Here is a 144,179-nt window from a genome sequence, read left to right as displayed (position 1 = left end):
AACTCAACAAAAACTCCCAAAACAGTGGATTTCCTGTTGGGTGTTTGATGGAGCACAGGTCATGGTTTATTCTATGAGGGCCTTGGTTTCTTTCCAACAAACCTGCCCTGTCAGTTTCGAGTGAAACCACTCATTCACAGCCTCGTCACTGCTGTAGGTTTTCTCTGGAATTCTTCACACCCCCTCCCAGAGGCGTGGTACAGGGCAGGGCTGCCCCTCTGTCTCCCACTCTCTTTTGATGCCACCCTAAAGTGCAATCTAAGTCCGTCAGGAGCAGGATGCTGGGTTTCCTGTCAGGGAGAAAACAGTAGTGCACATGTAGGCTTCTAAAGGAGGGTGGCTGGGCTCTCCATTTAAAAGGCATTTAAACTATTAGGTAAGATTATGACCACTGGAAACGGCTGTCTAAACAACGTGAAAATAAACTATCTTGCTTTGAGAGACTTTATTTTTCTTTGGGTTTTGCGGACGCTCTCTGATATCTGAGCTTAAACAGATTTGAGTCTCACACATACAGTAGATCCACACACAGTTATTTCCCGGGATGTTTGGGTTTATTACGATGTTTGAGTCTCTCACCGCTGAGCATTTATATGAACGCTAAAGGGACATGTTTTTGCTTGAACTTCTTGTGTATCTCACTTATTTAAGAAAATCTGATTTCTCCAGAGTATTTCATGTTGAAGTTATAATAAGAGTGGAGCTGCTGCATTTGTGAATATAAAGTGGGAGGGGGTGGCACAGTATGTTAAAATAGGCCCTGGAGCCAAGATAGGAATCTGCTAAAAACAGATTTCTCATGTGCTGCGGTCTACAAGATTCATGTGACATAGTTTGTAACGCTGGATCAAGGAAGTTGTACTTCTGAATGCCTATCTTAATAAGTCATTAATTAATTCATTTAAAGTAACTGGCATCCTCTACACTGCATATTTTCCTCAACTGGGTCAAATCTTTAGAAGGAATCGTCTGGATTGCTGTACAACAAAGACAACAGACATTCTTTTCCTGCAAACTGCGCCAAAGCTTTCAAAGTTGGACAATCAGAGAAGCCACACAGGGACAGCAATTGATTGTTAATTATGAGCACGGTTCCCCTGGTATACTGTATGAGTTAGTGCTTCTACTTGGCATAACAGTCTAATTAGTTTGTTGTAATGAGGCTATATCATGGTTTATTTGACAATGATTTATTGGTGTTTGAAAAAGCACCTTCAGGATGGACATCTTTTGTAGTATGCTCCAGCAGATAAAGAGAGGTTTCGAGGGGCTCCCAGCTTTAAAAGACTTTGGTCCGCTTGGAGATCCGACGCTGAGGGACCTTCATAGAGTGTTTCTGACAGCTGTTTGGAGGGTGTGTGACAGCTTGGAGGTTCGGGGACCGGGGTGGGGGACTCAGGTGCTGTCTCTGCAGATTGGCCTTATCAGCCACGGACAGCGTCGAGGGCCGAGATGGGGTCCCCCCGGCGCTCTGCACATTCACCGGGTGACAAGCGCTGACAGCCAGGCCCAAATCGCATCTCCACACCGTCCCTTTCACCCACTCTCCAGAGTGTATTTGTGTGTGACTGAATGACTCGGAGTGCGTGGGTTGGGTGGGGGTTCTCTCCCTTGGCAATGATAAATGGGCCACTCATGATTTAGCATATTCTTGGGGTGTGTGTGTGTATTATTTGCTATAGTGCCTGCGGCAGTCTAAGAGAGAAGTAGTACACCCTAATGTAGTGGCTCTCCATGATAATTGAATTGATGGAGCCCTGGGGGACACAGTTTTTTTTTAGTGGATAAAACAGTTTTATTTCTATAACAAGTCCTATCAAAAAACATCTGTTCCAGTAGACCTACTGTAGACTATTATTAATATTATATACTGGAAAGTACTTTGAATGACATTTAAGTTAAACACTTTTTTTTTCTCTCTCTCTCTCTACCTCTTTAACATAAATGCACACTTCTTTGCACGTCTTCTATCTGATGAGGCATTTCACATGTGTGCCATGCGGCCGAATCCTCCAAATGTCTCTCACACACACACACACACACACACACACACACACACACACACACACACACACACACACACACACACACACACACACACACACACACACACACACACACACACACACACACACACACACACACAAACAGCCAAGTGGCATGTTTTATTTATGAATGAGGAACCTGCGCGGTGTATTGTGTCCCTCATGTTTGCTTTAGCAGCGAGCCAGAGATCCGCTCCCGGCCCTTTGATTAGGCAAAGAGCTCCAACTGAGGGGGGTTTCTGTTTAATGAAGAGATTATTGAGCCCCCTGAACTGTACCCCAAACCCTGCATGAACACACATGCTAGATATACAGTTGCAGATGGACAACATACAGAATCTGAGCCACGGTGATGACTACGCGCGCTGTACACATGCACTTAACCTGATAGCACTGCAGCTTTTTCTTTTATTGGGAGACAGCATTGCAGGCACAACAAGGAGAGGCAGATATCTCTAATTAATTTAGAGTCCTCTGTGGATCTTGGAGGGTATCAGGGGGATTCAAGTCTTCTAGTAATTCAGCTCGCATGAATACCATTACCATCTAATGCTGTCCAATTACAGAGGCAAGGTTCATTCTGGGCTCCACTGCAACTAATACAATTTTAGACATATGTCGATATAGAAGTAATGGGGAGGAAGCTCTCTGAGCTACAGTATAACAGTATATGTTACAATATAACATTCATAAATTAGTTTTTTTTTTTTTTTTTAATATCACTGAGTTTTCATTTATTTCACTACCTTTAGTGTATTGAAATCAATAGCGTTCCTCAGTCCGTTCAATCTCAGGCTTTACATGATGGTGATAAATTCTGTCATATCTGGATGGATACATTTTTTCTATCAACCAGGAAATGAAAGCAGCGTTGCCTGTGACAGAGGTCAAATTTAATCCTGAAACACTCAATCTGGGTTTGTTTCAGATATATGGCTCAGTAGACCGGTATAAAATCCTGACTGGGCCATTTTATAGATTACTTGTCCTTTTCCAATTTGATATTGCCCCCAAAACCACTGTATTGTTGAGCTGGCTTTGTTCGAGCTATGGCTATGCTAGTTTTATTCCAGGAACATGTTGCCATCCACAGGAAAAACTGGGTAGTGCATCTCATCCATGACAGTCAGTCAGTTGAGAGGATTATCTCCACAATCATTGGATTAACTAAAGTAAATGGTTGCACAGAAAGTTGCCGAGCATGTTTTCATCACATCCCATCTTAGTGTTGACTTTAACATATCTTCCCAGGCCATCGCTAAAGGTGTGTTGCTCTTTGTAAGGCTCATTAAAGAATATGCTTTCAATTAGCATACTCTTTACCACAGAAAAAAAAAGCCATGAAGTTGGTGTGTAGACAATAAACATTTCAACCGAGAAGAACTGCAATGTATTGCTAGGGATTTCTGGCCACATAAAGATATGGTAATGTTTGATTTAATGGCCTAAGGCCTTGTTAAATTGCTGAAATTATATATTGAACAAAAGCAATGGAGGGCTTTTTACTACAATGTAGACCATAAATCCTGCGTTGTTATTGAGGTTGTTGGCAAGACTCTGTCAGCAGACACATAGTGGTTGGTGGTTTATGCCGGGGGCGTTAGTTAGGCCATGTGGGCAAGAAAAATCAGGACTAAAGCTACCGTGCTTTTGTGAGAATCCAGGCCAACTTGCTGAACAATACTGTACACATTATGTGTGGTGAAAGAAAAGGCCTTTGTGCTTGTTTTGTATTGAGGTAAAATTGGCTAAACTTCTGGAAACTGGAGGTTACACTTGTAATTAGCAGCTTTTTAGTGCCTTTATCATTAAAAACGTACTACCATCCTTGAGGAAAATAGTTGCACTATGCCATGTAAGTAAATATTATAAAAATGCTTGGAAAATGCTGTAGGGATGACCTCCTTTACAAGTTGCCTCTGGGCCCATTATTTCCTTAAAGAGAATATGAAGAAGAGCCAGAAATTCATTGGTTTTGTTCCAGATATATAGGTCCAGCTCTTGGCAGGGGGATGTATTACTTTATGCCTTTGTACAGCTGGATTTACAGCAGCCATTACTCCTGACAGGGAGAGCCTCCCTGTTGTGTAAAGAGCATAGTAGCCATAGATTTATAGCCACAGTGAGGACCAGAACTGGTTTTAATGGTGACTTGGGTTTAATATTCTCTCTCCCCGACCGATTCACCCAGTTACAATCTGCTTTTGTGACCGGATTCCTGCCAAGGAACAATATACTGTAATGAAATATGATTGTTCAGTGGTTGCATTCAAAGGCAGTATGGTCACAGTAAAATATGGCAATTTTCTAAAATGTTAGGTAATTTACAGGCAGTTGTTTTGAGATTGTCTTTGCAGTTTAATTTGAAGGTGTAGCTTTAAATCATAGTGTTGATAATACACTAAGCAAAAAGACAAACGTCATCTTGAGGATATTTTGTCTACATACCAATTTTTCAATCAGTGTCCCTTATTCTTTCACACCACTAGATGTCCCCATAATGCTTGTGTGTGAAAAAGCACTTGAGCTTCTCCATGGCATTACACTGAATAATGACACACCATGATTGGTCCTTAACACGGAGAGGAAGACTTAAAGAGGAGCTCTAGAGTCAGAAAAAAAATTAATTCTGCATTGCCTACTAAAAAGGCACCACAGACCTTTTCTACTGTCAGATATATTGTGTATTTGCATTTGCTGTGGCAGTCACTAATCTCACCTTTCAGGGCAGATAATGATATTCTTTTACCAAGGACTGACACACAGCCAGAGAATGACAGTATAATGACATAACACTTTTTGGGGGTTAAAAATGTCTACTCTTTGTTAAGCCAAACTAATAAGATGAAGGGCAACTCAAATTCAAATATCTTACTTAGCAACAACTACATCTTGGTTTACAAAAGAAGCAACTTTTTCAATTTTTTTTCTCTCAGCAATCAGTAGTCACTCTCTTTCGCCTCGGACCAATTTCCAGTTATTTTACAATCTTGTATTTTCTTGACAAGATAGTGACAGATGGTTAATCACTTAAACTTTCAGCCAAGAAAATGGAGCCAATTGCTTTGTTATACGTAAATTGTCAGCGGCAGATGATGCCAGGCTTTGTGTGGAGACTGTGAGACTAAGAGAATGTCAGCTAAAATCCTCAGCCTAGCTGCTAGCGGTTGCTCAAAGCTCCTTTGCAACTTTGTCACTGAAAAACTCAATCGCAATGCAAAAATCTTCCTCTCCTGAAGGAGGACGCGCGCCAGCACAGGGCAGCGGTCTTTGAAGTTGGGTTTGAGGCGAGGGTGTTTCTCTCCTAAGGGAGCAGGTGGCTGAGGCCATCAGACTGAGAAGAATCCAATTAAAAGTAGAAAAAGAGCTTTAATTTAGAATAGTCTCTGGTGAAAAAAGACAGATAAAAATGGTTATGTGATCTGCGGAGACCTTGCACACCACAGACTTTCAAAGTTCCTCATGATAGGGGTTAACTCACACCAAACCTAGCTTAAGAGAAATAGTCCAGGACACTTATAGAACAGCACTTAAATAGGGTGATAGAGTATGTAAAGAGATAAAAATAAAAAGCTGCAAGTTATTAAGCTTTAATTTTGCGCCACACAAAGGAAATTGAACCTCTTCAATTCAACTAACTGCCTCTCACTGATGAGCTTATGAATTCAAAATACATAAACATTAGGTCAAGTGAGGTCACAATTACTCATAAAATAAAAACTTGTTTAGTTACCAAGCAACGACAATTTAAAAATGAGAGGAACATGCAAGAACAGAACACAGTTTGTTTGTACGGGAAGATAAGAGGGATGGCTGCTGTTGCACATTTTCTGAGTAGGCAATTGGCTGACAGTGGAGAGTGTGAAAGCTAGGGTACATTGTGGCTGTGAAAGGGGTAGTTTGGTTATTTTGAAGTAGGGTTTTACGAGGCACTTATCCATAGTCGGTGTTTTACCCAGAGTAGATGCTGGCCCCGCTGTTTGGAGAAGCAGACAGCCCTACCGACATGAAAGCTAAGCAATGTAGCCTGCTGCTGTAGACTGGGGCAGCAGCTAGACGCCTAAACAAATCAATATCTGTTTAAGTGTATGCTATGTTTAGAATATTTTAACGGCCGTCAGAAAGCCCTTAACCACGGGGAACTGGAGCGCTATCTATGCTCTCTTCAAAGCCACCAGACTCCTTTGACAAAACTTGACCTCGCAGAACACGGAAGTTGTTGGTCTACCGCTGCCTCCAGCGGTTAGTTAACTGTTTTTGTCAAAGGAGTCTGGTAGCTTTGAAGAGAGCAATATAACTGCTTCAGTACCTCGTTGTAAAGGGAAGGGAAACCGGTGAAAATGTTCTAGCGTACACTTCAACTGATGTTTTTTTTTAAGTGGTGTTTTCTTTAGGTGGCTAAAATAGTTTTTAACGCGTGTCCCCGTCCACATTGCCTACATTGCTTGGCTTCTGGGTAGGGAATCCTGTCTGCTTCGTCTGAGTTGCGTAAGACCAGGCTCGGAAAAGTTGTTTGACATTTAGTGTGAACTTTCTGTCATAGCAACAGAAGGAAGTGGGAGTTCATTAAGAACATTTTCATAGCAACAGCAAAATATGGAAGTAATGCCAATCTGGCAGCTTAAATGTCATCATGCCCTCATTCTCTTATTTTTAACCAGGATGACCTGTGTTGGATATTACACAAAAGAAGTTTGGGGACTTTTTTTTTTTTTGTATCGCATATGTTTTGATGGTCATGATGTTAAATCATTCTGTTTTTACTTACCCTTTTCCAAAGAGGGTCAAAAAATGACATCCCTGGAGCTGTCAGTGATTCAGAGGCCATATATATGGCCCATATGACTTCTGGATGATGAGGGATGATCTTTTGAGCCTTTAGGCCACACGCCGCTGACAGATAACCGTTCTTATTTTTGTGTCCACAGCGAGAAAAGCTGATCCACGAGCTAGAGGAAGAGCGACGCCTGCGACTGGAGAGCGAGAAGCGTCTCCGGGAAGTGACGGAGGAGTCAGAGGTGGAACGGGCACAGATGGTTTCACTGCAGCAGCAATTCTCCAGGTAAGAGTCCCTGTGTGGGTATATTTACTCAAGTATTATACTTATTGAGTAAGATACTTGAGTGTTTTCCATATTCCATTTTCCATGAATCATTTCAGGTCATAGTACAAATCATAATAATTAACCTTACAAGCTAGATGCTAGATAAAAGCTATGTCCTATCATCCCCTTCTCTCTCTCGCTCTTCTCTCTCTCTCTCTTGCTCTCTCTCTCTCTCTCCCCCCACATTTCCTGCTATTTCTCTCCATTTAGATAGCAGATACAGGCATAAAATGCCCCAGAAATACTACAAATATAAATCTAAACAGTGGAACAGACAAATCAAAAACAAAAGTTTCTGGGATTCAACTTCCATGTCTTTTTAATAAAAGTCATTGACTTTTGGCAGCAATTTCCTGCAATCAACACCCTGTCTTCATAACCTTAAGAATCAATATGGCGTTCTTGCCCTTGCCCACCCCCTCATTTCTCATTTCTTTGTTCTTGCCATTTTGTACTATGTTAGTAATTCACTGAATTTTCTCTGTCACTTGACCTTGTCATCAGCAAAATAAGGTTTGATGCAGTGCTTTTGCTTTAAAAAGGGAACTTCTAAAGCGTGAAGTGTTTTAAACAATGCTCTTGTCATAACTTCAGTAACCCTTAATTCACGTGCTGTTCCTCCATCTCGCAGCCGCTGAGGTGTGACACAGAGCGACGGCAAAATCAAGTTGGAGCCGAGTTGATGCCCTAATTAGGTGATAGGCATTCAGTGCTTTACTTTACGCCAAGAAAAGAGTCCACAGAATTTCACATTAACTGCTTATCTTCTCATTGAGTTGGTGGCGAAAATCCTGTGCCTTTTTTGTTGCTCCCAGTGCTATAGTGCAGAAGAGGGCAAAGTCACCACCAGGGGAAGAATAAAATATTAAAGAGCCATTCAAAAGATATATCTCATATTTGAAAATGTTCCATTGATGCTTCTGAATTTTACTCAGTAGTGTTTCTCACTTATGTTCAGCTTCCTTACATCCTTGCATTCATACAGTGCAGAGACAACTACAATATTTTACAGTTTACAGGTTTACAGGGTTTAAAGGTCCTTTAGCTGCGGTCTTTAAGGGCATTTCATCCAATTTCTCTGTATGTCAGTAGCAGTCCATACAAGACATGACCTTTTTGAAATTATAGCTTACAGGTAATAGTTGGAATATCATGACTTCCTGTTCAGTCGGAGGAAATCTAAATCATCACAAAATCTTGTATTAACCTGTCTGAACCAACATGTTTCCAACATAGCTGGTTGCACCTGTCAACGTCTCGATGGTTTTTACTGTGCAAGATACATCTCTGTCTGACCTGTGTGTAGACTTTTTGAGTTCCCCGAACACCTCACCTGGAAAAAATGATAATATTTGTGGAGTACACTCCTCCTCGAGTAAGACTCTTAAAAGGGGGAGGATGTGCTGTTGCTGTGAATTAGTAGATAGGGGAGCAGCAATATGAGAGTCTATGTCTTGCAGCAAAGAGAATACACTGCAGTTATATTAGGGTGGGAAATATATAAAGCTTTCCCCTGATTGGGTCCTGCACAGTTCCCCATGGAGACAGATGAATTTGTCGCCATGGCAGGGGTCGCCTAGATGGATGGTTCTCATTGGATGCCAGGCGCCTGCTGGTGAGACCGTGGCTCTGTAATATAGAGAAAGATTGTTTTATGTCCTCAAAAAGTGCTTATTGAAGGGGGGACGTTCGCCCAACCTCGCCGCCTCACTCGGCTGTTGTCATTCCAGTCGCTCATTGTCATAATGCTGGATTGCTGTAATTTCCACGTCTTCAATGTTTTTGTGACTCCTGGGGGAACGCAAAGGTTCAGCTGCTTCCTTTCCACAATTTACAAAGATATCTCCCTCCTCCACACAAACAGGATTTCAGTGTGGTGTGTGTGTGTGTGTGTGTGTGTGTGTGTGTGTGTGTGTGTGTGTGTGTGTGTGTGTGTGTGTGTGTGTGTGTGTGTGTGTGTGTGTGTGTGTGTGTGTGTGTGTGTGTGTGTGTGCTTACGTGTACCTGGCCCTTCAGCTTACATGGCAGCCAATAAACGGTGGCTCTGTGCCGTGGTGGCAGATGGGACATCAGGTCACTTTAATTAGCGACTTACAAGCCAGAAAAAAAAGATACAGTACAAATCGGTCACCAGGCCACTAGCAAGTGTCTTCCCATGAACCTTTGCCCCACTTGCAAGCTGTTTTTTTTTTTTAAGTCATTGGCTTATGGATATAGATCCCACACTTACCGTCAACCAACAATGACAGTACTGGTGTGTCTACCACTCAAACTCAGCAAGACCTTCATCCATTTCTCCTGATTGATTAAGGCTGGTATTTGTGGTGCATTAGGCAATAGAAACCTCAGTTCATCAATGTGTCTTTCGAGATAACACCCGCAAATCATGTTAAGTGGACATCCAATCTTTTAAATAGACTGGAATCTGTTTGACCTCAGGCAACAATTGATTTGCGTATTGCTAATTAATTGAGGTTGTGCTTTGAATCATGAGGATGGAAGTGAAATCAGGCTAGTAACAGGCATACCAATTTGAATGATGAAAGCCAGCCAAACGTTATAGCAAAGATATCAAACACTATGCAAATTAGGGTGTTAAACCTTGCCAAAAAAATGGTCCAGTCAGATATAACTAAAAGCCATTTCTTTTTTTCTTTTTTTTTTTTTTAGCTTGCAGTGGTAGACCAGAGGTGTTCTGTGATGATATGAGACAAAAGGTAATGAGCTGCTTGTTAGAGTTGCACTCACACACCTGAACAAACAGGCATATCCACAACAAAAAGGAAAATATCAGACAGTCACTCCTGCAGCCAGACGAACTCCGGGGGAATCTCAGCTTCTTAATGTGTGTGTGTGTGTGTGTTTGGCTCGGTTTGTCCCTGTAACAATTACACTTTTTGGCACAGGTTGAATGTGAGGCAGGAATTGCCAAAACTGAAACAAGTGGCTTTTTATTTTTCTACCTTCATCCACTAAAAAGCTCAATTTGCGTGTGTTTTCACGGCTGAGATCCGTAAGTGTGCATTCCTCAAGTGACTGGCCATTTAGCTCCAGACATAGGTGTACACACACACACACACACACACACACACACACACAACGCTTATATCACACCCTCCCCCAACCAGTAGGGCTCTCTAGCCTGGTGTGGATCACATGCCCATCCCCTCCTGACTTGGGTCAACCCCCCGGGGCTTCAGCACCACTAGCATGGCCTGTCGTCATTAAACTCCCAACGGATTATGGGGAGACTCCAGCCCACAACCCAGCAGCCTCCTCAGCCCACCCTGGACGTCCCACAACTCCATATGTGCAAGACATTTAAGAGCCAGGGCAGGACAGAAGAATTGAGGTGAGAAAAGATGGGGACATGACCGCAAGCAGCACTTAAAATTCTGTCTTCTTGTCCTATGACAAATTAAACCAGAAGATGAAATTAATTGTAGATAGAGAAATAAAATCCATCGAGTGCATTTGGACATCTATTTAGCAAGGACACTCTGAGGCCTTGTCCACACTTCCTTCCTGTGTTACCACTCAGACAGAATGACCGGTGAGCAGACAGGAACATGGGGGCCACTGGGGGCCCTACGTGGCCTGAAGATCAGGGAAGCAGTTTTCAGGTAATGAGCAGAGCAGCAATTTTATTTTGTCTATGAACAGAACTCGGGACAACTTTTTTTAAGGTGCTTGGTTCCCCTCCACTGCGTTTTCTTATGCTTACCATACTTATCCTCTCAAAGACTTTATTGTAGTCATTCCTCTGCCTGTTATGGAGATTAGACACTTCTAGAATGGGAAAAGGAGAGGCCTTTTGTTGGCTGCTGCTCATAAGTCTGCTCACACACCATACACAGAAGCTCAGGTTCGATATCTTGACGTTTGGGCTTCTTGCTTATGCTCGGATTTATCGGTCTTGTTTTTTTTGTCACTTTTGTTGTCTGGAAGACATATGCAGCTAAAAGTAGTTTGGAAATAAATTCCTCTTGACTTCATTGTGCTCAGCAGTTGGATCAGAGTCATTGTCACCCAGAACACATGTGCGCTCATCAGCAAACCCAGAGTGTTTACAGCCGACCCGGTCCACTTGACTTTGAATCATTGCCATCTTGAAGGGCCCTCTTCGTGGCAGGATATGGGAGACTTACGGGTAGACTAACAACAACAGCAGACGATGACTGGAGCCTGCAGATTTATGGCTCAGCGGCGTATTCTTTCTGCACATTACTCAGTGTGTGAGAACATGTGTGGATGCAATGTGTGTGTACATGTATGTCAGAGGCTGATGATGTAAACAGGCAAGAATGGCAGCGTTTTTCAAGTCTGGACGCGTTGTTTAGACAGTCACGCTCAAGTTGAGATCCCTCCACGGTCGGCAGAACCGCGTGTGCGCTGTACGCATTCATGTGCTACTCTAGTTACCACCCCACTACTCTGGACTGCACAGCTGGACCGGCAAATGGGCTCAGAGAGGGAGCTGAGTGATTGCACTCTGTTTGCAGATCAATGCCCTCTCTTCTAATCCTCCAAACATGTAGCCACGCCTGGACCAAGTGTTTTAATTTGGCGCATTCGAAATGGCCCCACTGCATGCCTTTGGCGGCTACAGGATTTAGCCGGATGAATCAGGCCCCTGTTCAAAACGACACATCTGGGGTCATTAACAGGATTGAGGGGGGTCGGTCAGTCTTTTGAAGTTACTTCCTTACTCCTGCCCAATGGGGACGAGGGCTGTTAAATAGATAATAGGTGTCTGGACTATTTTGGGAGCACCTCATATTTAAAGGATTTATTGGTCCATTTCAGCCCCTCTCTTTAACTTCCAAATTTGAACAGGGGATTTTGTCTGATTGAACTTAATTTAGGTTGTTCTACTCTATCACTTGTACTAAATTACTAGCCCGCAAGAAAGCTTTAGTACCAACCTTTCTTTTTTTTTTTTTTAAAAGGGAACAAAGTCTGTGCACTTATTAAGCACCAAGCTGGCTTTCTGGGTCAAAGTGCAACCTTTTTACTTGGTTGTAACTATGTCAGACAATCACAAACACTTAGATACACGCACACTGCAGCCCGCTAACTTCCGCCTCAGATTAAACATGCTGGTTATGATGTTTATAGGCATGCTGAAAGAGGTCAGATTACAAGCTTTTGCGGATGTAGGGCATCCATGCTCACATCATGATAGCTCGCCTGTTCTCTCTGGCTAGTGAAGCTGGTGCTCGCAGATTGTAGCCTAAAGCCAAACAGCATGTAATTCAAACTGACCTCATGGTTGCAATATAGATTTGGTTGTCTGTCAGCTGCTCGGGTTGACACATATACACAGCGGCTGCTATTATCTTCTATGTATCGTGTTTTATAAGGTAATTCTTTATCAGTGTGTCATATGTGCAACAAAAGGGCCATTTTAGAAGAAAATTCCTTTCATATACTTCTTCAAAGGGTCAGTTCACCCACATATCTGATTTCTTGGCTCATTTTCTATAAATGACTTAAAATCAATTATGAAAATAGTTGCCAAATAACGGTCAACTGACCATTTCAGCTTTACATACAACTTGACATTAGGTTTTATCCGTCCCTACTCTATCTTGACCCACCGCCTACTCCATCTTCCCAGCTCCCGGTGTAAGTAATGGACTCCATGCTGTCATTGTGACTAAGGTTTCCCACTGGGAAGTCTTCCTCAGTCTTTCTCACATGTGGAACACACATGCCTGTAACCCATTGGGGAGATACAAACTAAGGCTCCACAAGATGCTTTTGAGGACCAATGGCTTCCTTACTGCTAACTGCTTCCTTTGGACGGAGGTGAACATGTGAAATGGCCATCATGAATTTGCACTCTAAATCCTTCCAAATGTAATATTACTGCTGGAGGGATGAAAGACGAAGAACCTAAATCTGGTTCCCCCCATATGTCTCTTTTAATTTACGCTCTTTACAGACTAGTCCTCAATTGCACCCACTCGACATTGCACATTTCAATTTGTTAATGGAGATTTTTGCTGTTAACCTGTTTCAGTGCCTTTCTGATATTTGCAATTAGAAATGAAATGGTATTTAGGAGTAGTGTATTTTAAAAAAGCCCTGACTTCAAAACCCCCAAAATAATTTTTCACAGCAGTTGGTTGACAAATATTGAAATGAAATATGACTGTCAAAGAATACTAAATGTTTTAGCCTCTTGATCTCTTTCTCTGTGGCATGTGTGTCTTGTTGATAAGGTCAAAGGTCGCTGGCGAGAGTCAGCGGTCATGAGGGCGAGGACCTTTTGTAATGCTACCCCGCTGTAACATGCATGACTGAAGTGCATGACTTTTACAGCTCTGAACTGTCCTCAAGGCTCCAAACTGGACCAAACCTTTCACCAAAAGTGTCTAGTTTAGTTCCTGGGAGTTTGCTCTCTCTTCATTTAGGTCATATCTAAGAAAGGGTCTCCTTGCATGTTTTCTGCAAAACAGCTCTAAGAGGATAAGAGTGGCTTAACGTTGGGTTAAGCTAGGTAATCACCCGGTGGGTGTACAAAAGTGATTTGCTGGAAAGGAGTCTGATAAGAAGAATGGAATATTCTTGTGCCAAAACGGACAGTTTCACAGGGCCTCGGGTGATAAGACGATTGTAGCCGCTGATGCAGCAGTTACGCGAGGGCCCCCGATGGCCTCGATTCAGCCGCACAACCAGGTGGTTGTTCTCCCTATCATTTCAGCAGCTTAAGGATTTTCCAATTGTTCACCGGTCAAATCTGATTAGAGGGTCTCGGGCCAACCTGAGCCTTTGACAGCGCTGACAAAGTGAGAGTGTGTCCAGAGTCAGACGAAGAAAAGCTGATGCATCTCCACTGATCTCTGGCCATTTCCATCATTTGGCACTTTGAAGCTTCTCTTTTGTTGAGGTGAAATGTTAAGAGGTTTGTGTCTGTTCATCCAATTCTTAAACTCTGAACTGAATAACAGTATGCTTTGCGTTTTCTATGGCTGAAGCTTAAACAAGTTACCATGGATTTTATGTTATCTTTATCCTGAGTATCACGTTTGTTTCCAAGTTTTCTGTGATAAAGTATAAACAGAGTGTGTACAAAAGACCAGGCTTTTATTTTTAAATCAGAATATAGACCGTCTAGCTAATATGCTACTGCAAAGGAATGCTGGCAGCCCAAATGCTGTATCCAACCATAGCAGGGGGGATCAGCAACTCCTGCTTGGTCTGAGCTGTGAAACATGCAAAGATGCAGGCGGTCATTGGCAGGAGAGCGATGACTAAAATAAACAAGCAAGCATCTAAAAACTGCGTTACTGAAAAGTGGCAATTTTGGAGAGAAGCTCGTTGAGCGCAGCGAGCTAGAAATCTCAGATGGCATGCAGAGATCTCTGATCATGCAGTGAGTGTCCTGGCATGCAGCCTTTGTGTGTGTGTGTGAGCTGTTCTTGCACGGAAAGTGTTGATTTTAGTGAAGCTAAAGCCTCTTAATCACCAATGTAGACCCACACGACAGCATGAACACACACGTACACACACTGGCTGACAAAACAGGGGGATCCCTGTCCTTATTTGTGCTCCATCCATGCAAGTCCATCCCTGATTCCCGTCTGATCCAAAACTACCGGCCTGCTTGCCTCCCAGCAGGGGCCCTTCTCCTTCGGAGAGGGCTTAACATGGGACATATGGGAAAGTCTTTGCCTGCCAGATAACAGTCTTTGCACAGAGCCAGTGTCGGATAATGACACACTGGAGACACGGCAACTAGAAAATGAGAACCGGAGATCTGAGCTGACTCTGTAACCTGGCCACGGGACAAACCATTCTGTCTGTCGATTGAGTGAAAAGCACTCAGGCTTATATGATGACTGCATGGCCTATTTTAGCCTAGAGACCCACATTTCAGAAATAGTGTCTGGGTCACTTTATAGCACTGTGAGAGCACAGTGCTGGGTGTGCATTCGGATGTCTCTGCATATGGAGCTCAGGGACGTCTACACAGTGTTTCTGGCTTTTTTCCGGAGAAACGGTGGTGTTAAAAATGGATGGAAACCCAAGATGGGGTAAGTTTTGAGCTAAGATTGTCAGTTTGTGAGAGCTCTGGAGTTCTTTGATCACGTTCAGGTCTGCGAAGGAATTTTTCATTGAAGGTTCGAGCTGTGTTGAGCTACAACAGTTTCAATGAATAGAAATACTTTTGAATGAAACCCTCCTTTGTTTGAAGCCTTGATGTCTTTGTGACTTTCGGAAGCTAAACGGTAAAGAATAAAAAGAAGAGAGAGAAGTTTTTCATAGGTTAATCGCAGGTTTGTCAACCAGTCAGCGCCAGAAGACACACAGCATTTCACCTCTAATTGCCCCACTGCGTTCTGATGATGCGTCACTTTGTTCACCTCTGTGGCACGCCATCACATCAAAGATGTAGACCTGTGTATTCTGTTCAGGAGAGTGTTGTGTTTGCCTGAAGATCGTCAGACCTCAGGCTGAAAATTGATTGGCCCCCTAATTGTATTTCCTGGACTGCTGACGAATGCCGCGCTTGAAATTCAGCTTGTGCGGCGCGAGGGTCAGGGAAGTCAGAATTTGCTTTCGCCTCCACATACGTCTCTTCAAAACACATATACACACACACACACACACACACACACACACACACACACACACACACACACACACACACACACTCGTCCTTCCTTCCCTTTCCTGAATGATGTTTTTAGTAGGTCGTTGGCAAGCACTTTGAGATTAATCACACTGAGCAAGACCATGTTTTTTTTATGTAAAGTAATGCTCTGTCATCTGAGAGGTATAGTCCATCCATCATGAGCATTTAGCAGACTCTCTCTCACATATAAATAGGATTCAGGAGGCTGAATTTACAGTAATGACAAATTACACTGTTTATTTAACGGGATGTTTTGCTGGACACTTGTCCCATTCTGTTTTCAGCTGGATTTACTGCTTGGATTTCATTATTTAAATGTATATTTTTTAATGGTTTTGGAATCTCTTCATAATTGGCTCTAACAAATACTACTGCATTATTAGTGCTTTGACTGAAAAAAGAAGTGCTGTTAAAAAGCGTTATAAGCTGTTTGTTGGTATTAGTAATCAGTGCAACATTGATAGCGAGTACTGTGAGGTAATTGTCCAAAGCAATCTTATTTGTGTTGTTGCTCTGCATGAATTGCCAAGGCAAATGGGAGGATAACTAGTAGTTCAGGCACACTCCTTTGTTCAAGACATAAGAGCTAAACATTATGTTTGGAGTGGATGAATGTTTTTTTTTTCTTCGAACAGCAGTGGGGGGGTTGATCACCTCCTTGTGCTCCTTTTTTGTTTATAATTTGTTTTTGCTGCCAGAATTAAAATAAATCTTCCTTCCAAATGGACCTAGTTTTTCTGTCCACACTGCTAAACTTCAAAGTCTTTCTTTGCTCTTTCCCTGCTGTCAAAAGCACCAAAGTCTGTCCAGTGAGATGCCACACATCTGTGCTTTATGTGACTTTGAAATGGAAGCGGTATGGAAAGTGAGGCTGCTCAGTGGAGCTGTTTAGAAACACAAAGGCTCTCTTTCAGGTGTGCATGAATCCCACAGACCCCTCAAAACAGCCTCGCCTCGCGCCCCCCCCTTTCCTCCTTCTCTTCCTCCAGCTACAACATGAGGAAGCAGGCATACCAAGTCCTCAAAGTGTTTCTTACCATCCTGCCACTCTGTAATGCGCAGGTCATTGAGGTCTTGCTGGGAAGTGTGTTTGTGTGTGTGTGTGTGTGACCAAATCAGCTACAAAAGAGCAAATATCATTCATTTAATCTTGCATTAATTGCTTCCCTGGCTCATTTGGCACCTTTTTTTTTTTTTTTTTTTTTATTCATGCTGCAATAGAATAATTTTGACTCCCATCTGTTGGCTTGCCTAATGATATTTCCGCTATTTCTCATTTCAGGTTTAATTTTAAAAGTCCCACATTTACATATTCATCCTGGATATATCGTACATTTCTTCTGCTGGTGGCTTAGTGCACCAAATCAACAAAGCAGTGAACAGGAGGGCAGTATGCGGCTTTTTCAAACAATTCCTCCTCGGGAGAAAGCAGTGTGAATCATTAAAAGTGTGTCTTGTACAATATCTAGCCTATATCTGCAGTATCCCAGTTCGTGCATCTTTTGTGCATGTTTCTTGCATCATACAGAAAAGAGATTATATTTTTAAGGAATTAATGGAATAAAAGTCTTTTTTGTATTATGCAGTAGAAAGTGGAATTTTTTGTTTATAATCAGAGGTCTCTGGAAATACATTTAAACCAGAGGTAATTGATGTTTAATAACCTGAATTTTTGCAAGATCGCCAGGGATTTATCTTTCAGAGAAACAGATGCTCACTTTTTTATAATACACAAGAGGCACACACTGTGGCTATATCTGTAGGTGGTCACCTGCGCAAATCCCATCAGTCCAAAAACCACCCCTACTTGGCATTCTGATCATGCTGGTCGGCTAGTCCTTGACCCAGTGTCAACGTCTCCGGACTTTGAAGCTGTCCGTGTCACGTCCTCTTTGCTCTATAGGTTGTGCTGATTAAGGCCAGCATTTAAAGCAGGACCTGGAGAAATCTGCCACCAGCTCTGCCTGCCTGCCTGCCTCTTCGACTGTTCAGTCAGCAGCTAGCGGCCTGATTACAGCCGGCTTTGTGGCTCAGAATGGACAGATGGTGCGGCTAGCGCCGTCCTCCCCTGCCCTGCATGACTGTGCTAATTCTCACCCACTGTCGTAACAGCCAGGGCCGATCAGTGCAGAATTACCAGGAAATGATTATACAAGCATGTATAATGCAAATGCATAGTTGGTATGAATATGTTATATTCAAATGATTTAACTCATATGTGTCATGAATCAGCATACCTTTTTCTTTAAGCTGAAAATTTTCAGCAACACTTGTTGTACTACTGGTATTTTGAGTTAAAGGAAACAATATGGTCATTTAATTAGTGAGCTTTAGAGGTGCTAGTTGGCAGATTTTGTAATATTTGGACAGAGCCAGGGTAGCCGTTTCCCTCTGTTTTCAGTCTTTATGCTAAGCTAAGCTAAGCTAACTGGCTGCTGGCCACAGCTACATATTCAACGGACAGACATAAGAGTGTTGTCCATTTTGTCATCTAAACGTAAAACGATTGGCAGCAAAATAGGGGGGGAATCCCACGCTAAAAATTCTCCTTTTCAACCACGATTGCCAATTTCGACTGAAGCCTTTCCTTTGCCAGGTTTTAATTCACTGTGAATCAAACCAGTAAAAGAAGAAGAAAAAGACAGTGTCATGGAATTTAGATAATTCCCCCCTGACTATGTCAATGCCCTTCTTTTGTCAACATGCTCCTTTATGACAATGCCTGGCTCTCACTCACTATCCGCCGGTGCTCCTGAATGTCACTTTTATCTGATCATTTTTGTTTACGTGATCCGAGCTGGGTCCATAATCTTCTGTAACTTATCTAGTTATCTAGTCCTCTTCTGTTTTTTTTTTTTCTTTCTTTTTTTTCTTTTTACTGAATGCATGTATGGTCAAAGTTCACCCTACAGCTCCAGGAATAAAGATTGCATGTGGCTCTTATTCAGATTGGAAATAGGTGGAGGCATTTTTCACATGCACTCTTTGCCACCTGTTTTGCATGCAGCTTGCAATGTTAGCGGCACAAAACAGAAAGAAGCTCAGATTGACTTGAAGGTTAAGGTCACCCGCTCGGTGTTTGCTGCTGTGATTGCACTTAATTCAAGCCATCAAGCAGGCACTAATGCGGCCGAGCACAGCGAACGCCTACAAAATCGCACACAATAAGTCAGTAAGTACTAGGTTTGCACATTTTGTACTCAATATAGTCATTTGGACACAGCATCGTAAACTGAGCAGAAGTTGGGATTCAATCCAAAAAAATTTCATCCATTTGTGTCTCTGGCACGAATTCAGTCCCATTTTCTTTTCATTATCTTTTCTTTGGGTTTGTGTGTGCATGCTTATGTAAAAAAGTCACAATTGAGGGATGCAATGATCCATTTCAAACAACAAACATCTAATAAAATTGTGAAACAGCTTGAAAATAGATCCTATTTTAGATGGTTATAGTAGAAACAGCTGGTAGCTCTGGAATCATAACATCTCAGACATTTATACCCAAAATAACCCTGATGTCCTCGGGGCAGGTTCATACTGGCTGTAGCTATTAAAACCCAGGCACGTTTGGAGCTTGGTATCACTCCTACACCTAGGAGCAACATGCCTGAGGAGCTCTGGCTGCCTAAAACTGCCGCTGGCTAAACAGCAACGTCTTACAAGAAACAATGTTGCAGTTATTTGGGATAATCCCCAGCTTTTGTCTTATTATCTGAAGACTTGAGTGAAAACAAACAAGTCCTCCAAATTAAACGACAAATTAGGTTTTGAGTCCATAACGATGATATTTGTTCTGTGTGCAGGATGGAAGAGACGGTGCGGTCGCTGCTGCAGAATCAGTGCGTCGGGGAGCAGACTGCTGTGGACACGGTGGACATCATGAAGGCCTACAAGGTAGATTACAATCCCAGTGTCTGTCGCTCTTCCTGTGGCCATTCAACAGGACTAAAATGACTGTGAATGTCGGAGAGGGAGGTAATGGAAGTGGCTAAAGGAGCCTAAAAGTAATGATATATACAGTATTCATATTCTCTGTTTACTCACTGATGTGCCAGAAATCATTTGTATGTATAGGTATCTTTGTTTGGATCTCACTCCTCCTGGTTTTCAGCTCAGAAAGTGTTGAATAAAGTTATATTGAGGTGAGAGTGTTCATCGCTCATCCTGTTGCATAAGAGAAATAGCCGCTGGGATTGAGCAGGGAGGCAGAAAGAATACCACGTTAACAAAACACGGGGTCACTTTCAGGGTCACGCTTCACAATTTGGAGCTCGCCGTGTTTACACGGTGTTGAAACGCTGTTGCCTCAGTCTGTTTATCATCAGTGTGTTATTCACTCCCATGTCTGAGAGCCTTAACTATTGGCAAAAGAAAGTGTGATGCGTTCATTTTCATACTTGAAAATACCTTTTTTAAATATTTATCCAGCCTCAGCACCACACAAATCTTTCTTTTAGGTCACATTCTTTAACATCCAGCAGCAAAACGCTTCTAGGGAATAAAAGAAAAGGGCATCTAGTTCAGCAAGTATGCAATAAAAAGAGTCTTTGGAAATGACTACATGCATTCATCACTGTGCATAAAAGATAGAGATAAATGCAGGAAATCTTTGAATGATGAGTGCAAATAAAAGTGGGCGGAATAAAAAACGAGCACTGTAACATGAGTTGTCAGGATAGTGAAACATGGGATTAGCAGTCATGATAAAAGACTGATGTGCTGCAGGTTGTCCTGAGGTGAAAAAGCTTTATAATGAAAATATGACTAGACAGCCCGCTCTGAAATATACAGTATGTGACATGAATACAATGTGTCAGTATGCAAATCAATGTTCTCAGTGCACACAGAGTAATCCTTCCCTGGGTTCCCCAACACAGAGATTATGTTGAGAAGAAAGAAAATGAAAAAGGTGGAAGTGGAATATGAAGTGGTATTTGGAAGCACACAGTAAGATAAGATGAGAAAAACTTTATTGTCTGTAAGAAATTTGTCTTTGACAGGGCAGGCTCAAATGACATAAAATACATATAAGAACATAAAGATGCATATAGAAACACTGTAATAACATTGACTGTACAAATGAGAAAAATGCAAAAACAAAGCCTGAATGGAGCTGTTTGATGTTCTCTGTGTATGGCTGTTCAGTGTGGTGATGGCAGTAAATATCAGATGTTCTGATAGCGAAACCAGTATCAGAAAAGCCTCCGATACCGCCTACAATGCTGGTATCGGAAAGTACCAGAGTCTACGCACCGATCCGATACCATGTAATTTAGCCCAGAAGAAAATCTACTTTTAAAGTAGTTTTATTTATGTTCTTTTTCCGTTATGACTCACTGTCAAACCGGATAATAAAATAAAGTTCTGTGGCATTTATTGTTTGCGTTTGTTCATGTTTCACAAAGAGTTTAACCCGAGCCAGGCCGTACAACAATGATAGAAATTATATCACATCCATACAGGGATAGTAGTATACAGCTGTTAAAATGATAGTAAAATATATGACACACTGGTATGGGATCAGTACTCGGTATCGGCCAATAATACAAATTTAGGTATCGGAATCGGTATTGGGAAGCAAAAAATGGTATTGAACAATCTTTAGTAAATATTTTCAACTCTGGGCACCTGTGTTTAACCACAATGTATGCAGTATTATAGGGCGAAACCTTTCAGCAGCTATTCACCCATGTCTGAATCGTCACTGTAACGGTTTTCTTGGTTCATCAGTGAATTGTTTAGTCTATAACATGCCAAAGAAAATTATTTACAGTGATATGAAACGGAGGGAAGCAACATATTCTGGAAGCTGGAATGGGAGAATGTGTGCCTGTCTTTGCTAGATAAGTAACTTAGATCTTGCTTAATCTATTATGAGGTAATAATTGAAATAAAAATTTAAACCGAAATAGATTCAATTCTAAACTGTATCCTGATTGTAAATTGCTGAAATCCTAACTTTAACTCCAATGTTCCTAAAGTGCTCTTCATATCTGTTCACTTCCCTTTAATGTTAATTGTAAGCTAATTAATGTCGGTCTTTGCTTTACGACCATATTCCTGCAAAACTAATGACATGACCATCAGCCTCAGCTGTACTTAATGTCCAGTGCTAATTAGCAAAAGTATCAGCAGGTTATCATTGTCATTGTGAGCATGCAGTGTTGTTAGCAATTAGCCCAAGTCAGTCCCACTAGCATGGCTGTAAACATACAGAAAAACAGTGTTGATATCTTACTGATGTCACATAACTTTTTATGGAAAAATAGTCACATTTAAGTCCACACAATTATGTGAGATTGTGTTTAAGAGGATTCTATAAAACTTGATTATTAAAAAAAAAAAAAGTATACTCCACACTGATGTGCAGTATTTACTGTACTGTATGTAGACATACTTTGCTCCTATGTCCAGCAGTCAAAGAGAATAAACTCTGAGGGTTATTATGGTATTCCCAGTATAGCTGAACACCATCCATTCCTCCGATGTGCTCCTGCTGCAGCTGTATTCTGTGTGTTCAGCAGACAAACTCAATAACTTGAAAGGGCAGCGTGAGGGAAAAGGTTTCCTCCCCTCTCCCACTCCAGACTCTCTCTGCGGAGATTATTACCGAGCCCTTTAACGCCGTCTGATAAGCAGCCTCTAAGAGCAAACCGCAGACTTCACAGGCTAGACCTGGCAGACAAAAGCAAGCCTAAAAACCGTGACTTTAAAGAATTGCCACCAACGAAATTGTCTGATGGAATCGAACAAGATTGAAAACCTAATATACGTTTAGAAGAGATTGGATCAAGCTGAAACAAAGTGGGCATTATTTCCAATTCCTATTAGGAGAGACACTCATCTTCTTGTGTGTGTGTATGTGTGTGTGTATGTATGTATGTATGTATGTATGTATGTATGTATATACATACATACATACATACATACATACATATACACCCACACACAGACAGACAAAATCCCAGAACCCAAGGTGAAGTCTTTAAATTGCTTGTTTTCCCTCAACCAACAATCCAAAAAACTAAACTCAACATATCTAAAATGGAAATATTCTTTATTTAGATGCTTATTTTCTCAGTTCTCTCAAACCTTTGCTTTTATTCTTGTGAAATATTGGAAAGGTTTTACCTCTTCAGGCCGCTAACAGCTATTCAAATGAAACAATCTGAGAGCTTTAGAGGATAAATCTTTTCTTTTTTGTTGAACTGCTAGACATATTTAACCTGTAAAGAGTGGTCACAGCCACTAGTTTAGTCAGAAAATAGTGAAGAATGCCCTTCACAGTTTCCCAGGGCCCAGGGTGATGTTTTGAAATAGCTTGTTTTCTCCTCTCAACAGCCCATAAACCAAAAGTGGTATTTCAAATGATATAAAAACACAGCAAAGCAGCAACTTCTCACATTTGAGATGCTGGAACACTTCAATGTAGCTGTTTTTCTTAAAAAAAAAAAAACTTTGCAATGCTATTGCAATGATCAAATTGTTCAGTGCACAAGTACATACTTTTAGGCTCCAAAGATTACTTAAAACTTGAAGTAATTTGAATAATCTCTTGAGTGTGACAGAGAGCTCATTGTGTTTTCTTGTAGCAGTTTGGTGCGAGCCAGACAGTGCCTAATTAGTGGCTAATTATTACTAGTTAATTATCGCAGACGCCAGGAAGCCAAAAACAGAGGAAGAAAAAGATAGCTGGCAAACTGACTTAGATACACAGTGAGAGCAAAGATGGAGAGAAAAGGATCCCCATAATACCAACGAGATGAGAGCCCCGCAAGGTCACTGCCCCTTTTTGGAAAACAAGTGAAACATGATTAGGGATTAGGGGATGTTTTTGGAGCTCTGTTGTCGAAGCTGCCTCCCTCTTGCCCTGTCTGACCATCTGATCCCTTCCCCGTTCTTCTCTCTCCTCTCCCTTTTCTCCTTCCCTCTGATTTTTGTCTTTCACGGCTCTTTACCCGTTTCTTTTGCATCCTGCCCCCGAAACATTTGTCATACCTCACTTCTAAACGCTTTCTTCCATCTGCTCGCGTTTTTACGTGCCAAATTTCTTTCCTTCCTTTTTTTTTTTTTTCTCTCTCTCCCTCTAACCTTGTTTTGTTTTTCTGTGCTTCAGGATAAACTCTCCGAGGAAGTGCGGAAACAGTACGATGGCCTCGAAGGGAATGGCTCACCACCGTCGACTCAAATGGAGCCAGACCCGGGGCTGCCGCCGAACGCCGATCCCGATGCCAGCCAAGCAGAAGAGGACACAGACAAATCCAGACCTCTTCTGGATCGCCTCAAGGCCCTGGAGGTAACTACTTTACTACCCTTTTTCTTTTTTTCTTACCACCTTTACTGCTTTCCCTTTGTTTTCTTTCTCTCCACCTACCTTCTTTCTGCTTTGTTCTTTTTCATTCCTGCCTCTTCATCAGAATCAGAATCAGAAAAAGTTTTTATTGCCAAGTATGTTTTTTACACATACAAGGAATTTGTTTTGGTGTTGTAGGTGCATGTCACATGCACCTACAACACCAAAACAAATTCCTTGTATGTGTAAAAAAACATACTTGGCAATAAAAGCTTCATCCACACTTCCAGCCACCCCTGGCTATCCTTTGTGGCCAGCCTGTCTGCCAGTTGTCAGAGTCCTTTGCTCAGTTGCGTCTGAAAGCATGACAGCTCATCAAATCCTCCAGTCGTCTTCGTTTGGAGAGCAAAGTCATCCTATGAGAGTCGCTGCTGCGGGGCCTCAGCCTGTACTCCAGCTTTGGATTGTTTTTCCCCCTGCGCTCTGGGATTTGAGCTGCACTCCGCCATGAGCCTCAAGCAACAGCTAAGGCGGGTTAGGGTTAGCGCTGCCATTGTGATCCATGCTGATGTTTTTTTGTTTTACAGTAGCCACCGGACACATCCTCTCAGATCTCTTCAGCAATTAAAGGACTCAGACTTAATTAAATTTAGGCAACCAGTCATACCTTCTCATTCCTAAGTGGCCCCATGTGGCATCTTGATGTTGTTTAGTCTTTATCTCCTCTCAAATCAGGTAAAATTTTTGGAAGACAATAAAGCAAATGATGCCAGTGTTCAAGTAGTTGACTGACACCCGTATCTAAGGAACTAAAGTGCCCGAAACAAGAGTGCATTCTTTCAGTCTACACACACATTACACTAAAGCGTCCATGATAGAGATTAGGCCCTAATTACAGCAAAGTGACAGGTAATTCCGTGTTGCTCCTCAGCAGAACGCTATCTTCCGAGACTGGCAGGAAGTGTGGTCAGCCTGTCCCGGCAAGCCACCTGATGAAGCACATCACCTGAACATTACATTTTAAATGACTTTATCAAAAGTTATCCGCCATTTCATTCCACTCTGCCGGCGCTGGTGATGGATGCACCGCCGGGCAAAAGCAGCAAAAACAAAGCACAGGCAATACATCACTGCCCAGCCTTGTGCATAAACTCCACTGACACTAAGTAAGCACTGCCCGGCTCTTATTTCTCCAGCTCAACTGATAGTGTTCATTAGCTTGGCAGGCACGCACTGTGGTCTATAAATGAAAACACCCAGACTTTTGGAGAAATGCCTGTTGGTCATTTTACTTAAGTGATGAGAACATAAGAACTAAAATTACCCATGTAGCCACAGAGGATCATTTATTAACGTGTTTTATACACAAACCTCTAGGTTTGGATTCCTTTCTTTAACTCTTTTACCTGATGCTGGAGACATCAGGGCTATCCTCCCTTTACCTTCAATTCGCTGCCATTCATTCTTTCACTGTATACTAACAACTTCCACAGGCTTAATAACTGCTGCAGCAGCATCATCCATCACAGTAAACATGGTTACTTCTTTGCATTCATCTGTGTCTTTGTTCCTGGACTGACTCTTCAAATATCAGTGAGCATTGCATTGTGCCATGCTTGTGGCCAAATATTCTGACAGCAGCAGAAAGGAATGGGAAATGATTCCTTAAAAACCATTCACTTCACAAAGAGACCAAGTCACTTCACAAACTTAAATGTCACAAGCATGTCTTTCTATATAGTGTTTGTTAGAGAGAGAGTCCTTCATGTCAAGGTTTCCCAGCGAAACAACTATAAGATTGTATTTAGAGAACAAGTTACAGTTGTTTTTCAGTAAAGGGCACTCGGAGAGTGCAGACATCTGTGAAGGCCATGCCCTGTCTCGCAATGTTGCAAAAAGTCAATAATATTTTGTATATCCACTTTGTGATTCACTCCGAAATTGAATGGTTGTTCCTTGGCCCATGCTACACTCTTCTACCAAATTTCATGGAGGTTCAGCCAGTAGTTTTTCCATAATCCTGCTGACAAAACGAAAACATAACCTCCTTGGCAAAGGTAATAATAAATCCATTAATAAGTCAAAATGACATTGGGTTTCTTATTTCAATCTTTTAAAGGCTTTTGTGTTGTTGAACAGTAAAGCAGCAATAACTTAACAAAACACCACTTAAGTTGCGTTCTGTTACTACAGCCTGGAGAGTCGGATAACAAACTACTTCAGTTTGAGAAAAGAGCTCTTGTGTAGGTGTAGTGCTCACCGACAACACAGGAATATGTTTCATGAGCAAGTGTTACATTTTAAATGAATTAATAAAACATGATGAATAACATGTCAAGGGATTTCTCCAGTGAAAGATATCTCCTAAAAATTGTAATTTTGTTCCAAAACGCATAAGACACACAAGATTGATTTAGTCACGTAGGTCATTCATTACATTTGCACCCATAAGCAGGCTTCGAGGCTTTAATTAATCAGTGTTTCTTCCTAGATGGCATAATTAGAATGTTTTTGGGTTGCAATTATGTTTCCCATGTTTTCATCAAGGGATTGGTAGTTTCTGCTAAAGGGCAGAGGGTGAGAGAAGCAAAAGCCGGCTGACAGCTCCTAATATGCTGCCTGCCACTGACAAATTGGAAACTCCCAGAGATCAATAGGGAGCCGCCTCATCGCTTGGCAAGTGGAGGAGATATTCTTATTAGGTCCAAACTCCAAATGGCTAGCTGCCGCCCCAAAGTTCAGCAGCACGTCTTCCATCCCCTTGACCTTTTTTTTCTCTGGTACTTTGTACACTTTGTATTGGCCGTATTGGTTCATCGTTGACATGTGACCTTTGTGAAGCAACTTCTCCTGTTAGCTGCGGCTCTGCTTGATTGCTGCCTTCTGTCTCCATCGCTGTTGTTTTTGTTTCACATGTAACCAAAGTCACTGCCAGGTTTGTGCTGTGCTGTGTTGACCCTGAATCTGTGTTTGTGTGTTCTTTGCAGGAGAAGAATTCTGCCTTGGCCTCAGAGAACAAGAGTCAGAGGGAACAGTATGAACGCTGTCTGGATGAGGTGAGTGTGAACCCTTGTTTATCTTGTTTCACTCCGAGACACATTCAAGGGCGCCATATGACTCGCCAGATGTTTAACTTACCTTGGAAAAGTTCAGTGTTTGTTGAATTAGCTTTGCCTTTGTGTGAACAGAGTGAGTGGTATTGTTGAGTTTAAGATTATGGTTTTAATGAGGTCCTGCAAAGCACACTGTGTTTCCCACAGGTTGGAACCTTACATGAACTGCAGCTTGAGGGAGGCAGAGGTGAATTGTTGATATTAGCATTTCATTTAGAAAACACTGTCTCATTTTTAAGGCACTAAAATCTCTCATCTCTCACTTTAATAAAGAGGCAAGCATGTTTCCACTTTAAGCTGCAAGCCCCAAGCTTCAACATTAGCTGAAAGTAAAAAAAAAAAAAACTGTTATTTTGACCTCTTTTGGGGAGTGGGTTGTCTTTCATATTTTTTGAGGTGGTACAAATCTACCTCTTCTAAATATTGGGGGGGGACATATCCCCTGCACCCCCCCCCCTAAATCTACGCTTATGGCTGTAAAGCATACAAACCACCATTAACCCCTATATGCAATGGTCAAAAACGCTTATTGCTGTTATTATTTGTGGTCAGCATCAAAGTCTAAAATGCAAGCCGCTAAACAACCTTAACCTGATGTGAACTGGTGTTGCTGAAGCAATGGTTTACGTAACAATGGCACTTCTGTGCCCTCTGGTAATTTGTGAGAGCGTGATAAGTGCTGTTTAGGGAGCCACATGAGGGGAATAAAGAAGCCCGAGTCTTGGCTGTGCCTGCTTGCTGAATCACTCCAGGAAAGGGAGAGAGGGGAGCTCTTCTTCAGGGAAGTATGGTCAGCAGGGACAAGTTGCCCAATTTGTCCTGAAACCAACAGGCCCAGCAGACTGAGCCAATCTGCCGAAGGGTGGGAATAACTTGCGAGAGGAGATGGGGGGAATGAAAAAGGAAAGGATGGAGAGATTTGAGGAGGAAAGTGTGAGGGGAAAAAAGATCAAAAGTGAGTGATAAAAATAAAAGGAAGGGGAGGAATATAGTGATACAGCCGTGTTAGAGTTTGCGTCCTACATGGATTGTATCTGGGGTAAATTCAGTCCTTGTCTCTTTTCTGCTTCCCTGTCCTCATTAAGATGGCTCAACTTGGCTCTGTTGTGTTTACTTGTCAACTATTTTTCCTATGTGGTTGACTTTTGTGGAAGGAGGGCTTTGTAATGATCCTGTTTTGATGGTGGAGGCTGTGTGTGCCTCTTTTAACGACTGCTCAGAACAACAGTGGAAAGCCTAAAGTTTGCTTTGTAACAGAAGGGATGATTATTTTTTTATGTTAGACCAGCTGCTTGTCTACATTTTAGTGTGTGTGCAAAGCTCATTTGTGGTGTCATTACTTCTTTCAAAGTCATACAATGTCTGCAATAGTTCAAATCCTCTGTCCAAAACCATTAAGTCAGGTTTTGTTTGATCACTCGGCTATTTTTTTTTAACACAAAGTCGATCTGTAACTTGCGGTTCCAGGAGCAGGGCTCATTTCACCATATTTACTCCCATCTCTCCTCATTCAATAAACGAGAGCGAGTGCACTCAAAACAGCCGATGTGGCTTCACACGGTAATAATGAGCAATCAATGGGCAGTAATCGGAGCCGCTTCTCCATCGGCGCTGTGGTCTGAAAGGTGCGGGGGGGTGTTAGCCGCTGTAGAGCAAAGCCCAGATGCCTCTGCTTCTACATCATACTGGCGCTGTCAAACCAGCATTAGGAAGTAAGAGTGGAATAGTGATAAAGACGTGTGTAAAAGATACTTATATGCACGCACACACCAGATACTGGGTCTGTTGTGCCATTGTGTTCCCTTAAGCTCACAATAATTTGTATCGTCTGTGTTAATTAGCTTAAGAAGTCCTGAGGAAGTGCAGCGTTAGCAGTGCAAAGTTGGTCTACAGAGGCCTGTAAGGGTCATAGGAAGTAGACCTTGTATTACATTCAATAACAACTTGTTTTTCTTTCTCTCTCTGTCTAAGGTTGCCAATCAAGTTGTGCAGGCGCTTCTCACCCAGAAGGTTTGTTTCTTATTTCCATGGAAACCATTTTGCTCCTCATCTCAGAACCATTTTAATAGCATCACCTTTATAACATAACCAGTCAACAACTCGCATTATTAGATTAACGATACATTTGACGATCATTTAATCTTGAGAAACATAACCTCGATACTTGTACCTTATAGAAATTGAAAAAGTGAACATTACATAGGCAAGCATTTTATCTGACCCTCCCTGTGTTGCTATTCACTCAGGATCTGAGAGAGGAATGTCTGAAGCTACGAACGCGAGTTTTTGACCTCGAGCAGCAGAATCGGGCGCTGGGTGTTCTGTTCCAGCAGCGGATCAAGCCCGCCTCGGACCTGCTTCTCCAGGTATGCTGCCCACTCAGAACCCAACATACAGCATGAAATGCAACTGAGCCTTTGGTTTGAATATGCACATAGCACACAGCCGTGCTCGTTACAGCTGTAAACCTGCTTGCTCACTCTCTGCCTCCCCTGCAATCATGCAGTTTACGAAGGAAGCAGCAGCTCCTCCAGTAAACAAGACCGAGCATTTGAAGTTGTTTTTCATTTGGGTTGGTATTAAACTGCTCTGGGGTCTCAGATTGAGACAGAGTACCAAAAAAACCTTCCTTTTTTACATCAATCTTTATCAATCTTATCAGACGCTGTTTCTTGGTCCGTTTTTCTGTTTTGAAGCAAAGATAAAGGAAACTCAGGCCTTAAAGCACAGATCCCTTGTTGTTTTGGTTTGTTTATCATGCATAAGAGTTCAAGCTGAGGTTGCATACTGTACAGTATGTGTAGTTTTAATGCTCTTATTTTTATGGTTTCACTAAGGACTCTCTGGTGTACCGGGGCGTTGCCTAAGAGAGCTTCTACAAAGGCAAACATAAACTTTAAAGTAAAAAAAAAAGTCAGCGTCCTCCCTGGTGTATCCAAAAAAGAATACTTCCCTTCATATCAGAATAAAATATGATGTTTTATTCCTCTAATGCAGTTCTGACTCTGATAAATGTTTGCAGCACTAGCAATAAAATCTGCTACAAAACAACAGATTTGAACCATCAAGTATCTCTTCTGTAAGCATTACACAACAACCACTACTGTATTTATATTCTCCGCAGACGCCACATTCTCTTTTTTTGGAGTGACTGAAAATTGCCTCAGTTCATCTTTTTGGTCCTTTAGAAAACACCAATTTAGTGAGAGAAGTCTGTCTGTGCAATCCTGCTAGATTTTCAAGGTGTAATTATGAGACAGACGGACCTGCCACTCATCTATTGTCAACAGTGATATAGCATTGCAGGTCAATAAGAACAATTTGGAAAGTAGGGTTTTCACAGAGTTATGTAAATTGTGTCTTTGTGCTCCTCACTGTGAATATGAAAATAACAAGCTTCCAAAAGAAAGGAGAGGGGGAAAGAGCTGTCATTCGGTCCAGACGGGAAAAAGAGGGTGAAAGGAGAGGAGGCAAGCAAGGGTAGATAAGAAGGAAAGGACAGGATGGTAAAAATTGAGAGATGAGAGATAGCTGGGAGCCAAGACAACAAGGAGGTAGGAGTGAAAAACTAAGGGCAAAATCAGAAGGGTCAGAAATGGTAGATCGAGTTTAAAAAAAAAAAAAAAAAAAAAAAAAAAAAGAAATAATATGGCACTGGGTGTGTTGTAAAGCCCTCTGTCAGTTCCAGCTTCTTCCAGCGCCATTATTGGACAGGCAGGGACATTGTCAAGTGAAACTGCAATATAAAAAGGCTAGAGGATGAGATATTGATGATATCACTGTAGGGACCAAGAGGTGCAATCTAGCTGGAGACGAGTATTAAGTCCGGGACTCTGTGTAATGTGTTTTCCCCCTTTTTTTTTTTTTCCTTCCATATGATCCAGCTGGAAAAAACAAACACTAACTTTAAGATGATAAATCAGTTGATTGGGTTTGTGCATCCACATTTTGTGACACATCAAAACGGTGACGTGTAGGTTTTCTCACAACAAAATGAGTTGCCTCTCTGCTCATTACCTTATAATGATATTTCCGCCATCGACTGGTGATTCAGTGTAAGAATTAATCACGATGTCGTCATGCTGCTCCGGATGTTTTGTGCGTGCATTATGAGCTCTGTGCTCATGTGTGGGAGAGCTGTTAAAACCATTTATATTTATCACAGGGGGCTGAAACGTTTTGGCAGTATGTAATTCAGAAATAGTCCTTGTTTTTTATCCATCTATCTCTAAACACATTCTGTACCACACATTATAAAACCACCAACTATATAAAAAAAGACAAATGCCATAGTGAGAAGATAATGCCACTCTGTATGCTAAATATGAATCTATAGCCACGAGCAGGCTAACCTAGCTTTGCACAAAGACTGGAAACAGAAACTTGGCTCTGCCCAAAATATTCTATAGTAGCATTATTATGGTACCTCTGAAACTAAACCTACACCCTTGTGTAATTACAAACCGTTTCACATCTCACTTACTAAACCATCCTCGCAAAAATTCTAATAAAATATGAAAATAAGAAGGGTGAGTTTTCATTTCTTCTCTCTGCTGGAGCCACTGGCAGAGGGTGACTTAATCACCCACATGAGTGTACTGTTTCCCGTCTATCTCTGGACCTTTTGCTTATCAGTAATTAAACGTTCTCTAGTTCCCTGAGGGCATCTTGAGTTTCTCTGATAAAGAACCATAATGCTTTTAATGGGAGCTGCACCAGTTGTGCACCTTCGCCGCCTTCAGCTGAATAGGTTTGATTCCAAAAAAATGCCACGCATTCATTTCAGAAAAATCCGACATTTGCCGTTTCAAAATTACAATGATGGTTGTTATCTCAAACCATGCATGCAAACCATGCAACCAAGGGAAAATAACTAGTGTGCAGTCCCATCCACTTATGCTGCTTATCAAACGTGACAGGCAAGTGGCAACTGAGTCGCCCATTACTGGGACAAATACTCTGTGTGTCCCTAACTAAGCTACCTCAGGGCCCCAAGGACACAGCATGAGCGCCAGTGACCTCATTACTGCTCATGCATTTTTGTAGTTTAGACGATCAATCGTGCTGCTTGCTGTGCAAAAAAGTTTTAAATCACAAATTTAAACAAATGATGCCACTTTTTAGTGGTGAATGAAATTCTTTAATAACATTTGCATGGAGCTTTTAAGATATTTTTCAATAGAACTCCATATATTTAACTTTAGTCTTGTCATATTACTTGTTATATTATCCTAGTGTAGTTTACCGGGCTGTGTGTATCTGGAGCTTTAGGATGAGTCAGACCTATAGATCGGGTCATACAGGTGAGCTGTGTGTGTGTGTGTTTTCTCTCTGACTGCTTGTCAACCCGCCGTTGTGTGTACTGTACGTGTGTTGCAGTACCGTTCAACGGATGGGTTTTTGACAGCGAGTGCCAATGCTGATGTATTGTTTGGAAGCTGCTATTCTGGGCTGATATTCATTATCTTGAAATATGACCAATGTCAAGCCAAAAAACGACAAAGAACAAAAGCGGGAAGCCTGAAACTTTTTCTTCAGTATGACACACGAAACTTCTCCGTCGGCGTCCAGACTAATGGATGTCCACGAATAGTTAATGAAAGGCCACATTTGCATGATATATTACAGTCTTGCATGCATTAATTTGCGACTTTGATCTTGGCCTTGAACCTTGAAAAGTTCAAGATGTGTGCACATGACCTTGTCATCTACAGTTTCCTTCGCCTACACCCCCACCCTCCCGCCCCCACTTTACCCGCGACCCTGTGACACTATTGACTGAATCCTTGATGGGGATGCTGAGGAGGTGAAATCCAGCACCCTACGATAAGATCAGAGCCTCCCGTGACACCTCAGCCACTCCCATCCCCGTGTGGACAGCAGGGAGGCCCGGCCGATGCGGCATCAGAGCTGCACAAAATTTCAATTTCATGATTTTTAAAACTGGGATGAGAAGCCATCTGGAACCTTACATACATCTTAAAGCAATGTTTAATTCTGAAAGAGCAATGCCTATGAAGTTTTACAGTTCGAAACCTGTTAACAGCACAATCTGGACCTTGATTGAGGAATCCTTTACACTTTAAATGCTTTTGAACTGAATCAAACCAGCTTTTAAAGAGCACCCAGAGCTTGATGTTTTCTGAATCTTAAAAATAGTAAGGAATACTTGTCTCTGTGCTGAAAAATCAATCTGTTTCCATGGCACCATTACCACCTAGTCACTTAAGGTAATTAGTCTAATTTAAATGCTCGCACTAATACAAAAAGATTTATTTTTTTTCTTTGAATGTTTGTATAAAAATTGAAGAGAAAAACGTAGGATGGTTGTGTTTTGGCCACAGGCGAAGTAATGCAGGTTGTTTGTTCTTAAGAGACGACACAAAAAAACTGTTTTGGTATCATTATGAGCTGTTTTCTCTCTTCTTCTTTTTCTCCCGCACCACAATGTTCAGAGGACGTCTTTCACAACACAGAAAAAGGTCCATACAAACTGAGTTATATGGAATGCAATGAAATTAAAGATCTACCAGTATTTTTTATTTTAAAATGTTTATGGCATTGATAGAAAATTTGAGCAGTTGGTTTTTAAAGCTCAGTCTGCATTTGCTGAAGGTGACTTCCACTTTTATAACGTACACTTTTCTTGATAGATATTGTTTTCTTGAGAAGTGCATTTCATTTTAATGGTAGAAACTAGGACTGGAATATATCGGATTACAGAAATACACACGTGTGTATACATATACTCCCTGCGTGAGCATTAGTTTTACCCTTGGCTAGGAAATTCAGCATAAGATCAAATGTTTAGTTCCGGCATATTTCCAGTCTAAGTTAATTTGAGCACAGAGAACCCAGTGTAATTAAGTTCTGAGATTAACACGTGGAAATGTATTTGGTTTTGTATCCCTCCCTCTTAAGCACAAGAGTTAAATAACAAAAGAGACTGTGGACTAGCATATGAATGAAAAAAAATCAAAGGAATCCCTTACTCCCTGATGCAATTATTTCTTATTCACATTAGTTTTTTTTTCCCGGCTGATGACATTAATGACTTTGAGCGAGGAGTATGAATCGGGGCTCTGCGTGGCGCCAGTGGAGGGGATCTGATGGGCCGGCAAAATGTTGCTCAGCCTCGACATACTGAATGGCTTTTAGAGGTGTTGGAAAATAAATTCAAATTTGTATTGATATGCATAACTTCAGAGATTTGCTGTGAAGGATCACTAAGTGTTAAAATGTTTCAGGTATTCCATTTAATCAAATTTTGAATGAACAGTATATTGACGAGGTGCTAAAAGAAGACTTTTAGATTGTGCTATGTGCTGTACAAAGTATTGATGATTGAAAAATCCCCCTACCATTCTGCTGTTGTGTCATTTTAATTTCCTGCAGTCAAAATTCACTCTGGTGTGTCCTTCCTTTTTGCCTTTCAGAAACTCCACTCTCGGATCTTGGATCTATCTGCGGCCGATTTGCTTCTGGAGACGGAGAGAAGCAAGGCCTTCTTGCTTTCCAGAAATACAGACTCTCCCTCCAGTGTAAGCTTAATGGGAAACACGCAGAAGACAATGCTTTTTTTTCTCTTTTTTTTTTGTCCAGCCATACAAAATCGTCCAGGTAGCATAACCGCAACCTCCTCAAGAAATCATTACAAGATATTAAAATACAGACCTAACTATCTGAAGCCGTGACCCCTCCTCTGCTCTCAGCAGGAAGAGCTGGCAGTATCACTTGGCACAAAGAGGAATAAATCCTTGTCATATTACCAGAAAACCATCGATTGAGACTCGCCGTCAGTAAAAATGACTCCATAGGACACTGTGGTACATTAGTCATCTTATGTATTATGCATTAAGGGCTGAAAATGAGTTTGATCCCTTCTTTTACCCTTTTACCCCTCTGAGAATGACTCCTGATAAACTCTGTGTGCTTTGAGAGCGGAAGGAGAGGGAGAAATGAAATAATAAAGGCCAAGATGTGAATTATAAATCGTCTTGTTAGCTAAACGTGCAAAAGTACCACATCTCCTTAACTAGGTTGTTTTAGGCGATACGCATAAGTGAATCTTAATATGAGATTAGTGGAATATCTTGTTTCATATCTAGCACACAAGAATAAAATAATTTATTTGCATAGTCAAATTATTGGCAGTGAGATTCTAATTGAAGAAACATCTGCGGTGTTGTGATGACTGCACATGGAAATTTGATTGATATTTTCAAATTAAATTTGAAAAAGGAAACTTTGCCAGAGTATTTGATCGGTCTGTCAAGTCATTAAATATCTTTCATCACAAAATTAACAGCAAGAGAGCAATTAGATTCACAACTTTACCCGGTGACTTTCACATCAGGTACTCTCACATTTAGAGTTTTAAAGTATAAATGTTCCTATACATGTTGTTCACACGATAATGGCATGTCTCTTTTCTCTATCTCATAGGAGGTTCAGTTGAATGGAAAGGCAGGTCTCCCTGTGACCAAGTGTCTGAGCCAGCTGAGTCTGACAGCGCCAGCGCCTGTTTACCCACGCAGCAGCTGTAGCAGTAGTGAGTTGTCCCTGTCAAGTGCGTGCAGCGAATTCTCCAGCGGCTCCTACACCTGGAATGATGGACGCTCCTGTGGGAAAATGGTAAACCCTCTCCCTCTATAATAGACTGAGTAGCTATAGAAGTACAGTAGCTCATGAAGATCCCTGTTTTGCTGTCTTTCTTTTCAAAACCCCTAATTAATTCTCCATCTTGCTGTCGGAGTCTGTCTTGCTGATTATGACTTCAAATGGATACAAAATATGTTTTCTTACACGTTGACCCACTCTTTCTTTTTGCCCTGTAGTCATCTCTGACCTGGGAGAAGAGGCTGAGTTTGGGTTCGTCAGCCCCGAGTAATATCTGCGCCGCCCTGGAGGAGCAGCTGCCCACAAGGCGCAAGGAGAGCAACATACTCGAGGGACTGAGAAAGCTCCAGAGGAGGAAACACAGGAGCTCATCTGCTTCATCAAAGGTCTCCAAGTCCGGCGACAAAGACTGCATGAACTCTAACGAGGGCATCTACTCGCTAGGTATCAAGAATGGCAGTAAAGTGGTTTTTAAGCCTACCCATGTGGGTAGAACTGCAGCTGTTGGGGGCAAGAAGTTCTCTTATGATTCCGATGATGCAGATGATGAATTGGCACATTCCAGTCGAGGAGATAACATTCCCACCAAAGACAGCTGGCTTTACTGTAGGAGGCTCTCCCGCAGCATTTCAGACAGTTTGTGTAGCTGGGAGGGGATACAGGACAGTGGAGGTGACTGTAGCTCAGGTCCCGGGGCTACAAAACAACCTTCTGGTTGTGACTCAAAAGAGCGTCCTGAGAAACTCATGAGTTTCATTAACAGTTTTCTCCCTGAGGGAGGGCGGACATCAGCTTTTAGTAAACCATCCTTGCTGCACTTCAACCCCTCTTACCCAGCGGGTCCTAATCTCCTCGCTGACGTCGATGATCCAGAGGAACTCAACTCTGAGTCTAGTGAAATCGGAATGTCCTTTAGCCAGCCATCGGAGCTAGCAGAGAGGGACTCCAAGAGGGTGTCAAGAGATGCTGCCAAGCTGCTCGCACAACAGTGCTTGCGTAGAGAGCAGGGACGTACCCAGTCTGCAGATGGGAGGCCCAGACCTTTCAGCCTAATTAAGGAGCCCAAAGGGGCCAAGTGTACTCAGTCTGAGGAGAGCATTTTGGCAATATTTGATGCCGAAGGAGAGCCTATTGAACTTTGTGCTCAGAAGCTCACAGCAAGTGCTGGGCCTCGAAATGACATTCAAAGCAGCAAGGTAGTTGCCGATTACACAGAACTGGTGCCCCGAGAGAGGCCAACAAGGCAAAAGCAGAAAATGCAAGAAACTACAGCATTCTTGAATCTCCAGAAAAGCCATCTGAATATCAAATTAGGTCTAGCAAAACAAGCAATAGCAGGGAGGGCAGTGCAGAGAGGCTGTCAATGCAGCTGACTCCACAAAGGAAACTAATCAAACCACCAAGCAGCCGACCCAATAAAGGCCATTCCATCCCCCCAATGAATGATTCTGCTGGTTCCAAGTCCAGTGGTTCAAAGATACCCGGCCATAACAAACCTTCAGGATCCCCACTGAGATTGTCTAAGGGCTCTTCCACTGACCCAAGTAACAGTGGAAACTCAGGACCCTCTGGTCAGGAGAAATCCCCCTCCTCTCCTGCAGTTAAACTGTCCAGGTTCATAAAGACACCAGGAATCTGCTCACAGAGCCCAAAGGCGGTAAACTCCAAGCTCCCCAGCAGGCCCGAATGGAGTAAAGGCTCCACCTCTGGTTCCCCGCACCTCTCAAGGAGGCACCTGGAGTATGCTGACAATGGTGAACAGCCAACCAGGGACAAACACTGTGAAACCACCAAAAACAAACTCAGGTCCCCTTCTCCTCCCCCTCCCCCGGGCCGAACCACCTCCTTACTGATCAGACCAAATTACGAAGGGTCGCCTCAAGCACATAAAACATGGGTGGCTCAAACATCCACACCAACCACTGTGAGGGGCCCTCCCCCGAGTTACCACAACTCAATTTTACCAAATATGCAAACTACGCTACCCATCAAGGATAAAGACTGTTTAGACTTGGATGCAGGCTACGGGACTGCACTTGCACCTCAGAAACTGGTTGAGAAAACCAGTCAGCACCTTCAAAAGTCCCCTGCCACGACACCTACTAAAGGCACTTCCAAGAGGATGACCTCGAAAGACTACCTCCCTTCTGCAAACTCAGGGTGTGCTCCAGAAACTGAAAAATCACCTAGAAGCTCAAAGAATGTCCCTCCTCCATATAGTGCCCTCAGAGGGTCCTCCCTTCAGAACTCTTTTGTAAATAAAAGGGGATCAACCCATGAAAATGTCCATCAGACAGTGCAGAAGATCTCTGTTAGTTTACCTATATCGCTTCAGGACAACCCTCAAGGTAAAACCAAACCACAAAATGGTAAAGCTGTTGTCAGCCCACCCAGCTCGGTCATGCTTTCCCCCAACACAGCAGAAAAAGCCTCAAAGACTCGCATCCCAATGGGGTTTAAACCTTTTTTTAAATCTCCACCCAGTCATAAAAATAGTCCCTCTATACCAGGCAAGCAAGAGAAAGATCATATCAACTCAGTCTCCAAGGAGACTGTGACTTCAAATGCTTCTACCCAGTGTGACAGCTTGAAGCCAGTGTACAGTATTGATTCCCCTCCCAAGATGTCCATTACAGAGGGGAAAGGTGAGGTCCAGTGTAGGTTAAAGGAAGAAGACGTGCATGCTGCTGTGTTACCAGAGGAGGGGGACGTTTGCGATAAAGGGAAAAGGAGTAGTGAACTTTTCTCTAGATCCATATCTGTTACTACCAAATCTCATCTAAAGCCGGCCTTGGGGATGAATGGGGCCAAAGCTCGTAGCCAGAGTTTCAGCACCAACTACATTGAGAAACCCAACATCAATGTTCTCGACGGACCTGGTAAAATCCGAACTCAGATCATCACCAACTCTGGTGAAAGGGGGAACTCTTTGTCAAGGCAGAGTTCCTTGGAGGTACCAAGTGTTGGGTTAGTGGAGAGCCCCGTCCATTCCCCCAGGACTAGGCTTAGCCACTACGGAGGCATGACAGGGTCAAATAGTCACAACGTCCTCCCTGAGAGAACTATTAAATCAGGCTCCAAAGCTGAGGGGTCACAGGGTAAAGAGGCACGTAGCTTACCCATCAGTGATAGGATTGGTTTGAACAACATTCATAAGCCAGCAAAAGTTGCCTCTCATCCACAGTTTCAGCCTCCTTCCTCTTGTGTCTATAGCTCAGAAAAGCCAGTGCGAGAGACAGGAGCCGTAGCAACCACCCCAAATGAGCCAGACTTTAGCAGGGAAGTCCAAATCCAGACAGACTCTCCAGATACAGAGGAGAAAAAAATCAGCCTAACAGTCTGCACTATTGAAGAGAAAGTCATGATGGGAATCGAAGAGAATTTGCAGAAATGTCAAGAACAGGAGAAGGTCGCTGCCAATGAGACCAAACAGAAAACGGGCCCCTCTCTGGCAAACTGGTTCGGCCTCCGTAAGAGCAAACTTCCAGCTCTGGGCGGTAAGAAAGCAGACTCCCCCAAGGGAAAAGAGGAGAAGAAAGAGTCAAAGATCGGATCAGTGCTTGGAGGCAAACAGATGAAGTCTGACAAGAAGAAGGATAAGAAGAAAAATGATAACCAGCAGAGAGACAGTCAGGAGGTGCAGAATCTGTCTGAGATGAACAACAAGCTGAGCTCCATCATGGACCACTGCAACAATCAGATGGGTCAGATTGCCAGTCAGATCCAGTGTACGACAGCCTTTATCGGCAAAGACCAGTTTGTAAAAGAGATTCTTGGCAGGTGGGTGAAACAGCATCTTTGCCATCAAGAAAATCATGAATGAATTACCCATAATTGATTGGATGCTATGCTGATTACTTCCTGTCTCTGAGCCTTCTCTGAGTTTTCAAGTGAATCGACACTAAAACAAATCGGTTGTTCTATTAAATTAAACATGAGCCATCGCTGCATTAAACATGTGTGTTTGGAGAAACTGCTAAATAAACAACACAAACAGCAGCTGTCGGCTTGAGTTATGACTCCACTCCGGTGAGCATAAAAAAATTCTCAGACCAGCATCCAGGCACGTAGTCAGCACACTTAAGGAAAAGCATCTCTCAGCCAATATATTCACACTCCTCACTTCATTGATTTGCCACTTCAAATCACAGCTGACAGATATTTATCCCGAGTAACGTGAATTGCTTGAAAGGGAGCACTTAATAGAGGTTGTTAAACATTTGATGGCATTGTTGTGTGCACGTTTGTCCGCACATCCGTGAAGCGAAAGAGCAGGTCAATTCAGTTTATCAGCAGGCTCCCTTTCTACCTGGCAAGTTGATAAAGGAGGAGCTCGGCACACGGATATAAAAACAGATCAAATCTTATTTCCTCGCAGGACTGCTGTGAAGGGCAACTGTGTGGCTGCGTCACCACCGGGGATCTCCACACCCAGGAAACACAGCGAAATGAAGGGAGATATGGAGATCTGTCCAGATACTGCTGTAAGTGAACACGTGTGTGTGTGTGTCTGTGTCGAGCTCTGCTTGTCTGTCTCTGACTATGTTCTGTCAGGCTGTTGGCACATGTATACATGCAAATTCCCACAGGTTTTCACACTTGTACAGTACATTTTCACAAACCCATCCACAGCAGCACCACCTCTTCAGCATTATATCCCCCGAAGGCTCGCTATTGATTCACATTGTGTTTTTGACTCACAATCCATCGCCTACTTTTTCATTATCTACCCAGGCCGCTGTTGTTGTTGTTTCCACAAAGCTGAAAAGCTTTTAAAACTACATCTCACACAGAGACAGCCAGCAGGCCATGCATGTAATACAAAATTAAATTAGGCATATCCAGCGGCTTGGTTCTTTAAATCATATCAACACACACTGTAAGCAAAAGGCCAAAATTATGACCTTGTGGATTTATTCTTTATTATCTGTCAGTCAAAAAAAATGATGGAGAGGCTGAGTGCTTGAGAAAGCTTGAAAAAAGCAAGACGGCAATAAAAAGGGAGTATTAGGAGCCAGCTGAATGGAGGAATAGAATGACACAAAGAGAGTCTCACTGCATAATATAGGAAATTTAATCCAGATGATGTGGAATTTTGATAACATGGAGGAGCCCTTATCGTAGGCACTCAATTTGACAAAGGGGCCGTTTAATACCATCCTCCAAGCTTTTTCTCTATCTTCTCCCCACAGAAATACAACAAAAGAGGGACACTTTATGACCTACAAGCTCCTTCTCTTGCATCACCTCAAAACCATTTTTTTTTTTAAATAACACAATTAAAGTAACGCAGGAAAGTATGACAGTGGCAAACTCCCTTTTGAATAAAACTTTTAAACATACAGTATTTAACAATTCCAAAAGCCAAAAGTCATAAAATACAGGAATCTGTAGGTACTACTTTCTCACTTTTCTTCTGCAAATTGCCTAAAAGGAAGCTTTGTAAATGCATATAGACACTTACCTACACTGTACATTATGTTATGTTTTAGCTGCTGAAGTTCATATCACCAACATGCGCTGTGTGTTAATATTCTAGACCCTTATAATGACAGAGAAGATAAACCTGAGGGCTGAAAATGAGGAGGGACGCATCCCAGACACAGCTTGTCAAGACCACATGCTAGGTAAGCTTATGTACTGTATGACTGTTGGTCCTAAAGGAACATTTCACCAAAAATAGTTAAAGTGCGTGATAACGTGCCAAGAGAAACACATGGATTGGCTCACAAACTAACTAACGTACAGGTATGGTTCAAATCTGCTGTGAAATATTCCTTTTTACCAACTTTGCTCTTGTTACCTTCACTATGTCAAAAGTTTGTCTGTTTTAAGCCACTGAGTTTCATATTTGCAAATGTTTACCTCAAAGTTTTTTCAAGTAGCTTACACAAGGCTGTCACTAACCATCACAAATCAACCAGTGCAACAGAGCATTAACACATTTTACAGTTGTGATTTCCTGATGTGATTGACAACTCAATTCTTTCGCCAACTAATTCCCTCTCACTGCCAGACTTGCCATTACTGTGGGGAAAAAAAGCGCAGCAGCAGCTGCAAAAAAGGAAAACATGTTGACAATCTAGTCAGGTGATTGATGTGCAACCGGGTGATATTTTACAATGCCTGAGCAGCTAAGGAACTGAAAAAATAGATGCATCAAACAATTTGTGAGACGGGATGATGATTGTTATTATTGCAATGGGACAAACTTGCGTTGCGGTATGTAATTCGACGTGGAGAGAGAAGGGTGTGGAGTGCAGTTTGTCACTCAGTTGTCACTGAGTTTAGTTGGATATTTGAGACATTGTCTCAGTGATCCATCTCATAGGTCCTAATGATTTATATATTGTAAAACCATAGGCAGCATGAATTGACATTTGCTGGAGTAGGGCCCTTTTTTGAATAACTTGGGGCCAAATTATATGAAAAAAAGGTGCTATTTCTTTCATAGTTTGTGTTAAATTGTATATTTTGAAGCAAAGCTTTCAAATTTGTACCTAAATTTTCCAAGCTTTAAAAACATGACGTTTGTTTTCAAATTGAATGAAGGTTAAAATGATGCTCGTTCATTTAAAGCTGCTGTAATCAATTTCAATATTCTATATCACTATATTGTGTGTGTGTATATAGTGTGTGTGTGTGTGTGTGTGTGTGTGTGTGTGTGTGTGTGTGTGTGTGTGTGTGTGTGTATATGTATGTGTGTATGTGTGTGTGTGTGTGTATATATATGTGTGTGTGTGTGTGTGTATATATATATATATATACATACACACACACACATAATATATGTAGTAACTTATCAAACGATTGTCAAGAGTGTGGAAATGAGCTCATGATGGGTCACAGCCACGGTGCCAAAAATGAAACGCTTAATTGTTTCTGTATTCTGATTAACACGCTGCCTTTTTTTACATTCAGCTAAGTACGTCCAGACGGTATGAAATAAATATTTCATAAAGGTTTCAGCTGTGGCTGCTCATTGCTCCTCAGCGCTGCTTTAATGTCACGTATCTCCAAAGTGCAGCATTCACAGGCCTAACACCAGACAAACACATCAATCATAGTTTACATCCAGCCATTTTATAATGCAAGCAGCTTGAGCAAAATCCAAGTTATGAATGTGGACTTTGAAGTTCGTATTAGCAGAACTTCCCTCGAGGCAGTATTGTTTCTTATAAAGGGACGATGAATAACATTTTGACTGGCCCATAGCACAGAATGACCCTAATATAGCTGCAGGGGTTTGATGGCATTGTTGATCAATACCAATGATGCAGCAATTATTTCACTAGGTGCTAATGCTTCTGGCTTTCTAGCCTTTACTCTGTTTTGGAAACTCACAGGGCTACAAGCAACCCACGAGATAATACAAAGCTTTCTTAAGCACAAAAAAATGGAATTATTGCAACATTTTGCAGCAGATCTTGCTGCTTTATCTTTACTCTAATGACCCAGGATACTAATTTATATTGTGGAAATGTGACTTTACAATTAGTGTCAATTTTCATTGCAATTTTATCTGATTGCTGACACAGAAATATCTCCTAAATGAGGTTATGGTCGTTGATGTGATGACTCTTCCTGTTGACACCTCCTCATTGCATAAAGCCCATTTCACACTGTGGAGGTGTTAACAAACCAGCTTTTTCCCCTTAAAACCTGGAGGTTGTATACAGAAGTGATACGGAGCTCATGAAAAACTACATTATGTCCAGTTGTTGTTGCCTCTGGGTGGAATTACTGCAGACCTTGTTATAGTTTGGTTACAGGGGGCACCTTGAACAGCCAGGCTTGGCATTCAATTATACCGTTGGGTAATCTATGGCTCTCTCTGCGTTTCTCTTTCTCTCACACACAAATGTGCATTTGTGTATTATTTGCTTGCATGGCAACTACATCATGAATCATGATTTAGGATCAGGAATTTTATTCTTGTTGCTGACTCACAGTAGATATGCGCACAGGCCATCTGTCCAAAGAACACGGTGTATGTGTTCATCCAAACACAGAGGACTCATTTTCGCAGGTTCTCCATGCGCAATACGGTGTCGAATGTCAGAAGCAAGTCAGATCAAAACATAACATACACGTAAAAAAGAAGATTGATTGCTCACATTTTTTAAATTCTTTAAAAAAAAAAGTTGATGTAACTTCTTTAAATTCCCTCATCTGGGAATTTACTGACAATTCTTTGGCATTCAGGAGAACACAGTTGTTACTTTAGAGCATTACTAATCGCACCCAGGGACATAAGAGAAAATGGATCAATAGTTTAAGCTTCAGACTCAAATGTAAATGTGATCCCTTCTTGCAAACTCTTTTGAAACTCAACTGTAATCCCCAACAGTATTCAGAGAGAACTTTCCTTCAGAGAAGGAATGAGTATACTGTGTCTTTGCTCCAGCATCCCATTGAGACAAAGCTATACAGCTTAGAAGGAGAGCCTGTCAATATCGAACCACCTTTTCTAAAGAGAAGAAAAAAATAAAAACATGCCGGTCTGCTTTAAGAGTTTTCACTCACCAATATTTTGAAAGACAAAACTGATGGCTGCAGGAGATTCATCCTCTCTCAAGGCAACAGTGGGAGAACAAAAAACTGGAATGAATATCACGAGCCTTGTCACTTTACTAATTCTATCTCAGCAAAGAGTTGCGAACCTCAACTCATTAGCTGACGTAACTGTTGGCCATTAGCGTTCACAGTTACAAGGACCTGGGCTGAGCTGAATGGCCGTCCATCTGCTCCAGCCTGAGTCAAGGCTCTGCAGACTGTGGCTTCCAAACAACGTCCATCTGTTACTACTTGCTGTCATTTCGGCTGATTACAACCCAGCATGCACTCCAATGATTTGCCCTCGGGCGTTTTCTTTAGAATTGCTGGCAGCAGGTGCTTTCTTGTGTCATCTCGTTTTAGAATTGTGCATCTGTTGTTAGTATAATAGCTTCAAATGCTTCTATCAAAAGTGTCTGATAGGAACATAAAATATTACAAAATCAAATAAAAATGCTGTCTTTTCTCCTTTTTCCTATTGGTCATGTGCTACTGAACCTGCTACAGATGCCCTCTTTACTCACAACCCTTTCCGTTGCATGTGAACCCAAGCCCTCCTTTCTTTTCCTTTTGTTGTTGAGCCCTGCTTCTCCCAGACATCACACTCCTCTCCCTGTCACTTTAGGCTTTGGCTGTCAGATGAGAACCCTGGACAGCGGGATCGGCACCTTCCCTCTCCCCGATTCCGTCACCCGGGCCAGCGGTCGCCACATGCCCAAGTCTGAATCCAGCCCCGCTGGGGTGACCGGTTGCTCCTCTGATCTTGATCGGGAGCCTCCCTCTTCTTACCCAGACCCCTCACAACCTGATGTGAAAGTGTCTTCCCTCCCAAAAACCTGCCTGCATGCCCCTGCCAGCATGGGTCACTCCCTGTCTGAGTCCAGTGTGACCTGCAGCGACAACGCACAAGACACCCAGAGCCGCCTACCCAAATTAGCAGCATCAGGTATGTCGAGAAACTCTTTATATAAACTATTATCGTGCAAGATGGCAAAGTGCCAAAGCTTGAAAACCTACGACAGTTTGTTTAACCTTTCAGAAGGTAAGAATGTCACTGTACTTTGTTTTACATTTTCCTCCAGAGTGCTCAAGGGCACCAGACGAGAGGAAGTTGTTCACATTATTAGACTCTGATTAAAAGAACAGCCTTGTTTGTTCAGCTAATTTTGAAGCTAATGCATCAACACGGACGTCTGATACTCAGCTGAGATGACAAAGGACTCTGTGTCCTTATAGAAGCCTATATACTTCCTGCCCCTGAGGGGAGCTAACAGATGCAACAGATAAGCATGTCAACACAGCCATACAGTAGATCATAAGGCGTCTTCTGCCTCTGCGTTCTGTGTGATGCACAACAGAAAGGTAGCTTGTAGGATGCAATTAGATGGCCGATTAAAGCTACAATAACACACAGGGATGAGCGATCACGGCCAGGGTTTTATGCTTACAGGACATTACCCTGCATCTATTTCACCTCAGTGCTGCGGTGGCACTGCAGGGGCAGCAATTTGAGTCACAACTGCAAACAGAGAGAGAGCGGCTCCTGTTGATCTTCCCCGTGGTACAAATCGATTCAAACATATTACGTGCATCTTTATCGTATGTTTATGGCCTCTATCCTTTTATATCGTCATAAAGGATGGCAGAGAAGGAGCAGCGTCTGTCACATTGTTTGCTTCCTAATAGGTGAGGGGAAGAAAGTGAAAGGACCTTTATGATCCTGATGCAGAATTTTCAGATTGAGGCGGAGCATTGGCCAAAAGCGGGCTGTTATTGTAATGCGGCTGAATGTTAAAAGAGACAATTAAATTGGCTTCTGTCCGAGACAGCAGTAGGCAGGGTGATAATAAGGCAGTGCTTTGTCATTCTGTGGCCGACAGAAAGCTGTTATATCTGGGCTGCCAGGAGTCATAGCGGGGAACAATCGCAGGGTGGACACCATTAATATTTGATGGCTTGGATACTGTGCAGCTCCATTCATATGTGCAGAAAAATGGACGTGTTGGCAGCTGGATGGGTTTTGCTTGAATGGATGTTCTCATCCTGTGTTTCATCAGCCTGTCTGCTGAAGGAAAGATTGTCACTTTGGAAAAATTCAAACAATGTTTTCCTCTTCCTCTGTCTATTTGCATAACATTAGGTGGTCACCGCTTGGGTTATTTACTGTACGCCTTAATAACTAATTTCTCTTTCGTCTCTTTTGACTTATAGATGCAATCAGGACAAAGAGGTTGAGTCTTTTTGCTCCACGCAGCAACATCTCCACAGAGGACAAAAAGAAGGAAAGTGAGAGGAAGATGAAAGCCCATGACCATGATATGCCCGGGGTAAGTCATTTATATTACAATATGCACAATTCTGTGCGAAAGTATTCTGAATGTACATATTTGCAGGCCTTAAAAACACTTTTCAAATCACTGTTATTTGCCAAAAATTGGCTGGGAAAGAATTGCGCAAAGCTGTATTTAAAGATGTTTGTTGTTCACATTCTTCATTCTTTATTCCCTACACCACTGGCAACATAAACGTGCTGGTCTGAGTCTTAAGAAATGTCTCATTTGTGTATTTTAAACTTTATTTTTTTTTTATTTTTTTTTTAACAGGAAAGAGCCCTGCAAGTGTCCACGTACTCGGGCAGCAGCAGTGACACCGAGACTGAACCCGAGGGAACTGGAAGCTCACCCCAAAGGACCCTGATCAACAGATCTAAGAAGAGTGACTCAGGTCCGGTGGAAAATCGAAGTCACCAAATGATTCATGAAGTTCCTTTTAGTCATTTTCAGTCACCTATAAAGATAGAAGCTGCACATTTTATTAAGATCATCCGCCTCATTTTCTGTTGTAACAAATTCCTCCGTCCACAGTTGACCAGAATGAGGAGACCCTGAAGCGAAGCAGTGTGGAGAAATCCTTGTTGATCATGGACTACTACCAGCACAATACATACTCACATCTGGAAAAGGACAGCAGGAGGATTTCCCAGTACAAGCTGTTGCACAAGGAGTCATCCCTGGATGGCAAAGCAAGAGACAGACTCAGTGTGAGTATTTAAACAGCTCGTTGTTCACGGCTAATTGGTTATGCTTGTTAAAAAAAAAAAAAAAAAAAAGGCACAGGCATGCTGCTGATTCCTATCAAGCATTTTATTGGTCATTATTCCCCCTGATGATATCCAGAAAGCTGCACAGGCAGTGATATTTGAAGAAGCTTATTGAGATATTTATCACATGCTGCTCCAGTTCTTGTCTACTGAAAGTAAAAGGAACATTTTTGTGCAATATATTCAAGTCACTGATTGTTTGAGTGGGTTGTCTTTCATATTTTTTTAAGGGGGACAAATCTACCTCTTCTAAATATTTGGGGGGACATATCCCCTGCATCCCCCCCCAAAAAAAATCTTTGCCTATGATGCACTGTGCCCTTTGTTGATTGTTCTAGAATTCATCAATTTTCTCATTTCACGCAGCCCACTTGAGGCAGTTTAAAGTTCTAAACAGACAGCAGCTCCCAGGTGTAGATGAATGCAACTTCATACAGTATGAAGAGAATGTGTGATGTGTTAAGAGACTCGGAAAATACAGGATACACAGGATACAGGGACACACAGTGTCACAGGGTTTGCATAATTTTTTCTTTCCCTGTGGCAGAGGCATAAAGATGGCTTGAATTTTTACCATTCCTGTTTGTCATAGACATTGACTTTTCGGCTGGGCAGAGCAAGTCTTTTTGAGTTGCAATGTCAACTTTACCTTTGAAATACTTCCCGAGGCATGACCGCAGGTTTTCTTTGCTACCATTGGAATTGTTTGCAGATTTTCATAGAAAAAAACCCACCTAATTGCTTTCGATCGCCTCGCCCTCTTGTGTCAGCGGGTGTTTGCCGATTAGTATTTAACGCTGCTGAATGACAAATGAGAATCAGAGACCATGAAATGGCCTCCAGCCTGCGTGGCCCGGCTCTGTGGGACAGCCAAGCTCGCCTCACTTACACTGCTGCCGCCCCAACACCCACCCTCACACAAAAATCCATATCCTGGAAAAAAAAGATCTGACTCAATACAAGTTCAAAACACAATTGTGTATGAGAGGGCAGAGAAAAGAATCAGAATTTATTCTGTGTGTTTTTTATTCTTGACCTTTGGTGTCACTCTGGAACATCAGGCTCAGATATATAGCTGTAAAGCAACCATAAATTAGAATAATTTTGCTGAATTTCTAGTTGGAAGGTGGAATATGCTTACTGCTTCAGCTTTCATTAGCACCATTATATATTAAAATGTTTTATATGATTGCAGAAAGGGCAGTGTCATTCTGAGCCACACTGCATGTATACAAATGCTTGTGTTTCACTATTATTTTTCATTATCTACAAGAAAAATGACATATTTGGCAGCTGAGTAGAAAGACCAGATAGTAAACACCATTGCAAAGGTGTCCTTGTCCTGATCTGACCTCCTCAGGCAAGAAGAGAATTTCAATCAGGTATTATATGATTGTATGAGGCAGAGTCTCACAGTAACAAAACAAAGTTGAGCGCTCGCACTTGAACTGGAAGCGAGGCTCCCGCGAAAGAGATTTTTGATTTTGATCCAAGTCCCGGCGGAGAGCCAGCGAATCAGACAGGGTGTTCGATGCGGTGCTGTGCGTCCAAGCCGCAAGCACAACTCCATTAGCTGACATGCAAGAGACAACACACATCCAGCATACTCTTTGTCTGGTCCTCAAACCTGTCTGTCATTTAATTGGACGCGGTAGGCTACATTTCTGAGGGGTATTTGGGTAGCCTATAGTGCTCACAGGGACTGAACCAAAGCTAAGAGGTCAAAACAACCTGGCATCATGTCCTGTCCTGTCAAAACATTAGCCTGTGCAAGCGATGGTGGAAAAGGACATGTACTCAAGCGCAGTAAACTCAAGAACAGTTTTGAGGTATTTGTAATTTACTTGAGCACTGTGGTGGTTGAAAGTAGGTCCAAATTGACCAGCTACAACACTGTTGCTTGGATGTTAATGCATCAGTAAAAATGTTTTAACAAACCCCATAAACTGGACACTTGCTGTAGCTTTTTTTGCATAGTGTATGAGAATATTTCAACCCATCTGCAATGGAAATTAGCTTACTTTAGGAGTGTTTTAGAGAAAAGTGTCTTTATCTTAAAAGATTAGGGGAGGTTACTGCTTAAGAAATGTACTTGACTTTACTTGAAAATTCCCTTTCTCACCATTTGTAAGAAAACAAGACTTTGAAGACTCAATATGCTTTCATTCAAAGCCAAAGTTGGCATTGATTTTGACAGTAACCTTATTCCTAAACTGTGAAGCAGCCATAATGATGGATGATTGCTGTTGACCCCATTTAGCCTACATTATTCTTTTGAAAAAAGACAATCCATCCGCATGTCTTCACCCCTCACAACGCACTTCCGTACCTGCGTGCACGCTTTATCCTTTGTCGTGGCTCGGCAGCTTTTTGACTTGGGAGACAATGTCATTGGCGGCAGTTTGGGGAAGTTTTGGTGGCTGGTAGCGGGCCCGTGTCAGAGCCCCGGTGATTTAAGCGCCTTTAATAACCTTTCACAAACACTCAGGAGAGTGATGTAAAGCTTAGCGGCTCCCATCAGAGCCCTCACAGCCCGCGCTGGCCTCCCATTCATCATCCTGACAGCACCTGACAGCACTGCTAACGGCGGCCCCCGCCCCCTTCTATCCTCTCCTTCCTCCGAGTCTCTCTTCCTCCCATGTGTCTCTCCTCGTCTCCTTTTCAGTTTTGCCTCTCTCTATTTCTGTCTCTCTCTTAACTCTCTTCGTCTGTTCTCACTTGACTTTCTCCCGCTTTTGTTCTAAACATTTCTTTTAATTCCTTGAATTCCCTTTCCCCAACTTCTCATTTCTTTAGAATTTCTTTTCTGCTTACTCCCTCTTTTCTTTTTCCTGTTTCCATCCTTTGTCTGCACAAAGGAAAAAAGTAATTGCTGCAGGAAAGTCTAGAACTTGTGCCAAGGCATAGCATCAGTAAAGTTAGGGAGATTCCTGGGGTTTATGTGACCTGGGTCCAAAACCAGTTTCTAACAAATCAGCATGCACAGCATCTCCCCAAGCGTGGAACAGCTTGTTACCCTGAGCAATGATTACATGGCAAGGGAATGGGAACATTTCAGTTGACATGTAATTTGAAAAAGGCCACTGGATAACCAAAACTATATCAGCTTACAAATAACTACAACAGCAGGAATATGCGCTGTGCTTGAGTTGATGTCAGATTGATAGCATTGCTAGCCAGCACGATTCAGGAGTCAGGCAGAGCCAGAAATAGAATCCCACGATCAAATTATTCGCACAATGATGGTGGTGAAGCTGACACATATTCAGAGACAGTAAACATCTTTTAATTTGTTTTTTCACCATCGTCTCCATTGTAATATAAATTCAGAATCATGTCAATATAATGGACATGATGTTCAGATTCAGATTGTATAACTCTATGTCAGAATTCTAGCAATAGCAATCAATAGCCAGAATGTGAGTTTTCCATTTACCTTCCTTTAATTCTAACTTGAAAGTGTCAAACCAAACTTTAGCTGTGTTGCCTCAAGTAGACAAAAGACATCTTCCTATCATCACATGGGTGTGTTTCATTACTATCTTGCAAAAATGAAAACCCATCTGCTGATGACAAAATGCCAAAAATTACTTGTTTTGTCTTAGTTGACATATATTTGAAGAACTATCACGCTCAGCACTAACATCAGTGACCATTGTATTTTGGTTCCTTTGGCTGCTTCTCAATAAAAGCCACCCAGTATTTTGCCGGTTGGACACTAACGTGAAGTAACAGCAGTAGGAAATGTTCTGTTCAGCAGTGGCTGAGGTTGATATCAATTTAAAAAAAAAAAACATGATTGATTACGTACATGCATAATTTCCTGTGAATCCCCTGGTGTAACCTGAATTCAGTCTGGGAATAGCGGACTCCGCCACTACGAATCAAAACTACTAAAAATAGAGAGATAATTAATGAATATAAGTACAATGAATGGCAGAAACAAATGCTCAACCTTAAATAGATTAAAAATCTAAAGGATTTTAACATTACAGTAAACCACATACACATTTAACCATCTGTATAAGTGAGAAACATCAAGGCAAAGAGAAAAAAATACGTAACAGCTGGGGGAAAGGAGAAAATGTATCTTGCTCAAGTCACAATAAAAGAGCCTTTCAGTAAGCTTTTGTAGAGAGCAGGTCTACTGAATTCAAGTTTAGACATCCCATTACTGACATGTGATGCAGAACCAATTGCTGTTTCGGCCCCTCGTGTTTTCAAGTGGGAAGCTCTCGCTGAGACGTCTGCCTGCAGCCTCAGTTATGTGTGCAGCCATCATTTTGTCTGAAGCCGCAGGTGGTACAGAGACCTGCACCAGGAAGTTTCGATCCGTTGGTAATTGTTTTCCTCCGAAATCCAATCCAATCAGCGATAAGACAGCCATTCCCTTTCTTTCTTCTTGTTTCTGACCAAAACGAGATATAGAAGTGTGTGTGTGTGTGTGTGTGTGTGTGTGTGTGTGTGTGTGTGTGTGGGGGTGTTAGCTGAGAGAGTCAGGACCTGAAGACTTCTTCACTGTCACGAAGCTCTGCTAATCACTGATCCCCATCACGTCATGTACTCTTTCCTTTCCCGACAATTTTTCCTAGCTGACAATAATGTAAAAATAGTGTCATGAAATGCAGTGTGTGGGTGTTGGAAGTAACATTCAACAAGTCTTATCTGCATTCAACACCTGTGCTTAATTTGGACTCAACCTCTGCACCTTCAAAAACCTACTCAACATTTTATATCATGGCCCCTTCGGGCACATTTTCCTTCAACTTTTCTTTTGATTCTGTCTTCTTTACAAATTTATTGTGACCGTGCCTGCTGAAAAAAAGGTCACATCAATTCACATTAGTGGGGTTTGGTGTGATTTTTGGGTGGAAGCTTGATTCTGCATCAAAATACACCACGACAGATGACTAGGTTGTTTTAACGGGTTCGCTTTTGAGTTTGTCTGAAGTTTTACAGAGAATGTAAAGAATGCAAACTAGCATTTTTCTTTTATACACATTTGTATAAATCACATTTAATTTTGATAGTTATTTGCCCAACCTCAAACAAATATTCCCACTTTTTTTTTTTAACTATTTAATTTTATTCTGAAAGAAGCCTCAATAACAAAAATGCTTCCTCTTTTTCTTCCTCTTGTTCTCATACTTGGCCCTCTGGGCTCTGAGTACTCCATTCCAGCCCCCCACTCACACAGTAGTTCACACCTGGGTTGGCAGGTGAATGCAATTAACTAGCTGGTAGGAGAGGAAACCAACAAGACTTCAGGCCCTTGAGGAACAGGACTGAAAACAACAATTAGTATTGTTTGGACTCTCTCCACCTACACATGCCACCGAACATACAGCTGAATGCAAACACGAACTTGTCAGAAAACATTATGGAAACTGCAGGAAAGTAGCAGGTTAGGGAATAGTAGTATAGTATCTCAGCACAATTTCTAGAAATTAACCAAGACAGACTGAGAAAACTGTGTATCCAAGGGTGTTTATTTTTGTTTTCATTTTATAAATACTACTATTTAATAACCATTGGAAGGTGGCTGTAGCTTATCTATGGAGCCCACTGACACTGTCAACTTGCCCTAGAGGAAGACACTAAAAGCACATTTATGCTCGCTCTATGTACGAAAATAGATACGTCCATTTCAAACAATCTAACAATCAACGCTCATGTTTCCATGCGTCCTTTGGCATAATAGTTAAGCAATATATCCATGAGAGACCAGCTTAAAGTTTCCTTCGCTACCACCCAACTCACATTGAATTCCTGTCCAATATCCTCCCAACTGTTCTGTAGTAATTGTTTCAGGTGTCCCTGTGCCCGTGCGAAGTAACATCTTTTAGATGTTTAAAATCTCTGAACAACTTGCCTAGCCTGTCCTCCAAAAGTTCTGCCATTTTTAAAATGTCTTCGTTGTGTCCTATGGTTGTCTCGCTTGAACTATTGGCTACACTGTCTGCACTGCCCACACGATTTCAGGTGGTTCTGCTCCATTTCATCGGTATCTGTAAGCTTTCAGAAAATGAGCACAAATACAGACAAAATGAACACTGAGTATGGACAGATGGCTCCATCCGTATATGTATCTAATGTTGAGCATAAATATGTCTGAAGGCCATATGTCATATAGTTTAGACCGTAATTAAGAGCAACCAAGTCGGCAAAGCCCTTCAACCGAGTCTTCTAGTTGTACTACATAGTTTACATTTGGAATTTGCAAACAAGTTGTAGATAAGTCAGATAAATGCGATGCTATGTAACTTGATTTCATTGACATAGTGTGAAGATAATAAGAAGTAAAGAAACTATAAACAATAGACACAAGAACTTTGTATGTGGTCCTAGCAGTAAGATATTATGCAAATGATAGATTATTGTACTACCACATCCACAGGACTTTTGTTTAAAGAACTTGCCTACAGCATGTCCTGATGAAGGTGTAAAGCTTGCATGGACATGGACAAATTAGAACCTTTTTTCTAAATATTGCATTTTGTTCTTTGGTCCTCTGGCACATTAGCTTTGTGGTGTTTGGTGACTTATTAAACTTAAACGTGTAAGATCAAAGAACTCCTGCAGGTTTCATTGCCAACTTCTAGACATTTTAATCACTTTAACAGCACTCGAGACTACCTTACTGATGCAGCCGTGTTTGTGTTCATGCTTACTGTATGCGAGAAGTAGTTTGGGGTTCAGGTCTGATGGGAGATACACCTTTGGAGCATCCCTAGAGGTGTCCTGGACTCTCCAGCTATTACTTTGTGTACTTACCCCTGCAAAAATACCTTTGTAGATAACTGCTCTCCCAGGCTGGAATTGCTAAAGCAAAATGCAGCTACCCATAGAATTTTGTTTAGAGCCTCTGAGTAGGGAGTTTGATGCTGATTGCTACAGTAACCAGCTCCCAAAAGTGCCTTTTGAGACATACAGTAGAAATCACGTAGAATACTTAAATATGATATAAACAACTGACTATTTTTAGCTTTATGGGTTTTGTTTTGTTCTCATCCGTAGCGAGGGTCATTAGCAATGATGTGGCAGAGTCATGTCACAAATAATCTAAGCGTTAAGTACCAAAGAAGCAGATGGTTGCACTTTTGTTGTTGAGTCTAATTGCTGCCGAGTTGTCCAATGGCGTGTGCCCTTGAAAAGCCAACAAGACACGATCTGGCCTAGTGATAAGACCTGCAACGATAACATTCTTCAATTCTAATACCCTCTTAACTGTCACGACTTTGAGCACATGTAGTCACCCTAATCATGAGCACATTCAGGATGAAACTGTTCCTTCTAATTAAAGCAGTGTTGACAGATAGCTGCTTTACACGCAACATTTCCCCTGAGTAACATATTCCAGACTATGCTAATCTATAAAGCAGAATGCCACAGGCTGTACAAAAGAAATGAAACATCATATGACACAGTTAATATAACAAGGAGAGTGGGTGAGCCCAGATGCCCAGAGATGCACCCTTGCCAACACCCAAGACATACATTTGGTCCTTGAGCGTGATTAAAATCTCAATATAGATCACTGTCATGCTCTCAAGCAGTCTTATTGCTTTGCAGCCCAACACTACAAACAAGATAAGTTACATGGTGCAATGTTAGACTTACTTCTGTGCTCTGTGTTTATTGTGTGTATGTCAAAGCAACAGAAGCAAGTGCGCATGAATTTGAGACTGGGAACTATTAACAGTGCAGCATACGTTTATGCAAATGGGATGTAGTTATATAGCGCTTTTCTAGTCTTAGCTACTACCCAAAGTGCTTTTACAGTGTACTGGAACCATTCACCATTTACACCCATTCATACACTGTGGCCGAGGCTGCCATTCACACAAATTCACATACAATTTGGGGTTCAGTGTCTTGCCCAAGTTTATCAATTCAAGATGCAGCAAATGATATTTCTTTACCATAAATTATCATATTTGGAGCTCTCTATTGATCTATGTTCCTTTTTTTGCTGTGCAGAAGGAGATTCCCATGGAGAAGACGCCCATCAGTGCCCAGCCCGGCTCTCTCGACTTCTCTTTGGAGTCCCTGAACAACCTGAATCACAGCAGCTCCAGCAGCGGCAGCCTGTACCCGGACACAAGCTTAGGCAGCCGCAGAGTAGACTGCCACGCCGACGCAGGAAAGAGCAGGGAGGACTGCTGCAAGGTGGACGAGCCCTCCTCCTCCAGTTTCTCTAGCAAACCTGGGGCGGATCCTGTGGGCTCCCTCAGCGACTCGCTGTACGACAGCTTCTCCTCCTGCACCAGTCAGGGCTCCAACGAAGTGTAGGGGCAACAAGTAAGAAGGCAGGGCTGTAGCGCTAGATTCCAGTCTCAAATCTGGGTTTCAGACCAGTCCTTTAAAATCTTGTGTCAAGCTTTGCCACTTTTCTTTCCTTTTTTGAATTATCTTCTGAGTGGATTTTGAGGTAGATTTTCATCTGAACCTTTAAGCATTGGTATTTGCATCTGCAAGTAAAACAAATACTTAAATTGGACTTGGTTTGCATTGGTCTCAACACCCTTTGGATCTGGACTACTGCCCTGCCACAACATGTGGAGCCCTGTCCTCTCTACATACAACACAAAGCACTTAGTGAAGCAGGAGACACAAGGATGAAACCCAAACACCAAACCATGGACTTTTGATAGTTTGACTCTGGGTGTGGTGGACTGGACAGCAATACACAACGTTGTTTCATTGCATTTTTTTCTCCCCATGCTGGGGAACTTCTTATCATTGCACTGTAACAAATACTGTACAAAGTTTGTAAGGAGTGTAAAGTGAACGATTATTCGAGCAGTGATAAGCAGGGCGTTTTCTTGGTGCAACGCTGATGGGCAACACTGGCGTACAGTTGCAACAATATTGTTGCTTTGATTGCATTCCTGTTTGCTAGAGAAAAAAAGATTTAAACCTAAGGTGTCATTATGTTTTGCTGCTAAGTATGTTTCCCAGTTGCCTATCTCGTCTGTGTTATTTTGAGCCGTTATGCAGCTGATGACAGCAAAGAAAACGGACAATTGAGCAAAATGTTCTTCAAATGACATGAAAATGATCACCATTCAGCTATCAATACTCATTTCTAGCAGCATATTATCTAATGATGCCAACTGAAGCAAAGCATACTATGTTTCCACGTGGTATATTAACTAAGATGATTTCTCAGTGTCTGACAGGTACACAGGTACAGCAAACGACCAACATTTTGGTAGCTCAGGGAACATACTGGACTAATATAGATTGTAAGATTTAAACTGCAGCCATCAGGAAAATGTCAACAAATGCAAATAACTCCGTAATCTTTTGCTTTTTTGAGTTCCTCATGCTAAACTCCAGAATCCAAACAGCCTAGTTTAGTCTCATGTGGCGTACCTGAACTCTCCACACCTCAGTTTTCCTTTCATAGTTGTATTATGTTGTATATAAAATTGCTATAAGTTAATATCAGAATGGGCATTGCTGATTGATATATGCAAATGAGAGGAAAAAAAAAAATGTAAATTGTTTGCCAATCATTCAACCGAGGTTTTAAGTCTACTGTTTGAAAATGTCTTTTTTTCTGATGGAATTCTTTAGGGGTCTTGTTTAAAAAAAAAAGTCTTTATTTTGATCAATAAGAGCTAATACTAAAATATTATTTTATCACTTTATTTTAAAGACATATTTGAACTTTTAGGTGACGTTATGACAAATTTCTACCTGGAATTTGACCAGCTGGTGCTAATCAACAGAGCCGACTGTGTGTTTTCAATTTTTCTATGAAACTGTTAATATTGTATGAAGAGAGTCTGAAAAGGACTCGTGTATTTTTCTAGATGTCCAGTATTTATACCCACATTTTGTACTGTCAGACTGTAGTGTGATTATCATGCTTCACCTCTCTCCTTAAATGTTCCTGGCTCCTTTGTAAAGAGAAATGGTTACCAGCAGTGTTACCTTGGTAATTATTATTAATGTTATTATTATTACTGTGTGCAATTTTGTCTGTTACACCAGACTTTAATGCTATATTTTATGTAACTATTTCCTAAATAAATATGAGAAACTATTTCCTATTTCAAACTGAGCTGCAAGGTGTGTGTGTGTGTGTGTGTGTGTGTGTGTGTGTGTGTGTGTGTGTGTGTTGTTGTGTGGGTGTGTGGTGTGTGGTGTGTGTGTGTGTGTGTGGGCAAGGTTTTTAAGTAGAATAATGAGAATGGATCCTATAGGGATTTTTTTTAATTTTTTCCCCCCCCCCCCTTTATCTTCATTAGGTTTTTAGGTATTTTCATTGTGTAATGAATTGAAGGGAGGCTATAGGTCGCTCCTACACTTCGGCGCGGAGGGATTTAGAACCATTAGTCCCTTGATGGGTAATTATGTGCGTATAAATAAACGCAATTAGTTTACGCACGCTCGGATGATTTCTCTTTCTGTTACATACAGTAATAGGCTCAAGATGTTCTATTGATCATAAAAAATTCAAACAGCAGTAGAATCAGATAACCCAAAGGAGCAGAAAAGTTAATGAAATTACAATAAAGGTCACTTATTAAAGTCAGTATTGACCATCATTTGGAATACGATAGAAATATAGGAGTCATTCAATGGAAAATCTAAATACGTTAACGGAGCAACAAAATGTGACGTATATAGTTAGAAATACAAAACTGTTAAAAAAAATAATTAATTAATGTATCATTTGTCAGTGAAAAAGTAGCATCAAACCAAAGTCTTCGAAGAATTAGGGATCATTTTAAGGACTCTCTATTGCGGACACACTGAAGTCCTAATATAGCCTGTAGCCTACATGTTATAGGGAAGATCTAATATAAGAGGAAATTGAAAGGAATATCTCATGTTAATATAAATTCACTGAACTTTTCATCACCGAAAGATCATTCAAATGTCATAAAACTAGAAAAATACCAACCTATGAGACGTCATCTGCGCATGAAGACAAACCGAGTGAGAAGTGAAAAAGACAAGACTGCGAGCTCCCGTCACGTGGTGCGCTTTATGATTTGTGCGCTGTGGATTTGTCTCCAGTTGGGCTCGAGAGAAGAAGAGACTCTTCACACTTTGCGGAGCTTTTGCTCTCACCTCAGCCAAACCATCCGCGCGAGAGCATGAGCGGATCTGTGTCTGGGCTTCCTCCCCGGCGGTTCGTCCTCCATGCCTCCGTCTAAACAAGTTCCTTTGATCTGATGTTTCCCCTCCGAGAGTCATTTCGGAGAGAATGCGTCTTCTCGTTTTTGCGACTTTATTTGGAGTCCTTCTCGACGCAGGTAGGTAGCAAGTTGGAGATACTGCGGTGTGGAGGCGCAGTGTGGAGCGCATGTGTTCAGCTTGTATGCAACAAAAACAATTGCTTGTTGCGTAATATGCGCTAACTTCCTTCCTATCCGTGCGCAACCGAGGGTAAATGCCAATATTACAAAACATTATTGATTGTTTATTGCATCCGTGCAGGATATACTGTTCCCATGTTGATGCCAATTCAATTTAGGAAACAGAACTATTGCCTTTTGGTAACTAATTTCCTCTGCGTAAAGTAGCCCATGTAAAGTCTGTGCGTAAAATCGGACGTCCAGATCCGAATACAATACAGACATGTAGTGTCTGAATTTATATACTTTTGGAGGAAACTTAAGGAACATAAATAATGGACAGTAATGTTGCGTTTTTGGTGCTGGGGTTGCGCGCTGAGGAAGCAGCGCTGTGCTGGACTCCTCTGCGCTGTTTTGGCACAGAGGGAAAAATATAGAAACACAGATTCAGTGCAATAACACATTTTAAACCTGATTATTATGACCTGTTGGTTTCTATACTCTAGCTGATGAATTTTCTTTGGCTGAGGGATTTTCTTCTTGTCAGTCTAAGTGTTGGAAAGAATGTGAAGATGTTGCCTTTTTGTGCCATTTTTCTCTCGCTTGTGCTCATAAGAGGAAATAGACTGCAGTTTCCAGAGCTGTCCCTACACCTGTGTCTGATTTTTATCATATTATATTGTTGTTGTGTAGAGCCCAAAGTGATTACAGTTAACGGGATTGTAATTAGAAGATATTGGTTTTGCACATTCTGAATACAGAAGGTGTAATGATTTGGTTTATTTTTTATATCACCTTCTTTTTTCTGTTGAGGAAAAGAAACCGCTGGATTCTGCCCTCAAATATGACATAAACAAGTTTTTTTTATTTTCATAATCTCCTGCCCAGGTGATGGATGGAGCTTTCAGACATTTGCTTGGTTTAAAGTAATTATGCTGGGGTTGTGATGTTATATGTGGACCTTTTTATCAGATGCAGTTGAGATTAATGTTCGGTGCCATTTCAATGATTAGACTACTAATATAAGTCAGTGGGGTCTGATATTCTGTGTGGTATATTTAGGAAAGAAAGGGCTTTAAGTTGTAACAGAATGCTAACATAAGATGCAGATATCTTTTAGAAATACTAAATGACCCTATAGCAGCTATTTATAACAAATCAGTGTGCCAATTAACACTGACTGATGTAATTACTTTTCATTCTCAGCTCTGAAAAATGTTCAGAGGTTCAATGCAATGGATAAACTTCACCATGACCTATGATGCAATGAGTTGTGAAAATATGTCATGCATGTCGCAGAGGAGTATTGCATGGCATGCATATTGTCTGCAAAAAAGACAAGACACACCTTCTCCATTTTAGGTTGCAAAGTTCGATTTCTGCTGCTGTTTCTGCAGGGCCGTGTAGAACGGCTATAGTCGGATTAATGAGGAGGTTTCAGGCAATAAGAAAAGCACATCCAGTCAGCTTTAAAAGCATCAAATAAAATGTGCAAAAGCTACGAGAAGTGCTGTATATTATATTTACGAGAAGACGCTGTAGAAGCCATACACTCAGATTTTTACTACCTTAGGGGATGGGAATTCACGCGGGCAATCTCTGCACTGGCAGAGTGCATCAAGTCTCTTACTGCCGGTTCGTATTGTAAATGGAGCTTTATCACCTATAAAAGCCCATGGTTTAAAAGGGAAGTTAAAGTCACCACTCTGCTTTGCTGATGGGCTATTTTCTTTCTTTACAGTTTTTCTCACTTCAATGTGTGAATCTAGAACCTCTCTGTTGACACTCATGAGACAGCCAATAAAAACTTTCGAAAAAACGCCTACGATTAGACTTGGCCAAGGACTTAATCATGTGCTTTGTAAAGTCACACAACCTCGGCAATATCCTTCTGCTAGCGGGCGTAGGGGAGATAGAGAAGATGATGTGTGCCATTTGTCTTGTTTGGAGGTAAAACGCCATCAAAGGCTCTTGCACAAAGGCCTCTGCTTGCTCTAAGAAAACGAAGAAAAGAAATGTAGCCTACAGATTGGATTCACAAAATGTATGGAATGACAGTATGGTCTATAATGCACTCTGAAAGGACAAACAATGTATGCTGTCATGAAAGGAAATCATAGAAAATAATAAATATGTGACATTGAACTAGTTGGGAAATACTCTTATTTGCTTTCTTACTGAGAGTTCGATGAAGAGATAGTTACCACTTAGTGTGCAGTAAGCCAGCAGGCAGGTTAGCTTAGCTTTGCTTAGCTTAGCACAAAGGCTGGAAACAGGGGAAACAGCTAGCCTGCCTCTGTCCAAAGGTAACAAAATTCACCTTCCAGCACATTAGTTGGTTTTTTTCCAGTCTTTGTGCTAAGCTATGTTTACCGGCTGCTGGCTCACTGTACCTACGATTTACGAGTATATAGTCTACCTGTCAGCTCTACGTTTTTCGCATATAACATTTGTGCTTCATATTCTATGGCCATTTTCCCAAATTTTCCAAAATTAATATTCTGCATTTGACAAACAACAGATGTAGCTGAAGCCAAATTATTTTATGTTGTGAAGAAGGGATTGGCTATTTATGTATGGTATTCATCCATAGGAAAAAAAGGAATCTTCAGGACTCAATTATGTCTACAGTACCACTAATGATTGAATCTTTTTGAACTCTTGTTCCTGCTGCATGGTGCAGGAGATGCCCTTCAGATCCAGTGCTACCAGTGTGAGGAGATGAAGCAGAATGACTGCTCCGCACCGGAGTACATCGTCAACTGCACCGTCAACGTACAGGACATGTGCCAGAAGGAGGTGCTGGTCAAACCCGATGGTAAGACACAGCTTACAGTACATCTATATAAATGCTTGGGACTGATATGGATTGAGGTATTTTCTATTATTAAAATACTAATTTGGAGGATTACGCATCCTTTGGTGGAGGTAAGCTCTCTTGGTTTTCTTATTCCTTGAAGTCGGTTATGATTGATTGTTGAGGATGTTGAGGACACAGGCTAGGCCAGCCAAAAGTAAAATAAAAAAATAAATAAAATAAAGCACAACTTCCCATTTATCTGCAGAAGAAAGGTGACCGTCTGGAAACCGGAGACGGAGCCGCACCCAGCACCCTCTGAGCATTACGTTTTATTTCTTTGCCATTCAGATGAGGGTAGGCTACATTATAAAGTCGCTAAGCACTTGCAGTTTTCTTCATGTACAACAGAGCAGGCAATTAACATACATTCTGATGTCTCAACTGGGATTAGCCTTGTCATAAAAAAGGTTGTCTGGAAATCAGCAGGTAAAAAAAAATATCGCTTATAAAAAAGATTTCTTGCTGTGACATTTAGTCAAGTCATGCAAATGCAACCTACGTAAACCGCAACTGAAGTCAGCTGTGATGTTTGCACCTGTTGGCATTTTAAAATGACAGAAAATACTCCTCATCAAGGATACCCAACTATCCATTTTGCTTTCCTCCAAACACTTTAAAATCCTCATATGTCTGGCTTACTGACCCAGTAGAAGAGGCCAAGCAGGTTGCAACAAATTCCTCTTATAGGTTTTTCAGTGTAATAGGCATTGTTATCTGTGATTCTGTTTCTTTGCTCAGCTTCAAAGATGGAGAGAGAAGCATTGATTGATGAGTGGGGATTGACTGTGTAAAGAAAGCACAGTCTTGCAGACAAAGCATCAGACAGTGTAACGCATTAGTTTTTCCATGACCCCATTCTACATTGTTTTTGCTCAACATGAGACATCTCTGTGTTGTCGTATCGCTCCAAAACCCCAGCGAACACTATCTCACTGGACCACTTTATTCGGCTCATTCGTCAAAGACTTTCCTTCAGCTGCAACCGACACAACATTAGATTAGTTTTGCACTGTGTTAAAGAAAATAAAATCGGTTCGGCCTGCAGGGTGCCCACTTAACCGTAATGGGAATTTGGAGGGTGGTGTCCTTCTTTTTTTTTTTAGCCTTTCCAAAACTAGAAACAAAAGGGCAAAAGTATAAGGAATGGATTAAACTGTGTTTATCTGCTCTAACAAGTAGATGCTAGATCCCACCAGTTACATGCGTCGACATCAACACGGGCATCAAGACTACTGCGCAGGCCGCAACGCTTTGGCTTCACCGCTATTGAACAAACGTTAGTGCAGTGTTTACATTTCCCATGCACTGCTACATGCTATACAGGGAAACCTGTAATCTAGGTTAACGTTAATTTCTCCCCAATTTTGGATTACATTGCTTCTGGAACATGTCCCGTTGTGTAGCTTTTGGTTTAGAATCCTTTTTATCGGGGATTTTTCACTGTAGAAAGTGACGCTAAACTACGTCGCAGTCGGTCTCCGGCTGCAATGACGGACGGTACCAGTTTCCTGTTGTGTTACATCCAAAATGCCTTTTCTCTTTTAAAAAGTGTTAAAAGTGACAATGCTGTTTAAAAATATGAACGTATGAAGCGCTTTAAACAAACTCACGGAACTGATTTAATAAGCCAGCTAGCTACAGCCAGGGCAAGTCGTCATTTCCGATGGAAAGAATCAACGGTTTCCGGGTTAGAAAAGAGAAGCTTGCTTTTGTTTACCTCTGTCTGAAACCAAGGACACATTATTTAATTGCAAATGCACGTTCTGAACAAAGATTAGATGTTTGTAGAGCAACCTAACCTCAAATTCTGGAGCAAGAGCTTGAGGCCAAACGTTTAGTTTGGCAAGGTGAACACTTTACATAGCCTATGTGTTGTGAAGGGTATAAGACAGGTGGCTTCATAGTTAGACACACTATCTTGTAATTGGAAGTTTGCAGGTTCAATGGCTGCAATCATAGCTTTGTGTGATGTCCTTGAGTGATAAATTTTCAACGCTACAGATGTGCTTTTCACACTTTGCCTTGTTGGACACGGTAGCTGATCGCTGATGCTTCCTGTAGAAACGTGTATGACAAACACAAAGAGGGAAAATGCTCAGCTACATATTTCTTCTCCATCAATAAAAAAAGCATTCCCAGATAATGGAACACTCTGCCAACAGAGATTGAATGTGTGTGAATTTGATTTAATCAAAAGTTTTTCTTGTCTAACGGGAAAATTTAATTTGCCGAAAACACAAGATAAACAACACAATGGGAATGCCACATGAATGAAAAATTACCTGACACAGCCTATGATAGAAACACAATATATACCAATATATACCAGATGGAGAAACAGCACTTGATAAGGGAGTCAGTGGCTCTGGAGTGCAATAAAAAAAAGTTACAGCATTACAGTATATGAGTTTTTATTCTTCATACAAGCATACAAAGTGTCGTAACATATAGGCTACCTCACACTGACAAGCATTACTTAATAAGAGCAGACAGGAAGTCAATAGCTCCATAGCCCTGTAGTGCAATAAAATGCTGCAGCATTGCAAAACACAAGTCTGTTAGATGTTACATTTTCAATCTAAGCAATCCAGTTACAGCAGGGGGAAATGAATCTGTTGTTTGCAACATGCTTAACATCTGAATGAAAGGATGACCTGCCAAAAACTGTGCTTTCTCTGTGTGGACACACTACAAATTTAGTTATTTTTTTTTGTTGTTGCAGGAATCCATTATCGGAAGTCCTGCGCCTCCTCTGGGGCTTGCCTCATCGCCTCCTCTGGCTACCAGCAGTTCTGCACCGGCAGGCTGAACTCAGTCTGCATCTCCTGCTGCAACACGCCGCTCTGCAACGGGCCCAGGAGGAAGCGTCCCGTCCCTTCGGCGGCGATGTCCAACCGGCCGCTTCTCCTCTCGCTGGCCTTCCTCCTGCCGCTGCTGACGCTGCTCCCTGTGACGTAGACCGGGGATCACATCACGTCCCCACCGTACAGCTTGTTTTCTTTAGTCCACACCCACAGAAAAGAGAAGAACCCTCACTTTTTGTCGGTTCATTTAACCCTCATGTTGTCCTTGGGTCAAATTTGGGACGTCGAAATAAGCGCCGAAAAAAGGAAAAGGGAAAAGCTTAAAAAAATGTTAAAAGTCGACAAAAACATCTATAAAAAAGAAGTCAAAAACTCCAGAAGAAAACGTCAAAACATTGGAAAAAGCAATAAAAGTCAGACAAAGGGACAAAAAAGTTGAAAAAAAACAGCCAAAACATCTAAAAAAGCTATAAAACTGTTGATATAAAGGAACAAAAATGTGGAGAAGGGACAAGAAAAGAGTTCTTTTCATGATCGACGGGAAGACAACAGAAGGGTTGAGTTCACACTGCCCACTTAGAATTAAATTAGGGCTTGGAAACGAAGGCTTGTCAAAAGGTCAAATCTTGGCGTGTCATCCTGAAAGGTTTAAGATTTTGGCAGCGGGAGAGGGAGGCGGAATCAAATCAGGTTGTCCTTGCAACTTCAGCTAAACCAGATATTTACCTGCTATGGTGACCTATCCAGAAATAAATAGCTTTTAAAGGGCAGGTGTGACAAAAATAAGCAAAATACGCTAAATCACTTTCTTCTTTCATACTACTATTATGTCTGTCCATTAAAATATATGGCTACAGTCAGTGTTGGTTAGCTTAGCTTAGCACAAAGACTAAAAACAGAGGGAAACAGCTAGCCTGGCCCTGCATGAAGGTAACAAAATCACTCATTAACACATTATATTGCTGTTTAATCCACTATGTCTTGGCTGGGTGCAATTGCCTGGCAACCAAGGCCAAGTAATCATATTTTTTAACCCCCATAGAATGGTAAATTATTATATTATTATCAAACTTTTTTGTATGGATTAGACAAATAAGATATACTATGTTATTTAGTGAGCTGGGAGGTAGATTTTGTTATCCTCAGACACAGCCAGGCTAGCTGTTGCTGTATTTGTGACAATAGGCTAAGTGCTAACCGGGTGCTCGCTGTAGTCTTATATTTAATTGACAGATGTGGGAGTATACTAAGGATATTTCACAAAATGCCAGGAAATCTACAGCATGCAATGATCATTTATGCACATTTTCATTGTCATAGATTCCCCTGGGAGCCCGGACCTGTGATCACTGCCGTGACACACCGAAGGAGCAGATTTGGACACCACCCTGGCTTTTTGTCCTGAAAAAACATTGAATCTGATCGATATAACCCGGTAAACACTGAGGAGGACACTGGCAAACTGGAGAAGTGGAAGCATTTGGAGCTTTCTGAATCATTTATTGCTCTTGTTGCCAGAGAATGACCGTCCAGTCTGCAACCGAGGCATCGCTCAATTTCTTTGCTTTCTGTCAAGTGGAGCGTTTTTGTGAGGAACCTGCTCTGGAGTTATTTTCTGGTTATTACATGCTGTAAAAGCTACTGGTAGAAGTTATTGTGGAAAAAGATATCTTTAAGCTTTTTGGGGTTTTTGTTGATTCATGGTTCGAAGCAGCACTGTTGGTTTATGTTAATAAAATGATGTTAATGTTGTTGCTGTTGTTGCTCTGAATACACAGACGTTGGAGAGAACTGACATTACAAACCCCAAAAATACACTTATGTTCTTGTTATTCTTATATTCTATATGTCATGATGACAAAGGCACTTTGATTCAGGCAAATATGAATTTGAAGACGTATCTTGCAGCATATTAATTATCACATGTATGCATATTTTTCACTGCCGGACAGTATTGATTGACATTTTACTTCTTGGAATATGAAAGATGCTGAAATAGTTTTGGACAGTCTATTTGAGTTATTGCTTATTAATCCTCGCTTATAAGATTTCAAAGTTGATTCCGTCGTACAAGAACCTGATTAGATGTATTAATTAGACATTAATATTCCATATATTCCTTTGTGAAATGAGACATAGTGCAGTATAAGAACGAGCTATAAGCACAAATACATTCTCACTGGAAAACAATGCTTCAGGGTGATATCAGCAATATTTCCCTTTAAGTTTAGATTTGTTTAGAAGAATTTAACATATGCCCAAATCATAGCTATTACTGCATGTTGCCATTGCTGTAGACCAAATAATGTATTTCATAATCTACACCAATGAGAATACATTTGGCTTACTTTGTGGATCTTATTTCCATGCCCAGATGGTCATTTTGTGAAAATTGAAATTTCCCTCCAAATTATTTAATTTTATTTCATGAAGTTTTATTTTATTGTTTTATTGTTTTTCAACCTGTACAGTATTATATTTATATGTGTTGAATGTGCTGTAGACAACAACAATTCAGGCATTCTCTAACTGTATTGTATTGCCACACATGACGGTATTAACGGTCCAGAGCCAAGAAAGAATGTTGGATATTGATAAATATTATAATTATCAGACTTATTTCAGAGCATCCTTTGACTGTTCTGGAGACAAAGGTTTCACACAGATATGGACCATCTGATAAATGTTCATCATGGCAGTTTTTTGACTGGTCTTCTGTGAAGAGTAACACTGTATTCTGCTGATCTGTGATGTAAATAAATGTTGCAGAAAAACGGACCTGTCCAGTGGCTATAGTTGACTCGTACATAATCTGTTTTACTGTCATTTCTAAAGAGGTTGCAGGAAAGCAAAAATGTAATTTAAGACTGATTATAGGCAGTTGTTGGTTTCCAGAGCAACTGGCACACTTACACCCAAGTAAACATTCATTAATTATTCAATTATTGGAAGCTTTACTCTCCATATGTTTGCATGCTTTCCTGCAAACAGATATCACATCTTTCCAACATGTTCTGCTGACTTGCTATGAAAAGACTCTCCACGTTATGCTATAATTAATTAGAAGAAGCTAATTGGACGTGTCCATTTTCCCTATAGAGTAATTAATACCAAATTAGGCCATTTTTATAAGAAACCCACCTACATAATTCATTTTTAGTAAATTATTGGGAACTATAAAAAAGCTGTAAAGTCTACAAAATAGTCCCAAGAATAGGCTCCCCTGTTGTTTAGGGGCAAAACATTGAATATTGCAATGTAACACCTTCTCCCAACAAAAAAAAAAAAAGACAAACAATTTAGCATGTTTCAAGCTCAAATTTTGGGGCTTGTGTGACCAAACTCCCAGTGCGGCCCCTCCAGACAATGCAATTATACCGTCCAAGATATTTGGCTTTTAAATAAATTTTGCCTTGTTTTTACTTTTCTTTTCCCTGTTTGCTTTTCGCTTTTTGGGGTATTTAGTTCCAGTGAAGTTTAGGGTTGACTCAAACTGTAAGTGAGAGACTATGAGACATGCAATAATACAGTCAAAGATATTTGACTTTTTCGATTAAATAAAAGCATGTCGATAAACTCTACATGTCTGGCCCCTGATGTGATTCTCTTTTTCGAGTGTGTTATTCAGTGAAGTTGAGTTTGACGCTCACACTGCTGAAGGTGGAACAGTGTTACACATTATTTGACTTGGCAAAAGGAGCACTGGTGCAACAACATCCACATGCAGCCTTTCAGCAGCTTAACAGCAGAATCCACCTCACTTCAGATATAATGCATAAACTTCGGGGGGTTCGGCAGAGGGCGGGAATGACTTTATTTTGACTCTCTGGGAAATGAAATCCACCAATGCTGGTGGTCCCTGGGAGCTTATTTGGGCCAAAATGTTCTCTCCGTGTCTTTAACCTTCGCACAGCCAGACTGAGGACGTCCTGGAAGCAGTGTTCTATTAAATTAGCTACATTTCAGTATGCTACCATCACTCAATGACTCATCTATTGATTATGTTGTGCATTGTGCATCCTGTGGTTTCCATATGAGCATGCACATACATTTTACAGTGTCTTTTCAGACTCTCTTGTGCTATGATTTATGCATTATTGAGTAAAGTCTTCGAATACATTCCACATTTTCTTACTGTGCATGAGTCTACCTGTGAGCATTTTCAATAACTAAAATACTATTATCGCCAGCCTGCACTGAAACTGATAAAAGACTTAAATGAAAGAGAGGATTAAGGTTTTGTCAGAATGAGCAGTGAATACAGATTATTAGACATAATCTACTCTGTATTACACCCGTCCTACAATGGCTGTTATTTTCTTGTGGCGGATTCCAGCAGAATGCAGGTAATTCAGCAAAAGATGAGATATGAGAGATGTGCCTCAGTCATACATTGTGATATTGAACTAAAACACCCGGCATGTGAAATACTCTCAGCTCCTTATCTGGTAAACCAGTATTGAATCCTAGCAGTTTTAAAGAGAGAGAGATGCATTCACTGTTGGAGACACAATGGAGCGACTCCCACTGTATAAATCCTGCAGTCCACAGCTGAATTCACAATAACTTTGCAGAAAGATGAGAAATATGTTCCAAACACAGCCATTAACAGCTTAAATGGACACAGTGATATCAGATGGCTTCAACTTGAAGGTCTGTTAGCAGCAAAAAACATGGCGCAGTGCAGTGGTGGAATGTAACTAAGTACATTTACTCAAGTACTGTACTTAAGTACAAATTTGAGGTACTTCTTTTACTTTTCATGCCACGTTCTACTACTCTGCTATAATTGAGAGAGAAATATTGTACTTTTTACTCCTCCACATTAATCTGACATCTTAAGTTACTAGATACTTTACAAATTAATGTTATTTAGTTCATAAAATCTGATGTTTTATTATAAATGAAACTACCCAACAATATAACGGCCTACAAGCACAGCTGAAATGATTAGACCATCCTTTCCAGTTTCTAAAATGGGAGGATTTTTCTGCATTGACTACTCTTGCTTTTAATACTTTAAGGCCATTTTCCTGATGATACTTACATACTTTTACTTAAGTAACATTTTCAGTGCAGGACTTTTACTTGTGACAAAGTATTTTTACAGTGTGGTACTTTTACTTAAGTCAAGGATCTGAATACTTCTCCCACCACTGGTGCAGTGTGAGGGCGCGCCTGTGTGACCGAGCATCATTAAGCCTGGACACAGAGGCGGCAGAGGAAGAGGTGGAAGGAGTCAGGACTGACGATCACAGAGGGGAAGTGCCGACTGCAGATCTCCCAGGATTAAGAAGCAGCAAAAACAGGAGATTATTAAAAATAATAAGGGCCCACCTCTGCCTTGCTCTAATGATGCACGCACGCACACCGCAGTCACATTAAGGCTCTGGCGGTGGAAATACTTCAGTTGATGAGGGACCGCAAGTCATCTACTTTGTTTACTGTGTAGGCCAAGTGTATTGGAAATGAGGGGGAAATGATCTATTCTTGTGTGGGCGGGACGTTTTTCTTTCAGGTAGAGATAGCCGGACAAACAAAAACCTCCAGAGACTCTATTGCCCTCAGTTCAGCTATATAGATAGATACTGTACATTGTATAGTTATAATGAAGCAGAGCTATCCATTTAAACGCACCTACTCTCATTTATTTGTATTAGATATTATTCATGAATCAAATATAGCATCAATAGGCCTTTTGCTATTGATTAAATGGATGAATTAAAATGAAATTCTATTAAATTATAAGTTCCATTAAACATATTACATTGGATATGAATAAGCCTGAGGAAAAGCGTGTACAGGCTTCAATGATTATCCTAAATCTGATGACTTAGCAGTCAACCTGATACAAGCTAGACTTTATTTTCACTCCAATCCACTTTAGTGCAGTAACACAAATCTTCATTCCAGTAAGTAGGGCCAATAAAGAAAAGTAAACACAATTAACCCCCCAAAAAAAGTTACACAGTGCAAAGGGGAAATTAATCTGCGGCAGTGGGAAAGTTAACAAGCATTAGACAAGTGTTAAATGCATTGCACCTCTGCAAGAACCAGAGAAATAAAAGTGAACGGGCTTGAAGAATGGTTGTAAAAAAAAAAAAAATCCTTTGTTATGCTGATTTTTTTCCATTCCAGGAGGAATGTTTTGATAGATGTAGTGGTGGACGGGTCAGAAATATTGAGCCAGCAAAAGGTGGGGTTGCAAGGCTTAAACATGTTTTGTGTATGCTATTACAGTAAGTGACTGGCCCAGAGGTTTCTGTTGTTCCTTAAAAACGAGAGCACTGGTGCCCTCTAGTATTCAAAACAGTGACACACAGGGATGTAGAAAATGGCAGGGAAAGAAACTATAAATGTAACTTTTCTCTCTGTTATTGTTCTTACACTTTAAGTAACCCAATATTCATTATTTTATTTCATATTTTACTTGTTTTTATTCCTCCCATTGAAGCAATTTGTAAACTCACAAAGATAAGAGTGGTATAAATAAAGTTCATTCTGATAGTGACTCGTCAGTTGGTCTGGATAATTGCCTGATAAGACCAAATCCAGTCTAATCATTATATGATGATGTTATTGCTCAGTTCAACCAAATAGAGAGGACAAAAGACACCACTTGTGTTTTGTACAATTCATCTTAGTAATATAAAAACAGGATAGGCCTTTTGATAGCGGGCTCCTGGCGAATATTTTGCTCCAGCAATGACGCTGCTGAAACAAATTGTTTCATCCACAGTTCCTGATAGAGAGTTTCCATCAAGTGTGCCTGGCTCCACAGCGAGGACTGTTCCTATCAGGAGCAGCAGAGCCGAGGGCTTTTTCTAGGAGAGTCAGCACTGTGAAGAGACTCTTGTGTGAGTGATGAGTCTGCCTGAGGACAAAGGGCCAATGTTCTCAGGCCCTGGGATTGGTCTTAATGTGGTAAGGCGCTCCGGAGCCAGAATCAAGCCCTAAAGCGCCTTGATGCTCATATATTGTCTTTATCAGTGGCCATCCATGCAGTCATGGAGGGTGAGGACCATTGAAGTCTGGCCTTTGATGGCACCTAAATCACTGATATCATCTGGTGGAGTCAGCAGGGCGAGATGAGGTTGGCAACAATTTTTTTTGTTTCATGAAAAAAAACACTGTAAAAAGACAGAACATACAATTACAAAGCTGCTTGAAACATTGTTTTTAACCTTGGAACCTTTAGAAATAGATTTCATTTGTATTTTATGGGTTAGGGTTGTACACAATACATAGAATATATATTTCTTATGGAAGTTTAAATGTAATCCTATAGTAATGATATTATTGGTTAGTTATGCTATTTTGTGTCATGCAATACAAGTCCGAGTATGTGCACTTTTTTAGCATTTTAAGAGACTACTTTTATATTACATATTGTTTGTCTGATTGTTTTATCCTTTATATTTATTATTTTATCTTTTATCTTTTATTTATCTTATAATCTTTTATTGCACACTAGTTTTAACACAGCCTTAAAAGCATGCCACCTTGCATAAATTCATAGGCCTATTATAAATACAGATTTTCTTCAAATATTTGAGTCTTCCTAAAAATCATCTGAAATTTTACTAAAAAAATCTAGCCATTATATACAAACTGATATATTCTCCTTTATTTTATTTATTTTTTAACATTTAATTAATTTAAACTAATGTTTTACCATTCAGTTGCAATAACCACTAGGTTACTTCAGTCCTTCCACTAGGGGTCCGTATGGCGCATTTGAAGCTGCTGACTCTGCACTAGAAGAAATTTCCCCAAACCCGGAAGCCGTTCAGAATCGGCCGTGACTGCTATTCATTCGGGCTGCTGCGATTTAAATCAGCCTCTGTTAAGATATCCCTTCATATCGGGTGACCGGTATATTCGCGTGTAGATAGATAGATAAAGGAGAGCAAGCATGGCTGGTCGGCTACCGGCTTGTGTTGTTGACTGTGGCACAGGGTAAGTGATAACAATAGACGGCTAGTTAGCGTTAGCTTGGCTTTAATAGACGGCTGTCAAACTTCCAGCTAACGCCCAGTCTAGCTGAGTAGCTTCAAAGATGCTAACGTTTCTTTAGCACATCTGATGTCTTGTTTATTCTTATGTTGTCTTTGAAGCCATGGTTAATGCTGTAAATTAGCAGGCCAAAGTACCGAACCGCTTCACGTTGCATGGTTTTATTCTCAATGCAGCGGTATCGTTGGAATTAGCTGCTGCTAGCTACCCACCCAAGCTAATGTTACTTCCTGGACAATCCTTATAGCAGAAATCATATTATCAAGATTATTTTGGGTGTGACTACCATGGTGTATAATAGGTTACTACCCAGCCAATAGTTAAACCATAGAGAAGCAACTGTAACTCAGCATTTATCCTTGTTTTGTTTCCTTTTTTAGGTACACAAAGCTTGGTTATGCAGGAAATACAGAACCACAGTTCATCATACCTTCATGTAAGTAAATTACTCATACAGGTAATCAGTGGAATCAGACACTACAGGTGAATATGGAAAATATGAATAGATATCACCCTGTAACTTACCCCAGTTGATACAGTCGTTTTTTGGTTTCTTTTTAGGTTTTCTGAAATGTTATGTTTAAATATGCCGATGATGCATTATCTTATTAAATATGCACTAATACATACATTAAATACATATATTTGAGGAACAGGAGTCTGAACCTTAGATAAAACCAGGTTCAAAATAAGTTTTAAGTAAAAAAAATAAAAATAAAATCCCCAAAAAATAAATAAATATATATATATATACTCTTTTTATTGTATCTGCTCTTTAAAAAAAGACATTACCTGAATGTAGCGGATTCTGAACACCGCATACAACAGGCAAAAAAAAAAGAAGGAAAAAAAAGCAGCGGCCGGAAAATCAACAAGTAACATCAGTAGGCAGTAATCGATTATGGTCTGTCACTGCATCGATGCAGAATCGTCTAGGTCCACATTGCGATGCAGGATTGCAAGACCTGGCAGCACGTCACTCCAACTCTCATCCACCTTCACTGGCTCCCAATTGAGTCCCGCATCAAACATTAAATCCACCTTCTCACCTACAAATCCCTCCATGCCCTGGCCCCACAGTACCTCTCTGACCTCCTCCATCCATACACCCCACCCCGAAACCTGCGGTCCTCAGACACTGGCCTGCTCTCCATTCCCCACACCTTCTGAGACAGAGCCTTTAGTGTTGCAGCCCCATCCCTCTGGACCACCCTCCCTGCACATATCCGAAATGCTACATCCGTGGACATTTAAAAAAAACAACTCCTTGTTCACCACAGCCTACAACCTCCTTTAGCTTAGCCACAGTAATTCTGTAAAGTGTCCTTGGGTTTCTTGAAAGGTGCTATGTAAATAAAAGTTATTATTATAATGATTAATTTCAAAACCCTTAACTGTGAAAACGTGATATTTTTGCTGAAGGTTATCATACAGGGTTTCCACAGGGTCTTAAAAAGTCTTAAATTTGCAGAAGTATTGTGTTTTGGGTCTTAAATCATTTCAAACAGGTCTTAATTTTCGTGACGTCCATGCAACACTACCTCTAACGCTCAGTTTTTCTTATTCTGTGGGGTTGTAGTTCTTTCTTTTGCTAGTCCAGATATCATTTTGCTGTATTACGAATAAAAATGAGACCCACATGCAATTCATATTGCAGCCGATCAGCTTTCGTGTTATTGGCGCAAGTCTCTTTCAGATTTTACCACAGACATAAAATGGATTTTATTCTTCAGCTATGGGGAAGTGCAAGTTTAGCGATACTGAAAAAACTGAATTTAGGGCTTAGTTCATTCATAATGGCCTTAAAAAGGTCTTTTAAAAAAAAGTCTTAAATTTGACTTGGTGAAACCTGCAGAAACTCTGTCATACCGGCCCATGCCTAAGCTCTACACTTTTTCATGATCACGTCCAGGTATCGCAATCAAAGAATCAGCCAAGGTCGGGGACCAGGCCCAGCGCAGGATGATGAAGGGTGTTGATGACCTGGACTTCTTCATCGGGGATGAAGCCATCGACAAACCATCATATGCAACGAAGGTAGACCGGAGTGTTGAAATGAACCGCATGGGATGTTTTGTTTGTGAAGCAGTCTGATCAGAGACTTGACGTTGTCCCCTCTTCACTTCCAGTGGCCCATCCGTCACGGGATAGTGGAGGACTGGGATCTGATGGAGAGATTTATGGAGCAGATCATCTTCAAGTATCTGCGGGCAGAACCTGAAGACCATTACTTCCTTTTGGTAAGACCAGAGCTGTATACAATATCAAGAGTTACAGCCTGAAATGCACATCAAAATGGCATCGAGACAGGCGAGTACCAGGCAGTGTTTCTTTTATTTTCTACTTAATTATTTCTGACTGTCTGTCTGATTTTTACTACCAAAAGACGTGTCTAATTTCCTGAAATAAAAACAAACGGGAAAGAATTTTTTTGTAGCGTAATTGAAGTTTCTCTTAATTGCATTTGTCGACCTTTGCTAGAAAACAAAATGTAGAAATAGTGGCTTAAAGTCATTCTGTGTTAACATCCGTTTTCTCTCTCTCTCCCTCTCCCTCTCCAGACAGAGCCTCCCCTCAACACACCAGAAAACAGAGAGTATACAGCAGAGATCATGTTTGAGTCGTTCAATGTCCCCGGCCTCTACATTGCTGTTCAGGTAAAACCTTACAGCACCTGAAATCAACACTTGCCTTCAGCCACACAGCCAGTCAGTATTTATTTTGCCTAAAGTCTTCCAGCCATAACTACAAAAGCCATTTTGGGCACATTTGAAACCAAATTTGTGGGCTGTAGATAGAATGAGGTAGTGATTCAGAGGTTCAATGAGGAAATGGCAATTTTCACTTCTTCTTTTTTTTAAGTTTCACAGTCTGTTTTTAAATGTCCTACTCCTGCACAATGTCATTCAGTATTTCTAATAGTTCAGTGTCCCCCCCACGAAATGGAACTGACACCTTGCTGCAACACAAACAAATATATTTATTCACCTCTATTCACACACACAATGAGGCATATTTTCAGTTGTGATTGAACTGTATTTTTTGAGTTACTACATAGGCCAACTTTGATATTGACATATAGGCTAAGCATTCTGTAGCAAATAACAATAAACCCACTATTAATTACATTATCTTAATGCAGTGTAACTACTTCAGCATGTAAATAATGCACCTAAAATACAAACGTTCTCCGACATTCACTCTAACAATGCAGCCCTATTTCTGATACCGTGGGGGGCCGCCACAGTCAAATCAACCTAGAGGAAACACTGTAGTTGTTGCCACATGGTTACCTGAGACAGTGTTTTGAACCAGTGAATCTTTACTGTCTCGACCCTAACGACGTCACCTTGCAGGGTTTTTCCATGCCATTGTAAGCTATAGGTGCAGAACCTAAAAGACTTTCTCAGATCTAATGATTGGAGTTGGACTTCTTCAGCAAGTTTTGTCTTTAAGGTTTTTGAGTGTTATGTATTTATGCTCTGCTCTAGTTTTTCCAAGTTTTCTGGTCACACAATTCGGTTCGATTACGATTATCCTGTCAATGATTGGATATCAAGATGCCTCGCCTCCTCAATGTTATTATATATTGCTACACATGGTTTTCATCAATAAATTCAAGCAGTCAGTTATATATGAACTCCCATTTTAATTGCATCTGCTCTTAAAAAAGACACTTCCTGAATGTAGCGGAGTCTGAGCACAGCAGACAACAGACAAAAGGCAAGAACTAAAAAAGCAGCGGCCGGAAAATCAACAAGTAACCGATTATAGGCAGTAATCGATTATGGTCTGTCACTGCATCGATGCAGAATCATCATGATGCAATGATACATTTCAACACCCCTAATATGGTGATAACAGTCCAAAATGATGTGAAAAAGAGAGGCAAAACTACCACAAAGGAACATAAACCAACTACAGAGAGATGCCAAATGACCACAGAGACCCCAAAACAACTCCAAAGGAAAACAAAAATGACCTAAAGAGAGACACAACACGACTACAAAGAGAATCAAAGAGACATAAAATGTACGGGGGAATTGCTTTTTGTTTTTAAATTGAAAAACATGAACGTTTTCTTGAGGAAGGACGCCTAAACTCCTCGCCAAATACCCGCATCTAAGTCTTCCACGAACCGAGGGAAAACGCAGGACAGTAATAATTCCGTTTTATTAAACGTCTGATTTTCTTGCATCAGGCTGTCCTGGCGCTGGCTGCCTCCTGGACATCCAGACAGGTGGGAGAGCGGACACTGACCGGGACTGTGATCGACAGCGGAGACGGAGTCACACACGTCATCCCAGTGGTGAGTGCCGCAATTTCCAGGTTTTATTGATTTGCTCCTAACTCGTTCTCAACCCTAAACTTGTAAGTAAAGTTTATCTATATAGCACTTTTCACAGATAAAACTCACAAAGTGCTTCACAATGAAGTGAAATACAATAAATAAAAGACATAAGATTATAAAGGGAAAACATAGGTACATAAAATCAGAAAGCCCTTGTCTAACTAAAAGCCTTTTTGAATAGCAAAGTCTTCAACTGCTTTTTTTAAAAATCCACAGAGTTATGAATAGCGTAAAGAGAGGGGCAGTGCATTCCATCACCTGGGTGCCACTGCCTTAAAATGATCGATCTCTGGTTTTAAAATGAGTGCTGGGGACCACTAACGGGGTTTTTCTTATCTCAGAATGGGCCTTTGGGGACGGGGGGGGGGACTACGCACGACAGTAAGGATGATCGGTCTGCATACAGAAAGGCAATGAGTCTGTGTTACCTTAATTGACAGAAAGCTATGCATTTTGCTGTTATTTCTGACAATTTGATTAAAACATTATGTAAATAAAACCCCAATTTACAAAACTCTTAAAAATATTAGTATTCAAATACTGCCGTCAAAATCACCGGGAGAGTCTGGTGCTGACTCTGGAGATAAAACTGAGGTCAGCGCTGATATTCAAGTTTATGTTCTGCTTGTTCAGCATTGTTTGATAAAATTGATAAATGCTCTTAAACACATTTAGAGAGGATTTGAATTGCTATTTTTACTCTCAGTTCTTATCATTTTGGTGCTGGTGGTTTTCCTTGGGGGCTGGCTGCCAGAAATTCCTCTATGCAGGAAACGCCCTGATTAACAACCAACTTGTGCGTCGCTCTGTTTCCAGGCTGAAGGCTACGTCATCGGGAGCTGCATCAAGCACATCCCCATCGCTGGTCGAGACATCACGTACTTCACCCAGCAGCTGCTGAGGGAGCGAGAGGTGGGCATTCCTCCGGAGCAGTCCCTGGAGACGGCCAAAGCTGTCAAGGTCAGTGTTCTTTTCTGCCATCTTTAATAGGGCTGCACAATTAATCTCCATTTTATCCAAATCACAATATGGACTGGTGCAATATCCAAATCACAGGGAGGGGGCGCGATATTTGTCAAAGGTAAAATATGTGTCAAACCATTCTAAATGAAGTAATGTGGTGCTGCAGAGACATCCTGGCCTACAGATCCTACCCCACAGATCCTGGCAAAAATCACACTATCATCATTTTCATTTTTTAAATAAAAATGAGAATAATTATCCAAAAATCATCATTCCCTGGAATATGCTGAATCATATGTCAATTGCAAAAATATTTATCTTCTTAGTATCAAACACTCACTTCCTGTGGGTTTGAAAGGTGGAGAAATGTGTGTAACAAACAAGACCTTTTGTTAATTTAACATTCTAGCCTCACCTGGTGCAGCTCAGTATAAAGCTCTTTAGCTCACATAGGAACAAGTAACCATTAGATGTTGTATTGTAGTCAGTTTAAGGACCTTATGTTCTTTCACTTTCAGTCATGCTTCTTTACTGAAACCTGCAAAATAAAAAGGCGCCATAACAGGAAGCGATACACTCCCCAGATGATACTGGTTTTGTTAGTGTTATCATGGATTCCTCAGCCTGTCCACTAGATGTCAGTGCAGCTACAGAAGCATATCACTCACTGCAAGTTTTAAACAGAAAGATGTTCACCTCACGCAAGCATTTAAGAGTCAAAACATCTGAACCATTATATATTTAATACATTATTAATCCATATATAACCAAAAGTTCTATATTACATTTGGTTTTGTTGGTTTTGTCTTCTTGCAATCCCACCACATTGCTTTAGCATCCTCTCAAAGTTGTACAATATTGTTTTATTATTTTTTTTTAGGAGCGCTATAGCTACGTCTGCCCCGACCTTGTTAAGGAGTTTAACAAGTACGACACAGATGGCTCCAAGTGGATCAAACAGTACACGGGCATCAACTCCATCTCCAAGAAGGAGTTCACCATCGATGTTGGCTACGAGCGCTTCCTGGGGCCCGAGATCTTCTTCCATCCGGAGGTTTAATCCAAAGTCTTTTAAGATATATTGCTGTTGCTGCTGATAGATGATGCAGCCTAAAGTGTCAGCTTGTCGGAGTGAAAAATGTGTTGTTGTTTTTTTTATCAAGCGGAATTCCTTGCCTTGAAACTTACTATCTTTTTTTGCTATTTGGTCTCGTCCAGTTTGCCAACCCAGACTTCACCCAGCCGATCTCAGAGGTGGTGGACGAGGTGATCCAGAACTGCCCCATCGATGTCCGACGTCCACTGTACAAGGTACAGAAACTCTACAGCTGCTACGGTGCCAGTAACGGTTAGTCTGTGTTTCTGTTTTTATATCGGCGTCTACCTCCTCTGTGTGTCGCAGAACGTCGTGCTCTCCGGGGGCTCCACCATGTTCAGGGACTTTGGCAGACGCCTGCAGAGGGACCTCAAAAGGTCTGTGGATGCACGACTGAAAATGAGCGAAGAGCTGAGCGGCGGCAAGTTGAAGGTGAGGAAAGAGGATGAAGATTAGTCTCCAAAAAACCTTTTGAAATGCATTAAACGTATACAAAAGTACTTGGTGTTATTCAAGCCTATTATTAGTCTGGCATTGCCAGACCTTCCTCCACAGCGCTGCGGAGGTGGGTCTGTCTAGTCCACACAGCATTCTGGGATGGTAGAAAATGCTCTGGTTAATTGGCATTTCTTTAAACCAATAACAATCGTCTTGGGCGGTGCTAAGCCCGGACACGGTGTCTCTGCAAAAACTGGGAAGGAACTTGTTTTGGTGGAATGTGTACGTTCAAAAGTAGTTTTAGTCGTGAGACAGAAAACTCCGATTGGACAGATAGTCTAGCTAGCTGTCTGGATTTACCCTGCAGAGATCTGAGGAGCAGTTAGACAGACAGACAGACAGACAGACAGTCTAGCTAAAAAAGTTTTTAATACAGACGGGCAAAAACAAAAAGGCACTTGAATAATGTAAAATGTTTTTTTTCTTCAGAAAAGTTTACAGGAAGTGGTGTTTTTTTTTTTTCTCTCTGTTTTGCAGCCCAAGCCCATCGATGTGCAAGTGGTCACTCATCACATGCAGAGGTATGCGGTCTGGTTCGGAGGATCAATGCTGGCGTCTACTGTGAGTATCAAAACAGTGTTTTCAGCTTCTCTAACAACACGTATTGTTTAGTTTTGACATCGGCACATAATTACAATAGAATCTTTGAAAGTTTTCACTTGGAAAAAAACAGTAAATGGCAAAAATGTTCCCATAAGCCCCAGACTTTGGTAAACCTTTGTCTAGGGCTAGGTACCGAATTTTGCTTTTAAGGCACTGACCGAATTGCCTCTAAAGTATCAAATTCGTCATTCAATACCCATTTTCAATACCTAAGGAGCAAATCTCATCAGCGTCAGTGAGCCAATAGGCATGCAGCATGCTTCTACTAAGATCTTATAATGTTTGTGATTGGCTGTCTAGCGTTATGCGTTGAAGGGTCACGTAGGTAAAACTCTACGTTACACAGAGATGGGGCTCACGTAGTAGGAGCTAAAAAATAAATAACCAGTATTGAATATTTTTAAACGATACCCAGCCCTGCCTTTGTCAGACTGAACACACGCGCACTCTCATATTTTTATTGAAATGTATTGAAAATGTTGTGGTACAGGATATAAAGTCCTCTATTCCAGACTCAAACAACACAAAAACAATGTAAACTAATTTGAAGCACACAATCATTAGATGATTAAAAATGACTTGCATTTCATAAATAGGTACAAACAATAAATCAAACAAATACATTACAAACAAGCTTTATATATATGTTACAGTAAACATGACATCTTTTGACAGACAAAATGTATCTAACCTGTGCTTTTACCGCACAAAGTGTGAAGAAATTCCTTCTCTTTTCAGACATGCATGTTCTGGGGTAAAGTGTTATAGAATTCCCTCGTAAATCATACCTATTGTTCCAAAACTAAAAGATGGGCTCAACCGTTACATCATATATTCCATGTACGAGCTTATACACCTGAATTATATCTCCCCTGTATCTCCTGTATACAAGAGTCTCAATCTTTCTTCATAAGGCATATTTTTCATTCCTGGGATTAATTTAGTAGCTCTTCTCTGGACCTTTTCAATTTATTCTACATATTTTAATTTATATAGACACCAGACTGAGCTAGCATATTTAAGATGGGCTCTTACCAGAGATTTATACAATGGTAAAAATATATCCTTGTGTAGATTTGAAAAGTTCTTTTAATTATTGCAATCCTAGATGTTGTCTTTACTTCTGAAATGGGAAAGGAAATGACCCTAACGAGGACCATTTCTGTTTTGGCAGCCTGAGTTTTACCAAGTGTGCCACACCAAGAAAGACTACGAGGAGATCGGGCCGAGCATCTGCCGCCACAACCCCGTGTTCGGAGTCATGTCTTAGGGCGTCGGGGGACGGCATTCAGCGGGGGCCGAGGAAAACTGAGAAAGCGCCCTAAGACCTCACATGCTGTGGAAGTCCCATGAGCCTTTGCACGGATGCTCCCGACAGACCTGTTCATTCGGATAAAGCAGTGGACCAAACAAACTGCCAAAATAGCGGCAACATCCTCACAAATTAGAGGAAGGAGGTGACTCAGCCCAAAGGATCCTTCAAATAAAATGTTTACTGCAAAGTAGGTTAATAATAGGTGATAAATCTTTAATTTCTGCGTGCCTCGTATATGTACTTATAATATCCTCACAGGGTTGTAATATGTAATTAATCAACATGAGTCCTGTATAAATGCACTTCTCTGTGTATATGGGTTGGGTTCTTGCTATATGTTATATACTGTAAAAGAAGCAGGACATGCTTAGCTAGATCATTTTCCACAAACTTCATTGAATAAAACACCTTTTGATCATTAAGTCATCAAATGGGTGCTACATACCCCAAAAAACAATCACCAGATATACTGACCATTATTTCTGTCTCTTTTTTTTGAAAATGTCCCTCAGTACCTGGATGGAATATTTATTTGAATTTAGATTATTACAACAAGTCAGGCATTTAAAAAATAGTATTAATCTGTTCAAATAATTTCCCCCAGGTTTAATTGTGTTTAAGTCTTCGTCACCGCTTTCCTTGGACCTTTTTTTTTTCATTTGTATTAATCATCTCTTGACCAACCTGTCTTTTAAAAAGAAAAAAAAAAGAAGTCATAATAATATATGAACATGCAGTTTGAATGACTGTTGTTGGACCATCACTGTTGCCTAGATCTCAGTTCTACTGGATAGCCTTGTACTGTACCAAATCTGGATTTCAATGCTGGCATTCCAATAAATGCCAAGGAGACATTTCTACAGTTGTGATTTCTGTTTTTCAAGTTTCCCAGAATGCCATGATTATATGCCTCTTTGCATCCATTCTCAACATAACACCGCTATAATTATGTGAGGGGAAACCTCCCCCCCCCCCAAACACTGTACTGTAACTGTATCCCTTTAAAGTGACCACTGCATGATGTAAGAGTTTATTTCCATTGAACCACTCCATGCCCCTGATTGGTCAGTATGGCGAGGAAATGCGTTGTCCAGAGGCTTGTGTTTGTCATGGTGCTCACTTATTTCTCGCAGCAGAAAAGTAACGGACACATGGAGTTAACAGTTATTTAGTGAATCTGAATTTATTCTATGTATTTGAATAGGATATGCTGTAGAAAGCTAAGAAAAGGAAAAGTGCAGATTTGCAGCTATAAAAAAACAAAAGGCGAACAGACTGAGAAATGTCTCCTGCTGAGAGGCTGAAGGTGCTCCTCTTCTTGGCTTTGTTCTTCGGAGCGACAGGATTTCTGTTCACACTGGTGTCCTGTGGGACCGAGTACTGGCTGCTGGCGGCCCAGTCCTGCAGCCGGCCGCGGGAACGCCATGGAGGGAGTGGCCTGAGAGAGGGGAAGAGCAGCACCGAGGTATTTAAACTCAACACTTAGAAGTATGTTTGGGTAGCTTGTTTCAAACACGGAGGCAACCCAAGAAATGCTTCAGAACAATTAAAGCAAATTAGGAAAATAAAATAATTTAAAATGTAAGAAAAATAAGATAAAACATTGACCACAATACACTACTAGATAAGGAATGCGGTATTTCAGTAAAACCACTAATACAAATAATTGTGATTTCTAAGAATGAAGTCATTAATAGAAAAGTTTATACTTTTATTTTTTTATACTTTATTGTAAGAGTGCAGGAGTTAACATACAACACAATATGAAAACATGTATACACCTACATATAACCTTAGAATAAAAAGGAATATTTATGGAAAGTAACTGCGTATATTTTCTCCAGGACTGTACTAGTCTGTGGTACTTGCACTTTACGTATTTCAATGTGTGCTACTTTATACTTCTACTCCACTACGTTTCAGAGGGAAATATTATGAAGACTGTGATCAAAACGTCATGTCCGTGTAGAATGAAAGAACAACTGAATGAGATGGCAGTGTGTATTATTTTGTCTTTATCCAATGCATACAGAATTGACTTAAATTCTTAGACACTAAACACAATGTGCAGCACAGAGGTCAAACGTTCATTACTCATACAAAAATAACAGCAAACTCCTTTAGCCGTTACTTTGTGGCCCAATTGTTAGAGCATTTCGTTAAATGCAGTAAAGTGGAGTCTTATTTCATGAACGCACATGGAATTTCCTGTTGGCTGCAGTTCACCGGCTTCACTTTACACCATCAATCAAACACTGTCTATTTACAGAAAGCTGATGGCCACACATTCTCTGCAATCTGCTGTTGTAGTTCTGCAGCAGACTGTGGACACTCGGACACCGGTTGAGTCTGGCTTTGTAGTTTAAACGCTATTATTTAGCATTATTTAGTTAGTCCAAACTCTACTACAGTGACATAATCTTCATATGTATTTATGTATGTATGTATATACTACATCATATGTATACATATGACTTATACAGTGACTTATGTCACTGTAGTACAGTAATACATCCCCCCCACACACACACACACAGACACACATATATATATATATATATATATATATATATATATATATATATATATATATATATAGAGAGAGAGAGAGTAGTGCAGTATTTATTTATTTAATAGTGGATTATAATGCTGTTCATTTTCTCAGGGATCATGTAGCCCACTGCACATCGAAGTATGTAGTATGAGTGTGTGTGCATGCTGAGGGTACCTGAAAGTGCTCTGTGTGTGTGTGTCTGTCTGTGGGAGTGTATGATAGAGTGAGGGTGTTTGGAAATGCTCTCCCTGTGTAAGTGTGTGTGTGTGTTAGGTAGATGGGGGGGGAAGGCATATTTATTTATTTATATCAATGTTTATTTTTGTATCTGTTTTCATGACAGTTTTGTGTATGTTTGTGTATCTGCACTTTGACCACCAGAATTTCCCTATTTTGGGAGAATAAAGATGACCTTGACCTTGACCTTAAGACCCTGTGAAAAGGAGAGGTCCCTTTTGGTTTTCTGATTCCTCAGGTTATAGATGGTGTGAGGATCTTCCATGAGGGCCTGTTTTGGCGCTGCTCTTTCATGGCTGTTTCAAATGAACACTCTATATGGGACATTTTGATCCGTGAGAACCTCAGACTTCTATGATGACATTGTATTTCCAATTTGCTTTGCAAACAACAGCATTACAAATGCCTCCTCCCCTTCAGCAAATCAGCCGCCATCAAAGGTCTGCCATGCTGCATTCCTCTTCCCGTTTCCTGTCAATGAGCGATCGCAGCTGGAGCCACACAGTTTCCCCACGCAACCGTATGAACATCACTCTGCCATCGGTACCTATTGGTTATTTATTTTCACACGATTGCAATATTATCTTTTATGATGTACAAGGGCTCATTTTCCTTTTCCTCTCAGTTTATAGGACTTTCTGGAGCATCTTCCTCGCCACAGGCTTGGCTGCTGTCGTCCTCAGTGTATTTGTTGTCATCTGTGCCGGCCCACTGATCAATCACAGACTCTATAAAGTGGGCGGGGCCCTTCTGCTTTGTGGCGGTAAGAACCAATTAGCTAAAACAAAGTCATTTTTTGGCCTCAACACAAACAGATCTCTCTAAAGACATGACAATATTGGCTGCAAAACAGGAGACGTGTGAAGCTGTGGTGGAGAATAGGTCACTGAACAAACTGCTATCTATCATGGATAACCCCAACAACCCCACACACACACACACACACACACACACTACTACCACAGGCAATAAAACTTTTTTAACACTTCATCCCTGAGTGTTAGACAAGACTCGTATACAGTAACACAATACTGCACTAAGTGCAACTTGCACAAAGATAGGTTTGACTCATATCTTTATAAATATTCTTTAAGTAGTTTCCATTTATACGTACATTTTTATTCCTAATTTGTAAATACGTTTGTACATTCTTTCCTTTGTATCTTTATTATTTAAATATTTGTTCTTGTAGTCTATCCTATTTATTATTTCTTGTATATTCTGTATGTGTGCTGTGTGTCTGATATTTTGCTGCTGTAGCACTGAAATTTTCCAATTTGGGATCAATAAAATTTATCTAATCTAATCTAATCTAAGGACATGACCATTTTAAGGAATGAAATAAGATCTATATTGAATGAGGCTCAGCTTGAAGTTGAAGTTTGGTTTTATTTTGAAAGTCTGCTGTTGGGCAGAATCTACTGGTTAGGTGTCTCATTGCTTACAGCTGAGCTTAATAGGTGTCAGTTTGCTCAAGCACAGGTGTGTCTGAGAGGAGACCCCATCAATCTTTATGTATCAAATATCAATTATTTGGAGGAAAGATTTGAGCACTTTTGAAATACAACTGTGGATGATTAGAAATAAAAGTATAAAATGACAAATTACAGACTCTATAAAGTGGGCGGGGCCCTTCTGCTTTGTGGCGGTAAGAACAAATTAGCTAAAACAAAGTCATTTTTTGGCCTCTACATGAACAGACCTCTCTTAAAACATGACGAGACTATTTTAAGGAATGAAATAAGATCTATTGAATGAGGCTCAGCTTGAAGTTCAGTTGACACAAGTTTGGGTTTTATTTTGAAAGTCTGCTGGCAGAATCTACTTCTTAGGTGTCTCATTGCTTACAGCTGAGCTTAATAGGTTTGCTCAAGCACAGGTGTGTCTGATTGTATCAAATATCAATTGTTTGGAGGGAAGATTCAAACACTTTGAAATACAACTGTGGATGATTAGAAATAAAAGTAAAAAATGACATTAAATAAAAAAAAGACGGAACTGAAGTGAAGACATCTGCAGACAAATACATTGTTGAGTGCAGGAATGCAAAAAGGCAAAGTAAAGCAATTGTATTTATATAGCACATTTCAGCAACAAAGCAATCCAAAGTGCTTTACATAGCAAATAAAAACATTCATTAAAGACAATAGAAAATAAAAACAAGCTGAAATAGAATAAGGTATAAAAACAAAAATAAGAGTTACAGTGCAGTGCTAGATATGAACAAATTCTTGATTTCTTAAAAGGGCAGCATCAAACAGAAAAGTCTTCAGCCTTGATTTAAAAGAAGTGAGAGTTGCAGCGGACCGGCAGTTTTCTGGGAGTTTGTTCCAGATATGGGGTGCATAAAAACTGAACGCTGTTTCTCCGTGTTTAGTTCTGACTCCGGGGACAGAAAGCAGGTGGGGGGGGTGCAGCTGGTGGGGGGTGCAGCTGGTGGTCAGTTCACCACAGCTGCTTGTTCTCGATGTGTCTTGGATTGAGAAAATCAATAGGTCAGAACAAGAAGTAGCGTTGCCAGCATTTGTGGTCACAGAAAAAAACATTACGATAATGCATTCCGTGTTGTAATAATGGAAATGAGGAGTCCAACTATTGCCTAAGGGGTCTGTGCAGCAGCTTTTAGCCAAGAGTTCAGATTCTCATCATACTTTCTCAACCAAAAATATTTCTTGATTTAAATAAATAAAATACCAATTTTAACCCCTTAACACCTATCACTTATATTTCCTCTTAAGAAGCTTTCACACTATCTGACAGTGTTATATTTAGCTTTAGCTTGACTGCAATTCTTCAGTGAAGCTAAATCATAACACTACATGAATTATTCAAACCCAAGATTCTATATTTTTTTATGATTCAGCCTTGTGCATCATTTTATACACATTCCCTCAACATTCACCATATGTGGAATTTTTTTATCTATGTTTTGCTGCATGTCAATGGGGTTCAAGAGGTTAAAAACACAAAGATATACATATGTAAATGCATCTTTTTTCCCAGAGAAGAGCAAGGCAAATCTAAAGCGACTAATAAATATGTTTTTTAATTGTGTGGGGAAAGTGCAGTACTTAATTAAATTGAGAATCCGACTTTTGGGCTGTATTTATGTTTTCCCTTTCAAATGATGTTGCTCTATATATTGTTAAATGTTTTTCTCCAATTATTATTATTTTTAAAGGTCCAGTGTGTAACGTGTTTAGTTGTTCATTATCAAAATCTGTGTTGCCCGTTCACAAACTCATGAATATTTACCGCCACCATCAATTCCAAGTATTCCTATTGGCTTGAAATTTTACATTTGCATTCACACGAACTGGGGTAGATGCTCCATATTCATGCGCCATCTTTAAATATGTTAGCCGATAAGGGACATACAGGACATACTGCTCCGCCTTAAGCGTTTTCGCTGTCCCATGATAAACTCACAGGTGCTGCTAATGCTGCTAATGGGTATCGTAGCTTCCCGGCCCCGGCAAGTTTGAATAAGGAAACATGGAGGACCACATGTATTCAAAATCCAGTTTTCAGGGAACAGGAGTCTTCTTCTTCGCCCAGAAAAAGAAAAAGGATTTTGAAAAGATCAAGAGACCGGCTTTTTGAAACATGAAGGCTACCGTAGCTGTAATACGTACTGTGAACTGCGTGGTGCGAGAGAGTTGATTGTGATATATTATATCAACTCTAGATGGGAGAAATTCCCACACATTGGGGCTTTAATCAATCAGTCAAATTTGATATAAACTGTAAAATCACCATTAAATATGGTCTCAGTGCACTTTACAATTAAAGGAACACAATTGAACAGCATTAAAGCAATAAAAAAAAACACAAAACCAGCAACATAAGAGAATAAGTGAAGAAAGGTTTGTGAGGGACGAAGGCAATCATCAATTTAGATCTTATTCAGCTTAAACATGAATGAATACAAGAAAAGTTGCTCTTGACTGTAAAAGGTGGGCTAGATTGTTGGTGGCTGGTGCTCATTAGGTAACATTGGCTACAGCTGGGCAAAGTTTTTAAAAAGCCCCAGTTTGACTGAGCCCATGTTTACTGGTTCTGTGGAGACACCATCAGTCTCACTGTGTGTGTGTGTGTGTGTGTGTGTGTGTGTGTGTGTGTGTGTGTGTGTGTGTGTGTGTGTGTGTGTGTGTGTTTCTTTGGCTACCCTTTCCTATATCAGATTCAAAAGTGCCTTCACGTTTTAGACAGGGAGGTGGTTGCTTTTGTTGAAGCTCTTGGCTGAGCCTTCCCCCTCCTATCACTTAGGATTTCAGTTTGGAAAAAGGGTGGGAAGATTTCCCAGAGTTTATACTCTAGAGATGACTCAACATTTTCAACGAGGAGACCAAAGTTGACTAATCTTTTGAAAAGCTGGCCTCAAAACCTCACTAACCCATCACCCATAATCAATATCCTCAGTCTCAGCTGATCCAGGCACCTTCAAAATATAACCTCATGGCTGCCAAACCATTAGAATGGGATTGCTGTCTCTGACCATAAATCAAATGTATTGCTTGATGTCAGTTGACACAGAGAGAACTTTATTTGTGAGCCAACATTTGCCTCAAATTATTCTCTATGTAAGGGATATTGCAAAATAAGCCCCGGCAGATTAAATCAAGGGTGTTTGCAAAGACTTTGTGCTCTGGAAATGAATGAAATATTAATGTTTTAGAGCTGAAATGAAATGTTATATTCTGAATTCTGAAGTAGAAACTTGAATCTAGTTTAATAACAGTTGTCTCTGTGGCTGTCAGGGCTGTGTCTGCTGGCAGTGATGGTGATGTATCTGATGTGGGTCCAGGTCCTGGACACTCTGGAGCAGTTTGCCCACCATCAGAGAGTCTCCACCTGCCCCTCCTTCCACCTCAGCATCCAGCACGGTCCTTCATTCCTCCTCGCTCCGGTCGCTGTCTTCTTCTGCCTGCTGGCTGGCCTGCTCTTCATCCTGATTGGCCGAAGCATACAGGGGACACAGCTAGTTAAGATAAACAAAGTTCGGGTTTAGTCTAGTGCCATGATGCAAAAATATCATCCAAACTAAATATGGCAAGGTGGATCAGTGGTTAGCACTTCTGCCTCAAAGCAAGTTGGCACTGCAGAGTCTGATCCCCGGTCTGGGCAGAGTTTGATCCCCCGGTCTGGGCGGGGCCTTTCTATGTGGAGTTTGCGTGTTCTCCCCGTGTTGGCGTGGGTTTCTTCCGGGTGCTCCTCCCACCACAAAGACATGCATCCTAGGTAACTAGGACAATTAGCTGTCTGGCTAACACTGGCACATTTACAGAAATGTTGATTCATGTGCATTGTCCTAATAAAATACAACATTCATTAATTAATAAAAAATATGTTTTGTCCTAACCTGAGAGTTTAACCAGGCGTAGTACATGGAAAAACAGCAGTTTTCTATACTATGGGTGTGTAGTCTCTAAAAACTATTTAGAGGTTCATGCAACCTGATACTCTTCTAGGCAAAACATTACCCTCTACATTTATTTAACATCTTAAAAACGATACATTGTAATAGATTAAACCCATCAGAATATAAAGTTGGTAACATTAAAAGGCATTAGTAACAACAATCCAGTCATCTCTCTTGGCAGGAGCCATTCATAATGCATATTTTCTTTCACTTTGAATACTTGAAGTATTTTGCTGCTAATACTTGTGTTTTTCTTCTGAATCTAATGTAATAGCAAGTAGAGGACTTCCTGTTAAAAGGAGTATTTTAACACTGTGGATTTACCTCTTCTACTTACTGAAGTTAATGAATGTTATACTTCCACACTCATAGGCATAATTTACGGGGTTACAACCCCCCCAATAATCAAAACTGGCTGGGGTTATGAAGTCAAACGCTGTCTTTGATGTTAAGATGTGCATAATCCCTAAAATAAACATCCTGAAGCATGTGTAATGTTTTGAATCTGCAGAAAGTTTTGAACAATACAACAGATTAATTAATTATTATTATTATCATTATTAATAATAATAATAATATTTACATAAATAAATACATTTGCATGTAGAAAAGGCACAAATTGTTGCAGAACAACTTACCAGAATGCAGGAAATGAAGCGTTTGACGCTCAAAATTTCGTGTGGAATGACCCAGACACCACGGTTATAATTTGTCCCCCCTAATGTTGATATGTTATTTTCGCTAGATAAGTAGAGCTCTCAACAGCTTTAAGGAAAATCAGACAGAAAGACAGCAGTGGTCACACAGTGTGATTGACAAGTGGTCACTCAAACTGTATGCGTGGATCCATCCGACGACTTCCATCAGTGAGGATAATTGGAATCTTTAATTAGAAGTCGGCCATTACAAATGATTTTTTTTTTCTTCTAATCTATTTAACAGATCCCTGTGTGATTAATACTCCAACGCTCTCACTCTGCTTTTATTATAATTGATGAATCAATTTTGACAAAAGTGGAGAGACGAGGGCTGCCCGGTGTGTACGCTGAAGGATTGAGTAGATTGAGTTTGACTGTGCCTGCCTGTCATCAGGTTGAAGCTCTGAAATATTGGGTCAGAGGGACGGAGATAATAATAAATTAGACTGTCATAATCCATTTTCTGACAGGAGGGCCACTTCAGGGATACCTCGCAGTGTGGGTAAAACACACAATAGCCACTAGAGGACAGTGTTGACTCAGGATAATGTTTGGGAGTGTTTTCTTACCTCATTAAATCACTCTATCTCAGGTCCTTACAATGATGTCCAACAGCATTACAGCAGAATGCAAAGTTGCGTTGAGTTTTTTTTGCATCAGATCAGGCCTGCAGAGGATAGAACCAGGAGAGACATTTGTAAGTGATAATTAATTTCTGTAATTTTCCTGACAAACAAAATCAAATGTTTTTTTTTTCTCTCTATTCAAGTTCAGAATAGTTAACATTAGATTTAAAGGAGGAGGGGAGGGGGGTTATGGGAAGCCCACAGTCACACCTTGATAATTGGAAAAAGGCAAACAGAAGTGAGACCTTGAGATGTTACAGTGACAAAAGGGAGAGGAAGGGTGGGGGGGGGAGGAGAGTTGACACTGCTCATCAGCGAGTCTTTTCAATATTCTTTCATGTCTGACGCTCCCGTGCCTCTCCATCCCTTTTCTTTCTTAATCTCCGCTGCGAACTAGGTGAGTATAATTACACCAGAGCATGTCACATTCGCTTCCCCCGGCCCTCGTCGTGTTTAAACATCTGTCACCTCCTCTGCCTCGCCACCAACAGCCAACGCAGTCATGGGTTTAAAAGGGTGATCTTTATTTTCTAATGAATTCAAGGAGATCCAGTCATATCGCTTGGTTTTCAATCTTTAAAAAGCAAGATCGTGGCAGATTCATTACTTGCGGTCCAGGAGTGGATGTGGTGCTGTTGTCACTGTCAGCCTTGGACTCTCACACACACACACACACACACACACACACACACACACACACACACACACACACACACACACACACACACACACACACACACACACACACACACACACACACATATATATACACACACACTCTACTAGTTGTCCTTTACATCACATAATCACACATCTTTGTTCTCTGTAGATAGAACTGTCCATGATAATTACTACGGGGGCAACAAAGACATCAGAAGAAGCAACTTAAGAGAACTCATCTCTTTTATGCTGCAGACATTTGACAATAAAGTTTGGGCTATAGTAAGAGTGATACTCTGCATTCAGAGTTTTTATCTATTCCATAACCAAAAACACATCCAAAGTGTGTGTATCTGCACCCAGCTGCTATTAGCATACCTGGCTAGTTTGCTACCTGCAGTGGTAAGGAGCTCCAAGGCCAAGAGTTAACATACCAGTAACTGATGGGTGAAAATGAACAAATGTTTTTGAACGACTCTTTTTAGTATGTAGAGTATGTAGTATGAGTGCTCACGAGTCCCCGACTTTTCCCATTCATACTGCCCATGCACACACTCGCTGTTATCATAGACTAGGCCACTGCTCGTGCCCCAAACTTTGCAAGCAGGGCAACCAATGAATGAGCGGGAATCACTGTCTCGAACGAGGACGTCAATGAGTGTCTCGAGTCAAGACTGGCAGCTACTCATTGAAGGAGATCTAACGAACCATTCTCTAGAACTGAGACGTCTGCTACGTGCCCCTCCAACGACCAGTCGTTGGTCGGTGACATTTTTGTAACATCGAGTTGCTCTTATGAAGCCTGTAAGTGGGATGCTGAATCAATGCATTAAAATGGAAATAGTTAATCTTTATTAATGTAAACGTATACATGATGACTGGTAATGCATTGAAGAGAAGTTTTGTGGGACAGGCAGCACTAGCTGTCGAAAGTGCATGCACTATTACATAATGTCAAGAAGAAACTGACACATAAAAGCATCAACTAATTTGTATGGTTATGGGTACTTTTTAAAATATATATAATGTTTTATATACTGTATATACATGTATATACATGCAATACTGTCTCTCCACTGCTATACAAGAATATTGTTTCTTTATTTCCATGTAATTTCCATGGATCATCACCTGGTTAATGCTGATTTTTGATGATATCATACGTGGCCCTCATGTACGAATTTGAGAGTCAGGTGAAAAATGAGTCACAGAGCTAATGCTAGCTTAATTAGCTACAGTAGCTAGCTACAGCTGATGAAATGCCAGTGACAGTGTTGTGTTTCAGCTTGCTGCATGGTCCCCAAGTGGCCAAAAACATAATTATTGAAGATTCAGGTCACCATATGTAGCCTATAAAAAAGGAAAAAAGTGACTTACCGTATTTTTTGCCCAAATCACAGAGCCCATACAATCTTTAATTTTCTAAATCATTTTAAATATGTCTGTAGTCTGAACATGTCTAGGTTGCATCTTCTGCATTCTAAGAGATGCCACTCGGTTGTTATGCAATTGATGTTGCCTGCATTTGACGATAATAAGCATAAAAGGCAGAGCTTAGGTTAATGTATGCATACAATGTCACTGAATCAAGCACACTGTGTGGTGTAATGCACAAATAATGATGCATAAGAATGTTTTTAATTTCATACCATGAAAACAAATATACTGAGCAGCTATTGAAAGCTGGACACAACATGTTCTGTGATCCAACCGCCTTTCCCTGAACCTCCCCCTGCTCGCTCTCCACGCTGGTTCTACCTCCACAACACCCAGAGGCCAACCCGGGGGGCGCAATTATTCAGGCCTTTGCTCAGCCAAGTAGAAGAAATTAGCCTCTTCTCCTGAACCAAGACCTTCTAACCTGCACCAGGACCTCGGGCTGCCTCTCTGACTAGCATGACCCCCTGTGACTTCCCTCTCCAGACCTTGTTTTCCATACATATGAGCCCAAGCTGGCCAGAGCCACGCTTGGCTGCCATATGGGCTCTCCTTGCCCCGGCTGGCAAAGTGGGACTGGGGAGCTGCGGGCTATAAAATCCAACACCCCCACACCTCCGCGCACCCCCGTCCTGGAGGGATGCTGGTGTCCTCGGGCCGACGATGCGCTTTTTACAGCAATCCAAAAAAAGAAAAGTCTGAGCAGCTGAGATGCATCATTCTGTGCCACCCTTAAAGGCTGCGATTACAAAAAGCAATATCAGAAATGTAATTTAGGAACAAGACTAGAAGTCTACATTTCAAAGTTTTTTAAATAACTGCAGGTCAAAACATGATCTGATATGAGCAATTATGGAAAAGAAGAAAGTTAAATAATGAATTATATTATGACAGAGCATGTTCTCTGGGTGGAAGGGCAAAGAATAAGAGCTCCTCTTCCTGCTTTTATTCTGCACTTGATCTTTTCTTTAATTTGCCCTATTCTTTTTCTTCATTAAAATCATTTTGAGTCACAGGTGATTCCATTTCCCATTTCTAGGCTGACAGATCCTCCTCTCTTATCGTACCCTCTTTTCCTCCTGTCTGTCTTTGCCTTTTTTTTCCACCTTCCATTTCTATCAATTCAGACCAGTCAGATGGTGGATAATGAGGTCTGTGGCCCAGCGCTGCATGAGCTCCCCAACTCTCAGAGTACAGTAAGAATTTGAAAATTGTCAAGGCTTTTTTTGCAGTTGCATTGCAAAATCTCCCTGTAACCTTGGCTGCTGTTATAGGGAGCAAGTACACAAGGTGATGAAATGTCAGTTGGCCTGCCCGCCAGCCCACTACCCACTAGGAATTACGACCGTATTAGACAAATCTGCACCTTATGATTGGTTAATATAAGAGCAGTGGTGTGGTGGATGGTGTAAAGCAAAAATCTTCAACAGGGGGTCCACGGCCCCTAGGGGATCCTCAGAGATACTGCAGAAGGGCCCCCAAATTATTGTTTGATCATTTTTGAGATATATACATAAACATAAATCCAACATATTATTAGCAAAGATAAATCAGCCTATTTGTGAAAAAACAACAACATTGATGATAGGCGTTCTGGCCTATAGGTAAGCTAGCTCTAAGGATTCGCTGTGCCACATTTGTTTAACATTAAAACATGATTTAATAGCTTAGTATTGCATGCACCACAAAAAGCTATATGTGTAAAGGTCTTGTGCAGACCTAAATGCAATTGTAGGCTGATTTAATATGCAACTCAATTGTATACAATATTAGTAGTGGTCCCTGCTCCGTCTCTCCTTCAGCTAAGGGGTCCTTAGTTTAAAAAAAAAAAACGTTGAAGACCCTAGGTGTAAAGCACATCTGACTCTCTCTCTTACATGACATATCTATGTTAAATGTTTTTTTGTTTTTTTACCTTACTTGGTTGTTAAAGAATCATCATTGAGAAAAAATGTGGAGGGCATTACCCAATTTATAGCTTCCCCGACAAAGCCTGTAGTCTGCAACCTATGTTTTTATGGTCATTAGATCATTATTCCAGCAGCTGTTCATAGTTATTTCCAATATGGCCACGCAAATGTCTTTATTGCAGCACCAGCTACCGATTTAATTAAATACAATGGTGTATTTTTACAATATAACCTTGCCAATAGCAGCTATAATACATATGCAGTGTATTATAATGTCGCTACTTGTGTATTTGGTTCTGAGTGGATCTTTTATCCAAGCTCAGTCCCAGTCTGGCAAATGGGTGACATCAGGTGGATTCAATTGATCCATATGATGAGCGAATATCCCTCTTACAGCCTGCAAAAGAACTCCTCCTTTTCTCCTGTCTACTCTATTGTCCTCACAGTCCATTCTGTAGTCTCTCTATCTGTGCTTTATGACAGGCCTCTTACCTTGTGACTACAGATACCTGAGAGCTGAAGGCCTTATCGGGGCCAGGGCCAAATGAGGCACAGGAGGAAAACGATGGCTTTTCTTTTATCTTTGGCCCCTCTCCTCTCCAGGCCACTATTTCATCAGGTCACTGTGTGTACATGCGGAAAGGGTAAACTGATTCTATTGAACTAGTCCACAACCTGGCCTCACCTGGGCCCTCGTGGCTCCAAATGGGTTTCTATTTTCTCCCCCCCTCATTCCCATCTTCACTCTGCCTCTTCCCCACTCCTTGCCCCCTTTTTTTCCCAAAGAAAACGATCAACACCGTGTACTGGAAGAGAGAGCGAAAGACGGCGAGAGAGATTAAATCCAAGTTTCTTTCATCCATGAACGCTTTCATCTCTCTTTTTTTTTTTCAAACAGAGGGAATTATCAGCAGCCACAACCGACACAGGCTTTTGACGAGGGCGATGGCGCAGGAGGGGAGGGGGGGGGTGGAATGAGGGAGGAGCGGGAGATGAAGAGGAGGCGAGGGGCAGGTGGGAAGTTAGGTGGATGCCGATCGGAGAGGGAATACACTTCCCGCGCATCCTCGGTTCGTCTGGCTTCTGGGTTTATCTACTGAGGGCCAGGGGTGCTGCTCTTTGTCTCCTCTCACCATTTCCTCTACCTCAAGAGTGGTTTGTTGCAGTCACCCTTAAATAACCATGAGCAAAGTCAATGCACTCTTCAATATCTTAATCCGACTCATGCATTGAGTGTTAAAGAGTCAAAATAAGAGTAAGAGGTGGGCCAGCAGACTTCAGCAGCTAAAGAACAGTGACTTACTATGGTGCTCATCCACCCTTTCCAAAAATGTAACCAAACCTTAGTAGATGATTTTTTTTTCCTCATCCCTTATGTGACGTCTAATCTCACTGTCGGAGTGTTTTTTCATTAAAATTGTGTCAGGACTAATTTCGAGGGGGAATGAATACAGATGTCAGGATGCCATCGAATCCCATCGCGGGGCCTTTAATGAGATAACAGGCTTTAGTCAAAGAATTAGCGCTATTGAAAAAATAAAAAAAATGAATGAGATTAGTTCAATGGGATGTGGATACAGAGTGGAACGGGGACTTTGGCTGTTCAGAGAAGAGAGGAAGAGAGAGAGGGGAGACCAGAGTCATATCAAACCTGCCCTGCCAAATCACAAATCTATTTCTGACACTGGTATTAATTATCAAACTAAAGCTGCTGTTGCATATTGATTCATCGGGGTGCACACTTGTATTATCTCCTATTAAGCAGGAAAAAAAGGAGAGATTATATGAAGCCTTCGGGGGCGTTTTATGGATCCTGTGAGACTGTTAAACCATGTCACGGACTCCAGAGCAACAAGACAAGCTCCCTGTGTTTGTGTGTGTGTGTGTGTGTATGTGCCCTGCTTCTTATGTGGGCTCCAATGCATTCTTAAGCTTTAAATTTGATTATTTTGGTGAACATTTTTCAATTAGCTCTACAATCATGGCCTTGAATACATTTCCGTGCACAGAAATATTCCTGTGTGCAAACATGTCTATGTATATTTGAGAATCAAAGTGCAGACGGTATTGTTTAAACCTCAGTGAGGCAGCTGTGCGCATAAGTTGGTGGCTCCAAAATGGCGATAAGTTGCAACTTTAATATGAAGTCATGTAAGCAAACACCAGTCTAAGGCCCTCTCCACATAGTTATGAGCTACTGTCACAGCAATGTGTGGCACAAAGCATAGTGTTGAGGCACAGTGTTGAAACATTTTCTGTGGTTGCGTCTTCATCCTTGGCCGAATTTGCACCGACTTGTGTCTTTCCATTAACTTCGTATGCAATTGTCCTGCCTCTAAAGTTCACCTGCATTCTTTCAGAAAAAATGGCAATACTGTTATGACTAGTTGCTATTGTGCTTAAATCACCATCCATCCATCCATGCTTGACACCTGGATTTCATTTGTGTAGAGGTACAGTAGTAAAACATTTTCTGTGCTTGCATCTTAACCCCTTGGACAAATTTGCACCCACCTGTGTGTTTCCATTAACTTTTTTAATGCAGTCGTTGTGCCACAGTAAAGCTGGTATGTCCATATCGCTTCAGTTGCTATTGTGCTTAAATTGTGCCAAAGAAATTTGCATTTACCACAACCCAAATTAACCACACCAACCCTGAGATCCTCAGGGCTGAATTGTCCAAATGCTTGACAACAGAATTTCATTTGAGCAAACTTCAGGAATTGACTACATTCTTTAGATAACACATCTTTCATGATGCAGTTTCAAATGAAAGGCTGTTAAGCCTTTAGCAAGCCCAGTGTTGACCTCCCAGTGTCTCCTTGAAAATAACTCGAAGCAAGAGCAGATATTCAGTCGTCACCGAGTGCGAGAGCTCCGGTGTCAATGTCCTTTTGAGTCGGGCTACGATTCAAAGTGTGACTGTAGTGGGCGGTGAGGCGAGCTCTGTGTGATAACACCACAACAGTGTTGTCATTTCATTTCTCACCAAAAGACAACTGAAGAGCAACCCCAATGAACAGCCCGTCTACTGCTGTCCAATGGGATGATAACTCCATCCACATTGACCAACGTGTTCCCCCGAGGAAGGAAGGATTTGTTTCGCACCTCGTATCCAAAACGAGGATTGTTGGAAATAGAATCCGACGTACAGTACGCTCAGCATGCAAAAGCCCGAGATCATCGGCAGAGGAGGTATATAACATAGTCACTGTGACCAGTGTGGGTGGCAGCCAAAGTGTTGAGACACACGCACGCACCTCGCGAATAATGAGACCTCCAACAGTGTGACATCCATTTCACACATGGATGGCATCTGTGATTGGGAAACATATGTTTGTATTGATGTATAATTATGAGCATTGAGGTTCTCTACTTCCTGTAAGTTGGTGGGAATGACTTTGTGGTGTGTATGATTAAGTGTGTATGATAGAGAAAAAAGACAAAGGGAGCAAGGGAGACAGTGTGATGGAGAAAGAGCATCAACACCTCGCTGACTGCACTCAATCACAGATCGCTGTCTGTCCGGAACCAAAGTCACAAATTTCATTATATCGTATATATATATATATATATATATATATATATATATATATTCGGCTTCTATATATCACCTTCTTACACCCCTGCTGTCTAACGTTGAGGTGTTACACAGGTAGCGAAGCTGGAAATATAGTGATTATACAAGAGGCGTGAAGACTGCCGTCCGCCCTGCACGTAGTTGTGATTCGGTGTCCTGCTTTTGCCAGGAGAAGAAGGTGCGAGAGAAACAGAAAAAGGCAGAGGAGGAAACCTGAAAGATTTACAAATTTGAGGGCAAAAGTAGGATGGAAATGGGAAGAGAGACAGAGAGATTGTAAAGGGGGAAGGGTGGTGGAGGTTAGAAAGTGGGGACGTGGGTGAGGGGAGGGGTTGCATGGGAGGGGGGAGGGGGGGGGGTTGTAGGCGTCGAGGAGGACGAAATGAGACCAAATTTTCTTTGGCAATCTCCGTGTTCCTGCTGCAGGTGCTGGGGCCATTTCACTAAAGCAGGGCCAGACGCGAATGTCATTAGTTCCTGAGCCCCAGGTGAATTTGCCACAGTTCCACATGATTAACCCAGATAATTGTGTGTTGATAGCGAGCATGGTCGATGGAATACAATTTTCGGGGCCCGGATTCCTAAACAAACAGCTCAGCAGCAGCAGCAGCAGTGGTGAGCCAGGGAGACGGGATAACGGCGGCGGTGGCGGCGGCGGCAACACTTGTGATGCCTGCTGTGTTCACGTACAGAGGTTTACAAAGAGAGAGGGGGAGGAGAGGGGGGGACAGAGGGAGGAAGCTTCTTGAAGAGGTGGGAATAAAGTCAGGTCAGCCGTGGGTGACGCTAAGAGGAAGTGGCCGTCATTTCATTCAGTTTCATTTAAGTGACTCCTGACATTAAATGTATCATTACTTTGAAAAAATACAAATTTGCAAGATGTCGAGATTTTTGTGTCTATTACAGGCAGGACCGTAGAAATCTGGAGGTCATGAGTTCAAATCACTTCTGCCTGAAAACATTTAAACAAACATCAAAAGTTAGGTCTCTTAAATTTATTATTTGTTTTTTTCATTGTTAGTTATTTAGTTAACTGCTATAGTATATTCATTTCATATCTCAAAATGAACATTTGAACTATGTTTCAAAGTGGGAAAATACTTTAAATTACTTAAAAAATTTAAACCTGCAACAACTGATTTTATTGGCCACTCGGGAGCCTAAACTTTATCTCTAACGTTATCACTTTTATTATAAAACGTCTTAGCAAACAGTTGCCTGTTTGCACAACCAGCAGATACAGAACTACATTAGCTATCTATAGCCCTGATTACAGGTAAAGTAATTACACATAATGAAGAAAAAGATTCCCATAGCATTTGCGTGTTTCATTTTGCTGTCTGCACCCGCCCTTTGAATTTGCTTTCAAACATGCTGAGCGTGCATTAAAACCATGATACCGACTGTATATTCTCTGGCTTATACGATTTATAGCCCATTGTGCTGCACTATGGAATTCATCAGCGGGGTGTGAGAATTAGCTGGAGGTGAGAGACTGAGCTGAGTAAACACACAGAGGATACAAACACATACATCTGCAAGGTGAAGGAACTTGGTGGTGTAAACATGCAATATTGTCTACAGTACAGAATATGTCATAGCTCCCATGAAACTTACACACATGCACACGCACGCACACACAATTGAGAGGTCTACATATGGCTGAGGTTAGATATGGACGGCCCCTTTCTGGCTTCCTGAACTGTAATGTAATTTCCCATAGTGCCTTGGGGTTGATGGGACATGGAATATTTAGTTAGAAGAGTTAGGAGACGGTCGGTGTCCCTCTACTTTCTTAATAAGAGTACACAGACACACACACACACACACACACACAGAATTTTATTAGTCTTTTTAACATTGAAACACTATAAAACTGTGGTGTTCATCAACCAAATGTTTAACCCAATGTTCCTTTTGGAATTCAATAGAAGTTCAGCATGTTGAATAAAATCAGACTTCTGTGGTATGCACCTTAATCTTGTTTTTTAGGCACACGCGTGCAGCCTCGAGTCCCAGGAAGACGGTTCTGTAGCCTGCCAAGTGAATTTGTAAAACATCATCAAAGAAGAGGATGAGGAGGAAGAATCACTGGGGTTTGTGTTCCCACCAGTAGAGAGATAAAACAAGTCAGGGAGCCAGGTATGGAGGGGAGGGAAGAGCGAAGGAGCAAGAGAGAGCGAGAGAGAGACTGGCAACAAGGAGAGAGGAGAAAGAAAGAAAAGAAGCAGAGACAGCCAATCTCCCTGGTGCATTCTGGGAGTTGAACCTGGCAGGAGAAATTAGCGGCGTGCACACTAAATGAAAGGGATAATCCCTCTCTGACGGAGTGGAAAGGAGAGGAGTGCAGTGCAGTGCAGCAATGATCCCTCCTGTGTTCCTGTGATTTTAGCTTCCAGGTTTATTTATTAAGAGGATAAGCCCTTCCTCTGTATGCAAACCTTGTAGGCAAGAGGGGACGCCGCCGTCACTCTGGTGCCAAGATGGTGTTGATTTGAGGGTCCGCTACTTGCCATGATGCTGGCTGCAGACCCAGGCCAGGTGTTCAATGTGGATACAGGTGGATCCCTAACTTCACGTAAACTCAGATTACAGGGAAGAACAAAAACAATGATACAGTTTCTTGGACACTTAAATATTGCCATGTTGATGTATTGATACTTTAATAGTCTATATTGACAACGTTTCATTTCCGGGATTGTCTTATCATCCAACACCAAAACTTTGTGGGAAGTCTTAGCATATTAGTGCCCATGGGTTGGCATGAGACATTTAGCGATCAAAAAAGGAGGCAATGTTTATGTGTCCAAATACTTTTTTTGCCTACAGGACGTGAGGTGGTTGCCTTTTATTTGGACCTGCCAAATAGTGCTCATCTTTTTGTGCGATCTACATGTACAGTATATGGTTGTCAGTTGCTTTTGTTTCACAAATTAAGATGATGCCTCTCTAATTCTAGGTTGATTTTTCTTTTGTGTTTACACCAAGGTCGGTATTCACCAAATTAGGGTAGGATTGCTGATCTTGAATCCCTCCCACTTCCAATACAATCTTGTTTAAGACATACAAAGGTGAGGACCGGAGAAGTCACCAGACCCAGAGCAGTGCATCAGTAAGAAATCATACCGAGAGCTGAGCATCACAAGGCAAACAACTGTACTCTCTAAATGCCCAAAAATGTCAGATCTGGACAAACTTAAAAGATAAGGAACAGAATGCCCCCACACACACTCACACCCACACACAGACACAGACACCTCACAAATAGATCTCGCTCTCCAAAAGTATACAAGTATATGGCAAGCCACTGTATAAATTATATGACAAGAGAGAAATGAAAAATGAATGCATTGCAAACACAATCTATTGAAACTGAAAGAGCGTATCAATTGCATAAATATGTTTACTTGCATTATGTTTTATTCTGTTATTATTCAAGTAATGGCATCAGAAGCAGTGTAGTTTGTGTCTCAGGAAGTGTTGGTATTCTCGTGTCCATCTGTCCATGTCTGCTCCTGATCACTACTACTGCAGGCACAGAGATCTCTTCTGTACTTGTAGAAAAGTTTGAGAATGCTATTATCTACCCAACTGGAAACATTATTCAGTGGAAATTGTGTTGAAATAACAAATAATCATATAAACACTTGCTTCCCCTCAACCTCAAATACATATTCATGCCTTGACTGCCTCTCGCGTCTTTGCCCCCCCACCCACCCTCCCCCACTCTGTTGATGAAGCGATATTTTGTTTGTATGAGAGCCCACAAGCCAGCTCCACTCATGTGAAATGGCGAGTGAGTGAAAAAACATTGTTTTAATGAAATGTGAAAAAAACTGCTTCATCACAAAGTACAGCCACCTTCTAAATACTTTTTTTTAAGCAGGAAGTTAAAGAGAAATATCACAAAACACGAGCATGTTGACACATTAAACTGAAACTAAAATATCATCAGTGCTGGCTAATTTTTGTTCCCAAATAAGCTGATTTATTTTTTCAACCAGGAAACCGAAGCAAAACAGTGCACACACATTTTGAGATTGAACGTGCCCCATGTCTTTCAGGAAGTGGGCAGGGTCAGACTGACATGTGCACATATGAGGGTTGTGGTGTGGGACTCAATTAAGCTCAACAAGCGACAAGTGTTGTGGAGGCAATCAGGCCAGCAAGTTGCACTGCCATACTGGGAGTTTCTTTCAGATGGATGCAGAAGGGAGACAGAAGGTACTTCCCATGTCCCGTATCTGATAGCTCCTCGACTCCTCGGTCCTCGGCTGAACCGGAAGTTGTTCTGTCCCTCCTCTGTGAAGGCCGTCTCAAAGCTCTTATTTCTGCCCCGAGGAGCGAGCATCGAGGAGGGATCATCGAGGAGCTATAGGCGAGGATACACGAGAGCCTTGAAGCCGTGCAGCTGAAGGAGTTGCTAACTCCGCCCCAAAAAGCTGACAAAGTCATGTGACGCTTCAGAGGAAAGGACGTCTCATCCCTCTAAAACACATTCGCTCGTTTCCTCTCTTCTCCCATGATTTCCTCAGGTCTTTACTGTGCATCGACGGACTAAGACGCGAGGAAGGAAGGCAAGTGGAGGAGCTGGGGATGCGATGTAAGGACCTGGGATGCAGCAAATGAAGGCTGCTGCAGGCTGAGGCTGGAGAGCATGTTAAGCTGCTGGAGAAACACCCCGAGAGATTTTTGAATTGAAGATGAAGACGCTGAAAGACTACTCTTTTAAAACCTGAACTCCAAGACAGAGCGCGGACTCGCAGAGTCAAGTAGAGGCTGGAGCTGCACCCCTGTGTGTTGGCCATCTCGATGAGCGCCGACCCGGAGCGGAGGTCGCCTTAAGACACGTGTTCATTGAGTCAGCAGGCCCGTCTTTAGATGCGAACAAAAGAACTTCATGGGTGAGTCAGTTTGACACAACACAAACTCTCTAGAAGTAAGAAATAGTTGCACTCATCCAGGCTAATTAGTCTCATCCTCAACATGCAGGGAGAAGGAGACAGGGGTTAAGTTAAGTTAGCAGTTAGTTGCGGTGTACTTTGCTGTTTAACGAGCCCGGTTAGCTAATTGGTTGTAACAACATTGACAAGTAGCCTATGGCAACGGTCAAAAAGTTGAGTATGGACACCCTCAATGGTCGCCATCTTGGCTATGTAGCAGAAAGGTGGCTTCCACCACAAACCATCAAAAAAAGTGAGGCCGAGGAAGCTGCAGTGGTTGCGGCTGCTTTGGAAAACAGCGGAGGGCACGACGCTAGCGGATAATCGCCACCTCACGGGGAAACTGGGCGCACACAACAAGCAAGAAACCGTAAAAGCCCGTTCATTTTTGAGTGAGGAAACACGCCGGCAGACATTTAGGTCGAAAATACACTTCCAAGACACTACTTCCCTGTCGAAAATCACTTAATGCACTAATACCATAGACTGTTAATATTCATGGACAGAGCATGTGTGACGTCACCCATTAGTTTGTGGAGATCTGCTATCCGTCGTCGAGTTTGCAAGCCATCCTGGTTGCGGATGTGACGATTTTAGAGGGAGGAGTGAGGGAGGAGCCACGTTACGTTACACACTTTGACTGGCAATCACATCATAGCCACGCCCTAAAACATTTTAAAATCAACGAGACCATAATTCAAAAAATGAACATCATTCTCTGTTGCAGAAGACTTAAAACTAGCGATTGGGACCATAAACTCATTATGAAAATGTTTACTGAGGTAAAAAAGTGACAAGTGAGTCACTTTCTCATAGACTTCTATAGAAACTGACCTCCTTTTGCAACCGCACATGTCGCCCTCTGCTGGAATTCAGATAGAATGCAGGTTTAAGGCACTTCCGCATTTGCAGCACTTCGCCGAACCGGATGCATTGTCCATTAATATTTACAGTCAATGGCTAATACCGGTACGTTCATGTGTAGGCTACACAGTGCACCAAATGGAAGTGTATGGAAGTAATTGTGACACAGCAATGCTTTTTTTAATTCTGTGTCATCATCTTCTGTCGTTATTCAACTGCAATGGAGAAAATCTGCAACTTGTAAAATATTGATCTTCAACAATAATATCAGATGATGTAATCCGATGTCTTTATTCCAAGATATCATCCACATCAAGCTATTGGTGAGAGATCTGACCTAATTTGACACAAGGTGGACCTGTATGAGCTATAGATCCACCACTTCTGGAGACATTTGTCCATGCAGGGCTGCTGAATGCATCCAGGTGTTTGTTTAAGGTCACAGAACGCCTCTGTTTGCCCCATCCACACTTTTTCCCCCCCCAGTTCTAGGCCAATCTTTTCTCCAAACAAGGGCTCGTCGATGAACATCCCTGGGCTAACGAGCGCCTCATCGATTCGTTCAGGACAAGGAGAGATAAGAGAACAAACAGGCTGAGAGGCGAAGGAGGGGGATGGTGGGGCAAAGAGACAGGGAGAACGAGGCAAAGGATTTCATACAGCCATGTTTTTTTTAACTAAAAGGTCTTCGATTCATTCCACCTGCAGATCGCCTCCGAAGCCGATCCGTACGAAACACCTTATTATATGTTAAATGTCAGGGCTGTATCATTAACAGGCTGCTCACTTGTATGACTGAACAATTCACCGGGCTGGAACTGATCCCGGTGACACCTAAGCGTGGTGTTCGTGTCACATTACCACTGTACCTGTGAGAAGCGTTCACTTCACGCTGCTGCTAAGTTCTTGTGCTAATAATATCATCTCCCTGTTTATCTGCAGGAAAGCCTCGCGCTAACAGTGGGCTGAAAGAGTTGATCTTAAGTGACAAACTTTTTATTTCAACTGCAAACGAGTTAAACTCAGTGGCAGCATGAGTGTACTGTGCTGATTTCAAAAGGCATAACATGGGCCTGAAAGTGAATGTAGTTTGGGTCAGAGGTCATGTAAACAGCAAATATGTGCTGTGCAAATCTCACTTTTGTGCCTTTCTTTTTTCTCAAACCCCTCTTCTCAAATGTGCTGCCATACTAGTACCAATCTGCAAATATTCACACTATGTGTGACACTATGACACATCTACACAAAGCTTAATGTGCTATTGTCTTTAGGTGAGCTGTAAAGATGAAAATAATCGCCAGTGTATGAAAAACCTCCTGAAAATGTCCAATTAATTGAACGATTATTTGCCTTTTTTTTTTTTTTTTTACATTATAATAGTTATCTATTTAAGGAAACTTAATACTTATTTGGGTTACATCCTGTTAATTGAGTATGCGTGAGTAGTATAGATGACCTGTTTTTTTATATGCATTTAAATGATCTAACTCTTCCTTGTGTTTTGTCATTTTAAAGTATATACTGTATGATTCAATGTTGCATAGCTTGTATTTAGCTAATGCTTTCACTTACAGATCGTTTTCTGTCACACACTTCCATGTCACTGGCGCAAAATGAACAATTCTTTTTTACGAAACTCATACTCAATGTTGGATTATATCACTGGGGAACTACTAGGATATCATTAGGGCCCGAGCGCCAACAGCGGCTTAACATACTCAAAAACTCACCAATATTGGCGGTCGCATCGAACCTGGTGAAAATGTACGTATTTTATGGGTTTCGGGAATAGGCTCACAAAAATGGCTCGCTAGCGGCCCCTGCAGTGCGTTTAACATAGACTAATGAAACGTGGTTCACATATGTAGCATGTCAAGACGTACAAAAAACCTCATTGGAGCCATACCCTAAACCCAACAGGGAGTCCGCCATTTTGATTTGAAAGTTCGAAATTAGTGGGATTTTATGTCGTACTTTAACTCCTCCTAGAGATTTCATCCGATCAACTTCAAATTTGGTCTGTGCCATCTTAAGACGTTAAAGATGAAAAGTTGTTAAAAGAAAAACTTTTCATCATAGGGCATGGCCGTGGCGGGGTGGCCATTTTGTGCGTTTCGCTATCGAAACAGGAAGTGGGTGTAACTCAAATGTACATTGTCCAATTGGCTCAAAACTTTTCATGATTCATAAGAGTCTAACTCTGAGGACATTTACCGGACAAAATTGACTCAGTCATAGCGCCCCCTAGTGGCAACAGGAAGTATGCCCAAAACTATACGTGCTATACTTTAACAAACTCCTCCTAGAGATTTCATCCGATGGACTTTGGTCTGTACCATCTCAACACCTTAAAGATGAAAGGTTATTAAAATAAAAAAATTTCGTCCAACGGAGTGGGCGTGGCGGCCATTTTGAGCATTTATTGATGAATGAAGAAGTTGTAACTTTAGTGTACATTGTCATATCTGCCGAAGATTTCTCACGATTGACAAAGGTCCAGGCCTGAGGACACCTACAGGCCAAAATTGATATCATTGAACTCAGCAGGGAGTTCCCTTTTCATTGGTGACGATTTGCACCGTCTGAGTGCCACGCAAATGCACGGTCGCAAGGAGCGGCTTCCGCAAAGTAACCCCGACGCACACAGAGGCGCAAGGGCCCGTCCAACGCTGCTTGCAGCTTTAATTTTTATTTTTATATATATATATATATATATATATATATTTCATATCACTACACTTGCAACATGTCTATGACTGTTTACAACACCTCATTTTATCTAGAATTGAAATATATATATATATATATATATATATATAAAAGAACGAAATACAACTAACGAAATGATTAAAACCAAAAATCTCCAATGCAATTATATTTTCATTTCCCCTTTAGGTGGATGTAAATGAATTAGTACTACACCTTGTTGGGATATGTTGAACCTGATCCTTCCATTATGCCTTACACATACACAAAAGGGAATTGAATCCTTTGTAAATATCAAACTAAGACCCAGTCACAACAAGGACTCTCAATGATAGCTGTCTCACAAGCGTAAGCTATCAAATGAGGCAGGTTGCTTGTTTGGGGATGGTGGAAGGAGGGATGAGGGCCAATTCTTCTTAGTGTCAGCGATAAAAATCCATCTGATTGAAATCGCAGGTCATTATGATATGAGGAGTAGACTGCTAGAGAGATGGGTAGAGGGGAGAAAGACAAGAGTGGCTGCACAATTGCTGAGGTGCTCCTTTCTTTTCATTTTTCAGATGAAAGCTAATTACGCGGTGTGGCGAGGAGACGGGGCGGCGTGCATAATGCAGGAAACGGGGAGCCGAGGTGGTTAATTGGGGTATGTGATTACACAGGGCTGTAGTTAGAGGGAATTAGGCAACAACACACTCTGCAGCACAGCTCATCATGGAGAGAGTGAAAGGAGCAGGCGATGGTGCTGATATCCTCTGCACTCAGCACACCTTGCTTGCTGTAGACACTCTATGAGGCCTGCAGACTGAGATCTGACTTTTAGATTTCAAGTTAAACTACAACACTCCGACGTTTACTTCTTTGGCCTCCAGTTTTGGTTACTGCATTGCAAATCTTTGAGGTCACTTGGCATTGAAAAGCTTATCCGGTTCTTTAACATCTCTTGAATTTTCTTTTGAATACTGAGTGCCACAGATGCATTTCAGATACCCTGTTTTTTTAAAATAATATAAAGTTGTATAGCAATAAGTGACAATGCCAATGCCAATATTCTGTATGCAGAGAAACGGAAGCCACATATGCAACTTCCTACAATTTTTAACTTGCCAAAAGAAGGTTGATTGAGCAACTTGGTGCTAAGCACCTTCCTCAAAGCTCTAGTATTCACATTTCCCACCAAATCCATCCCACTTTCAAGATTCAAACCATCAACCTTCTACTTACGAGACAATCCGCCCATCTTGAAGTTCCTACCGAGCTTTCAACCCCATCAAAGAGAACGTTTGTATTTGCGGCCTGACCTGGCAGCGCCTTCCCTTATGTGGTCAAATCAGCCGTAGTGGAGGATGCATGAACCCTTTCTCACTATGAGCACTATCGATGACACTCCAACGACCCACACTCTAAATTACCCAGCATTACCTTCCATGCTAGATGGTCTTTATTGATCAGCATGTTATTCAAAGTGTCTCCCTGCCTCTCCATGTCTTTTATGTTGAAGAACAAAAGGGCCGGCAATGAAAAGACACTGGAAGGGTGAGTTACCCTTCTGCTACACAACTAAAGTGAGCGTTCGACTGGGTGTCACTGGTTATAAGTCCAGCCAAACGCATATTTATGAGGCAGAAGAGAAGGAATTGTAACATCAGGAGCATCCATCTTCCTGCGTCTTTATCTCTTACCCTCAATCGGTCGTTGGCATCACTCACCTCAGGTCAATACGGATCACCTGTGAATGTTTGAGGAAAGCGCTCTCTTGTCCCAACAGTCACACTATAAGAAATAAATCTGTAAAATAACAGAAATAGCTCTGGCAGCTCATTATCTGAACTTTGACCTGTGTGTAGCTACAGGTAAAACATACAGAACATTTTCTGTTAGGCCTTTATACAATTCTCTCAGTTAGTAAACTTCTGAAAAAGTTGAAAAAAAACATCAAAAAGATAAAAAAAACTGTGAATCACGTTCTACGGACAATTTGCTGTTAAAATATAGAGTCATATAACTGTTAATACACTGCTATTTCTTTGTGTGAGTGTACTGTTGTGGGATCTTTGCATGAATATGAATCTCTGCCACTTCAGCGCTCTCGTGTCCAGTTCTTGCTCTCCTTCCAGTTGTGACCCGGCCGCTCCTTTTTCCCAGAGGCCTCTTGTGTCCGGTGAGCCCTTTCGACCAGAAATGGCGACCTCTTGTATCAAAGCAGACGAAGTAGCACACATCAAAGGTGCCGAGCCCTCTGAAATAAAAACCGTGTGTTGTTGCCGGATGGCCGTTCGCCTTTGAACCCCCCTCCCCCCCTCGCCCCGATCTGCGTTACAAAGCTTCAATTAGCCACAACATAGGAAGCATAGTCTACCCCCCCCTCCATCTCTCATTCTTGATTCACAGACGCTTTGTTTTCGGTGAATTATTCCTGCCTAGTCAGCTGCTGTTATTGTTAATCCATTTTAACCACCCACACAATGATGAAGGCAACTCAAACATGAGAGCAAACATAGGCAGATTAGCCTGAATGCATTAGAGGCGTTGGATGTATGAAAGGGTGGTTAGCATGATGCTTAGGTGCGGCAGCTATGGATTGATTTAACCCTTGTGTTGTCTTCCCGTCCACCATGCAACTTTTTTTTTTTGGTCAAAATTTCATTAATAATTTCCCGATGTTTTTGTCACTTTTTTAGACGCTCTTGTCAATTTTTTTTTTTAAATGCTATAAAATTGAATAAAACACCCAAATACAATGAAAGTAGTGAACTGCTCATTTATTTTACTTGTGAAGAGCGTTGTATGGAACTATCCACGTTATTTCTTTTGGGACAGTTTGGGTGCTAGAAATCCAAATTTCTGATATAGAAACCTTTTGAAAATGGGTGAAATTTGACCCGAGGACAACAGGAGGGTTACGAGATTTTCAAGTGTATTTGGGATTAATTAGATAGTATTCAGGGGAGACAGGAACTAAGAGAGGGATGGGTGGCACATGTGTCAGGTTCAAAATCTTGAAGTTGTGCTTTGCAGCACAAGGAAACTCTGCAGGTGTTTGAAGGAGATGTGCTTGGGACAAACACCAGGAAAAAAACAAGGACAAGAGTAAGAGTTCAAATGTTACCAAACAATTGTTCTAAAGCATATAGAGATAGAAAGAAATGTGTGCAGGTTAAATCTTAAATTGCATTACTATGTTCCTGACCCACAGAAGGAATAATCTCTCAGGAACTCGTCATTTTTTATATATTTTCTTTGAAAAACCACACATTATGAAGCAAGAAAAATCCAGAAAACGGGGTCTTGGTTGGGATGGGTATTACAAATACACCTTACACCATCAGTATCAGTACCATCAATTCACCTACACCAACAGAGCTGGGGGTGTCATGTGATGATCAGCCACTAGATGTCACTCTAAGACGTGATAAAAATCTAAAGGCTCGGCCTGCTGCACATTGATTCTCTAATAAAATATCAGCAAGTTGTGGGTGCAAAATAATGACAACTTATTAAATACAAGGATCCAACACATTTGTTTGAAAACTTTTTATACTTCTGATCTAAAAAATACTTGATATTGAAAATGATAAAAGGGTGATACTGTATGTGAATTAAGCACAAATATTGTTTTTTTCTTTTTGTTAGTTGCACCTAAACACTTCTGTTTGTAACACTCGAGAGTTTGAATGATGTTACTTTTTTTGGGGGGGGGTGTGAAAATCGTGACAATTTTTCAAAATATGTGTAAAGCTGGTATTCAAAATTAAGGGTTATCATTGTTTCACTTTTAACATCCAAAATATTAAAAAGGAAGTAAACAAACGGTTGTTATTGCAACATTCCTAGATGCTTAATTAGATGTTTAAAATTAGCTGGTGGTCATTTATTTCTAAATGGTGGATATGTAATTGTGGAGATAAACAGTCATTTTGCGTTGGCCACTCTAATAACTGGCTATAAAACCAGATGTCTTTATTATCCATATTTGCTCCGAACCACCTAGTGCTCATAGTAAGCCACCTCTCTTCAACAGATTGCCATTCAACCTAATTTATGCAGGGTAACCTTTTGTAAAATGTCCATATGCTTGATATGCCTCCCTTCACACAGGCGTGTGCTAAGCAGCTCACTGTTAACACAGATGGACCAAACTGCTGCAGAAATTGAGGTGAACATCTGTATGGAAGAGATCTAATGTACCCTATTGCTATTATATTGCTGTCCCATATGGAAACAATCCTCAGTGTGTGTATGGAATAGAAGGCAGCCGCATGTGTGCGCTAATGCAAATGCATAGGACGGGGAAATGTTATCCGTTTTGTGCATGCAGTCAGAAAACTACATTTATCTTCTGTTATAAAAAAGGGAAACAATGCGTCTTATTTAATTTAATCTATAATAAATGACAGACATGTATGATGCTTTCAGTACTTTAAATATCTGAACAGAGGATGAATATTTTAATAACGTTCCCACTCGCATTGAATGAGGAGGGACTACTTTCTGCACACACAGCCAGTGATGATTGAGTTCAAACATCTTCCCCTCAGAAAGCTGACTCAAGGCGCACAAAGGCCACTGATGAGGTAAACGAGTTTCCCTCTCCCCTACAATCTCCTTGTTTTGCTGCCATTCTGAGAAAAAAAAAGACATTTGAGGGGCTCTTTCCCTCTCCATTCACACCTTTTTTTTTTTTTTTACCTCGCTGAATGAGGTCTCCTTTATTATAATTTGGCCAGAAAATTATTAGGCAATAGATTGCCGGCTATCAGGACAGACTGGGCTACTAACGGCAGAAATTGTATTATCTCAGCCTTTTCAAGTAGCTGCAGGTTTCAAACTGCCAGCTAATGAGTGAATTAATTCAACAAAAGCAAATGATGTTTCTGTCGGTCTCAATGGCAGCCTCGCTGGGAGAATTCAAAAAGCAATTCTTCAGGTGCCATGTAATCTTTGGGTAGAGAATGGTGGGTAAATAAAACAGAGAAGGAAGGAAGCGTTTACAATTTTAAATAGGCATTAGTAAGTCATAACCCTCGGAGCACGTCTCTCATTCTAACTCCCGCAATCCATGTTTAGGATTCACCAAATTTAATATAATAAATGCACTGTTTATAAATTTAGATAAACCCATGTGACATTTAAGTGTAATTCTCATTTAAATGGGACACTTTGCCTCCAAGTAAGCAAAACGTGTTAGAATAACATGAAATCTGCATTCTATTACACACACCGAGTGCCATTGAGAGTGTGTTTTACATAATTTCACTGACTGTCTGAGAAAATGAATAAACAAAGAATTATGTAAAATGTTGTGATCTGAATTACTGAAATAATGCATATGATTAAGATGTGTGTAAGGGGGTGGTGTGCTGGTGGTGCTGGCACCGTGCAGAGTGTTGGTGGAAGAAAAGAAAAGCAGGGCTGATACAACTATACTGTACCAGTGAAAACTCATATGTATAGAGAGAAAATTAAAAGACCAATATTTCATTACTATTTTCAACTAAGTTCCAACAGTCAACCACAATGTATTACTCTGTAAACGATAGGTTTGGATGATAAAGATTAATTGGCTTGTAAAATGTCTGAATACAACTACTTTTGAAGAATGAATGTTTGCTAGAATATCTTTATACCCTTGAGGCATTACAATTTTTGGTTATCCAAACAAATATACACAGATTGCTGCATCAGCTGTTTTCTTTTTTTTTTAATTCGTCCACTACCTGTGTTAAAGTCTCTCCGTGGCAGCTGGAGTCGAGCTGAACTTGTTGTACTCCATCAAGGCGATATCCAAAACAAGGTGATTGAACTTTGCCACTGGCCCCCGCTGTTGTTTTTTAATGGTGGTGCATGGATTTTCTTTAGCATGCTGCCAAGAGACTCGCATTAGCATGCCATTTAGAAACTTGCATTCTTGCCTGAAATAACACTTATTGCATAATATCCCGATGAACAAGCTCCGGTAATACGCCACAATTAAGCTAGAAAGCGTTTTTTTTTTGCATCTGCCAACCCTCCACTAGCCACAATTATTTGGCAGTAGGTACACAAAAGGGTTATGGGCAGTCGTTTGATGGACACACGGGCCTTTTTGATTTTTAATTGTAATTGTAATCCTCTCCACTTGAGGACTTGGAAATGCATCGTTTGAACCCCTCCCCCCCCTCCACACACACAGGCCTACACACCACCTCCCTCATCCATCCATCCCTCTACCCCCCGCTTCTCCTCCTGTGCTGGAGATGTGGAGTATTCAACGGCTGCCCACTTCTCGCCGGCGTGTAGCATTAAATGGTGTAATCCCACTGAAATGTAAATCACAGTTCTTGAAAACAAATTACGCACAAAGATAACAGGGCCAGCGCTCTATCAATAAGGCATCAGAAAGGGCCCTGAGCAGTTTGTGTGTGTGTGTGTGTGTGTGTGATATATATATTTTCATTGAGGTCCAAATTGCAGCAGGCCTGTTATCAGGGGTAATGGTGAGCTGTCAACCAAGCCAGGTTGATTACAAGGTTATAGTAAACAATCCTGTCTAACTGCTGTGGACAGACTGAAAGGGGGGGAGGGTGCAGATGGGAGTGCACATCACATTCATCAAGCAGATTCAAACGAGCGCTCAGGGGTTCGATGGGTGCCATCACCGGCTCCCCGGTCCCTCTAACTCATGATAATTGCCCCTATTTCTGCGTCTCCTTTGGTGATTTTTTTTCTCTCTGCAGACCTTCACTTAGTTATCCCATCTCTCCATCAAGCTGGTTGTAATATTAGGAGAGATGGAATTTGTGAAAGCGACTGTCAATTTGTCAGCTGCTAGGGTCTCAAAACGGATGTTGAATGTAGGAAAAAAGCTCCATCTGAAAATGATGGTAAAAACCCGATGAGACATAAAGGTGTAAACAGGCGGTAACTGATGGGCACGCTGGTAAAAGTACGACATTGGAGGAGTGATTCATTTGACATCTCATTCCGCTCAACATTTATTTTCTCGCAGTCATAGATGCTTATGATATACCTGTCGGAAGACAACATCGGTTTTCCTGTGTCAAATGCAGCTTTCATACATGTCTTCTCTTTGAATGTGTGCTGCCACTTTCCACTAAGATGTGTGGTGTAATACAGAGAGAGTGTGTATTTAAGAGGGGAGGGGTTCAGAGCTGCCATTTCTGCCTTCAACAGTGCCATTATTGAGCTCAATCAGCTGCTTGTTAGCGCCAAAGTCATTCAATTAAAGGGGAGCTGGAGAAACAAATTTGCTACAAATCGAGCCTGTTGATGTCCTGTGAAGTTCAGAGGGGGCGCGGAGGAAAAAGGTGGGGAGGGCAGGGCAGCTGGAGGGTTAGGGGAGCCAGGATTCATTTCGGCGAGGTTGCCCCCTGTCCTGACTTGGACTCCTGATAGTACAGATACATAGGCTGCCAGGGTAAGAGGCCAGGCTTCTCCATTAAGGGCTTGGCTGGAACAATCGTCCCCGTTGTTTGGGCCGGGGAAAGTGATGAGGTTTGCAAATGGAATCCCGCCGAGGGAAACAAAAGATGAGGAGATCGTTTAGTGCAACCGGACTCTCGGGTAGGTGCCCCTCTTGGACACGTTAATTGATCTCATTTGTTACCTATACCTGTCTGATCAAGCTGCTATCATTGCCGGGTAGAGGCGGGGGCTGCTGAACCTTGCATGGGCTTGCGGTGTCAAGTCCTGTTAGGATACAGATAAAGTAATGAAGACATGCCACAGAAAGCAAAAAGAGTGCGTCGAATGTGAAGAAAGTAACGCAAATAAGCAAGAGGCGAGAGGAGAGGGCAATAAAAGTGAGACTCAGAGCGAAAAGAGAGAGACAGAGAGAGAGAGAGAGAGAGAGAGAGAGAGCAGAGGCGAGCGAGAGGGCAGCCTCTGCTGCCAGTCAGACGCTCTAGTTTTACAGGCTTCATTTCACTGCAGCTCCGATGGGCCCTGAAACTAGACACTCCCAAATATCCCAATTACACCTGCACTTCTTGTCCTTTTGTAATGGGAATTCAGCTTTTTTTTCCCTCCTCCCCTCCCTGAATCTCTGCGAACACAAAGTGGACAATTGTCCAGCGTGGAGCTGAGACGAACTGCTCAAACCATCCATGTCTGTTTTATTGGAGGCAGGCAGATCGGATGTGCTTTTAATGGCCCTAATTGGACACTGTATTAGTCTGCAGTAATGTAAGTAATAAGTATTTAATTCACATTTTATTCATTTGGAGATCCCTGCCTCCTTTGTGTGAGCCCAATGCTGTATGGTCTCTTCATTAGGCAGTAGAGAAACCTGCATACAAATGTGCACTTTTCCTGTAAAAATCCACAAGAATCAGGGAGCTCAGAAGTATACAGCTAAAAAAGCTCCAAAAGATCTAAAATAGTAAGGGATTAATTGCAGATTTTCATGTTAAAAATTTGACTTTTTGCCCACCAAGAACACACTGTGAGGGTCAATTTATGGCATCATTGGTATTCTTTCCACATTCCTATTCATCTACATTGCTATTTGTGTTCAGTCCAACCTTTTATTAGCCGTTGAAAGCGATGTACTGACTATGCACAGGCCAAGGAGGCAGAGAAAGTCTCTAAAGACTTTACCCCCAGTGTTTTTGTGAGCTGATTTGCTACCGTCTGGTTGAGCGATGACGTGCGTATCCTCTTGCCCTCAGCGAGACAAAGTGCAAGTTTGTTTGTTCAAGGTCCCCGGAAAAGTGAGCGTGCGATCTCTAGCTGTGCTCTTTTGTCTCGGCGTGTCTTTTGCAACTTTGCCCCCCCCCCCGACTGCCGGCATGTCTTCTGAGCTGGCATGGCAGGGTGAGAGCTCTCCAAGCTGCCCGCAGCTTCTCATGCATCCTGTGTGGCTGTCACAATGTCACAAGACGAGATGGGCGCCATTCAACCCAATTAGTGAAATCCACTCTGATGTTGGGAAGAGGGGAAAAAAAAAGAGAGAGAGAAAGAAATCAAATTTTTATTTCGCCCCCTGTCCGTCATCTGCCAATTTCACTGGAAGTAAGAGAGTGGCACCAATTAAAGACGGTGGGCCGGAGGCGGCACCAGCACTGGCACAAGAACAGCATGTTTCAAGCGTCGGGTGGCATCATGCAAGGCCTGCTTCTCTACCGATGCTAAAGCAAATGAAATGAGACTAATAGGGAGCTTGTTTCCAGCCGCTGATTAAAAGGCCTGGGAGCTCCTGAGGCATCGCCCGTGTCCAGGTCTCGGCCCCGGCATCACGGGGACTTCACATTGCTCCTGTAATGTCATTTTGGACATCAGCACGTCTGTCTCCCTGAGGTCATCCTTCTTCAGACTCTCATTTTGTTTGTTCTGCAGCAAAAGGCGGGCTAGGAAATCTACACTTTCCTTTGGGGTGTTCAAATTAGAGCAGTCAATTCCGGCAACATGCAATGAATTATAAAGGCGATTCCTTGTCACAGCAAGAGTCGCACGCTTGGTCATGGGGTGAAAAGAGAGCCCTTATGGTCAAAGTCGGCAGGTAGGAAAACAGTGCCAGCATGCAGCAACATACAAAAAAATTCATGTACGTGTACAATTTTACACTCATTTTCCCTGTCAGCTTGTCACAATGAATTATAAAGGTTGATTCGCTTATCTGGCTAAGGGAGATCACACACGCCCGGTCATCTGAACACCGTCATATGGTCAATGTCTGCTGGTGGAGACCTGTGCTAACCGCCAAGCTAAAGCTACGTTGCTTGGACCACAGGAGGTCGGCCTCTCATCCCTTTTGTATCGACGATTCTCAACCAAGAGTGAGCGGACAATTTCAAAATGATGCTGGCGCCATGAATTCAAACTGCTCCTTTTTTGTTTTGGGGTTTCTACCTTCAGTAAAGACCTTTTTTTTGGAAGGTTCAGCCAATTCCTTTCTCTTTTCATTCACCTTATCCCCACTTTCATTACACCAGCATAAGTAGATAACTCTCCATTTTTGTCTTTCAATTTATCTTTGGAGGTTTTTTTTGCCACATTCTCTAATTAGCGCAGTGCCTGCAGGCTATTTGTGACCTTTCCATATGTAAATAGATGGATGCTTCCCTCCCTCTTCCCTCTTTCTCTACCCTCTTTTCTCTCCCTTTCTCTGACTTGCAGTGACAGGATGAGTGCAGTCGGAGTGAGCCAGTGCTCATGTGTGGATGGATGACACCACTCAAGGCATGTTTGGCAGCGGCTTCGGCGATATCAGGGAGCGAGGTGTTCGCGAGCGCGGTGATTGACAGCTGCCAGGTGTGACACTGCCAGCCTGACACAGTGTGCAGCAACTGTCTCCTGTCACTTCCCCTTCTCCTCATCGCCCCTCGCTCCGAGGCGCCGCGCCACTTCGCGCCGTCCTCTAAGCCCTCTCGCCCAGGGTGCTTCAGCTACCGTGCAGCTGGAGTGCACTAACTGCCGAGTGCACTTTCGGAGAGGCCTCGCCGCTCGACAGCTATAGTTTTCTTGATCTAGGACAGGAGTTTGTTTAATACGCCAGAGTAGTTATTTTTGTCAAGTTGATAGTGACTGGTGGTAGGGAGAGGGCCTCAGCTGGCATTCTGTTTCAACTTAGTTTTTTTTGGAAGGAACCAAAACTTGAATCTCTTCTTGCTTCTTTAAAGAACCAAAGTCCTAGTACATTCTGACATCTGCCACATGTGATGTACACGTAGACACCGGAATTGGTAGAGAACCTTTTAAGGCTCCTGATACATCGGGTCAACCTCAATAAACTAGGACAAAGGCGCAGCAAAAAATTTAAAAACTGTGCAATGGTGAACCGCAGATGTTCAACCACGCCCCAACGGTTGGCTTGGCTTGTCAAGACCTCAGAAAAGTAGGCTTATGCGAAAGAAGTGACACTTTGAAGACACTAGCGTAGATTAAATTAAATGTCTAAAGTGTGTTTCAGCAGTGTATTTGGTTTCATTGATTTCTTTAACATAATTTGTCTTTTTCATTTGTGTTCTTTTTCTAACAGCTGATATCTTTAATGTGCATCTAGTGCAGCCGGATGAATGAATTAGCTTACATGGGGGAAAAAGAAGAAAAAAAAAGAACATGTCAAAGGACGTTATGAGTAGCCAACACTGGCAAAGGCCCCGCTGAGTTTAGGGTCAACATGAACTATTCCTCCTCACATCTGAAGTTACATGCACGTTAATGTAATTCAGCCTATGAACTGGTGTCAGGACCCCGGTTTGAATAAAGGGCTCTCTGGCTAGTCACCAGGCTCCGCTCACAAAGACAACTTTGGGGAAACAATATGAAAAGAATACATATGAAGTTGGTGAGACACCCTGGCTGCTGAAGAACTTTTCTCGGGTGCCAAAAATGGAATACGCTGCCGGTATGAATCCCAAAATGGACTCTTATTCCTCAGAGACGATCCAAAGTGTTTTTTACTCCCATTTGCATACATAACAGAAGAGGCGGCTGGATTGCCAAACCGGATCACTTTAAACGACAAATGCATGTAGCGAATATGAAAGTGAACCCAGTTATTATGGCATATTAATTGATGATAATCTTTTGTGCCAGTTCACCACTTAGAGATGATCTCTGACCTGTGCCGGCAATAAATATAGATACAGAGCAGGAGAGGCGGCTGATGAACACGAATGAGTGCGCACACACACAGCAAATAACTTAGGAGGGTTGTCATCCTCTGTGCACACACGCCGCTCCACAGACAAGACGAGACGCAGCAGAGTAAATAAAGCTGAAATATATGCGGCATAATTGTTTAACCCAGGCATTACATTTAATGCATGAATAATGTCTACAAATGGCAGGTCTCTTCCTTTCATTTTCCGGAGAGAAGTGTATTTATGGACTGCCGGTGGTCCCTGGAGGCCCCCTGCACCCCGCAGTATTTAATACCTCTAAAGTGCATAATTGCTGATCAGAGAGTCTGCGATGCTCTGTTTGGTGTGTAAAGGACTTCTTTCAACAAGGAGTGGCGAAGAGAAGGGGGAAGGAACGCTACACCTCTGGTATCATGTGCCATATTTGTTCACAGTGGCTGGTAGTAGCAGGGAGGAGACACAACGGCAGAGTGGCTGTCTCAATAGCGGGCTGGTATCTCTTTACCGGGGTCTCTTTTTGTGCGAGAGAAGGGGCTTGGTTGTCGCGTAATGCGCTGGCTAACCATCAGGTGCACAGAAAGCCACTTAATAAAGTAAAGGCTCACAGTGTGATTCTGATCTGGCATGGTGACCTCTAGAGAGGTATACACCCACAGGCTCTCTGTGTTCCTTGGTGTCCATGACTCCCCCCGAACCACAATGGATGGGGGGGGTGACATCAACATTATTTCCTCCCCCTTTTCCCGAACCGAGCACCTGCTCAGCCGCCCAACCACCACCACCATAAGCCCCCCAGAGTGGTGTCCCTGGCCAGGGCCAGGGCCAGGGCCAGGGCCACGGCGCATTCCAGGCCGACACTGATGCGAGTTGACCGCGCTGGCCGGTTCACACGGCCCCTCCAGTGGAAGCTGGGGCCGCAGCCAGAGCCGCACGCAGACAGCTGCGGGAGACACGGGAGACGACGCAGGGCACAAACAGAAACAAGTCGAGTTCAAGTTGACAGGTTCAACAGAGCAGCTGAATGTCAGTAACAGCAGCCAAAGCAGTGCTTGAAAGTAAAAAAAAACAAAAAACAGACAAAAACTTTGTTAAAGTAGCAATCCATGAGGTTTTTACATGTTTGTTTTGGTGCTATCTTTTGGTGTTAAGTTTGCACCAACACTTCCCGGTGATCAGTGTCTTTCATCGGATCTTTTGTTGATAGTTTTGAGTGTCATGTCGCTAAATACTCAGCTCCTTTTTTTTTTTTTAGGCAACACTTGAAAAATAAGTGCTTAAATCATCCAATTTATAAAAGCTGTCAGGAATTTGCCATGCAATGGATACATGTACTGCATGTACAGTTTTTTTTATAAAGCTAGTGCACTCTATAATAGAGCACAAATGTCAACATTTCAACTCTTAAAGAATATCTGAGGATGACTTTTTCTATACATTTATTTTTACGTTTGTTTTACGTCTGCTTTGCGGTTGAATAATCAGTTTTGAGGCTAAATATGTAGCTAATCTGCCTTGACATCAAGCTTAAATGTCAAACTTTTCGACTTTTACTTTCAAATCGAGTGAATAAGTGATCATGAAGGGGCCATAAAGTGGCTACAGGTTAAATCACTGTTTTATTGTATCAGACAACATAGCAAAATGAACATTGATAATTATTAATTTAGCCAAAGTTGTAGCTAATCCAACTAAGATGTCAAACTTTAAACTCTCCTTGTTCTTTGTCCACTCCAGCAAAAAAAAAAACTATCCATGATGACAAGACTTTTTTTTTTTATTGCAAGTAATTCACTTGAATGTTGGAAATATTGTGCTCTTATTGTAAGTCTCTCTGCTCGACTGTTGAATAAAGAGTTGTTGACTGAAGAGGATAATCTTGGGAAGAGGATAAAACACTGGGAAGGTAGTGCTTTGCACCGATCCAATGGTGCACTTCAATATTATAAATCAGGGGCTCTGTTAATTATTTAGAGAAAACGCCCGTGTTCCTCTTTTGTCACTAGGTTTACCATGAAAAAATAATTAAAAAATAGTTGTTGTTTTTTTTGTCTTGTACACTCTTGCTTGAACACCAAAATGACCAATTTATTTTAATATTTGAATAATTATCAACTAAAAAGAATGGCGTTACAAAAGATATCCAAGCTCTGTGTCTTAATTAAATATAACTGCTCTCAGGCGTATTCTGTCACCCCGACAAATATTTCACTCCTTCTGAAAAGCGAAGACGAGTAGCTTGTGCTATCAGGAAAGTGTTAATTAATGAAAGACGAACCTTCTTCAGCTTGGTGCACATATGCAGGCATAACCCCAGCTCTCGCCTTGCACACAGGAAGACACACACACACACACACACACACACACACACACACACACACACACGCACAACCTTATTAGCCGCCGTCCTTATGTGGGACCACTGTTTGTCAGTGAGCCGTTGCTCCACTTTTCTTTTTTTTTGAAGGAGAAACAGAGTGAAAGAGAGAGGCCTGAAATAATTTGTTTGATTTGGAGTAGCTCCCAACTCAGCAGGTGAGAGGAAGGGGGAGAAAAGAGAGTGTGTGTTTTCTTTTTCTGTGCGGGTCTTCTCATCATACGGTGTGTGTGGGGGAGAGTTCGGTGGCAGATCAGGGTCTCACTTCACTTGCCCCAGCTGCAGACCCTCGGTTTGTTGGTTTTGGTCATGATGACATGTGGAAAGCAACCCCCGCCGCCCCGCCACCACAAACCCAACTCCTAATTATCTCTGAATTGCATTTTATTGAACCCTAATTTGTAGTAATGAATTGTGATAGGTCGTGAGGCAGAAAGAAAGAAAAGAAAAACTTCACCCCCCCCCCCTCCCCCAAACACACACACACACACACCTCCCTTTGTTAATTGTTAGGGGCACTCACTCTCACCCGGAGCTGTTGCAGATAATCAGTGTTATTCTCCGTGTTTGACCCTCGCTGGCCAGATAAGATGTTCATATGATGTTCACTTCAGATTTAGTTTACACTGGTAAGGCATTAAGTGCCTGAAAAAAAGGGGGGTGTTAATTCAGCATAAGCATGAATTTGAGGAAATCTAGTAATACATCTGGGAGTGCTTAATACCCTTTGGTGACAGGAATTTGCACCACAACCCCTTCGATAAATAGTTTATCTGCAGTTTTGATGACAACCTGCATGCGATAAAAACAAAAACGGCAAACACAGACGCGTCGATTTCTCATCTAAGAGCACTCTGGACCCTGGATCTCTCTTTTCGGCAGAGCTCGGCCTCTTGAAAAAGCAGACAGTGAAGAGGTTGGAGGGCACTCGAGCCGCGGCTGTAGCCCAGGACGAGCGATGATTCAGCCGACAGGGAGCCGCCGCAACAGGGCTCTCTGTCGTCAACGGAAACAAGAGTTCTCATCAGACAGGCCTGGGTCACGGGGTCAAACCAGCCGGCCCCCGGTGCAGATGAGAGTCTCTGTCTGTCTTTTCACGCTTTCTCTCTGGGGAGAGCAACATGGGAGGGCGTATGAATATCCGAGAGAGAACGGGTGGACGTACAGTCATTTTTAAGGCCCTGTTTTAAATTTAAACGTCATGACAGCATGTGGATTTGAAGAAATTAAAGGGGCTACATAGTAGAGTTTTATGAGTTTAAGAGCTATAATCCAAAGTTGTCGAGTTGATACATCACAGATGTATTTGGTCTTTATTGGCTCACCTCACTGATATTTAAGAAAGCCTTTGAATCGTGCAAATTCCCATCTTTGGAACTGATTGAACTGATGTGAGTTCATGTGCAGGTTGGATGGTCTGACATTCCAGATTGTAAAGATGTTTCCAAGTTGGCTTGTCAAATGCATGGAATTTGTGTGCTGCACGTACTTTCTTTTTCTTTTTCTTTTTTTTTGTAAAAGCAAATATTGAGATGAACAAGATCCAAGCCAAAAGCTCCAAAAGTGATTGGTTCTCTGCAATGTCAACTGGTAACATTTGCACATTTGCACCTCTAAAGTGCGATATCAATGTCGTATTTTAATAATATATTTCTGGCCCTGTGTCAAATTCTAGTTGCAGTACCCTTATTATTTTAGTTTACATTTTGCACACAGGCTGCATATTCTTGTAATCTTGCATTGTTTTTATTTAAATGATCACACACGTCGTAACAGCCATGTTTTCACTCTGCAGCCTCCGAAAAGGTGACTGTTCCTCATTCAGTTTAATGTAAAAAGAAAAGAAAATCCCTTTAGCTAAACCCCATTTATTTGCAAACCATATCCAAGAACATTATCCCAAGCTATGTAATATGTTGAAACAAAAATAAGAAAAACTGAGACTTTAAGAGTGCTAAAAAAAAAATTAATAATTTAAACACTAGCTTTGTTTCTTTTTCTTTCTTTTCCTTTACCTACCCAGAGCGAACAAACCCCCCCCCCGCCGTCGCCAACTTTTCTCCTCATGATTGGAAGGGATCTCCAGCCTATATCTGCTCATACAAACACTGTTTGCTCTGGGCTTCCTGTCTGTGGACTTACATTACAATGTGTAGATTTAGAGATTGGGGAACTAAAGTCGCCAGGCTTTTCAGTTGGATAACGGCTTCCTCTCTCTCTCTTTCTCTCTCTCCCCCTCTCTCTCTCTCTCTCTCTCTCTCTCTCTCTCTCTCTCTCTCAGACCCCGCCCCCCTTCCCCCCCCCGTCACCCCCCGTCCCTCCGTCTCCAGCCCCTCTGTCTGTCACACCGTTGTCCAATACCAGATGGTAGGCGTTCAACACGGACACCAGCACCGCTAAGCTAAAATACCTGATTACAATTCACCAATACAATTCAAATATCATGGGCAGGCTTAAGGATAATACCTCTGTAACAATATCATTTATTTTCCCCCCTGTTCCCTTTATCCTTGTTTTACTGGGAGAGGAGACTGCAAAGCCCTTTCTCAAACAGATAAAAAGAAAAGATAACCTTTTTTCTTTTCTCTTTTTTCTTTTTCTGTCCTCTTCCTGTGTTCCTGAGGGGATTCTTTATTTCTTTTTCTTTTGTTCCCCTCGTGCTGTGATCGGATGTGTTTTTGTGCCAATAACAATAAAACCGATAAGAAAATAATATTTTAACTTCACTTTAACTCAATATTTTGGGTAAAATAAGTCGACATAATTGAGGGGAAAAATATTTATGGGATGTTAATTCTGCCCTCGCTGACATTTTGGAGCCACAACAATAATGAATGAAAATGTTATGCCAAATTCATATTTATGCTGTTAATTCATATTTGACAAATATATATTCAAGTGCAGCACAGTCATACATATACATTGTGTTCTTGTAAATGCATTATGTACACTAGTGGTGCACATTAGTGGTGACATTAAATAAACCTAAGGGCAGTTTTACTTTATGCAAAAATAATAATAAATATACAGCTGTAATATAATTTAACATTTTTATTATTACTTTCTACAATCTGACCAAGAATTAGACACATATCAGCCTGATGGAAATCGATATTGTAAGTATGCTTTATTGTACAGTAGGTTTTGTATTACTACAAATTTAGACAAAAATAAATATTTATTATTTTACACGCTGTGGTGGATCTTTCCTTAAAATTATTAATATAAATACTTTTTTCTTCTCTATATTCTACCATTATGGATGGATGGTTTCAGTCTTCCTTTTTCCATGATCTTCTTTACTCTGTCAAATGATGATATCTTGTATCATATCTAATTTCACATATTTAGTGTATCATTTGCAGTACCAAAGTGTCATGTTATGTTTTAAGAATGCAAAACAAAAGTGTTCTACAATGCAGCGGGAATATTACACACTGTTTTCATACAGTCAAAGTTATACTACAGTACTGACTGTATCTGCTCTCTTCATGGTAATACACATTCATTGTCTGCAATTCTAATAAATAAACAAAAGTAATGGTGAAGATGGTGAGGAAGTTGATAAGAGTGGATTTTTCTTCTCTGAGGTCACCATTTTCAAAAGGCATAATATTGCAAAATATTTCCAGTTATAGATAGATAGATAGATAGATAGATAGATGGATAGATAGATAGATAGATAGATAGATAGATAGATAGATGACTTTTTTAATCCCCAGTGGGAAAATTAAGGTGTCTTCGCAGCCAGGTACCTTAAAAACAGTCACAATACAGTGCCATACGATATGATACAATCATAATACAATACAACACAAATGCACTTGTAGAGGAGGAATACAAATACAGCGGGAATACATTGCACAGTAAAGAGCTTTACAATGTGGTGAATAGATAAGGGCCAGAGAGGACATAAGGCAAATATATAGATATGATTTTAAATAAATATTATCACTTGTTTATAAGTAAGTGGTGGGAAGGAGTATAACGAGAAAGAGGTTGAACAGCATTTGTTGAACAGACTTTCCCTTTCGTTTATACTTTGAGCTCAAAATGTATCACATAAAGTACCAAATGGAGGAACTGTACTGTATATTTGCCCAAAATTCAAAAAACACATATTTATTTGGCTTTTTAAGGCAATGCAAGGCAATTTTTTTATAAAGCGCATTTCAGCAACAGGGCAATTCAAAGTGCTTTGAGAAAAGCGTGAATACTTGCACCATTACATCACTGGCTATACTGTATGCATTACTTTGCTGTTGCTTTACACTGTAAATTATTCTCACAATATATAGGGATCATAACTTCATGTCTAAAGTGCACAGATGGAATTAATAACTTCTACATCAACCTGGATGGCTCTAAACGTAACCTCACAGCAGACCTTCGGCCCAAGTCTGAATTTAAATAGAACATTTTTAAAAAGTACACAGTCTTGTGACCCTCAACTTTTTAGCCACTTTTTATTTTTATTTTTATGCCTGCTACGCATATACGGTTATGCACAACACTGTACTGCATGTGTTGCTGTGGTTGTGGTGTGGAAACCTTGTATCTCCAAAGAAAGTTTTCAGCTTGACCCCAGCATGCATGTTTTTTTTAAGTTCATCCAGCTGGTTTTTGGAAAATGTTTGGGGTTGTAGGAATTTCCCATCACCCAGAGGGACATGTACTTTACTGTTAAGCCTTCAACCAAAACACATTCCAAACTGGCGTTGGGAGGTTTTTAAACTGACAGCAGTTGCATTTGCTCAGTGTTTGGAGGCGAGTGTGTTATTCTTCCATGGCCAGAGAGTGTTTTTTCTCTGAGTGTGATCTCCGAGTGTGGGCAGAGGTGCGTCTAGCCGCCCACACCACTGGTACCCGCGCCCATGTAGCACCCATAACACTGAACACTGAACCATTAGCACCATGGCAGCCTACCCACATCTCAACCACCTTCATTAGTCATTCAGCTCCTTATTTTTGTTTGGTTTCCCCTCTGGCTCCTAATTAATGCTTAATCGAAACTGCTGAACTGAGCTGGTAGAAAACCCATGAATATTAAAATCGACCCTGACGTTTTTTTTTTTTTTTTTTCTCGCTTTCTCCTCTTTTTTTAAATTTTTTTTTTTGGGCTTGTCTACAGTAGTAGCCAGGCGCCATTTACTCTTGTTGCTGTCAGAGAATGAAGGCGTCATGTTTCTACATTGGTCTTTTCATTGTAACAATGATGGAGGATGGTAGGCAACAGAGCCCCATTTTGCCAAATTCTAAAGTGAACCGAGCGAGTTTTTCGTGTCACTTTGATGTATGCTTGTTCAATACGGGTGGTGAGTGGGGGGGGGGACACTTGAATGTAGTTTTGCTCTGATAGAGGCCTGTAAGTGAGGCAGATGGAGAAATCATCTGGGTTGAAGACCCTCAAGATCGCTATAAACATAACTAGATAAACACCGTGACATAATCAAATCCAATCCCTTGATGCCTTTGGGATATTTCTTCAATTCACAGAGGAAACTTGTTAAATAAGTTTTGTTTCAAATCCCATCCTGTTAAACAGATTTCTATTGACCCGTGCTGACACGGCTGTTTGCGGACTGAAAGCTGCGCTACATCCCACAACCCGAATATTTGTTTTAAATAGGTTTTAAAGTGCAGACTCAGCATTAGTTCTGTTATATGACAAAGGTTACTCTCCTTTTGAATCTCCTCAAATATGAGTTTCTGGACTGATCAAGTTTTGAAGACCAGTTTGTTGTGTTTGAAGATTAAAAGATTAAAAGGACGTTTCCAGGCTTGAAATGACATTCAGAGAATGAAAAAAAGGGGATGTTTTAATATTTCATATCATTTTTTTTAAAAGTTGCAACTGCAGGTTATTTAGGAAACATAGGAAGTTAAAAGTTTTGTGATTTGGTTTTTTATCCATAAACCCTACGGTGGTCTTGATTTGCAGTGATGCGAGCAAGGACTCCTGACTTTGAAGAAAACTTACAAATTAGATATGTTAACAGATTTACAATTATCCAGTTATTCATGCGGCTTCCAGAAGATCACTTCAAAATGTGTTTTCTTGTTACCTCTAATGGAACATGATTATTAATGTCTCCTTGGAGGACGCCCTGTCAACTCTCTTTCGAGCAGAGTTTGTGAGCAGAAAATCATTTAAAAATATACACTAACCACTGCTGTTTATCATATTTTATTAAAAACTCTGAATGTGGAATGAATGTAGTTAACTGCACAACTTTTCATTTTTCAAAACCTTGCACAACATGTACTTACATATAACATATGATTGTTAAAAAAAAAAAACGCTTCCCACGACAACACAATCATGTGGTAAAGAAATATGTCCATATTTGTTCTGACAAAATTGATGGTGGCGTTGCAGGCAGAGCCCAAATTGAAATCTTGTGACAATTTCTCTGAAGTTACTCAAATACAATTTGACTTCTGACAAGGGGAATCTAATTTATAAAACAGAACATGCCATCAGTGGAGCCCAGCATTTGCATAATGAGGATACTTCCATTTCCGCCAGCAATGTTTTTGACAGCCTCTAACTAAAAGCCGTGCGGGGAGAGGAGTGAGAAATGTCGATACAAATAATCCAGAAGAGGCAGAAAGAGGGGCAAGCAGGGCAGCCACCGGATCCATCAAAGAGCTGGCGAACAAAACAAAATGCAGTTTGGCAAAAAACAACAATAGTGCGTTCAAAGCCGCAGTGATGCTAGGTGACCCTGGCAGAAAAGGGACGGAGGGGCCTTCTGCCCTGAGCTACAGCCTTGACTTTGAACGCACCGGAGAGGAGTTGGACCGCAGGAAAAACTACTCCAGAGGTTGCTCTGATAGGTTGACAAATATGGCTGAACTGACGCTAATGCCATGTAGCTCTTTTTGCTCTAATTGTTGATTCAATTTGCTAATGACTAATTTGATTTAAGTGGCAGGCACATCTCCATGTGTGCAGGACATGGAGAGGAGGAACAAAAAAAAATAAAAAAATAAAAAAATAAAGGACTGGAGGTGGCGTGATGGCTTGTCACGCAAAGGCTGCTCGCGTATGAATATTCCATGAGAGTTCACACTTAATTGTTTCTGATTTGTTTATTTTTTTCAATACAGTGCTTTAGCGCACACTCCATCAGTCCCTGTGTTGACACCCCCGTGCACCCCCACCCTGCCTAGCCCCCCCCCGCCACCCTCTCCTCACCATCCCCCACACTTTCACAAGTGGTGCTCAGATGTCCATCAAACACAGCAATGAAGGATCACTATAAGTTGTTGGGAGCCCTGTAAACAAAAGCACTCTACCACTTTGTACCCCCCCTCCCCCTGTTCTCCCTTGTTGTGACCACTGGAGATCTCTGATGTGAAGGAGCAGATGAATTTCTAACCAGACATTTTCGGGGGGGGGGGGCTATTGAGCGCCGCTACCTGTTGCCAATGCAAATGGATTCCGACTCCAAAGATCCAAAGGGAAGCGCATTGTTCCACCGCTGAGTGTTTTGAGTCCACTTGCGTGTTGTTTTGTCTCTCGGAGTGGACGTGTTGCTTTGGGCCAGATCAAGAAGAAAGGTTGAACGTGACCCCGCGGGGTTGCACTCTGGCACTGCGTTTTGGGCAAGTAGTGGGAACGCAGCAGCACATGGCAGTTCAAAGTAGATGTTTTTCCAGTTTCCAGCGGCGGCGACAGAAACGATGAGAGCCGGTGGTAGAGGTTTAGATGGTGACAATTGTTTGTGCAAAACGCCGATGTAGGCCTAAATGGGTTTCAATATGTAACATAAGCAGAGTATGAAGCCCAGAGTACTTACCCAGATGAAAGCCACGAGGGACCTCAGACTGAGCGGTTCTCCTCTTGCTTACTGGAAGCATTGGCGGCCAGTCGTTTGTTTGTAACCGCTCCAAGCCTGTTGAGTGTTCTCCTGTAGGTTTTTTTTCTTCCTTTTTTGAAATCCCTCTCTGCCTCGGCCATCTTTTACCTTTTGTACTTGCCTTGTTCTGGCCGGACTTGCAAAGAAGCGAATCGCTTTCCTTTTTGCCTTTTATCCTCTCCCTTGATGGGTCTTCTGAGCTGCATGACTTGCAAATCACGCCGTGATATTGAATGGGATTGACATTTTCAGATGTAAATACATAGAATATTTCATATTTGGTAATGGGCAATGGAAAGTAGATGGAAGTCTAATTGTTGTATAATGTCTTTTTTTTTCCCTCTGAGATCTGGCAGAGCTGGCGAATGTGTTGCTATGGAGATTATGAATAAATATGGCCATGTATTTATGTATTAATTCATCTGTGTGTATGTTTCTCTGGTGTTTGCTCATGTATTCATGTATTAATTTATACATTTGGGTCGTCTGGACAAACGAGGCCGCACGTGAGATGAAGAACTTGCCTCCGATGTTGTGTTTTGAATCACCGGAAGTTCGAGTCGAACAGCCAATCAGATGAGATGACACACGTTTTTAGGACTTCCCACACCCCCCCCCAAAAAAAGACAAAAAGTGAAAGAAAGAGAAATTACTTTTCTGTGAGTTTCTTCTTCTTCCTACTGTCTGATGTGACTTACTGATGCACAGCCCGGAGAAATTCCGCGACAGGTCACAGGAGAGTGACAGTTTAGGGCAGTTTATATTAGTATCGATAAATAAACATTATTTAAAACATCTGTCAGGCCCGGTTAAATATCCTCAGTGTGGTTCAGTAGCTTCACCTACCCAGGGCATTGAATATTTAATTATTGTACTAACTGAATAATGAAAAAGTCAATTTCCAGACCGACGCCCCGTATGCAGAAGACAATTGCATTTCTAATATCTGCATGTGAAATCTTCTGCGTGCACCCTCCCCTCCCTACGTCCCGTCTCGATGCCTCACAGGGTTGCAGAGTCTCCTGCATTACCATAGCTCCCCTTTCCTGACTAAGTCTGTTCCTCATATTCACTTGTCGTGGCTAATTACGTGTTTAACCCCGCGCTAGTGAGCTTGTTTTACATTCAAATTTATGGGGACCTGGCTGATCTGAAGGAGCAGGAATGAGCGGGGACACGGCGGCGAAGATCAGTCTTCTGGTAATTGATTACCCTCTTAGAAGACGGAACAGCTTCCAGAGGGCCCACGTCTTGGAGTTGTTGACCCCTTGACCCTTGGGTTGGATATTCATAAAGTGCAAAGGTTGTGGATGCTGGGTCCGGAGGAGTCTACATTTATATTTGCTAAATGGTGGATTTACTGTATTGTGTCCAAACATTTTCCTACATTGTATTATTATTATCATCATTATTAGTATTTGTTCTATAATGTGATTTGCATTGTTATTTTCAGCAAATGCAAATATTTCTGTTTTCGTATTAACCCGATGCTGCGGCAATAATTTTTCTGATCGTGTTGCTCCTGGAATAACTAATTATGCATATGTTGTCAATATTTACATTTCCACTGTTTAATTTAATTCTAATGGAAGTCCCTGGGCGATATGAGCAGCAGCTAATAGAAGAGAAAATGATTAAAGCTTTCTCCATAATAACCCTGCTGAAACACAACTTTCTGTACCGTAATCTAATGTAGCATTTCAGTGTTTATAGACGACGGCAACTTTGATCAGATCTGTTGTTGATTTAATTTCCCAGTGTCATTTTTCAAACCCTCTTTAAAAAAGGAATCTTCTCCGATAGGTTTTATTAGTTATGGATATTAGTTCCTGCACTGTAAATTCACTCCTTTGGTGTGTGTGTGTGTAAAAGCTTGGACTCGCTTTTTTTATCATTACCACGTACCCTCTCCTCTGTACTGTGGTTCCATTGTGCTGTGAGCACTGTGTGTGTGTGTGTGTGTGTTTGGCATGCAGTACCAGGCTGGGTCAAAGCAGCTTAGTTCCGATCTGTTGGGTGACCTGCCCGAGCCTTGCCGGCCTCACTGACCCGCATGATTTCATTATAGAGAGGTGAGACACATGGCCTCTGCAAACACACACACACACACACACACACACACACACACACACACACACACACACACACACACACACACACACACACACACACACACACACACATACGGTATAGCTGTGCTTGTGCGTAAATACAGTTGAGGCATATATACGTACACTTGGGCGAACATCCACTATACAGGCATCTACACATATACAGTATGTCTGAAAACATTTACAAAAGAAAGTCATTCTCTTCACACAAGCCTTTCAGTGTCACTGTGTGAAGAACTAACTAACTAAGTCCATTTTTGATGATTTCCATGTTGTCCTTTAAATTCAAGAACACCATTTCAAATACATGAAATGCTCCATTCAAATCTGCATTGGCATAACACAAAAACAAGATTGTATTTCTGAAACACTTAATATTTTTGGAGATCCAAGTTTGTAACGAAATGTAACAACACCAAAAACAAGCCGCAACATACCGGTACATTCAAATTTGTACTGACAAAATGCCAAAAAACAAGACTGTAATTCTGAAACGTTAAATATTGTTGGAGATCCAGGCTGTAACGAAACAACCATAGATGTAGAATGACATTCTATCTATTTATTCATGTAAAAAAACTGCATCTGATCCATTCAAAAAAAGGCCAAAAAACAAGTTATATATTTCTTAAATCCTGACCATTTTGCAGATACAGTACAAGATAGTGTCAACAAGTTGAAAAATAAGGTTGTACAGTAGTTGTAAAATCACTTTTCAGAGACAGTAAGGACAAGATACAAAACCAAAAGCAATCTACAGTATCTGGTACATTCAAAGTTGCATTGACAAAATGCCCAAAAAATAAGGTTGTATTTTTGAAATCTGAAACATTATTGGGGATAGAAAGCAGTGATTACATGCCAACAGCAAAAATATATCAGGAAGTAGACAAATCTCACATGCAAGTTGCAACTAATGCGTCCATTGTTCATCTCCTAAGAAACTATTCCTGGAAATTAGTAATTTAACTGTCACCAGAAGCAACGAGAGTGTATTGATCATCAGTCTAACATTGGGTCAACTTTTCGCGATGAGATGAGCATATAAATACACCTTATAGAACATGTCAGAACTAAAGCTCTGCAATTAGGCTTCTATACACACAATCCCAAACATAAAACACCTAAAATCCCAGCTGACTGTGAACATTTCTTCGATCTGTTTGTAGATTGTGTGCTGAGCATGGTGGTGGTGTCGGAGGAGTTGTGCTGAACGTGGTCACTAGATGGCGATCTAGGTTAAAGCAGTGTGCAGCTGTGGAGCCTTGTACGGCCTGAACACAAGGCTTGTCAGCAGTGTACTGTTCTGTGGCAAGTGATCCTCCTTATTGAAGTGTACACACTTCATAGCATGTAGAGCTATGGAATATGGGATAGGATTTGGTTTCACTTTGGCTGGGATTGGGGATTTTCTTACATGCTTCCAAGCGATGCATAGGCCTATTCTGAGCCTGAGAGCACTAAAACAACACTCCTCTCATATTCAAAACAAATGTATCACCCCTGGGTGGGATCACACCACAGCTAGTATCTGATTCTTAATTAGGTAAGATTGTGTTTTGACCCGAGCTAGCTCAATTAGGCTTAGGCAAGATCAGGGTGACAAATTTCAGTTCAATTTGTTGATTCGTGATGAAATTACAGAGGAGTAGCGATTAATTAAAACACGGTGATGAAACACATGAATTAAAAATGAATTTGTCTTGGAAAGATGGGGGAACGATAATAAATCTCTTTTTTTGATTTTGGCGGTGTAAAAAGTCCTCTTAATCCCGATAAGATATCATGAGATACTAGAACGTGTTTTTATTTTCAGACATAACGAAGTGTTTCCATTGGCAATTGGAATGGTCCAATGGACCTTTTTCACAGCAGACATGTTGACTTGTCATAGTAGGAAAAGCACAGCTGAAACTGATAACCTTAATGATGGCTCAGTTCCATCAAGTGTCCCAGTAAGATATTTCAGTGAGTCAGCATGCACAATACCAGTGGAATGCAGCCATCAGTAATGGTTTTGAATACACCTGTGCTTTTCCTTCGTGAAAAAGGTCTATTGTGTTGCTCTAAATTTGTGACTTAAAGACAGCCGTGTCACTTTGAATACGTGAAACAGCAGGAGGTTATTCTAAGGTGATTTTTAGTTGAGAATCAAATGATGTAGCTGATAATATAATGCTGCATTCACATGCTCCTCGGACGGTCTCAGTTGGTCTCAGGGTTTCCCAAGTTGGGAAGTAGTTCTGCCACTTCAGTGTGTTCATGAGCTCAGTCGTAAAATGGGAAAAAAAATACAACGCTACAAAGAAGATGTGTTGCATTTTATTGCTCAGAGCGTTTAAACCAGGGGTCTTTAACGTTTTTTAGGCCAAGGACCCCTTAGATGACAGAGAGAAAGGGTAGGGGCCCCCTTCTACATATGTTGTAAAACATGTAGTTGCATATTAAACTGGGCCGGATGGATGAAAATGAATGCATATTATTTATTCATCATGTTTTAATGTTAAACATACATGTGGAAAGCACAGTGAATCCTTAAGTGTATCTGTATGGCTAGCTCACCTATAGTAAGCTTATCTTCAATGTGTAAATCAAATGGTTTTTTATTCTCACAAACAGGCCAATTTATCTTTGCTGATAATATGTTGAATTCATATTGATATATATTTTCAGATATTTTAATTTTAGAAAAAATAAACTTTTTTTTTTCACATCATTTGGTGGCACCCCTGTACTAATTCTGTGGACCCCCTAGGGGTCACGCACCCCCTGTTGAAGATCTGTTTCCAGTACTTCTTTCCAGTTTGAAGCTTTATGAGTTAGTGCTTTTGTCCCAGATTTGGTGCTGCACCAGTATCACCACATTCCCATTACCCATTCTTTTAACAGTTCATTTTCAGGCCAATTCTACTGTCTAATACACGGAAGAAACTTTCCTGGTGCAGAAATCTCATTGGTTGAGCTCCACCTCCAGGTGTTGGAGCTACAGGTGTTGCTAATTGAGTTGAAGTGCCCAATCATACGAGCTCTGCAGTGACTGTTCACCTTGCAGTGTCACTAGTTCCCTTTGTTCCTTTGGTTTGTCAAAAAATGACAGCAAGGATGGGATGGTAAAAAACAAAATACCTCGAAGAGCTCCTTGATGACCCAAGAAAGTCTGTTTGAGTCTGTTTCTGTGAATTTTTACTTCGTCAACAATGGCGCTTAAGAAAAACCAATCAGAGCCTTTAATTCCCTGGAAGAGTAACACGTCTTCTCTCATTCTCTCACAACAGATGGGAAAGACCTAAAAGATATCAACATTAGAAGGTAAGCAAACTAGCTAACTGATTACCTACATAGCTAACAGTGTAGCCTATGTGGCTACTTAAATTAGATCCGCTAACTAGCTTACTCAGATAACTTTGTCCACCTCCTGTCTTTCCTCTTGACTTTCTCATTGCTGTGTTCAAATGTTTGTTTATTCATTTATTACACAAAAAGCACTGTTTTTGCTAACATGACAAAAAACTCACACAAAACCAACATTGAAACTGATGCTGACGGTTTAGCTCGGTTGTAGCTACTTTGTGTCACCCTTTTGCAAGCTAATTGGCAAACACCGAAACAGATACTTTAGAATTAATATTACGTGCAGCTTCTTGTTGTTCTTGTAACATCTCATAGACGTAACTCTAAATATTAATTTTTCTCTTATTTTTTTACCCTCACTACTTTTTATTTGCGAATGTGGAAACTGCCAGACTCAACAATCCTTTCGATGCGATTTGTAAATAAATTCCAGTTGATGGGGTTCTCTCAGGTTTTGCAATATTTAAAGTGCTCTGCTCTGCTGCTAGCTGTGCGTCCTGAACATCTTCTGTTATTATATTAAAAACAAGTTTCAAGTTTAGCTGAAACACTTGCCTGCAATCTTTTATGACAACAAGACTGAAGGCACAAAAGCAAGAGGGAGAATTAAAGAAAAGAATGAGAGGGAGACGGATGTTTAAGGCCAGAGAATCAAAGTGATTTTTATTTGCATACCATGCATGCAAGCATTGACACACATAACACATCACGTGCGTGTACATCCCATCACTTTTATCTCCCTCGCCTTCTTTACATCAACTCTTTTTTCTTTTCTTGTATTTCCTCCTTCTCTTTACATCATACACTCTTTTTTTCCTTTCTCACCTGCAATGCAGCGTTCGTCATTTTAAAAAAAGTAACAAATGGTTTGTAAGGCTTTCATATTGCTCGTTGTGTGGGTTTAAAAAGAAGTGAAAGAAGGAAGAAAGAAAGGGAAAAAAAAAAATTTTTAAAACCTCAAACAACCTCAAGCACCCAACAAAGGCAGACAAAACGCCCGTCTTTTTTCCCCCCTCCCCTCAACATCTGAAGTTGATATTTTCAACAGAATGGCGCGCGGCTGACGTTCCCTGAATAAAGAAGGCTGCGTTCGCTGCTGTTGTGTTGTGTTACGCTGTCATTCTGACTTGAATGGGGAAGTTGAGGCCTGTTTGTTTGGTTCAGCTGTTGAGGCGAAATGGGTTTGTTTGATTAGCATTTTGCTTGCGCATGTCATTTTCAGCGGAGTCATTTCTATGGGGAAATGAAAAAAGCTGAGACTATGGCTGTGTAAAATCTATCTATCTATCTATCTATCTATCTATCTATCTATCTATCTATCTGCTTTTTAGTTACACAATGGACACAAAAATCTGTTTGAAATTAGACTATAACTGCAGCTGTGATTATGGCTATTACTGCACACCATGACCCACACATTACTAGGCATTACCTTAATCTGTGTGTGTGCATGTATGTGTGTGTGTGTGTGTGTGTGTTAGGGCCTCGACCATAGGCTCTACTGCGGTAGGAATAATCTCTTGTTTTCACTAATGTGCAGCGATAACATTGTTTTTTTGCCACATTTATGGAGTAGGACATCATAAAAAGCCTGTTTTAAAGGACACCATAAAAAGCCTGTTTTAATGGCGAATGCGTCACAATTACCCAACAACAGCAGCATCTTCTTTCCTCTGTTACAGCTTGCTTCTCACTGTCACTGCTATACATTAAATGCCAGCTGTTTCGTTGACGGAGCCAAGTGTTTGCCAGTCTCACTCTTTTCTGTTTCTCAACACCCGTTAACTGTCTTCATCTATACATAAACCTATTCCCAAGTCTGTCGCGTCTCTAATGGCAAACTCACTCAGGCACCTCTTCCCTCCCCTCTCACACCTGACTGATTAATTAGCTCTATTCTTAATAGCGAACGGAGGCGCACGTTTGTGTTGCGAGGCGATCCGTTGTTGTTGAGGTTTGTCTGATTCCGTTAACGAGCTGATTCTAGTTTGTTTACCATTATTGTCTGGTTGCCTTTCTTTTCTTTCTTTTTTTCCTCCGGGGGTGTAAGGTTGTAGGAGCCTCTTGGGATCTCTTCTTCTCACCTGTACAAGTGAAAATAAGTGGGAGTTTAAATGCCTCAGTACTGGTATGATACTCATCAGGTACAAGCTGTCTGGGTTACAGTGTCTAGACGGTGGTAGAAGACTCTGCACTAAACAGAGTTGTGAAGATGAGCAACAAGATATTAGGAGTTCAACAGAGCCCATTATCAGACCTGTTCCATGGACAGAAAGTCAGTAAAGCTAATGTCAGAATGTGACTTTAGGCAGCTTTTTCATTTTGTTCCCAATGTTTTGGTTAACTACCCAGTTTGTTTTAGTAATGTGTATTTTTCAGTTGGTTTTATTGGTAGTTGTGTTGCATGTTTTAACAGTTATTAGGTTGCATGAGGTTGTGGATTTGCTGTGTTTTTTTTCTTCTAATTGTTAGATTGGGAATATGAGAAGCAGCTATGATTCTCTGGACCACCCCACAACTCATGATTGGCCACAGGATCTAATGATGTGGTTATTTAAGGAGGACAAAACAGGAGGACAGGGGAAAGACAAGTCGGGGCTGTGACCTGTTGCAAGAGAGTTGTGTTTTTAGTCTTTTTTTAGTAATGCTATTCGCTCCGACGGTTCCCACCCCTGATTCTCTAAATTTCAGTTCTTGCCGTAAGGCTCCCGTCTAAGATGTCCACTTGTCCACTTTCATCTTTGAACTCGTGGCTACTTTATTTCTTTTCTTTTATTTCTTGGTTGGTTATATGTTCTAGTCTGTTGACTGTGTGTGTTGAGGACGTCAGAGACGTTGACAGAAGGGGTTGGTGATGTAATGTAATGGATGCTGATGTTGTTGTTGATTATATTGTGTCAACTTTGGGAGGTCGGGCTCCTGGGTAGCTCACCTGGTAGAGCAGGCTCCCACGTATAGAGGTTTACTCCTCGATGCAGCGGCCGCAGGTTCGGCTCTGCCCTGCAGCCCTTTGCTGCATGTCGTTCCCCCTCTCTCTACCCTTTCATGTCTTCAGCTGTCCTATAAAATAAGGCCTACAATGCCCCAAAAAAATTTATATGATATGCACTTTTCCCTCCCTGTGTAGGCTACTTTGACGCTGATACCCATGCACCTTGTACTTGTATTTCTTTCTTCTCATACTGTAACGGCTGTGTTCCAGTTTTTACTGTTGTTCAGGCTTACTCTAGTCCCCCACCCCCACCCCACTCGTGACTGTGTATACCTTGTATGTATTTAAGTGTCTTTTATGTGTTTATACCTGCTGCACACCCAATCGTCCTTTGGGGACACAAATAAAGTTGAAGAAGTACTCAGATTTTTTACTGAGGTTTTAGTGCCCTACCATCATGCAGCAGAAATCTGTCAAATGTAGCAGTGGATTAAAAAAGTACAGTATTTGCCTCTAATGTGTAGAACAAGAAGTACCTTGAAGTTGTATTTAAGTACAGTATTGAGTACTCTCCACCACTGCTTATAGACATCAAATATATACAGCCACAAGTGTAGGATGAAGGATGCAAGGATGATTTAAAAAAAAAAATTCATGCTTTTCTCCCCCTTCTTCAGAAAACCAAAAATAATCATATAAATGAATGATACTCACACATGTATTATAATTTTATGCAGTGCATGTTTTTTGATTTGATATCCCTTCATACAGCATGTTAACCACCATTTGAACTAATAAATAGTAACCAAAAAAAGTTTTTGGTCCATTTCATTGCCATAAGTTTTTTTTTTTTTTCTCCATCTAATAACATTTTGGTGAGCTGCTCCTTTTGACCCATGAATTTCAATCGCCAGTGGGATGAAGGATGCAGAATGCAGCCTTTAATGACTAGAAAGGGTTCACTTAAAGGCACAGTGCAGCTGAAACCGTGGGCTGGCTGTCTCACTGCAAGGGAGAATTCTTCTCTGAGTAGTAAATAACAACGAAAAAAAACGAGTGAAGCTGATCATCACAAAAAGTCTTGCATCCTTTTTTTTAAGACTCAGAGACAAACCTAATGAGATGTAATGTGATAGAAAAACCTGCTAATATTTGCTCTTCAAAGGTCTCTGCATGTTTCAGTCACACTCCAAAACTCATTCTAAGACATCATAAATAATTAATAACTAATACATTTCTTTTTATTTATTTCAAATTGTCTCAATTATTCTCTTAACTTTGAAATGTATTTGCACAAAAGTGGAGTTCAGACTTGCATCAAGGTAATAAAAATGCTTTTATCAACCCTGTGCCTACTCTCTCCCTTCAGGGATCAATAAAGTTAATTTAATCTTCCATTCTGATTTAGATGAAGTGTACAGCCCCTCCCACACAGGAGCATCTTTAGCCCCTGTACCTTGTTTCCTTCTCAAATACGCAATAATCTGTAAAATGGCTATGAGGTGACCCTCCCCTGACGCCCGCCCGGGCCCCTTGACCACCTCCCCTTCCCGTGACACAGCATGCGCGGTGGGGATCCACCGTGGCCCTCCTCTCCTCATTAACCTCGTCTAATTAGATGGCAGGGAAGTCCATTGTTCGCCCTAATGAAGCCTCAATGGAAAGACGGGGCCTCGGCTGGCACTTCTGACACTGCTGTGAAATTACAATCCCCTTTCCTCGCCCCCCCCACCCCGTCCCCCAACTAGCTTGATTTCTCCTTTTTTTTGCTTCTTGTCTTCTTTCCATTGGGTTTCTTGGAGAACCACAGCTGAAGTTGGAGCTTGTCTATCAGAAAGAAATCCTAAAAGAGACCAGCGAGCAAAGGCAGATAATCGGTGCGATAGCGCCACACATTCCCATACAGCTAATTCTGCTCCAGCAGCAGAGCCCAGGGTAGCATTAGCTCTGCTTAGTGCCCCCAGTATGGATCCCATCCACTAATTACTTGAACTGCCGTGGTTCGCTGAGATTTAAGTACCACCTCAATTCCATTATCTTCCGTCCCTACAGCTAGCCCCTGTCGCCTGGGCCCTTTGTAGTGGAGGAGCGGGGGGCTGCAGGGTTACTGATACAGGCCTCCCTTGCAGATAAGATCCGTGGCGGTCTGAAGGACGAGCGCTACAGTACCATTGGCTGTTCTAGGAGGTGAATGGACTTGGATCAGCGCTAAAAGGGGGAACAAAGAGCGCTGAAGGGCTGAGGGAGTGTGTGCATACACCTACTGTATGTGAGAAAATCAAAAGTGCGACAGGAGCACAAGGTGGTGATTGGGGGTAAAAATTGGATGGGGTATTATTCGCCCTCCAGTGTTTTAATCCTTTTTTTGGTTCTTTTTCTTTTTTTTCGGAGCTGGGGGTTTCGCTCTCTGCTCACCCCAGAGCGACTAATTACAATTCACATGTCACACACTCCACACATAAGAGTTAGGAAACAGAATTAAAATATTCCAAAGGCCTGCAGGGGGTGTCATCTCGGGAGAAAGAGGGGAAAGTGTGTCTCTTTTTGCAGAGTGGGGGTGGGGGGGGGGGAAGGGAAGGGGGAGAGAATAGACTGTGCATGTGTTTATGTGCCTTTGCATGTTGCATGTGCATAGTGGTGGTGTTTGTAAGGGAGAGGTGGGTGAGTGGGTGGCTTGGGAGCAGAGGGGGGAGGCGACAGAGCGAGTGTGAAAAATCTCTAACGCTCCCACGCTGTGCATTCCTGCCCGGCGCCACCCCCGCCCCCTATCGCCGTCCCGTCAACGTGCCCGCCGCCCCTCTCTCTTCACACGTCGGGTGTCGCCCGCTTGGCACGTCGGCGCGGCTGCCTGTTGGGGTGATTGTGTCGGAGTTTTTCAGGAGGAGGTGGAGGGCAATTGAGTGACATCTGCTCTGCTGAGACGAGGGGGCAGGCGGGCTCCTGGCATCGGCGGCTGTGGCGTCGGAGGCGTTGGCACGAGGCTGGCTGGGTACAGCAGGGGTGGCGACGCCGGCAGCAGGCGGTGGATGGCCTTAACGGGGAACCGTTTGCTCAAACAGCATGACATCTCCTGGAATGAAAGCACACAACCACACTGATACACACAAATACACACTTCTGGCAGCACACACCCGTCTATGCTTCCATGCACACAAAACTGGCACGCCGCCCTCCTTCTCTTGCTCTGTCACTTCCCTCTACTTGACTATCTCTCACCTCACACTTCAGGTTTTCTCAAAAGCCGCCATGTCCAGCGCAGAATTGCCGGTTTCTTTTCAAAGGCGTTTTCATCGGCAGTCTCCTAACGTGGACGGTGTCAGGGCGACGCCGGGGTTCATTTATGTTGCCAATTACTTTTCCCCTGCCAGCCTAGTCCCTTCCATCTCTACCTGTCTCCTCGTCTTTTATCCTCCATCTCTTCAGGTTTCTCTAAACCAAACACCGTTAATGAACCGTGAAGCTGACATCTGCAAGAAAGCAACAACTACATTAATGTGAGCGACGGCAACATCCCAAATCTCTGCCTTGTCACCTGCAGCCCGCCAAAGAGAATACATAAGTAAAAGGGACAAGAAGAGGGACGAGAAAGTGAAAGCACGTTGAAGGAATGAGGTTCAGTAACTTAGGATAAACATGTTGATTACTAGCTGATAAACATGTTGATTACTAGCTGGCGCTGTACTTTGGTTTCTATTAAAACTGCAAAATATATATATAAAACGTATTGGCAGATACTAATTTCCAGTGGAGGACAATGGATTCAGGTAACTTGGGGGTGACGAGAAGAGAAAAAATCCAAGATGAGTGACGTTTATTAGATTGTATCTAAACGAATCTACCACTCTGCTCTGTCTTCCTCTCAGAAGTTGTTTCCCTCCTCTTTCATATCGCCGCTGTTGTCGAAGGCACGGTGACGCTGATGCGGTGTAAATTGATTTCCCGGAAGATGTGATGGATGAATAGAGAATGAACATCTTCATCGCTGACCCCGGCGCCGATTGCTTCTCCCCATGCCCGAGCAGATGATTGACAAGGCTGCTAACGAGTGCCGTCGCCAGTCGTGTTATAATTTCGCTGTGTTGCAAACAGCCGAGGACTCGGTCCCGAGGTAATGAGCTTCTGGAGGAGAGGGAGGAGAGAGGAGAGGAGAGGCTCACCCCGGGAGAGGTGAAAAAAAAGAAGAGTGGGAGTAAATAAAAGGAGAAGACAAAGCACATGAAAGTAGATTAGAAGGAAGTTGAGGTTATCATCGACTTGAGAGGGGCCGTTTCATTGTTTATCTGCTGTCTTGATGGATGTCTTTCAAGCTTGGGGTTCCTTAGCCGGAATGTATTCATTCCTCAATCGCTGAGAGACAAGGCATTTCAAAAGCCACCATAAAATGTGGTATTTGCATTAAAAGTATTTGATGTTAAAGTGCTGTGTGCTGCAGATTGTGTATCTGAGCGTAGATATTCGCTTGTGCGTGTGCGTGCGTGCGTGCGTGTGTGTGTGTGTGTGTGTGTGTGTGTTGTAATTTATTCTTCCACGTTGGGGCTGAGGGCAGGTCTCTGTTTATTTGGATGATTAGGAGGCGACAATATGTTGCTGATGACCAGGTTTATAATCAGCTACCATCACAGATAATTCTAACCTTGATTAAAGACCTGCGGTCTCCCTATCATCTCCCGGCTCAGCCTAACAAGATAGGACGACGCTCTGATTAATGCCAGAGAGCGACTAGTCATGACACAAAAGGACAGGCCTGCATCACCGCGGGAGGACTCGGAGGGAAACTGTCACGCATCATACTTTGTTGTCGTTCTGATTTGTCTGCTTGATACAGGACCCTTTTTGTCTTAATTATTTTTTTTTTTTACAAATTAATCCGTGTGAGATGGATTCAGTCCTCATTACCGCAGTAACAAGGCCGCCGTTGTTGACGTCTGCCGTGATTAGATAGCAAAACGGAACGTTGTGGCAGAATCTTGCTGCCGCGCGTGCATCCGCTAACGCCCAGACCTACGCCCTCCCCCTTTCAGAATAAGTCGTAAACTCGTCAGCAAACTTTCTTTTGGCTTCACTGACAATCATTGGTGTGTGTGTGTGTGTGTGTGTGTGTGTGTGTGTGTGTGTGTGTGTGTGTGTGTGTGTGTGTGTGTGTGTGTGTGTGTGTGTGTTCAAGGGCATAGGTTTGGTTTCAACATTGGGGGCGGGGGGGACACATTATAACCGGGGGTTCTGGGGGTCCTCCCCCCCCCCCAAAACCTTTTTGAGCATCAAACACTTAAATTCCTGTTTCTGAAATTGTTGGAAAACCTATATTTACTGGTAAGAAGCAGGGCTGGATCCGAATTGCCGACTGTATACGGATATTTACATAACGTCTGTTGGGTAGGTGTTTTGATTTTAAATTTTGGGATTTTTAATGCTGTAATGAAGTTGAGACGCACTCAACTTTTGGAGAAACGCAGCCCTAAGAAGGGTATAAACATGTTTTGAGCCCCCTGAATGTTTGTTTTGGGTTTTTTTAACTTCTTTTGGGGAGTTGGTTGTCTTTCCAATAATCTTTTGAGGGGGGAGAAATCTACCTCTTCTAAATATTGGGGGGTATCCCCTGCATCTACCCCCTGAAATCTGTGTGTGTGTGTGTGTGTGTGTGTGTGTGTGTGTGTGTGTGTGTGTGTGTGTTTATGCGAGGGACTTTTTCCTGGCAGAGTGTTTGATTCATGGCGCTGCGAGGTGTTGTCGAGGTCCCGGAGGTGTGTAGGAGAGGACTGGATGAATGAGTCGCTCTCACAGGTTGTCAGATGATGAAGGCACAGATCCAGGGTCTCTCTCTGGCAAATCAAGCAGCTGGAGGCAGACGCAGCAGCCTCTGGCCTTTGATTCAGTTTAGTGCTGAACAGCATGGCCCGGTGTCTCTCTCTCTCCCTCTCTCCAGCCCTCCTCCGCCAGAGTGGGATCATCACGTACTGTTGGCAGAAACAAAAGCTCCAGTTTAGCAGCCGTGTCACGCTGAGGAGGAGGTTCAGTGATCCACTGTTATTACTAAGCAAAAGTTGCGTACTGTTTTCTTTCCCTGAATTAAAATAAAGCCCAAATCTTTCTTCTAACTCTTTGACTTTTGGAAGGAGGAATTGACTATTCGTTTATAGGCAAACATTTTACTTATGTTGAGTGGTTATGGACTTTTTGAAAGTAAAATGTATGTTTTAATTGATGCGCTCTACTCAGCTATTCTCGCATCATTTTGATTAAAGGCCCCATGACATGCTGCTCTTTGGATGCTTTTATATAGACCTTAGTGGTCCCCTAATACTGTATCTGAAGTCTCTTTTATATAGACCTTAGTGGTCCACTAATACTGTATCTGAAGTCTCTTTTATATAGACCTTAGTGGTCCCCTAATACTGGATCTGAAGTCTCTTTCCCAAAATTCAGCCTTGGTGCAGAATTACAGCCACTAGAGCCAGTCCCACAATGAGCTTTCCTTAGGATGTGCCATTTCTGTGTCTGTAGCTATTGAGGAGGAGAGGGGGGGCAAGGTGGCCTTGACCAACTGCCACTTTGCTCGTTTGAAAGCCATTATGTCTCTCTCTCATGGGTGGGCCAAATTCTCTGGGCGGGCAAAGCAGAGAAAGGGGAGGTAACCAGATCGGCCCATCTGAGCTTTAATTTTCTCAAAGGCAGAGCAGGATACCCAGGGGAACGCATATTAATGTTAAAAAAACTCATAAAGTGAAATGTTCATGCCATGGGACCTTTTTTAAAGCAGCCGGTGCTTTCAGCCAATCGGGGTCCAGCATGGTTAACCCTAATGTTCTGTTTGAGACTCGGGGCCCCTTATAACAGCTCAAAAAAACATATCCGGTTGATACTTTCCATTTTGTTCTAATTTATTGACCGTTGCTTATAAATGGATATGTTCCCATACCCTTTTCTCCTTCCCAATACTGATACCTGAACTTGCATATCCACCGATACGGAGTACCGATCCGATACCAGTGTGTCATATATTTGATTATGTTTTAACACCTGTATATTACTATC

General features: G+C 41.5%; 4 protein-coding genes and 1 long non-coding RNA gene across 5 annotated transcripts in view; 4 read left to right on the top strand and 1 right to left on the bottom strand.

The window, feature by feature from the left end:
• The window catches only part of LOC120554430 (nck-associated protein 5-like), a 124,615-nt gene extending 67,073 nt beyond the window's left edge, over window positions 1-57,542 (top strand). The window contains 17 exon segments of the mRNA XM_039793313.1: window positions 6,974-7,107; window positions 19,597-19,687; window positions 23,910-24,089; window positions 27,074-27,142; window positions 29,171-29,209; window positions 29,446-29,565; window positions 34,636-34,740; window positions 35,645-35,833; window positions 36,037-37,069; window positions 37,072-39,598; window positions 40,197-40,302; window positions 41,358-41,445; window positions 45,000-45,320; window positions 46,586-46,701; window positions 46,978-47,098; window positions 47,239-47,414; window positions 55,455-57,542. Of these exon segments, the coding sequence (XP_039649247.1) occupies window positions 6,974-7,107; window positions 19,597-19,687; window positions 23,910-24,089; window positions 27,074-27,142; window positions 29,171-29,209; window positions 29,446-29,565; window positions 34,636-34,740; window positions 35,645-35,833; window positions 36,037-37,069; window positions 37,072-39,598; window positions 40,197-40,302; window positions 41,358-41,445; window positions 45,000-45,320; window positions 46,586-46,701; window positions 46,978-47,098; window positions 47,239-47,414; window positions 55,455-55,766 (5,727 nt within the window). The 3' untranslated portion in view covers window positions 55,767-57,542.
• Window positions 57,543-58,465: 923 nt separating this feature from the next.
• On the top strand, window positions 58,466-67,231 carry LOC120554429 (ly6/PLAUR domain-containing protein 1-like). The gene is made up of 4 exons (XM_039793312.1): window positions 58,466-58,747; window positions 61,473-61,607; window positions 64,372-64,633; window positions 65,774-67,231. Exons 1-3 carry the CDS (start codon window positions 58,699-58,701, stop codon window positions 64,605-64,607), a joined length of 420 nt encoding a protein of 139 aa, XP_039649246.1. The 5' UTR covers window positions 58,466-58,698; the 3' UTR covers window positions 64,608-64,633; window positions 65,774-67,231.
• Window positions 67,232-72,213: 4,982 nt separating this feature from the next.
• On the top strand, window positions 72,214-82,152 carry LOC120554404 (actin-related protein 3). The gene is made up of 12 exons (XM_039793298.1): window positions 72,214-72,412; window positions 72,850-72,905; window positions 74,382-74,506; window positions 74,599-74,709; window positions 75,031-75,126; window positions 76,671-76,778; window positions 77,637-77,780; window positions 78,664-78,837; window positions 79,002-79,094; window positions 79,186-79,311; window positions 79,855-79,938; window positions 81,155-82,152. Exons 1-12 carry the CDS (start codon window positions 72,369-72,371, stop codon window positions 81,248-81,250), a joined length of 1,257 nt encoding a protein of 418 aa, XP_039649232.1. The 5' UTR covers window positions 72,214-72,368; the 3' UTR covers window positions 81,251-82,152.
• A 107-nt stretch (window positions 82,153-82,259) lies between these two features.
• On the top strand, window positions 82,260-89,961 carry LOC120554409 (transmembrane protein 182-like). The gene is made up of 5 exons (XM_039793308.1): window positions 82,260-82,760; window positions 84,325-84,421; window positions 84,507-84,629; window positions 84,712-84,849; window positions 88,847-89,961. Exons 1-5 carry the CDS (start codon window positions 82,578-82,580, stop codon window positions 89,095-89,097), a joined length of 792 nt encoding a protein of 263 aa, XP_039649242.1. The 5' UTR covers window positions 82,260-82,577; the 3' UTR covers window positions 89,098-89,961.
• LOC120554428 lies at window positions 88,935-128,879 on the bottom strand. The gene is made up of 3 exons (XR_005638439.1): window positions 128,694-128,879; window positions 90,776-90,873; window positions 88,935-89,037 (listed from the first exon to the last, which is right to left on the bottom strand). It is a non-coding gene; the product is annotated as an uncharacterized LOC120554428 (long non-coding RNA).
• Between the last annotated feature and the right edge of the window lie 15,300 nt (window positions 128,880-144,179).

This window comes from Perca fluviatilis, chromosome 24 (genome assembly GCF_010015445.1).
Source record: "Perca fluviatilis chromosome 24, GENO_Pfluv_1.0, whole genome shotgun sequence".
NCBI lineage: Eukaryota > Metazoa > Chordata > Actinopteri > Perciformes > Percidae > Perca > Perca fluviatilis.
The sequence above is the reverse complement of the archived record's forward strand: the minus strand, read 5'-3'. Positions and strand labels throughout refer to the sequence as shown.

Bases quoted from the DNA above. Each gene is read 5' to 3' on its own strand.
- LOC120554429 (XM_039793312.1), top strand. From the start codon at position 58,699: ATGCGTCTTCTCGTTTTTGCGACTTTATTTGGAGTCCTTCTCGACGCA. The intron at 58,748-61,472 runs GTAGGTAGCAAG...TGCATGGTGCAG, and splicing joins TGGAGTCCTTCTCGACGCAG to GAGATGCCCTTCAGATCCAG. The intron at 61,608-64,371 runs GTAAGACACAGC...TTGTTGTTGCAG, and splicing joins GGTGCTGGTCAAACCCGATG to GAATCCATTATCGGAAGTCC.
- LOC120554404 (XM_039793298.1), top strand. From the start codon at position 72,369: ATGGCTGGTCGGCTACCGGCTTGTGTTGTTGACTGTGGCACAGG. The intron at 79,095-79,185 runs GTACAGAAACTC...TGTGTGTCGCAG, and splicing joins TCCGACGTCCACTGTACAAG to AACGTCGTGCTCTCCGGGGG. The intron at 79,939-81,154 runs GTGAGTATCAAA...CTGTTTTGGCAG, and splicing joins GATCAATGCTGGCGTCTACT to CCTGAGTTTTACCAAGTGTG.
- LOC120554409 (XM_039793308.1), top strand. From the start codon at position 82,578: ATGTCTCCTGCTGAGAGGCTGAAGGTGCTCCTCTTCTTGGCTTTGTTC. The intron at 82,761-84,324 runs GTATTTAAACTC...CTGATTCCTCAG, and splicing joins AGGGGAAGAGCAGCACCGAG to GTTATAGATGGTGTGAGGAT. The intron at 84,850-88,846 runs GTAAGAACCAAT...TGTGGCTGTCAG, and splicing joins GGCCCTTCTGCTTTGTGGCG to GGCTGTGTCTGCTGGCAGTG.